At 43.5% G+C, this 144179-nt stretch overlaps 1 protein-coding gene across 1 annotated transcript; it reads left to right on the forward strand.

Annotated features, from left to right (window-relative positions):
- Nucleotides 1-8241: 8241 nt before the first annotated feature.
- SLC6A15 (solute carrier family 6 member 15) lies at nt 8242-90935 on the forward strand. The gene is made up of 12 exons (XM_077265460.1): nt 8242-8361; nt 19322-19785; nt 21109-21266; nt 46497-46623; nt 48138-48319; nt 49462-49572; nt 70287-70528; nt 70617-70809; nt 83319-83511; nt 84327-84486; nt 85740-85902; nt 86434-90935. Exons 2-12 carry the CDS (start codon nt 19497-19499, stop codon nt 86809-86811), a joined length of 2196 nt encoding a protein of 731 aa, XP_077121575.1. The 5' UTR covers nt 8242-8361; nt 19322-19496; the 3' UTR covers nt 86812-90935.
- Nucleotides 90936-144179: the final 53244 nt, after the last annotated feature.

Below are 144179 nucleotides of genomic sequence, written 5' to 3' on the forward strand. Positions count from 1 at the left end.
CAAAATGAACTTAGGCTGTAAAGTACCAATGGTGACAGATTTATCAACCTTTTTTTTGCGCTTAGAGCATGCTGAGATAACATGAGCTGAGTCACCACAGTAAAAGCACAACCCATTTTGCCGTCTATAATTTTGCCGTTCACTTCTGGTCAGAATTCTATCACATTGCATAGACTCAGGTGTCTGTTCAGAAGACACCGCCAAATAGTGCGCAGGTTTGCGCTCCTGCAAACGCCGATCAATCTGAATGGCCAGAGTCATTGACTCATTCAGACCTGCAGGCGTAGGGAACCCCACCATGACATTCTTAATGGCCTCAGAAAGACCTTTTCTGAAATTTCCAGCCAGGGCACACTCATTCCACTGAGTAAGCACCGACCATTTCCGAAATTTCTGGCAGTACACCTCTGCTTCATCTTGCCCCTGAGAGAGGGCCAACAACGCTTTTTCAGCCTGGTTCTCAAGATTAGGTTCCTCATAGAGCAATCCAAGGGCCAGAAAAAATGCATCAACACTGAGCAATGCCGGATCCCCTGGCGCCAATGCAAAGGCCCAATCTTGAGGGTCACCACGCAAGAAATAAATTATAATTTTAACTTGCTGAACGGAATCACCAGAGGAACGAGGTTTCAAAGAAAGAAATAATTTACAATTGTTCTTAAAATTCAGGAACCTAGATCTATCTCCAGAAAACAACTCCGGAATAGGTATTCTAGGCTCTGACATAGGACTGTGAACAACAAAATCCTGAATACTTTGTACCCTTGCAGCAAGATGATCTACACTGGAGGCCAAACTCTGAATATCCATATCAGCAGCTGAGTTCAGAGCCACACCAAGATTAAGAGGAGGAGAGAAGCTAGACACACAGCAGCTAGATACACGGCAAAAAAAAAATTCTCAAGGCTTCTTTTCTCCTGCTTCTGCCATGCAATTAACACTTTACCGGCCGGCTGTACTGTTATGATCCTAGTGGCAAGGATCACAAGTAGGACTAGCTAAGTAACTAAACCGACTACAAACTCTGGGGAAGTGGTAACTGAATTGACCGCAACCTGATCCTATCCGCAAACAACTATAGGCAGCCGTGGAACGTTACCTGAAAATCCTAGACGTCTCTTCACGTCCTGAGAAACTGACTATTCCTAGAGGGAACGAAAGTCCTTACTTGCCTCAGTGAAATGACCCCAAAGATATAGAATAGCCCCCCACAAATATTAACGGTGAGTTAAGGGGAAAGCACAAACGCAGAGATGAAATTAGATTTAGCAAATGAGGCCCGCTAACACTAGAAAGCAGAAAATAGAAAGGGAACTGTGCGGTCAATTAAAAACCCTATTCAAAATTTCCACGCAGAGATCGCTCGAGCCCCCGCACCAACTAACGGTGCGGGGGAAGCAACTCTGTACCCCAGAGCAAACCAGCAGAAGAAATCACATATTAGCAAGCTGGACTAAACTCATCATACACAGAAATCATATTGCAGACTGATGAGCAAAAAATAATTAAACAGAACTTAGCTTCTCCTTAAGAGACTGAAACCGAAGATAATTAGGAGTAATCAGAATAGCACTGAGTACATTGACAGCTGGCAACAAGTGGAAGTGAAACAGAGCTAAAATAGGAAACTCCCAAGTGAATGACGAGGCAGCTGATCAGCCACAGACCCGCAGGATAACAAACAAAGCCACCAGGGGGATCCCAAAACAAAAGTCACACAATACCACCTGTGACCACAAGAGGGAGCCTGAAAACAGAGTTCACAACAGTATGCCCCCTGACGATGGTGCCATCCGAAACGCGCGTTGGGGCGGTCAGGCGGATCCCCTGGGCCACCACTGAAACATTCCTTATAGGTAATAGTGCGTATTTCAATATTATAGCATATATCCTAGCACTTTCAGCACTTTACCTTTCTCGGCTGGAGATAGGATTATTTGGTCTCTATTTGTTTGATCTCCATGTTGTTAGACTGCCTACTACAGGTTGGATTTATTTACTTCCCTGGAGGCTCTTTGTATACATAGGTGCCTGCATGTAGGCATATGATTTGTGGGGTTTGTTTCGGTTTCCAGATATAAATATTTACTTCCTAATTTGATTTACCAGGAATACTGGCCCATTTGTGATTCTGCCTGCCCTTGAGCGTTTTTTATACTTCCTCTATATGTTATTCACAGATGTTATAACATTCCCATCACTATGTATTCATTAATAAAATTTATAATTTTTCTACAAAATTCTGGACTTTTTGATCGTGAGGTTCTGTTCCTTGTTTTGCTCGGCTGTTCTCAGTAGTACAAGTCCTGTTTACATAGTATGATATGCGCAGTGCACGGCAGCCTGGTTACATTTAAAGATTATGGGAAAACGAGCATTCTAATGGCTAGGGATACATGAGCGTGTATTTTCTTATCCAAGAGAATCTAATACTAATCACATTCTGATCGAACTCTGAGCAGAGTGTGATCAGAGTGTAATCCAATTCTCTCGAATGAGGAAAAGATTGAGAAAAACATTTCTCCATTCTGTCAGTCTGAGGAAATCAGGCTACACTCAGTAGTCATCTAAGTGCAGTCCAATGTTTTCCATGGACTCACTGACTTCCAAATATCAGATTAAATACGGGCATTCCGTGATTTTTGTCACCGGACCGTCTCTGTCTGAAAAAAATTGCACATGTGTACTGTCCCATAGAATAACATTGGTGTAAGTGCGATCTGCACTTATGGACCGATACTACAATCGTCTAGGCATGAACCCTTAGAGCAATATTCTTTCAGTATAGTTACAGCTTTGCAGATGCTCTCTTTGTTTAATTTTACAAAGATAAAATGTAGCTGTCAATTTATAAAACGTCTGACATGTCACAATCAATTTATGATTGGTGTTCAAATCAAAGGATAGGAACACCAAATTTTTATGTGAGAGGCCAAGCTCACCTTGTTCTCTAAAATAAAGATACTCTTTGTATAATGAGAGTTGAAAGTGTAAAGACAAGAAGTGTCATACAAAAATTGTTGTGATTTGTGGAGGTCACAACACCAGACCTTCACTTAGCACAGCTCTTTTCAAAGATTACAGTTACTCTTTATCCTGCTGTGTATTCTCCAGTCCATCTTCTGTGATCATGTGTATTACTGTTTGTTTTTTTTAATATAAGAACAGAAAAGAACAAATGACAAAAGAAATAGACAGATGAGTTTTTACAGGGCAATAGAACAATTTATTTACTATTGTTCAAGAAAATGAAGATGCTATTAATAAGGAATAGCTAAACTTTTGCAAAAAATTTGCAATATTTTTTGTCCCTTTAAGCGGATTGTAGATTAGTGGGGTCTGGACCCTGAGTCCCCCACTAATTACTCAATAGACCACAACAAGAGCACAGACTTTCTATTAAATCTGTACTTTTTCAATGAGTGTGTGCTCTTGTAGGAACTGTGAGCTCCTGCTTCCTAACTGCACAGCTTCTCATGGGTCTTTTGTGTGATCGGTGGGGGTCTCAGCGTCTGGATTACCAATGATCCATGGGCAATTGAAAGAACAGAAAAATATATCTCAATATATTGCAATCATCATATTATATAGCACTGGGCTCTCACAATTGCTCATTTTGCCTTTCTACCCAGCTAATACTTCTCTTTTCCTATAGGTCCATGACATCACGTGATTAAAAACTGACTAGCTGAATCCTTCTAAGCTCTATGTAGAAACATGAAATTTGCCCTGCGTGAGTCATGAGTCACTGCAAAAGTGCTTGGCAGGGGAGGAGGGAGCAGCTGGGTCAGGAGTTGGAGAGGGGAAAGATAAATGCCAGGACAAGAGACTTCCTGTTACTACATAGAACAGAAAAAAGAAGAATTAGCTTCATAGAAAGGCAAAATGAGCAATTGTAATTGCACAGTGCCATTTAAAATTATGATTGCAATATGTTGAAAGGATAAATACTTAATGAGAGTGCTTCTTTAACCCCTTTCTGACATTAGATGTACTATCCCGTCGAGGTGGTATGGGCCCGTATGACCACTGACGGGATATTATGTCTAACATGAGTGCGGCCGAGTGTCAGCTATCGCAGCTGACATCTGCCACTATGTGCCAGGAGCGGTCACGGACCGCTCCTGGCACATTAACCCCCGGAACACTGTGACCAAAGATGATCGCAGCGTTCTGGCGGCATAGAGAAGCATCGCGCAGGAAGAGGGCTCCCTGCGTGTTTCCCTGAGACCCTCGGTACAACGCGATGTGATAGTGTTGTACCGAGCATCTCCTCTCTGCAGACCTCAGATCCAAAATGGCTGCAGAGCTCCTTCCGGGTCCTGCAGGGAGGTGGCTGTTAGGGTTCAAGTTCCCCCCTCTGCACAGGGGGAATCTCGGGCCATCTCTGCTGCGGTCTCCCATTCTTCTCCTGCCACAGTGGAGCCTGCTCAGCGGAGACGTCGGTCCCAGCATCTTACTCAGTCCCACTCTGTATAAAGAGTTACCGCTGCTTTTCCTGCTTCTGCCATTGAAGTCAGTGCTGGGCAGCGGCGAGCAGACGCTTCTGGGACTAAGTCCTGCTCTTCTCGTTCTGAGCATGCCCTGAGTAAGATCTCTCAGTGGGGATCGAGGGTCACATGGTCAGATACTGCAGCTAAGTCCATTGGTCCTTTCAGGAAGGTCCTGTAGGTGCTAGGACTAAATCCTGCTTGGCACACACTGAGCATGCCCAGGGCAAGATCTCTCAGTGGAGATTTAGGGTCACATGCTCAGGTATGGCAGCCTCTCATTGGTCCTTCTGGGAAGGTCTTTTACTTGCTGCAGCTATATAAGGCTCGCATGGCCGCACGGCCTTGCACTAGTATTGCTTTCATTTATGTACTTTGCACCAGTGTGGTCTTGTATGTGTGTGTTCAGGGACCCGGCTGAAATAAGCCACTAGAATGCTGGCACCTCCAGCGAGGAGTTCGTATGCTTGTGTGTTCAGGGACCTGGCCGTAATAAGGCCCTAGAATGCATTCCAAACGGAGCTCCTTCTCTTCCGAGCTCTGCCATGTGCCCAAACGGTGGTTCCCCCCACATATGGGGTATCAACGTTCTCGGGACAAATTGGACAACAACTTTTGGGGTCCAATTTCTCCTGTTACCCTTGGGAACATACAAAACTGGGGGCAAAAAAAAATTTTTGTGAAAGAAATGATTTTTTATTTTCACGGCTCTGCATTATAAATTGTAGTTAAACACTTGGGGGTTCAAAGTTCTCACAACACATCTAGGTAAGTTCTTTGTGGGGTCTAGTTTCCAATATGGGGTCACTTGTGGGGGGTTTATACTGTTTAGGTACATCAGTGGCTCTGCAAACGCAATGTGACACCAGCAGACCATTCCATCTAAGTCTGCATTCCAAACGGAGCTCCTTCCCTTCCAAGTTCTGCCATGCACCCAAACGGTGGTTCCCCCCACATATGGGGTATCAGCATACTCAGGACAAATTGCACAACAACTTTTGGGGTCCAATTTCTCCTGTTACCCTTGGGAAAATGCAAAACTGAGGGCTAAAAAATAATTTTTGTGGAAAAAAAAGGATTTTTTTATTTTCACGGCTCTGCGTTATAAACTGTAGTGAAACACTTGGGACTGCACAGTTCTCACAACACATCTAGATAAGTTCCTTTGGGGGTCTCATTTCTAATATGGGGTCACTTGTGGGGGGGTTTCTACTGTTTAGGTACATCAGGGGCTCTGCAAATGCAACGTGACGCCTGCATACCAATCCATCTAAGTCTGCATTCCAAACGGAGCTCCTTCCCTTCCGAGCTCTGCCATGTGCCCAAACGGTGGTTCCCCCCCACATATGGGGTATCAACATTCTCGGGACAAATTGGACAACAACTTTTGGGGTCTAATTTCTCCTGTTACCCTTGGGAACATACAAAACTGGGGGCAAAAAAAAAGTTTTGTGAAAAAAATGATTTTTTATTTTCACGGCTCAGCATTATAAATTGTAGTTAAACACTTGGGGGTTGAAAGTTCTCACAACACATCTAGATAAGTTCTTTGTGGGGTCTAGTTTCCAATATGGGGTCACTTGTGGGGGGTTTCTACTGTTTAGGTACATCAGTGGCTCTGCAAATGCAATGTGACGCCAGCAGACCATTCCATCTAAGTCTGCATTCCAAACGAAGCTCCTTCCCTTCCAAGTTCTGCCATGTGCCCAAACGGTGGTTCCCCCCACATATGGGGTATCAGCATACTCAGGACAAATTGAACAACAACTTTTGGGGTCCAATTTCTCCTGTTACCCTTGGGAAAATGCAAAACTGAGGGCTAAAAAATAATTTTTGTGGAAAAAAAAGGATTTTTTTATTTTCATGGCTCTGCGTTATAAACTGTAGTGAAACACTTGGGACTGCACAGTTCTCACAACACATCTAGATAAGTTCCTTGGGGGTCTAATTTCTAATATGGGGTCACTTGTGGGGTGTTTCTATGGTTTAGGTACATCAGAGGCTCTGCAAATGCAACGTGACGCCTGCATACCAATCCATCTAAGTCTGCATTCCAAACGGAGCTCCTTCCCTTCCGAGCTCTGCCATGCACCCAAACGGTGGTTTCCCCCCACATATGGAGTATCAGCGTACTCAGGACAAATTTTACAACAACGTTTGAGGTCCAATTTCTCCTGTTACCCTTGGTAAAATAAAACAAATTGGAGCTGAAGTAAATTTTTTGTGAAAAAAAGTTAAATGTTCATTTTTTTTAAACATTCCAAAAATTCATGTGAAACACCTGAAGGGTTAATAAACTTGTTGAATGTGGTTTTGAGCACCTTGAGATGTGCAGTTTTTAGAATGGTGTCACACTTGGGTATTTTCTATCATATAGACCCCTCAAAGTGACTTCAAATGTGATGTGGTCCCTAAAAAAAATGGTGTTGTAAAAATGAGAAACCAAAAAAAATTTGGTTCCAAAATTGTGCTGATGTAAAGTAGACATGTGGGAAATGTTACTTATTAAGTATTTTGTGTGACATATCTCTGTGATTTAAGGGCATAAAAATTCAAAGTGGGAAAATTGCAAAATTTTCTAAATTTCTGCCAAATTTCCGTTTTTTTCACAAATAAACGCAGGTAATATCAAAGAAATTTTACCACTATCATGAAGTACAATATGTCATGAGAAAACAATGTCAGAATAATCAGGATCAGTTGAAGTGTTCCAGAGTTATAACCTCAAAAAGAGACATTGGTCAGAATTGTAAAAATTGGCCGGGTCATTAACGTGCAAACCACCCTTGGGTTTAAAGGGGTTAAGTGAAATCAAAGTTTCGGAAGGTTTTAGGTACGCAATAGTATGTTCTAGCCTTCCCCCTTAGACTGCATTGCGGTCAATAGTATTAATGGCCACACAATATTACCTGCTATGGTACTTCACTTGGGGCTCCTCAAAGGTGTTTTTTGGCTTTCGTACTGACTTTGCTGCTGCAACAAATAACACTGAAGTTGCATCTGTAGACAATTAGAAACCCTATTCTAGAGACCTTTGAGCGCACCTGACCAAAGCAACATGTACATCAATGCCGGTATTTTATCTCTTCAAATACTATGGTCCATGGTGTATGAGATAGCAAAATTAGAAAAGAAGCTATATCTAGGATATAAAAAAACAAAAAAAACCCTTTCTTTGTCTTCCTCTTCATCTTTATACAGTTTTATAAGTCATTACTTTATTAACATTACACCGTTGTTCCAAAGATGTCTATTGTCGAACTTGCACTTGTAAAGACATTTCTTAGATGAAAGTTTAACTGGTCATAGATGTGCACTTAAATGTATTATTTCAACACAATTTTGACTTTATTTCTGAAGATCTGAACTTTATTTTCCTTTTACTATGCCTTCTGCTTCGGCAACTGTAGATGTCATTGTGTATCCTGAAAAGAGAGAAAGTCATAACAAACAGCACATAGATATGGAAAATACACAACAGGCAACAGCAAAAGTCTTAAATATAATTTGTTTCACAGTGATATTAGATCTATGCTATAATAACATATTAGGCATTACTTAGGATTTGGATAAATACTTTATTTCGCAAACAATTATTAGCCCAGACCTAAGAGATAATTTAGGGCGAGCTCAGAAGACTCTCATGCTCTGTGTATGGACCACTCCCTGGGACCAGCGTGATGCAGGCAGCTTGCTACAGCTTGTATGAGGTGGATTTGTATCAGACACCATAGTCTCCTCCCATTCATTCCTCCTCTTAACCCAGCTCTGATGGAACATGTGCAGATCCGTCATCATCACCCAGTGTATACACAGCAGGCGTGCTCTCTGATCACATCACCCATCAGCCTCATCTTCTTTCCTTAGGGAGGTAAGGTGTATCATTTTCTAGCCAATATTTTATTGATGTGGAGGGGAGGTGAAGGGATTTTGTTTGCAGTGGTGATGCTGCGTGCTGATCCTTACAAAGCACTGGAGGCCTTTCTGATGCTGATGGGATTTTATTCCTAAACAGACTTGACCATGGGATGGAGAGTGTGCGTCCCCCACATGTCTGCAGCTGGTGCTCCCGCCAGTGTGCTTGTGGTTGGAAATCAGGTGGCATTCTTCTTCTTACTGCCATGTAGGTGACCATACATCATAGGAAGATGATCAACCGCCTAGCAGGACGCGGCTTTATTACATTATGTAGCTAAGGAGAGCCGGCACCTATTTTATAGGACTAGAGATATGGATGTTATATTATGGAATTGTAAAAAATAAAAGAATAGACTACCTAGTTAGAGATGTTGTCTAGGTCAAACAATTGCTACTTCTTATTTCATTTCAGAGTAGATATACGGTATTGACTGGATGAAGAAACCCTTTACGTCTGCGCAATGTGAATGATTCATTTTCTACTGATATCAGCCTCAGGCGCCTGTGAAGGTCGAAAGGTAGAATTGTGGTTAAATCTTGATGTCATTACCCTTTTTGATGGCTCTAGTAAATCTCATTAGGACGATGCAGGTTCCTAATCATATAAGCTGACAGGGAGGATAAAGGGATGAAGGTTGGTGCTACCGCTGCTATAGCGTCTCAGCCGCAGGAACAAAAGACCTAGAATAAATAGTCGCAGGAAATATTATCGATCAATGTGTCCGACAAGTTAGAATATTTGGAAAACCCGGTACGGCCCATGCTCTGTGGTAGTGTATTGCCTTTCAAGGGCAGCCTCCATTGCCCCCCTTCCTCCATGTAAACTACGGTAGAGTAAACCCTGCCCTGCTGCTGCTGCATGAAGCTGTGTGGATTGCCTTGCTTGCAGAGAAGTGTCCTCCTCCTCCCATTCCTCTTATGTCTATTCTCCTCAATGACAAGGATAGGCCCTCTTTCATCTGAGTGGAACGCCCCTGTTCATTGTATTCTTGTGATCTTTTAAACATGAACTCTCCAGGAGCGCTCCAGCATGGGAACAGTTGCTTTCAAAAGAGAACATAAAGCAATATGTCCGAGAACGTTCAACCTTTTATATGTTAAAAAGCATGCACTTTTTGGCTGTTCCAGACATCACAAATACATCTATAGACGAACCTTACATGTGAAACTGAGCAAATCTACATTAAAACTATAAGAACTGGTCAGACATTTGCTTTTGTTGTATAACTTTCACCTCACAGATGATTGATTTATCTGGTTTTGGTGATTTGGGGGTTTTACCAAAGTAAATAAGTATGTTTTACTGAACTAAATAGGTTTCACACACGGTATTTAGGCTAATCTACAATATATATATATATATATATATATATATATATATATATATATATATATATATATATATATATCATACATGTTAGCCAAGTGGTTAAAGAAGAGATGCAGTAGTTAATTTAAAGTGGGCGAACTACTACCATCTGGACTGTGCTGTCAACATCTTAGCTTTTACTTTAGCATTGGTACAAAACCTCCAACCTGGGGGGTCACATAGGACCATTAAGGTCCTTCTTTGCAGCCCCAACCATATACATATATTTTTCATGTCAGAGAGAAGAAGAGGAACAGCATGTAGTGTAGGAGCAAGGATGGGTTAATAGTAATTTCTATTACCCCATACATTGGTAGTTTGGGGGTCTTCTGACCTAGGTGGCACTCTAGAAGAGGCGTGATGGGTTGGTAAGACAACTCTTGTGATTAGTAGGCCCAGTGCAACATTTTTCGGTGATGATGTGCTAGACCATCTAACTAATAATTAAGAGGTGGTTTACCACTAGTCCAGTGGGCACAGATTATTGACCTATTGAAGTAATTTTAGCAAGTCATATAAGCTAGGAACCTTATAAGATATGATTTTATGTATATGTTTCATAAATGTCTAAGGTTTTAATTCCGGTCCCTGGGATTGGTTCAATCTGAAGATGTAGGCATTAAAAGAGAAAATATTGTACACCCCTGTTCTATAGTATATATCAATTGAACAATTGATTGATTTAGTTTCCTTAACAATGATTGAACCTAGTAATAATAATAATAATAATATTATTTCTATAACGCCAATATGTTGTGCAGCACTTTACATTTTGGAGGGGACTTGTATAGACAATAAAAGACATTACAGCATAGCAATAATCACATAAATCCACAGATACCAAGAGGAATGAGGGTTCTGCTCACAAGCTTACAAACTATGAGAAAAAGGGGAGACACCAAAACCTGGTGTATGTTTGTGTATGTTTCTACTGCTATTAAAGCTCATTGATTTCTTTAGTGAGTGCATTATCAGTGAAAAAAAAATCTATTTGTTTGATGATGCAATAGAGCCATTCTGTTGCAAACCTTCAGAGTGCTAATGGCTCTTATTGAAGAGACACTTTCGTGAATGCAGACTTATTTATAGACAATGTGAATTGCGAAAAGGTGTAAATTTACTGGCTTCCAGAAAAAAGACTGTCGTATATCAGCCACACCAGATGTCCATCCAAAAGGAAGAGAGACCATTCTACAGGGCACAGGTTGGCTGGATGAGATGTCTTAGACAAAGTTGATTGAGAGTACTGCCACTTAATAACAATACATATAACAAGGGTATATTAAAGAGGGACCTATTTCTAGGATAGGTCATTAATGTCTGACTGGCAAGGGTCCGCCAGCCGGAACTACTCATTTGCAATTCAGCTCCATCTTCTGATAGTGGCCGTGGCAGGGTACAGCACATCCACCTCCTATTGATTTGAATAGGGTGCAAATGTGTAGTATCCTGCCGCAGACACTAAGAACAGCTGATTGGCAAGGTTGCCGGGTGTCCAACTCGGACCGAGCAGACATTGATGACCTATACTATGGATAGGTCATCAATTAAAAAGTAGTACACAACCTCTTTGAAGAGTAACCACCATTATTTTCTTATTTACTTTCAATAAATAAATAGTGTACACGAAGATAAGCAACTTTGTAAAATATCTTATTAGAAAAATGTGCTTTTTTTTCCTCCTGAACTGACCATTAATTCTCAAAAATCTCAATTCATGGATAAAATCTGTCTTTCATGAACACAGTTTTCTCCCATAAATGGGATACAGTAGGAGATAAAATTGCTTGTTTTCTCTTCCCCCTTTCCATAACTTTTTTAAAAGCATCACCTCCTATGTCGATTATGGGAGAATCTTTCTTCATTACATACAGATTTTACCCAAAAATTGAGAATGAAAGCTCAATCTAGGAGGACAAAGAAGCGGATTTTCCAATAATATATACTACAAAGTTGCTTATTTTCATGTATACTATTGATTTAGGAAATAAAAAATAACAGTAACTTTTTATTGCCTCTGTACTTTTCTTTTGACATGAACTTAAATCAGCATAAATAATTGTTTACTATAGAGTTGAGCAAAATGATTTGACCTTGTCCATGGGTACTGGACAAATGCTATGTGAATCTCCTCCTACCTGCCAGTATTGCCGCTGCCTCCTCTTATTAGTAGTAGTCCCAGTGCAATGTCATGTGTGTCTCACACTGAAACAATGACATCTTGCTGGACCTACTACTTAGAAGTAGAGCCGAGGAAGTCAGCAGATAGGTTATTCGCCTTTGGTATGATGGCCATGGACTCCTGATGTGGCCGCTGTAACAGTATCCTGTGAATCTTTTTGCCCAACTCTAGTTTAGTCCAATCATTTTGCATTGTGTTCCTGAGCTAGGATCTTGGGTACCATGCGTCTACGTATGTACTGGGCATATTTACATACATCCACACAGAGCTGTCTACAAATGACGTCAGTACACATCCATAAATATAAAATCACAACCTCCGTAGGTCCACCTTGCAAAGAGCAGTACGGTGATTTTCAAGACACTCATCAATCTCTGACCATTGCGGCTCACAATGTAAATTTTAAACTTACCTATCAGTATAGATTTATTTTATAGTGATTGGTAATTGGAGCATCCAGAGAAAAGCCATCCATTCATTGTCAGAATATACACTACGCAGAAGTTGCTCTTGGTCAGATTCAAATCCAAGACACTAGTCCTGCATCCCGATTAGTACTGACCACTGAACCACTGTGCTGTCCAGGAACATGTCAAAATGCTAAAACACAGTGTGAAGCCAGCTTTAGAGTGATTGAAACCCAAAGACCCCAATTAATCAAAGCGATTATGTCACAATTTTGGCGTAAATCACTTTAGAAAGTTGGAACATTTTGCGCTATTTTCATCCAATGGGTGAAGATGATGGGTGGAGGGACAGGGGCATGATGCCACAGTTTGTCATGAATTAGTCCCTTATACTAGAAATCTTATTCCAGGCTTTGACTAGAGTAAAATATGGGGTGAGGTGCAACCAACTTTGTGGACATGCCTGATTCATAAAGAGGCACGTGCCGGTTAATAAATCCAGCACCACTGACTCCAGCATACACCCTCATCAAGACTGGTGTGAGCAGCACCAGGATTGATAAATTAAGGCCAAAATGTCTTAAGATCCAAAAGTAACGGTGATTAATATCACATTATCAGACTGGCCTTAAAAGGTGTCATGTCTTGTAAATAATGGTGTTTATTTGTGTAATAAAGTTCAGTAACTTTGTAATGTAATTTATATTTCAATAGCTCCTCATTTTCATGATCTCTAGTACAGGTTTGCTGCAATTGTATTCAGTCTAGTCGATTCTCTGTAATCTAATATCTGCACTTCGGGCTTATACATCTTACTTAGACTATGTTCACACTTTCAGAATTTATGTCAGTATTTCGAAACAAGATTTGTAAGCCAAAATAAAGTAGGGGGAAAAATACAGAAGTGATGATGTGTTTCAATTAGACTTTTCCTCTAAATGTTCCTCTCATGGTTTTCGCTTACACATACTGAGGTAAAATACTGACCAAATACTGAATATGTGAACGCGGCCTTACACTGATACATAGAACGAAATGACAGAACAAGAGAGAGACTTGTAAACCTAAACCAGGAGTGGGTGATAAATATAGACGTGATGATGTGTTTCTATTATACTTTCCTCTGATTGTTCCTCCTGGTTTTGGCTTACACATACTGAGGTAAAATCCTGACCGAATACTGAATATGTGAACGCGGCCTTACACTGATACATAGAACGAAATGACAGAACAAGAGACAGACTTGTATGCCAAAACCAGGAGAGGGTGATAAATACAGAAGTGATGACGTGTTTCAATTAGACTTTTCCTCTAAATGTTCCTCTCATGGTTTTGGCTTACACATACTGAGGTAAAATATTGACCAAATATAGAAAATATGAACATGGCCTTACACTGATACATAGAAAGAAATGATCAGAACAAGAGAGAGACTTGTAAGCCTAAACCAGGTGTGGGTGATAAATTCAGAAGTGGTGACATGTTTCTATTTGCTTTCCCTCTGATTGTTCCACCCGGTTTTGGCTTATAAATACTGAGGTAAAATCCTGACCAAATATTGAACATGTGAAACTGGCTTAACACTGATCCATAGAAAGAAATGATCAGAACAAGAGACAGACTTGTACGCCAAAACCAGTAGACGGTGATAAATACAGAAGTGGTGACATGTTTCTATTATACTTTCCCTCTGATTGTTCTTCCTGGTTTTGGCTTACACATACTGAGGTAAAATACTGACCGAATACTGAACATGTGAACGCGGCCTTACACTGATACATAGAAAGAAATGATCAGAACAAGAGACAGACTTGTACGCCAAAACCAGGAGCGGGTGATAAATACAGAAATGGTGCATGTGTTTCTATTATACTTTCCTCTGATTGTACCTCCTGGTTTTGGCTCACACATACTGAGGTAAAATACTGACCGAATACTGAACGTGTGAACGTGGCCATACACTGAAACATATAAGGGAATGATCAGGACAAGAGAGAGACCTGTTCTGCTGATGCACTTACCAGATCTACGATACATACAATTGTAGCAAAAACCCCAACAAACCTTTAGATGATGTAGGAAAGTTTTCAGCAACCGTCAATGTTCATTTCACTGGCACGAGAATGAAAACATGAGAATGGGGCAGAATGTCAATGAGTAAGCTTTATTCCCATAAAACTGGAAAACCCTCCATTATATTTATAGCCTGTTATTTCATTTAGACAGATAAATTATGGCTCTGCTGTATGGAGCCATATGGGACTTTGTTTGCCAATGTACAGTCTCTATGTTTAGAAATAGGAGGAATCATCGCATGTCATCCTGTCTATGTAGGTTCTCGGAATAAGACAGAATTACCATCTAATAGATGGCTTATGATAACATGTTTTTGAACAGGAGGAACAAATTTAGCAAATTTTCCTTGATTATTTTATTATAATAACACAAATTATAATATACAAAGGTTGTCTCAGACTTCACAGAATGACCCTCCTGTGTCAACAACCCTATAAATATACATAAAAAAAGTATGAAATAATAAAATAATGTCTAATAAAGTCCAACTTAAATCCTACTTTCTGTGGAACTATATCTTAAAAACCCAAGGTTCATGATGTTAAGATTTTGACACATAGAGGTGGGAGAGCTGGAAATAAATGTTCACAAATTCACATTCTTGGTACATATCCTCCAAATGCCTAAGTGCACTTGTCAGATAAATACGCAATATGCGGCATTGGATAAAACAGTTGCATTTCTATGGCTACTGAAACTATGGAAATGAACTTTTTTTTCTCTTTAATCCTCCGAGGACTGTTGTCACATGATGGAAACTCTACTGCCATTTCATTTTTGGCAAACTTTTCAAACAGCTATATTGATAGCTTTGAAGTTTCTTTGAGTATGTCATGTGAATAAGATATTTATGATTATTCAGAATAATTTGTCTTTCCAAGTTACATTCTCATTTAATTTTTGAAGCAGAAGATGTGAGATTTGTTCTCGTGTCAAGAAAAAAGTTTTGTTAAAAAATATATTAAGTTAATTTTTCATTGGGAACTGAGGTGATATGAGTAAAGAAGATAAATGGAAATATATGTGACAATGGTATATTAGATAATTAGCATAGGAAATAGGTCCCCTACAGCCATGCATCCAGTCCTGTTACTGTTAAATCCTGGTCCTTTTTGGAACCTGTAGGATCAAATATTATTGCCATTATCTGGATACTTGTTTGGACAAAAAAATTTCATTTTTCATAAGTATAATGGGGCATGTTCTTCCAGTGATTCCTGTCATTCACTATGGTGAGCTGTAGACCATCATCCATTGTGCAGGGTTTGCGAAACATAAGTCAAAAGAAAAAAGTAGTTTTAGTACTGTGTAAGCTGATTGAATCTCAGTAAGACGTTAATCACATGTCCGTTTCTCTCTTACGAGTGCTCTCTGTATTTTCCATGGATAAATCTCAAATTTACAATAATGAATAGAGCCATTTACACGTCTCGTGTTTTTTCATGGAACAATTGAGCAAAATCACAGAGGCATGTCCAATTTTGATCCAGTTGTCAGATGAAAATCGGCAATGTAAATCGAAGGGTCAGTGAAAAAAATGGGACAGCAATTGAATACCATATGAGTGCAGTATGATTTTCATTGGCTGTTAGATTGGAGAATGTGGAGAACCTTTTTGTTACACAAATGAGAAAAACTGATGAAAATCGGACCAAACTCTTATGAACCTTAGACAAAAATCGAAGATGTAACAAGGTCTTATGTGATAAAAACTGATGTGTGAATGAGGCCTAAGAGAAACAAAATAATCTTGTAAATCTTGCTATTATTTTTTTGTTTCTCTTACTGACAACTAGAGTTCAGTGAATATGTTCGGAATCGGTCACCGAATCTGATTTTGCCATATTCGTGCAATATTGGTAACCTATTTGTGCCAAATTTATGTTTGATGATCAGTTCCAAATATATTCCTTCATTTCTACTCCCATTGACTCCAATGACGTTCGGCTGTGTTTGGCGAATATTGAAAAAACAATATTCGCCGCTGATCATAACCGAACCGATATTTGAAAAATTTGCTCAACTCTACTGACAACAATACTCCTCTCCCAGAGACTAGCCGGTCACTCTTTGTGTTTGCTTGTGCCCATCTTCAGAGGCGCTGATAAACTTTATATAGATGATATTGCAAGAACATGAATGCAGAACTGTGTAAAGATTTGCCAAATACATATTATAATTTGTAATTTGTATTGTATAGACTTCTTTTACCTTGATATTTTTTGTACATGGACACTTTAGGTGGGATAAGGAGGGAACTTGCTAATTCACTGTGGCACAAATAAAGATGCATGAAAAACTATTTCTACCCATGCCTCCATTATTTAACCCCTTTCTGACATCGGACGGGATAGTACGTCCAACATCAGAAGCCCCGCTTTGAGGTGGGCTCTGGCAGTGAGCCCATCTCAAAGCCGTGACATGTCAGCTGTTTTAAACAGCTGACATGTGCCCGCAATAGGCGAGGGCGGTATCTAGTTAAATGCCACTATCAAACTCTGACAGCTGCATTTAACACGCGCTTCTGGCCATCAGGCTGGAAATACGAGCACCGCTGACCCCCCCAGAGACCCCCCCCATGAAGACCTCTATGGTTGTTGATGCCTGATTGCTATGAGCGCCACCCTGTGGTCGGCGCTCATAGCAATGCAGTAATTCTGCTACATAGGGGCGATCTGAGCATCACCTTTATGTAGCAGAGGAAATCGAGTTGTGGCAGTTTCTAGCCTCCCATGGAGGCTATTGAAGCATGGAAAAATTAAAAAAAATGTTTTTAAAAATATGAAAAAAAAAAAGTTGAAATCACCCCCATTTCGCCCAATTCAAAATAAAACAATAAAAATAAAATCAAGCAGACATATTTGGTATCACCGCACTCAGAATCACCAGATCATCAATAAAAAAAGGATTAACATGATCGCTTAACGGCGTAGTGAGAAAAAAATCAAAACACTAGAATTACGTTTTTTTGGTCGCCGCGACATTGCATTAAAATACAATAACGGGCGATCAAAAGAACGTATCTGCACAAAAGTGGTATCATTAAAAATGTCAGCTTGGCACACAAAAAATAAGCCCTCACCCAACCTAAGATCATGAAAAATGACGCCACGGGTCTTGGAAAATGGTGCTTTTTTTTTTTTTTAAGCAAACTTTGAATTTTTTTTTCACCACTTAGATAAAAAAGAACCTAGACATGTTTGGTGCCTATGAACTCATAATGACCTGGAGAATCATAATGGCAGGTCAGTTTTAACATTTAGTGAACCTAGCAAAAAGCCAGACAAAAACCAAGTGTGGGATTGCACTTTTTTGCAATTTCACCGTACTTGGAATTTATTTCTCATTTGCAAGTACAAGCTATGCTAAAACCAATGTTGTGATTCAAAAGTACAGCTCGTCCCGCAAAAAATAAGCCCTCGCATAGCCATATTGATGAGAAATTTAAAAAGTTATGGTTTTGGGAAGGAGGGGAGAGAAAAACAAAAACGCAAAAACAAAAAAAATCCGATCATGAAAGGGTTAAAAATGTTAATGCATCTAAAATAAAGATTGAACCAACTTTCCAACAGGCCTTGGTTAAAAAAAAGTCCTATTATTTTGTTTCTACAGCCACTCTTTTGTCCCCTGCATGTTCCGTTTTTGGTATCAGAGAACAAATATATCTCACACCGATCACGAGAACTGGGTTCTAAATGTCAAGACTGAACAGAGTTGTGGCCATGCATTCCAACATCTTCTTCATTCATTCTCTATGGGACTGCCAGAGTTGACCAAAAACAGCGCTCCACTTTTTGTTGGCAGCCTGAGTATAAATAGAGTGTTGGTGAGCCTACCTGGCCTCTGCACCATTTAGTCCTGTTCTCATAAATCGGTGGAGATTCATTGGTCAGACTTCCTGCAACCACCAAGTTATCACCTAGCCTATGGATAGGTGATAACTTCTAAACATGGGAGTAACGTTTAAATTAAGACTTTTGAAAAAACTTTTGAAAGTTTTACCTAGTCTCTACAAAAGATACAGTTCCTCACCTGGGATCTTTGAATATTTTCAAAATCTAAACCACTTAATCACTAAATTGGCTTCATTTATATTTTACACAAAGCCTATAACATTTGTTGAGATCTATTTTCAAAATGATGAAGACAGCACCCTGTCTCTCGATCTAGCTCTGTATCCATTTCTATGTATACAGTACATATAGTGCATATACACATAATAGTATTTTTGAATTTATACTATCATTGTGGCACATTTTGTAATAGTGTCATAATAAGAACTACATTTTACAAAAGATGGCTGAGGAACTTAACGCAGATCTGTCAACAGATTTCGGTATATTATCAGATAGGTCACCTAAACCAGGCGTGCTTGTTCAAGTATACGAGTTTAGTAAAATTCTGTTTTTCATTTCAGTCAGGAATATTTTAGAAAACAATTATACAGGTATTCACCAATTCTGGCCAATAATTTTAACCCTTCAGTAGTCAACCACAAGAACCTTGACTCTCGATCTTAAGGTCTACTGTAATCTGGGAAAGTTTTGTGTGGTAACTTTCCTCATGCTGTGGGAACAATTCTGTATATTCCAGTACTAGCAATGTACTTCAGAGAAGGGGGCTACATTGAATAAAGCCATTATGCCTCACATAATGAGTTGTGAATGTGAAATAATCCTTCCAAACTAATATTACAGTCATTTTAATCTCATGCTTGGCTTTTCCCCAGCAGTTAATAAATATTCTGTACAGTCCATTTAAAAATTCCTTTTGAAAGTGAAGCAATGAAGCGGGTGTTAAAATAACCAAGAAGATTACTTTCATATACTAAAACCTTATATTCTAATATGTGAATATATGCCTTCTATTTCTTTCATAGATACCAACCACTATGGATGTTTAGAGAAAGTCGCCAGTGATGACGCAAATATAAACTTTACTAATACTAAAAAGTAAACCTATTTTATAAGATCAACTTTGCTGTCAAGATCCAGTACTTGAGAACATTTGTCTTTCTATCTTGAGCCAATACAGAAACTGTATTATACCTTCAGATGCCTAAGAACAGTAAGGTAGCTAAAAGAGAGCTGGACGATGATGTTGTGGATTCGGTTAAGGATCTGTTGTCCAATGAAGACTCATGCGACGAAAGCTTTAAGAAGAGTGAGCTAATGGTCCAGGATGAGTTGGACAAGGATAGAGATATTGAGGATGGATCTGATATTGATGATGAACGACCAGCCTGGAACAGCAAACTACAGTATATTCTCGCACAAGTTGGCTTTTCAGTTGGCTTGGGAAATGTTTGGAGATTCCCATACTTGTGCCAGAAGAATGGAGGCGGTAAGAAATAAATATGCTCATTTATGATAAATTAACAAATAATGGTTGTATATTATTAACAGCATAAAAATCAAATTAGTACAACTTATCATTATTTTTGGAAGAAGAAAAGAACAGAATACAAAATTTAGAGAATGATATGACAGTGACAAGTGTTACCCAATAATACAAATCTGATGTTTGGTAGAGTACCTCTGTAAATCTTCTACTTTATTCAGTAGTATACCATGCTTCTACCTCAGACTCAGAAGGGGTCTCCATAAAATAGTCTGAACTAACTTTTTGTTTTGTTTTTTTTTTAATGTCAAAATTTGAGTCAGCGCTATGCAAAGGATCTGGGAATGTTTAGCTTGCAAAAAAGAATGCTAAGAGGAGCCATAATAGCTGTCTATAAATTTCTGAAGGGATGTCATAGTGTAGAGAGGTCATCATTATTCTCTTTTGCACATGGATTCATGAGAAGCAATGAAATGAAAATGAAAGGGAGAAGATATAGGTTAGATATTAAAGAAAACTTTTTAACAGATAGGGTGATCAATGAGAGGAACAGGCTGCCACGAGAGATGGCGACTCGAGTTCTTCTTCAATGGAAGTCTTCAAACAGAGGCTGGACAGACATCTGTCTGAGATGGTTTAGTGAATCATGCAATGAGCAGGGGGTTGGAAGCAATGACCGTGGAGGTCCCTTCCAACTCTAGCATTCTATTATTCTATGAAATGGGCTAAAATAACAGGTATAAAAAATGCTGTTTTATTTTAACTTCTGGAATCTCTTTCTGGTTTTGGTGGAGAACTGATCTCTGCAGATTATCCTCACAAGACTATAAGATATTTCTCTTGTAGTCTTTACGAACCTGTTACTTCTCAGACTTAGCATACCAACAAAAGCTTTTCACAATTACCTGTTTTAGTAGCCTCTTTCCATGAAGATTTAGGGGGTTGTCTGTGAAATTATTTTTCTAGTCCAAGAGGCAGGTCCATGGTGGCTTCTCTCTGCCCTGAACCATTAAACTGACAGGACTCTCACTGTACACACATATTAATGTGTGTTTTCCCTGAAATGCCACATCGTTTGAAATTATAACATACATGGCTGTAATAACTGAGCCAGTCTCTGATTAATGTTGTCCATATTTCGGGCAGCATGAATCAGCTGAGAGGTTCCCTTTCAGGCTCCAGACCTATTTGTTTTACAGTCTGTTTTCTTATGGACTATATTTGTATGTACATATGCTAAAATGACAAAGATCTATGTTCAGGTTCATTATCTCTACCATGTAGTAGGATTAAATATCCTTAATTTTACTTTTATATTCCTTCCAGGGGCTTATCTGGTGCCATATTTAATACTTCTATTAGTTATTGGAATTCCGCTTTTCTTCCTGGAGCTTTCTGTGGGCCAGAGAATACGTAGAGGAAGTATTGGGGTCTGGAATTATATCAGCCCTAAAATGGGCGGAATTGGATTTTCCAGCTGTATTGTAAGTATTCATGTTAGTGTTAACTTTGACAAATTCCCGCTCACTTAGGTGGTCATTTTCACTCAGTGAGCAGAAACATGAATTAATGGTGTCAAAGAAAAGTGGCAACACGAATGTAGAATCCAGTCATCAGGAGGGTAAATTAGATGAGCTTATTCTTCAGATGCTGGACGGAGGGGAAGATGACAAGCCACTCTGCCTTGGTCATGATAATTACTGTAAGTGCAGTGGGGAAAATTAGTATTTGATACCCTGCCGATTTTGCAAGTTTTCCCACCTACAAAGAATGGAGAGGTCTGTGATTTTTGTCGTACGCACACTTCAACTGTGAGAGACAGAATCTAAAAATAAAATAACAGAAAATCACATTGCATGATTTTTAAATAATTAAAATGCATTTTATTGCATGACATACAGTAAGTATTTGATCATCTACCAACCAGCAAGAATTCTAGTTCTCACAGACCTGTTAGTTTTTCTTTAAGAAGCCCTGCTACTCTGCACTCATTACCTGTATTAATTTCACCTGTTTGAACGTATTACCTGTATAAAAGACACCTGTTCACACACTCATTCAATCACAGTCCAACCTCCCACCATGGCCAAGACCAAAGAGCTGTCTAAGGACACCAGGGACATAATTGTAGACCCACACAAGGCTGGAATGGGCTACAGGACAATAGGCAAGCAGCTTGGTGAGAAGGCAACAATTTTTGTCACAATTATTAGAAGATGGAAGTAACACAAGATGACTGTCAATCTTCCTTGGTCTGGAGCTCCATGCAAGATCTCACCTGGTGGGGTAATGAGGATTCTGAGAAAGGTCAAGAATCAGCCCACAACTATATGGGAGGACCTAATAAAGAATGTGAAGAGAGTTGGGACCATAGTCTCAAACATTACCATTAGTAACACACTATGCCGTCACGGATTAAAATCTTGCAGGGCCTGCAAGGTCCCCCTGCTCACACCAGCACATGTCCAGGCCCATTTGAAGTTTGCCAATGACCATCTGGATGATCCAGAGGAGACATGTGGGAAGGTCATGTGGTCAGATGAGACCAAAATAGAACTTTTGGTATCAACTTCACTCATTGTATTTGGAGGCAGAAGAAGGATGAGTACAACCCTAAGAACACCTTCCCAATCGTGAAGCATTGTAGGGGAAAATATTATACTTTGGGGGTACTTTTCTGCAAAGGGGACAGAACGACTGCACCATAGTGAAGGGAGTATGTATGGGGTCATGTATCGTGAGATTTTGGCCAACAATCTCCTTCCCTCAGTAAGAGCACTAAAGATGGGTCTTGCCTGGGTCTTCCAGCATGACTGTGACCCAAAACACACAGCCAGGGCAATCCATTAGAAACATTTCAAGATCCTGGAGTGACCTAGCCAGTCTCCAGATCTGAACCCAAAAGAAAATCTTTGGAGGGAGCTGAAACTCAATGTTATCCAGCAACAGCCCCGAAACCTGAAAGATCTGGAGAAGATCTGTATGGAGGAATGGGCCAAAATCCCTGCTGCACTGTGTGCAAACTTGGCCAAGAATGACAGGAAATGTCTGATCACTGTAATTGCAAACAAAGATTTCTGTGCAAATTTCAAGTTATGTTTTCTATTGTGGGCAGCACGGTGGCTCAGTGGATAGCACTGCAGCCTTGCAGTGCTGGAGTCCTGGGTTCAAATCCCACCAAGGACAACATCTGCAAGGAGTTTGTATGTTCTCCCCGTGTTTGAGTGGGTTTCCTCCGGGTTCACCGGTTTTCTCCCATGTTACAAAGACATACTGATAGGGAATTTAGATTGTGAGCCCCAATGGGGACAGCGATGATAATGTGTGCAAACTGTAAAGCGCTGCGGAATATGTTAGCGCTATATAAAAAATAAAAATTATTAAAGAAATAAAGATTATTATTATTGTATAAAACATTTATTTATTTTTAATTTTACATTCAATAAAATGCAAATTAATTAGATTACAATTGCACAATGTGATTTTCTCGATTTTTTTCTTTAAGCATTCTGTCTCTCACAGCTGAAGTGTACCTAGGATAAAAATTACAGACCTCTCCATTCTTTGTAGGTGGGAAAACTTGCAAAATTGGCAGTGTAACAAATACTTTTTTTCCCCACTGTTTAGGTTTGGGCAAGCCTAGCTATAACTCTGCAGCATATAATAAATTCTAACTGAAAACCTAAAAAGCAAAAGAGGATTCTTTGCTTCTACAATATTCTGGTATGTGAATAAGGGTACTGTCACACTCTGCAACTTTCCAATGATCACGACCAGCGATACGACCTGGCCGTGATCGTTGGAAAGTCGTTGTGTGGTCGCTGGGGAGCTGTCACACAGACAGCTCTCCAGCGACCAACGATGCCGAAGGCCCCGGGTAACCAGGGTAAACATCGGGTTACTAAGCGCAGGGCCGCGCTTAGTAACCCGATGTTTACCCTGGTTACCATCGTAAAAGTAAAAAAAACCAAACACTACAGTACACACTCACATTCCGGTGTCCGTCAGGTCCCTTGCAGTCTGCTTCCCGCTCTGACTGAGTGCCGCCGTAAAGTGAAAGCAGATCACAGCGGTGACGTCACCGCTGTGCTCTGCTCTTACATTCAGGCCGGCAGTCAGTCAGAGCGGGAAGCAGACTGCAAGGGACCTGACGGACACCGGAATGTGAGTATGTAGTGTTTTCTTTTTTTTACATTTACGATGGTAACCAGGGTAAACATCGGGTTACTAAGCGCAGCCCTGCGCTTAGTAACCCGATGTTTACCCTGGTTACAAGCGAACGCATCGCTGGATCGGTGTCACACACACCGATCCAGCGATGACAGCGGGAGATCCAGCGACGAAATAAAGTTCCAAACGATCTGCTACGACGTACGATTCTCAGCGGGGTCCCTGATCGCTGCTGCGTGTCAGACACAGCGATATCGTATGGATATCGCTGGAACGTCACGGATCGTACCGTCGTAGCGACAAAAGTGCCACTGTGAGACAGTGCCCTAAAGGTCATGCATCTAAAAAGGTCCTGCATCCTCTGACTTCAATAGAGTGATTGTGAAGCATTCCTGACTTATAACCTCTAAGAACCAGAGAGCTCCAGCAGGTGTCCAGCAGCAAGGACACCATTGTTCAGAGCATTCATGAAAGTGTACTTTAAGTCCATTACTATTATTATTAGTATTATTATTATTTATTATTATAGCGCCATTTATTCCATGGCACTTTACATGTGAGGAGGGGTATACATAATTAAAAGCAAGTACAATAATCTTAAACGATACAAGTCACAATGGTACAGAAGGAGAGAGGACCCTGCCCCCGAGTGCTCACAAACTACAAGTCCATTATTTGATGCTCTTCTCTTTTATGTCAGGCAACAGTATTTGTGTATTAATATACCAAGGTTTGTTCACCTGAACAGTACAGCAGGTTTCCCTCATAAACGTCATAGTATGGATCTACTTTTTATTTACAGATTTTATGTACTTATATTGCACCAGTAATTTCCACAGAGCTATATATCACCACGTTTTACTTAAAATCATACCAATGTGGGTTCCCACTAGAAGAACTGGATTTCTGGTATAGTTTAAAAATGGCATAATAATTAGGACATACAATACATTAAAGTTTTATTGTTATCAATGTGCTATCTACCAACAAAAATTGTCCTGCTACACATATAATAGGGATTTAAGCTGAAAAATATAAATGTAGTAATTAGTGATGAGTGAATATACTCGTTACTCGAGATTTCCCAGCCCGCTCGGGTGTCCTCAGAGTATTTTTTAGTGCTCGGAGATTTAGTTTTCATTGCCTCAGCTGAATGATTTACATCTCTTAGCCTGCTTGATTACATGTGGGGATTCCCTAGCAACCAGGCAACCCCCACATGTACTTATGCTGGCTAACAGATGTAAATCATTCAGCTGCAGCAATGAAAACTAAATCTCCGAGCAATAAAAAATACTCGGAGGACCCCCGAGCATGCTCGAGAAATCTCGAGTAACAAGTATATTCGCTCATTACTAGTAGTAATGAATAAATAGATGTGTATGCATCATTCTCATAGAAAGTTTGAATTTCAGGCTTTGTTTTTTCTTAAAGAGATTGTCCACAACTAGGACAACTAGTTCTTAAACTAAATGTCGGCCCGATAAAATTATGAAGCCTTTACTCACCTCCCATGCCGGCACTTGAGCTCTCCGGGGCTGTGACGGGGTGTTGTAACACGTGACGCTGGCGCCCAATTAGCGTTGGCATCACATGTGAACTGAACATGAAGAGGAAGCTGGGGCTGCAGCACATGCTGGACTCCCTCTTCATGTTCAGTTTCTCCAAAGGCGGAGACAGTGACACCAGTGCTAATTGGGAGACGGGCATCGTGTGTCATTCCACCGCATCACAGCCCCAGGATCGCAAGTGCTGACAGTGCTGGAACGGTGCCGGCATGGGAGGAGAGTACAGGCTTTATTATTTTATCTGGGCCTAACAGTTAGCTTAAGAAGGGATTATCCTAGTAGGGGACAACCCCTTTAAGTGAAATAAGGGGTTTATCCACTTTCAAATATTTTTAGCTCAAAGATTCAGTTATGTATAAAATAACAAACAGATCTATACTTACCCTTCCTCGGTCCAGTGAGATGGCTCCGCCATTGGCCCAGTATCTGTTTGGCTGCAGCGGTGACATCACTTCAATAATAATGCAACAAATCACTGATATCAGCAGCTCCTACTGTCTAAATCACGCAGATTGGCTCCAGCTCTATTGGCAGGATGTTACCACTGTAGCCAATCTACAGGGACCGGATGAAAGGCGGAGACACCTCGCTGGACTTGGCAAAGGGAAAGTATAACTGTTATTTTCTACATACCTGAGCTGATAGCTAAATATAACTGATTGGAGACAATCCCTTTAATGACATAAGTTAGGATGTCTAATTGTCCACTTCAATGTCATGCACTTAACTGAATCAAATATTGCATTGCGACTACTGACGCATGCAGTCATGCTGATGGCCATTTGTTGTTACACAGTCATGTGAGTTTGCACCTTTACTAAAGGGGTCCTCTGGTTTAGAAAACCCATCATTGTATGTAGGGTTGAGCGACTTTCATTTTTTTAAGATCGAGTAGGGTTTTGGGAAACCCGATTTTGTCCAGAGTCGAGTCGAGTGCAGTCGGCCGATTATCGCTAAAAGTCGGGGATCGACCGAAACACGAAACCCAATGCAAGTCAATGGGGAAGCATAGTCGGCAGTGAGTGGAGGCCAGGAAAACACCTACAGTGCCCATTTTAATGCCAAAAACATCCATTCTTGTTTCTGAAGCTTGTCAATCTTAATTAACTTTATAATAATAGTTGGGCATAGGGAATTGGGGGTCATTTGGCAAAAGTTGTGGGGGGAGTAGGGCCGGCTCAAGTTTTTCGTGGGCCCAGGAAATGCGGACTACGTCACGGCGGTGTTGCAGGGAAAGGTAAGTATTTAAAAGTTGCAAGTGCTGTGATCCTGAGCAAGCAGGGGGGGGGCCCACTCGTTCGCATTGCCACTGGCACAGGGCCCCTCAAAGTACGGCGGTGTGTTTGCATGGCGGGGGCGCCTCCCACCAGCAGCGACACTTTTGCGTACTCTGAGGGGCCCTGTGCCAGTGACGTCGCCAACGAGTATGCCCCCCCACCTGATGAAGGAACCTGCACTTTCATCTGCACCTTCCTCTTTGTCCCTGTGTAAGGTGGTATAACATGCGGGAAGGGGAACCTTACTTTCAGCAGGGACAGATTCTGGCTGTGTAGAGTACAAGGGGAATGTAGTGGTCTAGGTCAATGTACCAGCAGACTCATTTAGCAGTGGCTGGGCAATGGGCAGGATGAGGAGGAAACAGATATAGGGCCAAAGAATAAAGTAGGCTACATGCAGTTCAAAATTGGTAACAGGACTAAACAGGCGGCATTGCTTTGTTCAGTGGAGTAGCAAACCCAAGAGCAGCAGACACTGTTTCAAGGGCCTAACCACACTAGTAGGCCAAATGCAGTTTAATATCTGATAGTATAGGGCGAAAGCCAGAATGTGGAAGCTCAGCTTTGTTCAGTTGAGGACAACACCAGGGAGTGGCAGACACCTTTAGTAGGCCGGAAAAGCCTATTGCATTTTTTAAAATGGTAATTTGGAGCAGAAGGTTGAAGCTCAGCTTTATTTAGTTGAGGGCAACACCAGGGAGGGGCAGAAGCCGTTAGTAGGCCCTAACCACCATTTTTTTTTTTAAAACCACATAATGAGAGCCGGAAGGTTGAAGCTCAGCTTTATTTAGTTGAGGACAACACCAGGGAGGGGCAGAAGCCGTTAGTAGGCCCTAACCACCATTTTTGTTTTAAAACCACTTAATGAGAGCCGGAAGGTTGAAGCTCAGCTTTATTTAGTTGAGGACAACACCAGGGAGGGGCAGAAGCCGTTAGTAGGCCCTAACCACCATTTTTTTTTTTAAAACCACATAATGAGAGCCGGAAGGTTGAAGCTCAGCTTTATTTAGTTGAGGACAACACCAGGGAGGGGCAGAAGCCGTTAGTAGGCCCTAACCACCATTTTTGTTTTAAAACCACTTAATGATAGCCGGAAGGTTGAAGCTCAGCTTTATTTAGTTGAGGACAACACCAGGGAGGGGCAGAAGCCGTTAGTAGGCCCTAACCACCATTTTTGTTTTAAAACCACTTAATGAGAGCCGGAAGGTTGAAGCTCAGCTTTATTTAGTTGAGGACAACACCAGGGAGGGGCAGAAGCCGTTAGTAGGCCCTAACCACCATTTTTGTTTTAAAACCACTTAATGAGAGCCGGAAGGTTGAAGCTCAGCTTTATTTAGTTGAGGACAACACCAGGGAGGGGCAGAAGCCGTTAGTAGGCCCTAACCACCATTTTTTTTTTTAAAACCACATAATGAGAGCCGGAAGGTTGAAGCTCAGCTTTATTTAGTTGAGGACAACACCAGGGAGGGGCAGAAGCCGTTAGTAGGCCCTAACCACCATTTTTGTTTTAAAACCACTTAATGAGAGCCGGAAGGTTGAAGCTCAGCTTTATTTAGTTGAGGACAACACCAGGGAGGGGCAGAAGCCGTTAGTAGGCCCTAACCACCATTTTTTTTTTTAAAACCACATAATGAGAGCCGGAAGGTTGAAGCTCAGCTTTATTTAGTTGAGGACAACACCAGGGAGGGGCAGAAGCCGTTAGTAGGCCCTAACCACCATTTTTGTTTTAAAACCACTTAATGAGAGCCGGAAGGTTGAAGCTCAGCTTTATTTAGTTGAGGACAACACCAGGGAGGGGCAGAAGCCGTTAGTAGGCCCTAACCACCATTTTTTTTTTTAAAACCACATAATGAGAGCCGGAAGGTTGAAGCTCAGCTTTATTTAGTTGAGGACAACACCAGGGAGGGGCAGAAGCCGTTAGTAGGCCCTAACCACCATTTTTGTTTTAAAACCACTTAATGAGAGCCGGAAGGTTGAAGCTCAGCTTTATTTAGTTGAGGACAACACCAGGGAGGGGCAGAAGCCGTTAGTAGGCCCTAACCACCATTTTTTTTTTTAAAACCACATAATGAGAGCCGGAAGGTTGAAGCTCAGCTTTATTTAGTTGAGGACAACACCAGGGAGGGGCAGAAGCCGTTAGTAGGCCCTAACCACCATTTTTGTTTTAAAACCACTTAATGAGAGCCGGAAGGTTGAAGCTCAGCTTTATTTAGTTGAGGACAACACCAGGGAGGGGCAGAAGCCGTTAGTAGGCCCTAACCACCATTTTTTTTTTTAAAACCACATAATGAGAGCCGGAAGGTTGAAGCTCAGCTTTATTTAGTTGAGGACAACACCAGGGAGGGGCAGAAGCCGTTAGTAGGCCCTAACCACCATTTTTGTTTTAAAACCACTTAATGAGAGCCGGAAGGTTGAAGCTCAGCTTTATTTAGTTGAGGACAACACCAGGGAGGGGCAGAAGCCGTTAGTAGGCCCTAACCACCATTTTTTTTTTTAAAACCACATAATGAGAGCCGGAAGGTTGAAGCTCAGCTTTATTTAGTTGAGGACAACACCAGGGAGGGGCAGAAGCCGTTAGTAGGCCCTAACCACCATTTTTGTTTTAAAACCACTTAATGAGAGCCGGAAGGTTGAAGCTCAGCTTTATTTAGTTGAGGACAACACCAGGGAGGGGCAGAAGCCGTTAGTAGGCCCTAACCACCATTTTTGTTTTAAAACCACTTAATGAGAGCCGGAAGGTTGAAGCTCAGCTTTATTTAGTTGAGGACAACACCAGGGAGGGGCAGAAGCCGTTAGTAGGCCCTAACCACCATTTTTGTTTTAAAACCACTTAATGAGAGCCGGAAGGTTGAAGCTCAGCTTTATTTAGTTGAGGACAACACCAGGGAGGGGCAGAAGCCGTTAGTAGGCCCTAACCACCATTTTTTTTTTTAAAACCACATAATGAGAGCCGGAAGGTTGAAGCTCAGCTTTATTTAGTTGAGGACAACACCAGGGAGGGGCAGAAGCCGTTAGTAGGCCCTAACCACCATTTTTGTTTTAAAACCACTTAATGAGAGCCGGAAGGTTGAAGCTCAGCTTTATTTAGTTGAGGACAACACCAGGGAGGGGCAGAAGCTGTTAGTAGGCCCTAACCACCATTTTTGTTTTAAAACCACTTAATGAGAGCCGGAAGGTTGAAGCTCAGCTTTATTTAGTTGAGGACAACACCAGGGAGGGGCAGAAGCCGTTAGTAGGCCCTAACCACCATTTTTTTTTTAAAACCACTTAATGAGAGCCGGAAGGTTGAAGCTCAGCTTTATTTAGTTGAGGACAACACCAGGGAGGGGCAGAAGCCGTTAGTAGGCCCTAACCACCATTTTTTTTTTTAAAACCACATAATGAGAGCCGGAAGGTTGAAGCTCAGCTTTATTTAGTTGAGGACAACACCAGGGAGGGGCAGAAGCCGTTAGTAGGCCCTAACCACCATTTTTGTTTTAAAACCACTTAATGAGAGCCGGAAGGTTGAAGCTCAGCTTTATTTAGTTGAGGACAACACCAGGGAGGGGCAGAAGCCGTTAGTAGGCCCTAACCACCATTTTTGTTTTAAAACCACATAATGAGAGCCGGAAGGTTGAAGCTCAGCTTTATTTAGTTGAGGACAACACCAGGGAGGGGCAGAAGCCGTTAGTAGGCCCTAACCACCATTTTTGTTTTAAAACCACTTAATGAGAGCCGGAAGGTTGAAGCTCAGCTTTATTTAGTTGAGGACAACACCAGGGAGGGGCAGAAGCCGTTAGTAGGCCCTAACCACCATTTTTTTTTTTAAAACCACATAATGAGAGCCGGAAGGTTGAAGCTCAGCTTTATTTAGTTGAGGACAACACCAGGGAGGGGCAGAAGCCGTTAGTAGGCCCTAACCACCATTTTTGTTTTAAAACCACTTAATGAGAGCCGGAAGGTTGAAGCTCAGCTTTATTTAGTTGAGGACAACACCAGGGAGGGGCAGAAGCCGTTAGTAGGCCCTAACCACCATTTTTGTTTTAAAACCACATAATGAGAGCCGGAAGGTTGAAGCTCAGCTTTATTTAGTTGAGGACAACACCAGGGAGGGGCAGAAGCCGTTAGTAGGCCCTAACCACCATTTTTGTTTTAAAACCACTTAATGAGAGCCGGAAGGTTGAAGCTCAGCTTTATTTAGTTGAGGACAACACCAGGGAGGGGCAGAAGCCGTTAGTAGGCCCTAACCACCATTTTTTTTTTTAAAACCACATAATGAGAGCCGGAAGGTTGAAGCTCAGCTTTATTTAGTTGAGGACAACACCAGGGAGGGGCAGAAGCCGTTAGTAGGCCCTAACCACCATTTTTGTTTTAAAACCACTTAATGAGAGCCGGAAGGTTGAAGCTCAGCTTTATTTAGTTGAGGACAACACCAGGGAGGGGCAGAAGCCGTTAGTAGGCCCTAACCACCATTTTTTTTTTTAAAACCACATAATGAGAGCCGGAAGGTTGAAGCTCAGCTTTATTTAGTTGAGGACAACACCAGGGAGGGGCAGAAGCCGTTAGTAGGCCCTAACCAAAGTTGAAGGCCAAATGCAGTTTAATTTCTGATACTATAGGCCGAAAGCCAGAAGGTGGAAGTTCCGATTTAGACAGTGGAGGACAATTTGAATTAGGGACTGCAGACAGACTTAGTAGGCTGTCCCCTGTGGACCATGCATCCACCACATTAACCCATTGCGCCGTAATGGACACGTAATCTTCCGTGGCCATGCCTACAGGTCCATGCGTCTGTTGTCAGGTGCACCTTTGTACTCACAGATTGCCAGAGTGCATGGACAATGCGGTCTTCTACATGCTGGTGGAGGGTTGGGATGGCTTTTCTCGCAAAAGAAGTGTCGACTGGTTAGCTTGTAGCGTGGTACAGCGTAGTCCATCATGGCCTTATTAATAGTAAATAAAATATATAACTAGGCTCTATGAACTTTTAAATAGGTTCCAGGGGTACACGGGCAGCATTGGTGTGGTCAGTGGAGGAGTATTGCAAGTAGGGGCTGCAGACAGGCTATCAAAGGCCTAAAATAACAAACAGTAGGCAGTCATGGCAGTTTTACATCGGTTACATGGATACACAGGCAGGCACTCCAGGCAGCATTGTGGTCAGTGGAGGAGTATTGCAAGTAGGGGCCGCAGACAGGCTATCAAAGGCCTAAAATAACAAACAATAGGCTCATGGCAGTTTCACAGCGGTTACATGGATACACGGGCAGGCAGCTTGGTGGTGGTGAGTGGAGGAGTATTTAAAGTAGGGACCGCAGACAGGCTTCAAAGGCCTAACATAAGAAAATGGGCTGGCTGTAGGCACTTTATAATTGGTTCCAGGGGTACACGGGCAGCAGTGGTCTGGTCAGTGGAGGAGTATTTAAAGTAGGGACCGCAGACAGGCTATCAAAGGCCTAACATAACAAACAATAGGCTCATGGCAGTTTCACAGCGGTTACATGGATACACGGGCAGGCAGCTTGGTGGTGAGTGGAGGAGTATTTAAAGTAGGGACCGCAGACAGGCTATCAAAGGCCTAAAATAACAAACAATAGGCTCATGGCAGTTTTACAGCGGTTACATGGATACACAGGCAGCTTGGTGGTGAGTGGAGGAGTATTTAAAGTAGGGACCGCAGACAGGCTATCAAAGGCCTAAAATAACAAACAATAGGCTCATGGCAGTTTCACAGCGGTTACATGGATACACGGGCAGGCAGCTTGGTGGTGGTGAGTGGAGGAGTATTTAAAGTAGGGACCGCAGACAGGCTTCAAAGGCCTAACATAAGAAAATGGGCTGGCTGTAGGCACTTTATAATTGGTTCCAGGGGTACACGGGCAGCAGTGGTCTGGTCAGTGGAGGAGTATTTAAAGTAGGGACCGCAGACAGGCTTCAAAGGCCTAACATAAGAAAATGGGCTGGCTGTAGGCACTTTATAATTGGTTCCAGGGGTACACGGGCAGCAGTGGTCTGGTCAGTGGAGGAGTATTTAAAGTAGGGACCGCAGACAGGCTTCAAAGGCCTAACATAAGAAAATGGGCTGGCTGTAGGCACTTTATAATTGGTTCCAGGGGTACACGGGCAGCAGTGGTCTGGTCAGTGGAGGAGTATTTAAAGTAGGGACCGCAGACAGGCTATCAAAGGCCTAACATAACAAACAATAGGCTCATGGCAGTTTCACAGCGGTTACATGGATACACGGGCAGGCAGCTTGGTGGTCAGTGGAGGAGTATTTAAAGTAGGGACCGCAGACAGGCTATCAAAGGCCTAAAATAACAAACAATAGGCTCATGGCAGTTTTACAGCGGTTACATGGATACACAGGCAGCTTGGTGGTGAGTGGAGGAGTATTTAAAGTAGGGACCGCAGACAGGCTATCAAAGGCCTAAAATAACAAACAATAGGCTCATGGCAGTTTCACAGCGGTTACATGGATACACGGGCAGGCAGCTTGGTGGTGGTGAGTGGAGGAGTATTTAAAGTAGGGACCGCAGACAGGCTTCAAAGGCCTAACATAAGAAAATGGGCTGGCTGTAGGCACTTTATAATTGGTTCCAGGGGTACACGGGCAGCAGTGGTCTGGTCAGTGGAGGAGTATTTAAAGTAGGGACCGCAGACAGGCTTCAAAGGCCTAACATAAGAAAATGGGCTGGCTGTAGGCACTTTATAATTGGTTCCAGGGGTACACGGGCAGCAGTGGTCTGGTCAGTGGAGGAGTATTTAAAGTAGGGACCGCAGACAGGCTATCAAAGGCCTAAAATAACAAACAATAGGCTCATGGCAGTTTCACAGCGGTTACATGGATACACGGGCAGGCAGCTTGGTGGTGGTGAGTGGAGGAGTATTTAAAGTAGGGACCGCAGACAGGCTTCAAAGGCCTAACATAAGAAAATGGGCTGGCTGTAGGCACTTTATAATTGGTTCCAGGGGTACACGGGCAGCAGTGGTCTGGTCAGTGGAGGAGTATTTAAAGTAGGGACCGCAGACAGGCTTCAAAGGCCTAACATAAGAAAATGGGCTGGCTGTAGGCACTTTATAATTGGTTCCAGGGGTACACGGGCAGCAGTGGTCTGGTCAGTGGAGGAGTATTTAAAGTAGGGACCGCAGACAGGCTTCAAAGGCCTAACATAAGAAAATGGGCTGGCTGTAGGCACTTTATAATTGGTTCCAGGGGTACACGGGCAGCAGTGGTCTGGTCAGTGGAGGAGTATTTAAAGTAGGGACCGCAGACAGGCTATCAAAGGCCTAACATAACAAACAATAGGCTCATGGCAGTTTCACAGCGGTTACATGGATACACGGGCAGGCAGCTTGGTGGTCAGTGGAGGAGTATTTAAAGTAGGGACCGCAGACAGGCTATCAAAGGCCTAAAATAACAAACAATAGGCTCATGGCAGTTTTACAGCGGTTACATGGATACACAGGCAGCTTGGTGGTGAGTGGAGGAGTATTTAAAGTAGGGACCGCAGACAGGCTATCAAAGGCCTAAAATAACAAACAATAGGCTCATGGCAGTTTCACAGCGGTTACATGGATACACGGGCAGGCAGCTTGGTGGTGGTGAGTGGAGGAGTATTTAAAGTAGGGACCGCAGACAGGCTTCAAAGGCCTAACATAAGAAAATGGGCTGGCTGTAGGCACTTTATAATTGGTTCCAGGGGTACACGGGCAGCAGTGGTCTGGTCAGTGGAGGAGTATTTAAAGTAGGGACCGCAGACAGGCTTCAAAGGCCTAACATAAGAAAATGGGCTGGCTGTAGGCACTTTATAATTGGTTCCAGGGGTACACGGGCAGCAGTGGTCTGGTCAGTGGAGGAGTATTTAAAGTAGGGACCGCAGACAGGCTAACAAAGGCCTAAAATAACAAACAATAGGCTCATGGCAGTTTCACAGCGGTTACATGGATACACGGGCAGGCAGCTTGGTGGTGGTGAGTGGAGGAGTATTTAAAGTAGGGACCGCAGACAGGCTTCAAAGGCCTAACATAAGAAAATGGGCTGGCTGTAGGCACTTTATAATTGGTTCCAGGGGTACACGGGCAGCAGTGGTCTGGTCAGTGGAGGAGTATTTAAAGTAGGGACCGCAGACAGGCTTCAAAGGCCTAACATAAGAAAATGGGCTGGCTGTAGGCACTTTATAATTGGTTCCAGGGGTACACGGGCAGCAGTGGTCTGGTCAGTGGAGGAGTATTTAAAGTAGGGACCGCAGACAGGCTATCAAAGGCCTAAAATAACAAACAATAGGCTCATGGCAGTTTTACAGCGGTTACATGGATACACAGGCAGCTTGGTGGTGAGTGGAGGAGTATTTAAAGTAGGGACCGCAGACAGGCTATCAAAGGCCTAAAATAACAAACAATAGGCTCATGGCAGTTTCACAGCGGTTACATGGATACACGGGCAGGCAGCTTGGTGGTGGTGAGTGGAGGAGTATTTAAAGTAGGGACCGCAGACAGGCTTCAAAGGCCTAACATAAGAAAATGGGCTGGCTGTAGGCACTTTATAATTGGTTCCAGGGGTACACGGGCAGCAGTGGTCTGGTCAGTGGAGGAGTATTTAAAGTAGGGACCGCAGACAGGCTTCAAAGGCCTAACATAAGAAAATGGGCTGGCTGTAGGCACTTTATAATTGGTTCCAGGGGTACACGGGCAGCAGTGGTCTGGTCAGTGGAGGAGTATTTAAAGTAGGGACCGCAGACAGGCTATCAAAGGCCTAAAATAACAAACAATAGGCTCATGGCAGTTTTACAGCGGTTACATGGATACACAGGCAGCTTGGTGGTGAGTGGAGGAGTATTTAAAGTAGGGACCGCAGACAGGCTATCAAAGGCCTAAAATAACAAACAATAGGCTCATGGCAGTTTCACAGCGGTTACATGGATACACGGGCAGGCAGCTTGGTGGTGGTGAGTGGAGGAGTATTTAAAGTAGGGACCGCAGACAGGCTTCAAAGGCCTAACATAAGAAAATGGGCTGGCTGTAGGCACTTTATAATTGGTTCCAGGGGTACACGGGCAGCAGTGGTCTGGTCAGTGGAGGAGTATTTAAAGTAGGGACCGCAGACAGGCTTCAAAGGCCTAACATAAGAAAATGGGCTGGCTGTAGGCACTTTATAATTGGTTCCAGGGGTACACGGGCAGCAGTGGTCTGGTCAGTGGAGGAGTATTTAAAGTAGGGACCGCAGACAGGCTATCAAAGGCCTAACATAACAAACAATAGGCTCATGGCAGTTTCACAGCGGTTACATGGATACACGGGCAGGCAGCTTGGTGGTCAGTGGAGGAGTATTTAAAGTAGGGACCGCAGACAGGCTATCAAAGGCCTAAAATAACAAACAATAGGCTCATGGCAGTTTTACAGCGGTTACATGGATACACAGGCAGCTTGGTGGTGAGTGGAGGAGTAGTGCAAGGAGTGTCTGTCCCAGTACTCCCAAAATATAAATAGATGTTAATGTCTCGCAAAACAACCAAAACAAAAAAAAAAGGTGGCATACTTAGGTACAGGGGTGGGCTCATCTACTGAGTTTCTGACATAGTAATTTGGCAGTAACTATTTAATGGTGCCAATATAGGACACAGACACAGACTACTTTAAGTTGCATCATAGATGTCTACAAATTTGTATTGTCAGTGCCAGACATTGAATGATGTCAGCGAATAGACTAAAGATTGGTGGAGCTGTGCGACATAATTTTGCACGTGGTAGAGCACATTTTGAGCTGGGGTAGGGGGGAACTCTCTTGAGGCCGGCGGGACCGCCCCAGGGCCCCTCATGTTACAACGGTGTGTCTGACGTTGGGTGCGCACCACCACCGCCAGAGACACTACATTGTACTATGAGGGACCCAGTAGCAATGCCGTCAACCAAAAGCGAGCACACCCACCTCTTCAGACAAACAGCAGTCTCACGGGTGCTTGCGCCAAGTCGCGATACCACGGCCCCGTGTGGGGAGTTTTGCCATTTAGGGAGGTGTAAACATGTCGTATGCTGTACAATCAGCTGCAGCAAATTAGACATTAGAAAAGTAATTCACAGGCAAGAGCTTTTCATAGGAAAGCTAGGTGTCGGCCGGGCAAGGTGGGGCAAAAGATTTCGAAATCCAGTTGTGGTTCATTTTAATGAATGTTAGATCGTCAACATTTTGGGTAGCCAGACGAGTCCTTTTTTCGGTTAATATTGAACCTGCAGCACTGAATACTCTTTCTGATAGGACACTTGCTGCCGGGCAAGCAAGCTCCTGCAATGCATATTCTGCCAATTCTGGCCAGGTGTCTAATTTGGAGGCCCAGTAATCAAATGGGAATGACGGTTGAGGGAGAACATCGATAAGGGATGGAAAATAGTTAGTAACCATACTGGACAAATGTTGTCTCCTGTCACTTTCAATTGATGCAGCAGTACCTGTCCTGTCTGCGGTCATAGCAAAATCACTCCACAACCTGGTCAGAAAACCCCTCTGTCCAACGCCACTTCTGATGTGTGCACCCCTAACACTCCTAGTCTGCTGCCCCCTGGAGCTTGTGTGAGAACGATCACGTGCGCTGTGTGCTGGGAATGCCTGAAGCAAACGGTCAACAAGAGTTGATTGTTTGGTTGCTAATATTAGTTCCAAGTTCTCATGTGGCATAATATTTTGCAATTTGCCTTTATAGCGTGGATCAAGGAGGCAGGCCAACCAGTAATCGTCATCGTTCATCATTTTCGTAATGCGTGTGTCCCTTTTTAGGATACGTAAGGCATAATCCGCCATGTGGGCCAAAGTTCCAGTTGTCAAATCTCCGGTTGTGATTGGTTGAGGGGCAGTTGCAGGCAAATCTACGTCACTTGTGTCCCTCAAAAAACCAGAACCCGGCCGTGACACGCAACCAATTTCCTGTGCCCCCGTGAAAGTTTCCGCATTAAAAATATACTCATCCCCATCATCCTCCTCGTCCTCCACCTCCTCTTCGCCCGCTACCTCGTCCTGTACACTGCCCTGACCAGACAATGGCTGACTGTCATCAAGGCTTCCCTCTTCCTCTGGTGCAGACGCCTGCTCCTTTATGTGCGTCAAACTTTGCATCAGCAGACGCATTAGGGGGATGCTCATGCTTATTACGGCGTTGTCTGCACTAACCAGCCGTGTGCATTCCTCAAAACACTGAAGGACTTGACACATGTCTTGTATCTTCGACCACTGCACACCTGACAACTCCATGTCTGCCATCCTACTGCCTGCCCGTGTATCCTCCCACAAATAAATAACAGCACGCCTCTGTTCGCACAGTCTCTGAAGCATGTGCAGTGTTGAGTTCCACCTTGTTGCAACGTCTATGATTAGGCGATGCTGGGGAAGGTTCAAAGACCGCTGATAGGTCTGCATACGGCTGGCGTGTACAGGCGAACGTCGGATATGTGAGCAAAGTGCACGCACTTTGAGGAGCAGGTCGGAGAACCCAGGATAAGTTTTCAATAAGCACTGCACCACCAGGTTTAAGGTGTGAGCCAGGCAAGGAATGTGTTTCAGTTGGGAAAGGGAGATGGCAGCCATGAAATTCCTTCCATTATCACTCACTACCTTGCCTGCCTCAAGATCTACTGTGCCCAGCCACGACTGCGTTTCTTGTTGCAAGAACTCGGACAGAACTTCCGCGGTGTGTCTGTTGTCGCCCAAACACTTCATAGCCAATACAGCCTGCTGACGCTTGGCAGTAGCTGGCCCATAATGGGACAACTGGTGTGCAACAGTGTCATCTGCCGATGGAGTGGTTGGCCGACTGCGTTCTGTGGAAGAGCTGTAGCTTCTGCAGGAGGACGAGGAGGAGGAGGAGGGGGTGCGAACGCCTACAGCCAACTGTTTCCTAGACCGTGGGCTAGGCACAACTGTCCCTAAATTGATGTCGCCTGTGGACCCTGCATCCACCACATTCACCCAGTGTGCCGTGATGGACACATAACGTCCCTGGCCATGCCTACTGGTCCATGCATCTGTAGTCAGGTGCACCTTTGTACTCACAGATTGCCTAAGTGCATGGACGATGCGCTGTTTAACATGCTGGTGCAGGGCTGGGATGGCTTTTCTGGAAAAAAAGTGTCGACTAGGTAGCTCGTATCGTGGTTCAGCGTACTCCATCAGGGCTTTAAAAGCTTCGCTTTCAACTAAACGGTAGGGCATCATCTCTAACGAGATTAGTCTAGCTATGTGGGCGTTAAAACCCTGTGTACGCGGATGCGAGGATAAGTACTTCCTTTTTCTAACCAGAGTCTCATGTAGGGTGAGCTGGACTGGAGAGCAGGAGATCGTGGAACTTTCGGGTGTGCCGGTGTACATGGCAGACTGAGAGACGGTTGGAGACGGTATTGTTTCCGCCGGTGCCCTAGATGCAATATTTCCTCCTACTAAACTGGTGATTCCCTGACCCTGACTGCTTTTGGCTGGCAAAGAAACCTGCACAGATACTGCCGGTGGTGCGGAAAATGGTGGCCTTACAGTGACGGAAGGGATGTTGCGTTGCTGACTAGCTTCATTGGCCGAGGGTGCTACAACCTTAAGGGACGTTTGGTAGTTAGTCCAGGCTTGAAAATGCATGGTGGTTAAGTGTCTATGCATGCAACTAGTATTTAGACTTTTCAGATTCTGACCTCTGCTTAAGCTAGTTGAACATTTTTGACAGATGACTTTGCGCTGATCAGTTGGATGTTGTTTAAAAAAATGCCAGACTGCACTCTTCCTAGACTCGGATCCCTTTTCAGGGATTGCAGACTGAGCTTTAACCGGATGGCCACGCTGTCCTCCAACAGGTTTTGGCTTTGACACGCGTTTTGGGCCAGATACGGGCCCGGCAGATGGAACCTGTTGCGATGTTGATGCCTGCTGCGGCCCCTCCTCCACCTCCGCTTCTGAACTACTGCCGCCTGCACCCTGTTCCCCCAATGGCTGCCAATCGGGGTCAATAACTGGGTCATCTATTACCTCCTCTTCGAGCTCGTGTGCAACTTCGTCTGTGTCACTGTGTCGGTCGGTGGTATAGCGTTCGTGGCGGGGCAACATAGTCTCATCAGGGTCTGATTGTGGATCTGTACCCTGAGAGGGCAATGTGGTGGTCTGAGTCAAAGGAGCAGCATAGTACTCTGGCTGTGGCTGTGCATCAGTGCACTCCATGTCAGAATCTACTTGTAATGGGCATGGCCTGTTAAATGTTTCACTTTCTAAGCCAGGGACGGTATGTGTAAAGAGCTCCATGGAGTGACCCGTTGTGTCGCCTGCTGCATCCTTCTCTCTTGTTGTAGTTTTTGCTGAGGAGGACAAGGAAGCAACTTGTCCCTGACCGTGAACATCCACAAGCGACGCGCTGCTTTTACATTTACCAGTTTCGGAAGAGGAGGCAAAAGAGCTAGAGGCTGAGTCTGCAATGTAAGCCAAAACTTGCTGTTGCTGCTCAGCCTTTAAAAGCGGTTTTCCTACTCCCAGAAAAGAGAGCGTTCGAGGCCTTGTGTAGCCTGACGACGAAACTGGCTCCACAGCTCCAGACTTAGGTGGAATATTTTTATCCCCACGACCACCTGATGCTCCACTACCACTACCATCATTACCAGCTGACAATGAACGCCCACGACGACCTCTTGCACCAGACTTCCTCATTGTTTAAAAATCGTAACCAAACTAACTTTATTTGTTGCTGTCAAACAACTTACACGGTGAGCTATAACTTCAGTATGATTTCAATATCCCTTAACAGGTTGGTGAGACCACAAGGAAAATCAGGCACAATGTTACACACTCTGTTTTCTGTGACACCAAATCACAGAGATGACACACACGCAGGACTGTCACTCAAGCACTAATGTCAATATTAATCTCCCACCTAATTTTTTTTTTTTTTTTTCTCTGTGAGACTTTAGAAACCAAATAATATTTAAAAAAAAACAAAAAAACAAGGCTTTCTATGGCCCACTGAATGAGAGATGGCACGCACAGGAGTGGCACACAAGCCCTGACTGAGGCCAATATTTTTCTCCCACTGATTGATGTAGTGTTTTTGTGTTGAGGTTGATTTTAAAACACAAATGAAGGAAAAAAATAAAAAGGCTTTCTATGGCCCACAATTAGAGAGAGAGGTGGCACACCCAGGAGTCAAGACTGGCACACAAGCTGAAATGGCAATATTACTCTCCCACTGTTTTTTTATGTATTTTTTTTTTATTTTCAGGGAGACTTTAGAAACCAAATAATATTAAAAAAAAAACAAAAAAACAAGGCTTTCTATGGCCCACTGAATGAGAGGGACAGAGGTGGCACACCCAGGAGTCAAGACTGGCACACAAGCTGAAATGGCAATATTACTCTCCCACTGTTTTTTTATGTATTTTTTTTTTATTTTCAGGGAGACTTTAGAAACCAAATAATATTAAAAAAAAAAAAAAAAAACAAGGCTTTCTATGGCCCACTGAATGAGAGGGACAGAGGTGGCACACCCAGGAGTCAAGACTGGCACACAAGCTGAAAGGGCAATATTACTCTCCCACTGTTTTTTTATGTTTTTTTTTTTTTTATTTTCAGGGAGACTTTAGAAACCAAATAATATTAAAAAAAAAACAAAAAAACAAGGCTTTCTATGGCCCACTGAATGAGAGGGACAGAGGTGGCACACCCAGGAGTCAAGACTGGCACACAAGCTGAAATGGCAATATTACTCTCCCACTGTTTTTTTATGTATTTTTTTTTATTTTCAGGGAGACTTTAGAAACCAAATAATATTAAAAAAAAAACAAAAAACAAGGCTTTCTATGGCCCACTGAATGAGAGGGACAGAGGTGGCACACCCAGGAGTCAAGACTGGCACACAAGCTGAAAGGGCAATATTACTCTCCCACTGTTTTTTTATGTTTTTTTTTTTTTTATTTTCAGGGAGACTTTAGAAACCAAATAATATTAAAAAAAAAACAAAAAAACAAGGCTTTCTATGGCCCACTGAATGAGAGGGACAGAGGTGGCACACCCAGGAGTCAAGACTGGCACACAAGCTGAAATGGCAATATTACTCTCCCACTGTTTTTTTATGTATTTTTTTTTTATTTTCAGGGAGACTTTAGAAACCAAATAATATAAAAAAAAAAAAAAAAAACAAGGCTTTCTATGGCCCACTGAATGAGAGGGACAGAGGTGGCACACCCAGGAGTCAAGACTGGCACACAAGCTGAAAGGGCAATATTACTCTCCCACTGTTTTTTTAGGTTTTTTTTTTTTTTATTTTCAGGGAGACTTTAGAAACCAAATAATATTAAAAAAAAAACAAAAAAACAAGGCTTTCTATGGCCCACTGAATGAGAGGGACAGAGGTGGCACACCCAGGAGTCAAGACTGGCACACAAGCTGAAATGGCAATATTACTCTCCCACTGTTTTTTTATGTATTTTTTTTTTATTTTCAGGGAGACTTTAGAAACCAAATAATATTAAAAAAAAAAAAAAAACAAGGCTTTCTATGGCCCACTGAATGAGAGGGACAGAGGTGGCACACCCAGGAGTCAAGACTGGCACACAAGCTGAAAGGGCAATATTACTCTCCCACTGTTTTTTTATGTTTTTTTTTTTTTTATTTTCAGGGAGACTTTAGAAACCAAATAATATTAAAAAAAAAACAAAAAAACAAGGCTTTCTATGGCCCACTGAATGAGAGGGACAGAGGTGGCACACCCAGGAGTCAAGACTGGCACACAAGCTGAAATGGCAATATTACTCTCCCACTGTTTTTTTATGTATTTTTTTTTTATTTTCAGGGAGACTTTAGAAACCAAATAATATTAAAAAAAAAAAAAAAAACAAGGCTTTCTATGGCCCACTGAATGAGAGGGACAGAGGTGGCACACCCAGGAGTCAAGACTGGCACACAAGCTGAAATGGCAATATTACTCTCCCACTGTTTTTTTATGTATTTTTTTTTTATTTTCAGGGAGACTTTAGAAACCAAATAATATTAAAAAAAAAAAAAAAAACAAGGCTTTCTATGGCCCACTGAATGAGAGGGACAGAGGTGGCACACCCAGGAGTCAAGACTGGCACACAAGCTGAAAGGGCAATATTACTCTCCCACTGTTTTTTTAGGTTTTTTTTTTTTTTTTCAGGGAGAATTAGAAACCCAATAATATTAAAAAAAAAAAATAAATAGGCTTTCTATGGCCCACTGAATGAAAGGGAGAGAGGTGGCACACCCAGGAGTCAAGACTGGCACACAAGCTGAAAGGGCAATATTACTCTCCCACTGTTTTTTTATGTATTTTTTGTTTTTTCAGGGAGACTTTAGAAACCCAATAATATTTAAAAAAAAAAATAAATAGGCTTTCTATGGCCCACTGAATGAGAGGGAGAGAGGTGGCACACCCAGGAGTCAAGACTGGCACACAAGCTGAAAGGGCAATATTACTCTCCCACTGTTTTTTTAGGTTTTTTTTTTTTTTCAGGGAGACTTTAGAAACCAAATAATATTAAAAAAAAAAAAAAAATAGGCTTGCTATAGCCCACTGAATGAGAGATAGCACACACAGCAGTGGCACACAAGCCCTGACTGAGGCCAATATTTTTCTCCCACTGATTGATGTAGTGTTTTTGTGTTGAGGTAGATTTTAGAACACAAATCACGGAAAAAATAAATAGGCTTTCTATGGCCCACTGAATGAAAGGGAGAGAGGTGGCACACCCAGGAGTCAAGACTGGCACACAAGCTGAAAGGGCAATATTACTCTCCCACTGTTTTTTTATGTATTTTTTGTTTTTTCAGGGAGACTTTAGAAACCCAATAATATTTAAAAAAATAAATAAATAGGCTTTCTATGGCCCACTGAATGAGAGGGAGAGAGGTGGCACACCCAGGAGTCAAGACTGGCACACAAGCTGAAAGGGCAATATTATTCTCCCACTGTTTTTTTAGGTTTTTTTTTTTTTTTTCAGGGAGAATTAGAAACCAAATAATATTAAAAAAAAAAAATAAATAGGCTTTCTATGGCCCACTGAATGAAAGGGAGAGAGGTGGCACACCCAGGAGTCAAGACTGGCACACAAGCTGAAAGGGCAATATTACTCTCCCACTGTTTTTTTATGTATTTTTTGTTTTTTCAGGGAGACTTTAGAAACCCAATAATATTTAAAAAAAAAAATAAATAGGCTTTCTATGGCCCACTGAATGAGAGGGAGAGAGGTGGCACACCCAGGAGTCAAGACTGGCACACAAGCTGAAAGGGCAATATTATTCTCCCACTGTTTTTTTAGGTTTTTTTTTTTTTTTTCAGGGAGAATTAGAAACCAAATAATATTAAAAAAAATAAATAAATAGGCTTTCTATGGCCCACTGAATGAAAGGGAGAGAGGTGGCACACCCAGGAGTCAAGACTGGCACACAAGCTGAAAGGGCAATATTACTCTCCCACTGTTTTTTTATGTATTTTTTGTTTTTTCAGGGAGACTTTAGAAACCCAATAATATTTAAAAAAAAAAATAAATAGGCTTTCTATGGCCCACTGAATGAGAGGGAGAGAGGTGGCACACCCAGGAGTCAAGACTGGCACACAAGCTGAAAGGGCAATATTACTCTCCCACTGTTTTTTTAGGTTTTTTTTTTTTTTCAGGGAGACTTTAGAAACCAAATAATATTAAAAAAAAAAAAAAAAAAAAAAAAAATAGGCTTGCTATAGCCCACTGAATGAGAGATAGCACACACAGCAGTGGCACACAAGCCCTGACTGAGGCCAATATTTTTCTCCCACTGATTGATGTAGTGTTTTTGTGTTGAGGTAGATTTTAGAACACAAATCACGGAAAAAATAAATAGGCTTTCTATGGCCCACTCAGTGAGAGATGGCACACACAGGGATGGCACTGTAGCAGAAATGCCAATCTTAATCTCCCACAAAAAAAAAACAAAAAAAAAAAAAAAACTGTCCTACAATTACTATCTCCCTGCAGTAATGTAAGCCAGGTATGGCAGGCAGCAATAGGAGTGGACTGATGCACAAATTAAATAAAAAGTGTGGACAAACAGAAAAGATAGCTGTGCAGAAAGGAAGGAACAAGAGGATATGTGCTTTGAAAAAAGCAGTTGGTTTCCACAGTGGCGTACACACAGCAATACAGCTATCACGGAGCCTTCTAGGGCAGCCCAATGAGCTACAGCGCTGAGGGGAAAAAAAAAAAAAAATAGCTTCCACAGTCCCTGCACACCGAAGGTGGTGTTGGACAGTGGAAATCGCTGCAGCACAAGCGGTTTGGTGGTTAGTGGACCCTGCCTAACGCTCTCCCTGCTTCTGATGAAGCGGCAGCAACCTGTCCCTAAGCTCAGATCAGCAGCAGTAAGATGGCGGTCGGCGGGAACGCCCCTTTATAGCCCCTGTGACGCCGCAGACAGCAAGCCAATCACTGCAATGCCCTTCTCTAAGATGGTGGGGACCAGGATCTATGTCATCACGCTGCCCACACTCTGCGTTCACCTTCATTGGCTGAGAAATGGCGCTTTTCGCGTCATTGAAACGCGACTTTGGCGCGAAAGTCGCGTACCGCATGGCCGACAAGCACAGGGGTCGGATCGGGTTTCATGAGACGCCGACTTAGCCAAAAGTCGGCGACTTTTGAAAATGATCGACCCGTTTCGCTCAACCCTAATTGTATGCCCTAATAATGAATTATGGGTTAATGGAGGGTTCATTGTTCAGAATCCTGATCTTTTGTCCGGAGGGCAGAGTGGATGTAAAGCGCATCGCTAGTCCGGGAGGATACTTGGGATCAGCTTGTTATCAATGGCTAATAGTCAGTAGATAAGTATTCGGAAGAGAAAACATTTTCTCCACTATTTATATTCTATCCCCCTATAGACTTAGGCTAGGGTGACAGGACCGTATTTTCCCTCATCCGTGAGAATCGGGCCGATGCTAATCACACCATGATTTCGAGTGTGAGCAGAGTGTGATCTGATTCTCTCGGACGAGGAGAAGATAGAATAGAGAAGATGGAGAAAGTTTATTTCCCGTCACTGTGTGAACATTGGACTGCACTCAGATGTCATCCACATGCAGGAGATATTTTCCACAGACTTATTGACTTGCATGACCGAGTTCGATCCAATATGGAATGCAAATTTTTCATCGGGTGGACTTGTATCGAGGAAAAAATCAGACATGTGTATGGTCCCATAGACTAAGATTGGTCAGAGTGCGATGTTTTGTCGGAGCGCACTCGGACCAAAAATACAATCATCTGCACGAGCCCTTAGTTAACTGATGATGAGAAAATTTATATCTTTATCAATTTAATTTGAGAAGATTAACACAAAGAAATGCGCAGGGAAAGTTATTTCAGTTGATTACATAAGCTGGTCACATAGTAGTAAAATAGGTTTAGATTAAATGGAAAGTTCCTGTAGTGAAAGTGGAACAATGATTAAAACTGCTTTATTTTCCGGTGTAGAAGGATTTATGAAACAATTCATCATCAGCACATTATCTGGAGGACGATATGGCATGTGACCCCTCACGCTCTGTGGTAGCATACCACCTACACTGTAGTACGATATGTATTGCATTGATCGTTTTTCAGTCCATGGGTCACATTGGAACATGGACGGCAATAAACTTATGATATGTTGTGGGCTGCAAACGTATTATTTCGACTACTAACCATAAATTTGGACTCATACACTTACTCTGTTTTACAGGTCTGCTTGTTCGTGGCTCTCTACTACAATGTCATTATTGGATGGAGTCTCTTTTATTTCTCACAGTCCTTCCAACATCCTCTGCCTTGGGACCAATGCCCTTTGGTGAAAAATGCTTCTTATACCTGTGAGATATTAACATATTATTATTTACTTGGATTAAAATTAGTGATGAGCGAATATACTCGTTACTCGAGATTTCCCAAGCACGCATGGGTGTCCTCCGAGTATTTGTTAGTGCTCGGAGATTTAGTTTTCATCGCCTCAGCTGAATGATTTACAGCTATTAGCCAGGCTGAGTACATGTGGGGGTTGCCTTGTTGCTAGGGAATCCTCACATGTAATGAAGCAGGCTAGTAACTGTAAATCATCCAGCTGCGGCGAAAAAAACTAAATCTCCGAGCACTAAAAATACTCGGAAGACACCCGAGCGAGCTCGGGAAATATCGAGTAACGAGTATATTCTCTCAGCACCAATCAAAATGCATCCCATGGTGTAGATATTAAGGGTATGTTCACATGGGTAGGCTGAGCAGTGGATATACTGGTCGGAAAACGATCTGAATGTTTCACTACCAACATAGCGGAAGAGCCTTCATGAAATATCCTTCATACGCTAAAGAAACAATCAACAGCAGTTTATGATGCAAATATTCATGCAAAGGGTGAAATCTGTGGTAAATCTCCAGCATTTATGTAGCAAAAGCCACGATTTGGAACAGAGTCTGTCGCTGTCCACCAAACCAATACTTTTTTATAGTTACTTTCTGGCAACCCTCCGGAAGGCAACCTACATATATGGGATTAAATTGTAGGTTAATGGCGTTATGAACCTGCCCGGTGCCCGCACTTTGAGCCCCGATGCCAGGAAGAAATGAACTTTATTCTTCTGTCAGGGATTGGATTTCAGTCACGGGGCATGTTCAGTCTGTCTGTGTATAGATAGCGGCAGCAGCCACACCCCACAAACTGACAGCAGCTCAGCATTAGTGCTGGCTGACAGTAATTGTGGGGGGCACGTTTACTGCTGTTGCTTTCTATACACAGACTGTACCCTTGCTGCCACCCCCGTGACTAAGCACTGAACGCTGTTGGGGGGGATAAAGTTCATATCTTCTCACAGCGGGGCTCTAAGTGCATGCGCCGGGCAGGTTCAGAACACCATTAACCTGCAGATTAACCCTGCTTCTGTAGGTTATTAGCAATTTTTCACATGACAGGTTCCTATTAAGGCACAGCATTCTAGTTGCCTATAGACACCAGACTTAGATATATTGATATCTTATGCAGTTTTTTTAAATCCTAAAGCAGATACCATAATATAATGTAGGGGATATATAATTGGTGCAACCTGGGCAGCTGTACAGGGGACCAAGAAGTAAAGGGGTCAACTACCAACTCCAAAGTAGCTGAAATTATGCATTATGGTGAGCTACTGGACTACAAAGGGTCCAGTTACTGTTCTTGCACAAGGGCCTTCTTCTCTCAGTATACGCCATTTTTATCACCTCTCTGAGTCCATTAATAAGGGGCTAATTATGCGCTAAGTGGGGTTTAAATAACTGCAAACACCTGCAAGCTTATGTGTTACACACCTAGAAGAATTCATACCATTCATACTACAGTTTTAATGTTTTACAGATATTGAACCTGAATGTGAAAAAAGTTCTGCAACTACTTACTATTGGTACAGAGAGGCTTTAAATATTTCCAACTCAATCACAGAAGGTGGAGGCCTCAACTGGAAGATGACTCTGTGCTTACTAGCGGCATGGATAATGGTGTGTCTCGCTATGATCAAAGGCATTCAGTCTTCAGGCAAAGTGAGTATATATGAGCAGGCCGGTGACATCCTCCATGTACTGACACCGGTTTATAGGTTCCTAAAAAGGGGCAGGGGGAAACCATGTTAGTTCCATATTATTGTAATTATATTGAGATTACCATATATTGTTACCAGAAAATGTGCAGCATGTAGCAAATCATGCAATATACAATTCTTATTTGCATAAAATATGCAAAGTATACAGAAAAATTATGGCCTGGTTCATTAGCACTTGCCAATCTTCATAAAAGGCGTGCAGGAATAATATGCACCAAAATCCTTCAGAGGAATATGCCACATGAATTTGGCACTACTTATGTTGTGTGCCTTTATGTGCCTCGCCTGAAATGCTGCTCTAGTTATGAACTAAAGTCGCATTTCTGGCTAAATACACTGCTCAAAAAAATAAAGGGAACACTTAAACAACAGAATATAACTCCAAGTAAATCAAACTTCTTGGTAACGCCAGTCAGTCATGGCTCCTACAGTGGCTGACAGCAGTCATTCTGATGAATGGTCATCCATGTAGTACATGGAAGGCTTGTGTCCACCAAAGCGGGAGCGCTTACACAGCAGATTTCCTAGTAGACTCCAAGAGGGCAGTTTAGAGCTGGGGTTCCCCTTTATGGACCCATGTAAAGTTAAACATGTCTTGAGAGCTGCAACCAGTGTGTACATTCAGCTCATTTCCATAGGATCTTTCACCATTCATCTTTAGCTTCCATAGACCATCATTTACCAGAGCAATAGCTCAATGAAATCCCTGGAATGACTGATACCACAGTATATCACTTGTCATAACTTTTCACTATACAAATAAGGAAGGAAAAACGCAGTACGACAAGAACCTGTATTATAAATGTTTTGAGCAGCGTTGAAGGACATCAGACCTGCAGGTATCATGGGGAACTGAGGTTAAAATGTTTTGCACAGGTGTGGGTCCTCAAAGTCAATTCCTCTGGTCCGCCTAATGTACCCATGAACATGACAACCATTCCCTGCCTACTCATGCCCAGGCAGGACAGCTGGCCTAGCTGCATGAACAACATCAAAACACACAACAATCTCAGTAAGAGAGACCATGAAAACTAGAATAGGACTGTGACATGGTCTAACATGTTCTGTATTTGTGTTCCCCAGGTCATGTATTTCAGTTCTCTTTTTCCATATGTGGTTCTAACGTGTTTCCTCGTGCGAGCTTTGCTCTTAAATGGCTCAGTTGATGGCATCCGACACATGTTTACTCCAAAGGTAAGAGTTTAAAGTCAGAATCACAAGTTCTTGACTTTTTTTTCCCCCTTTTTTATTTTCTGTTTGGTGTGCCAAAAGCAACCACATAAATGGATTTTTCACTGGGTATTGTTAAAGGGAACCTGTCACCAGGTTTTTCCCATATAAAGTAGGGCCAGCACATGTAAGCCCTCAGTTACGGCATACCAAAATACTGTCTATATGTCACCAATGCGCTTTGTATAACACAAAAATAGCTTTTATTGTACTCACTTATGGGGCAGTCTGGTCCAATGGGCATCACTGGTGTTGATCCAGTGCCTCCTCTCTTCTTGCGATCGCTATCTTGCTTCTGGCTTTGTGTGGATGATGCATCCTATGTCATCCACACAGTGTCCTCCATTGTGCTCCTTCCCAGTCATACTTCTGTCTGCCCTGCCGAAGGCAGAGCAAAGTACTACAGTGCGCATGCGCTGGTGCTCTTTATCCTTTCCCTGCGCATGCGCATTACAATACATTGCTCTGCCCTCGGCAGGGCAGACAGAAGTGTGACTGCACAGGAGTGTCATAGAGGACACTGTGTGGATGACGTAGGATGCTTCATGCACACGAATCAAGAAGAAGGACATAGATTGCAGGAAGACATGGAAGAGCCAGATCAAAACCAGTGATACCTATCGCACCGGACCACCCGTAGGTGAATAAAATAATTTGTCTTTTTTGTGTAATACAGAGCACATAGGGGACATACATACAGCATTCTAGAATGCTGTAACAGAAGGCTTACAGGTGCTCGCCTTACTTTATTTGGCGAAAACCTGGTGATAGGTTCTCTTTAAACTAATGATGTTGGCATCAATAAATCTAAGAAAGCAAGTACTGCTGATAAAACTGTTCTAACTATATAAGACTCTATTATCACCATGTTTGGGTTGTATATTCTGTATACACATTGTAAAAATCTACACATGCAACTGGAGCGCCCCCGCTGCCGCAGGGCCGAGGGGCACCCGGTACCGGGCCTCTGTGTCTCAGGTCTGGGGTTGTCACGGTGGCTAGGCCCGGTCCATGGCCCTGCTGAGGGGCGTCCAGTGAAAGTTGAGAATGTGAGGATGTTGTGATGTGGTGTCGGTCGCGGTGAATAACGAGGACACCAGGTTGCAGTCTCTTTACCTCTTTACTGAAGGCTTCAGGATCCTCAGTCCGGAATACGGTTAACCGGGCTACCTGAGTCCGGCCGGTCCGATGGCACCTCCAGAGTTCCCTTTGCAGGTGGAAATCTGTGCCTACCTTCTAGCGCTTGTGTGTTGTAGTCCTTCCATGCTGTGCTTACGGGATAGTCCTCACAACTGTTGTGTCTGTTTCTGAAGTTCCCTCACAACTCGATTATGATGTTCTTCTTCGTCCCCCCAGATGATATGGCTAGGACGCACCCATATGACGGGTAGGCTCGGAGGTCTTCCGGGACCCTAGAGTCGCCCCTCTCCAAATGTTGCCCCCTGTGTCTGCTTAGGTGATTTTGGGTGAGACAGCCCGCCTAGAACTGACTGTCCTGCCGTAGGTTTGAAGTAAGGCCTGGAGCTCAATACTTCCTCGGCATTTGCGGCCACCGGCTACGCGCCTCAGTAGGATGTTGCCTCGTCTTACAGCACGACTCCTACTGGTGTTTCTCCTTGTTGCGTTGATCTCGTTTCTCACTCAGCACAATAAACCTCGCTTCTTGTCCTTTCTTGGGGTACCACCGCGATGAAGTGCAGGCGCGGTCCCGTAATGTTCTTTCTGTTCGCTAGGCCTCTGTCAGGATCCCACCCCTGACAGGGACCCCCCTGAATCTTCCCCTTCAACACCCTCTGCCACAGGATATTGCCTGGTTCCAACCCAGTCAGCTTCTGACTAACTTCCTATCTAACCCCCAGTTTTACCAGATTGTGAGGAGTAGCCTAATACATAGCACCCTTAGCTCCCCCTGGAGGCCAGACTGTGAAGTGTATTGGTGTCTGTGATACCTGGTCAGGTGAACTCCTTCAGTGCCATCAGACGTACCATAGCCCCCTTAGTGGCGGAGCATAATTACTGCAACGACCAGGACTCTGGGGCGCTGCACTCCCCCTGGTTAAATCCAGTACTCCTGGACTGGGAAGAAAACAACAATACATGTCAGCAAAAAGGCATACAATTTTTGAAATGCAATAACAAGTAAATTTGAACAGAGCTTCCCTTTATGGGAGGTGAGGACACTTGAACGTTACAAACATGGTTAAATATTTTAAATAACATACTATAAATAACTTCTCTTACCCAACCGGGTATTCTACTTAGTGCAATTTCTGAACAATAATTTAACATTGCCTTTAAGGACGTATACGCTGAATCCACTAAAGACCTTCTTATAAAACACTATAAGGCTAATCAACTTTTCTTCATTTTCCACCTTTACATCTGCAGGACCGCCTGTCTATCTGCCCCAGGCCTACTGCCTCTCGCTCTGTTGCAGGACCGCCCCATTCCTCATCCGGGCCTACTGCCTTTCTGCTACTATACACAGTATAGAACTTATCAACCTTCTCTCAGATTAGGATCGCTGAGCCATCTCTGTACTGCTCCTAGGAGGACTCACCGACTAACCCCGTACGGGTTCACTTCCTGTCCTCATTCTCTAACACATTATTAAACATTTCTTACAATTAACTAGCTAACTACATATAACTTCTACATGTAAGCATTATTCGACTTTAAGTGCTATTGGTGAACGCCCCCTTTAAGAGGGGACCAAGTCTCTTGGAGGTAGTGCAACTTCTCAAGCTGCAAGTTCGTATGCAGCAAGGACTCCGGTGCTGTTTCCAAGAACAGTTTCTTCGCAAAGAGTCCTTTTCTTTGTAAAACCAGTAGAGGGCACCTTTAAGAAGGTGCAAACTATTTACAATAAGTTTGTAATCATGCAGTGTTCATGATCCAGCAGTTCTTTTCAACAATGATGAACGAGAAACAAAAGCAAAAAGGCAAAAATAGGGATCCCGGGTAAACTAAAGGATCCCTTTAAGAGTTAACCCTAGTTGGGTTGTAGCAGCAGAACAAAAAAATAAACAATCAACTATATACATTTCCGTGGTATCGAGGTTTATCCCTCTAAGTCTGGGGGTGGCTTCCGTGGGTACTGCCCACCACCGGCTACCACATAGAGTGCATCCGCACCCTTAATGGGGGTCTGTGTACTCACGGTTCTCCTCGGGGTGATGGTCCGCAGGCATTTGGCACACAAGGAGATTGGAGCAATGACCGCCGGTCCCGGGGAATCACAGGAAGGTGGCACAGTCACTTCTGGCTTGTACTTGCGCACGTGCAAAGCATACCACCCTTTGTCCCCCCAGTGGCTTGTGTACCAAACGCGGTCCCCCGGGTAAAGATCCCAGCCCAGGTGTCCCTCGATGAGGTGCACCTCCACGTCCCGCCTGTTCCCGAATACCTCCAAAGCAAGACGGGGCTCTTTGATGAAGCCCCAACCTCCCTGCAGCCGGAAGGTGCTGATGACTCCATGGCGCTGCGGGCCCCAGTCCTCCTCAGCCGCCCGCCTAACCTGGATTTTGGCCTGGAGGTCCTTTTCCCGCTCGGCCCATCGGCGGAGTTCCTTCTTACGGGCCCACTCTTCCTCCTGTCGGCGTAGCTGCTGGCGATATTCCCGTTGGTGGATAACCTCGATGCTCTCCCCCTCGGGCTGAGCCTCTCCAGGGAACCCGATCAAGTTGGTTGTTGCGCGGGTCCACTTGAAGGTCATCCACTCACCCTGGAGGTTCACGGGCTGTGCAGCGGGCCGTAAGGGGGCATCGGCGGTCTTTAGCATCTCCCACGGCCGCTCGCATTCAAGGCGGCTACACACCCGTCCGGGTGGTCTGGGTGGAGGGGAGTCTATGTCCACAAGCAGGGGCTCTTCGGCCGCCCGGGCCGGGTTAATGGCGCCAGCTGCCTCCGCGGTATCCCCGGCGTCAGCCCTCTTCTCCTCAGATTGCGGTACCAGCGCTTGGGGGTGGCGCGGCTCCTCACTGGTGGCGGTTTTTCGCCGACACAGGCGCCGAAGCTGACGGCATAGCTCCTCCACTTCCGCCCCGAGAATTTCCCAGTCCTCGCAGCCTGGTGAGAGTTTGCTCAGCTCCCATTGGCTGGGACTGGTGCGGGCCTTCTCCCCCTCTTCTGGGCGACCTTCGCTCGTCATCTTGCCAATCTGGCTCTGCCCCGCGTCGTCCATGGCTTCCGGCCTTCCCCCATCCGGAGGGCAGTTCCCCTTCCCGCCGCCATCCCAGACTAGTAGGCAGACCTCCCTCGTTGAAGGGCATATCTCCCAAGCATAGTAGTACTTGTGGGGGGCTGGCTCAACTTTTGCGCCATTCTTCCAAGCTACTCTCACGACGACACGCCCCGCTCTTCCAGCACGCCACATGGTGCCGCAATGGCGGCGGTTTTGTCGGGAACTTTTGGCGGCAAGTGGCAATGCACAGTCTTTGCAATAAGTCACAGTCCAAGTACAATAAATCACAGTTCCAAGGCACAAATGACCTGATTCTTCAGGCTTAAGTAGATCCTGTTCGTGACGCCAAGTTGGAGCGCCCCCGCTGCCACAGGGCCGAGGGGCACCCGGTACCGGGCCTCTGTGTCTCAGGTCTGGGGTTGTCACGGTGGCTAGGCCCGGTCCGTGGCCCTGCTGAGGGGCGTCCAGTGAAAGTTGAGAATGTGAGGATGTTGTGATGTGGTGTAGGTCGCGGTGAATAACGAGGACACCAGGTTGCAGTCTCTTTACCTCTTTACTGAAGGCTTCAGGATCCTCAGTCCGGAATACGGTTAACCGGGCTACCTGAGTCCAGCTGGTCCGATGGCACCTCCAGAGTTCCCTTTGCAGGTGGAAATCTGTGCCTACCTTCTAGCGCTTGTGTGTTGTAGTCCTTCCATGCTGTGCTTACGGTATAGTCCTCACAACTGTTGTGTCTGTTTCTGAAGTTCCCTCACAACTCGATTATGATGTTCTTCTTCGTCCCCCCAGATGATATGGCTAGGACGTACCCGTATGACGGGTAGGATCGGAGGTCTTCCGGGACCCTAGAGTCGCCCCTCTCCAAATGTTGCCCCCTGTGTCTGCTTAGGTGATTTTGGGTGAGACAGCCCGCCTAGAACTGACTGTCCTGCCGTAGGTTTGAAGTAAGGCCTGGAGCTCAATACTTCCTCGGCGTTTCCGGCCACCGGCTACGCGCCTCAGTAGGATGTTGCCTCGTTTTACAGCACGACTCCTACTGGTGTTTCTCCTTGTTGCGTTGATCTCGTTTCTCACTCAGCACAATAAACCTTGCTTCTTGTCCTTTCTTGGGGTACCGCCGCGATGAAGTGCAGGCGCGGTCCCGTAACGTTCTTTCTGTTCGCTAGGCCTCTGTCACGATCCCACCCCTGACAGGGACCCCCCTGAATCTTCCCCTGCAACACCCTCTGCCACAGGATGTTGCCTGGTTCCAACCCAGTCAGCTTCTGACTAACTTCCTATCTAACCCCCAGTTTTACCAGAATGTGAGGAGTGGCCTAATACATAGCACCCTTAGCTCCCCCTGGAGGCCAGACTGTGAAGTGTATTGGTGTCTGTGATACCTGGTCAGGTGAACTCCTTCAGTGCCATCAGACGTACCATAGCCCCCTTAGCGGCGGAGCATCAGTACTGCAACGACCAGGACTCTGGGGCGCTGCACAACTATACCGCATATAGTTGCATATGTGTGCCAAAGACTTCCATTGTAAAAAATAAAACATATATATATATAATTCAAAATGGGTTCTAGGAAGCATTTCCTACACAGCACCATACAGATAGATATCTTTTAGCAGAAACAGCAACTTGACACCTAACCCGAAATGAACAACGGTTTGTTCAGCAGTTTTCTTTGAAATGGTATACTTAACCCCTTTTGAATCTCTAAGTTTCTCCCAGTAAAAAATAAAAAATACTCACCTCTGATGCCAGCACTGTTACAACAGTGTCGGCACATGCTGTCTTGGGGATCGCGTGACATTATGTCATGCGATCACTGTGGCCAATCAGCGCTGACTCTGCTCTGCTCTCCCCTTCTTCAAAATCAAGACATCCAGAGGAAGTGAAAGAGCAGCCGCAGTGCTCACTTCCTCGGAATGTGTCTGTGTCTTTAGGAGAAGAGAGTGAAGCCAGCAATAATTGGTCACAGTGATAGCATGACATAACAGTGTCATGCAATCCCCTGGAGAGCAAGTGCCGACACTGTTGGAATGGTTATCATTGTACTGGGGGAAAAACAGTGATTCAGAAGTAATTGCCTGAGTAATGGACAACCCCCCTTAATGTTGTGCATATTAGGTTAAGAAATGCTGTATTTTTATTTTTTTTTCATTAGGGGATGCAATCGTATTATAAAGGGTAGTTGGCAATAATATACAATGCAGTGAAAAAAAAGTTGTGTGTATGTGTAAGAGTACCTGTGTATGTCACTCTTTTGCCATACATCCAGTACATAAAGGTGAATGATTACATCTTGGTTATACTGCTGAGATTGTGCTAGAATCCATGCTAAACATCCACAAAAGATATGATATGAACAGATCTTTAGACCTAATTTGACTTTTTTTTTCATGTTTTGATAGAACAGATTTGGCTAAATGCATATATGCCCTAATACTATATGGGACAAATGGTGATCTACATATTAATTTGTCAGGGAGTGTACGAAATATATCACACAGCGGAGGGTATAAGAGGGAAGCATGCACGGGTTGTATCCCTGCCTCTGTGCTAGCGGCTATAAGCATCGGGCACAGCTTTAGAGATTTTTGGTGAAATGGATGCACTTTGTGATGTGGATAAACTGCAAATCTTGAATTGTTTAATATTTTTTTTGCTATATGCATCTTTTGATTAACCTTTATCTAAAGAACATACCCACAAGTGTTTTAACCAAAATAGTGGCTGAGAAAGTATAATGACGCTACTTGTTTATTAGGATGTTTTCAGTTTATTTATTTCCTTGTCTGGAGACATAAAGTGTTATCGGAAGAATTGCTCTGAATGAATCATACAGTGGCGTATCCAGGGGGGGGAAGCCGGGGCATGTGCCCCGGGCGTAGCCGACAGGGGGGGCGCCAGCGGGCTGCCTGATGATGCGGCGGTCCAAAGAGGCTCCTCGTCCTGTACTGAGCAGTCACATGGTACCGCTCATTAGAGTAATGAATATGCGGCTCCACCCCTATGGGGGTGGAGCCGCATATGCATTACTGTATTGAGCGGTAATGGTGACCACTCAGTACAGGAAGAAACTGCCAGCGCCGGGGAAGCAGGGACTGCACAGCCGTAAACACGAGACAAGTGGCTGTGCGTAAAGGATTGATGACCTTCATTAATAAAACAAAACAGAGATTGTGATTACTACACACATAATACAAGATTCATAACACAATTCCAGCTCTTTTAGTATAAGGTTGTGCTGGGGTAAGGTTCTCAACACGTCACGTGTGGATTCTACACTTCATAATTTAACATTTAAACAACATCCCTTTAAGCATACATTGGCTTTGTGTACCATGATATAGTTTTTCAACTGAGTTCAAAAACATGCTAATCTGCTGTCTTCTCCTGGAAAGCACAAAAAAGTATACTGCTTGTCAATGGCAGACATATGCAGTACAGTTCCATATGTTTAATGGGGTTGTCACTAGTGAGGAGCACAAGTACTTGTTACTAGAGTTTGACTAGGGTGCTCAGGTATGCAGCTAGTATTGCGGGTGCTCGAGTGAGATGTTCAAGTTCATTCCTAGACAGCCACAAAAAATGTATGTTTTGTGTCTAACAGCCATGAAACATGCAGCCATGGAGACTCGAACATGTCACTCGGGCACCCTAGGCAAACTAGAGTAGCGAGCACTTGCGCTCATCACTAGTTGTCACATGATTGTTCTTCAGGAGCACACCGCTCCCCTGCCTTCCCTTACTACCTGGGGGTCAGTATGCTCCAGAAAATTGACAATTCAGCTGCATCGTTCCAATTATCAAATCTCAGAACTGTGCACGCTCCTCTGCTGCTTACCGCTGGTAAGAGCAGGCCGTATCCAACAGTGCCTGCATTCTCTAAAGCAAGCGTGCATGCCTAGCCTAGGAAACTGGCCTTCTCTGATAGACTGCAGAGGTGGCCAGTATCTTAGGCAGCAAGCAGTTATGTAAGAATTTAAATCCATTTGTTCTTGAGAATGGAGAGGATTTTTATTGCGTGGTAAATTGCAATGTTAAACATTTAACAAAATGAGAATGACCCTTACCTTCAGATGAACATTGGCGTGCTTACACCAGTCGCCAGCCCAAATTGACATTAATGTCTACATACTCTCAACAGTCCAAACTATAGCTGGCACTCGCATCTTCTTAAAAGAATTGCTTTATGGATCCGGTAGAAAAGGCACAAAAAATGGTTGAACACAACAGCACAAAATAAATATCTGCTGCACTCCCAGGCAGGGCGGTATTAGCGGCAGGCAGACTAGGCAGCTGCCTTGGGCCCCTGCTCCCCCTGGGGCACCCTCCAGTGGCATGCCGCTAATAGCGGCACACCAAGCGGCCGCTATGGGGCCCGTGAGTCAGAGCGGGGAATGAGGAGGAGAGGTGATTATTGTGTGTTTTTTTAAATATATCAGTGAGTGAGTACTGGACTTTGGGGCTGTATTATATTTTATGAGGATGACTATATTATATTCTATGGGGGCTGTACTTTATTCTATGAGGGGGCTACATCATACTCTGAGGGGTCTACATGACATTCTATGGGGACTGCATTATAGTCTATGGGGAGCTGTATTCTATTCTATGAGGGGGCTGCATCATACTCTATGAGGGGTCTACATTATATTCCATGGGGAGATCTGCATTATATTCTATGAAGGGGCTGCATCATACTCTGAGGGGTCTACATTATACTATATGAGGGGGATACAATATATTCTATGGGGGGCTGCAATATACCCTATAAGGGGGGCTGCATTATATTCTATGGAGGGGGCTGCATTCCACTACATGAAGGGGGCTGCATCATACTCTGAGGGGGCTGTATTATACTCTATGATGAGACTACATTATATTCTTTAGGGGCTGCATTATACTAAATTAAAGGGGCTGCATTATATTCTATTGGGAGCTGCATTATACCCTATGAGGGGGCTACATTATATTCTACGAGTGGGGCTGCATTACATTCTATGGGGGCTGCATTATATTCTATGATGGGCTGCATTACACCCTATGAGGGGGCTACATTATATTATTTGGGGGGCTGCATCATACATGGTGAGGGGGCTACATTATATTCTATGGGGCGCTACATTATACTCTATGGGGTGGCTGCATTAAGCTCTATGGGGTGGCTGCATTAAGCTCTATGGAGTGGCTGCATTATACTCTAGCCGACTGTGGGCAATGCATTATACTATACGTACTACATGGGACCAGCGTTATACTGTATCGGGGACTATGGGGAATACATTATACTATATGAAGAACTATGGGGTGCATTATACTATGGGTAGTGAATTGTACTACATGGAGGACTATGAGGAGTGTATTATACTATATGGAGGATTGAGGAGTGTTTTATACTATATGGAGGATTGAAGAGTGTATTTTAATTTATGGAGGACTTTGAGAAGTGTATTATACTATATGGAGGACTATGGGGAGTGTATTCTATATGGGGACTATGGGGAGTGTATTATACTATATGGAGGACTATGGGGAGGGTATTATGCTATATGGAGGACTATAAGGAGTGCGTTATACTATATGAAGGACTAAGGGGAGTGTATTATACTATATGGAAGACTATGGGGCACATTATATTATATGTAGGATTATGGGGTGTGCATTATACAATATGGAGGACTATGGTGCACATTATACTATGTGGAGGACTATGGGGTGTGAAACACCCACCAGGGCTGTGGAGTACTCGGTACCGGGTCTGGTACTTAAAAGGATGTGTCACGGTGGCGGCCACCCGGTCCGTGGCCCTGGGCGCCCATGTTAAAGGGACCGTCTTTAAAGGGGTTAGTTGAATATTAAAAATTTGTGACGCCACCTGTGGTATTCGGTCAGTGGGGACCAACACTGCTTTAAGGGGTCCTCTGGGGTGATGTTATAGCAGCTAAGATGGTATAACTTCCCACAGGTGAAGCAGGTCCCCAGGACTCCTGGTGCATAGGTGAAGATGGTGGATGGTGTAATAAAGAACAGAGGACACAGATTTGCAGTCTCTTTACCTGGTTTACTGTAGGTTTCAGGCAACCACAGTCCAGGGCACCAGAACACAGGTACATGCACGGTCCGGCTGGCTTGGAAGCGAATCTGGAATCCCCTTTTCCAGGTGGAGATGAAAGCCTTCCTACTAGCGCTTTGGTGTAGTCCCTTACTGCCTGTGGCTACAGTCAGGGTTCTCACTGTTCTTTCTGCCCTCCTTAAATGTAGGACACTAACCCGTATGACAGGTGGCTCAAGCCTTTTTACAGGGTCTCTATCACGATCCAAGCTCTATGCGCCACTGTGTCTCCTGGGTGTTATGGCGGACAGGTGATGTGAAGTCCAGCTGTGCTGCCGGTTTGTGCTGTAAGTCTTGAAGTCCCTCTAAACCTCGGTCTTCCGGCTACCGGAATCTGCGATCTGCAGGGAGGTAGCCCAATTGTAGCTGTCATCCCCAGCTGTCACTCGCCTGTGCTTCTTCCTCCTTTCAGTCTCTTTACAAGTTGCTCTGCTCTCTTTTTCCTTCCCAGGAGCTGCAGAATCACTCGTCTGCATGGCCCCAGCTTTCCTCACTCTCCTCTCACCAACTGACTAACTCTCCCCAACTGCCTAGCAACTGCCTGGCAACTGACTCCTCCTCCCGACCAGAGAGAGCAGCTCCCCTGAAGTCGGGTGTAGAGCACCCCCTTCTGGCCTGGAGTCAGAACGGTGTTGTACTGTATGTGCTGAATACCTGTTAAAGGGATCCTTCCTCGCTTCCAAGCATGACGTCACTCTCCTTGTGAGGAAAGCAATGCCACTGTAACAACCAGGACCCTGGGGTGCTACAGGTGTATTATACTAAACAAGCAAAATGCTGCCTATTCATCGAGTGACTGGCTTGTTTATGCCGGAACAAAATCATTATTCTCAGCAGCACATCACCCGGTGAAAACTACAGATGTGCTGCTGATAACATGATACTGTATGGGGACAGATTGATCTATTAGTCATCCTTCTGTCCCCATCATTCTTCCTCAGGCAGTGGAAAGAGGCTGGGAAACAAATGTAACACCCCAGGTTCCTGGTTGTTACATCACTCTTTCCTCATGGGGAGAGTGATGTCATGCTTGGAAACGAGGAAGGATCCCTTTAGCAGGTATTCACAAACATGCAACATGTTCTTACTCCAGGCCAGAAGGGGGAGCTCTGATCCAGCTTGTGGGTGGCTCCCCTATATGTATTCTGACTGGAGGGGGAAGAGAGACTAGTCTGTCACAGAGGAATGAGGAGAGAGGAAGAGACGGAGAGTCAGGAAGACAGAGGGGCTGCGCAGCCACGTGTGGTGCTGCAGCTCCTGGAAAGGAAAGAAAGCATGGAACAGTTTGTAGAGAGTGTGAAGGAGGAAGGAGCAAAGGAGAGTTGAGAGATCGAGAGAGAAGCTGTGACTGGGCTTCCTCCACGCTGAAGCGCAGATACCAGTAGCTGGAAGACCGAGGTTGTGGGGGTAACTCTATGCCCCACGGCAGAAACCAGCGGACGGCTGGACTTCAAGTCACCTGTCCACTGTTAACACCCAATGACACAGTAGCAGATAGAGCCCGGGTCATGATAGAGATTCTGTAAAAAGGCTTGAGTTACCTGTCGTACGGATAGTGTCCTACCAACAAGGGGGCAGAGAGAACGTGAGAACCTTGTGTGAGGCCTAAGGCAGCAAGTGACTACAACATTGCGCTAAAAGGAAGGCTTCCAACCCCACCTGGTTAGGGGGATTCTCAATTCACTTCCAAGCCGGCCGGACCACACCAGTACCTGTGATCTGGTACCCTGGACTGTGGCTGCCTGAATTCTACAGTAAAGAGGTAAAGAGACTGCAACTTGTGTCCTCCGTTTCTTTCTATACCATCTACCATCTGTCCCTACTACACCTGGAGCCCTGGGGACCCAGCTTCACCTGTGGGAAGCCATACCATCCCTGCTGCCATAACATCACCCCAGTGGACCCCTTTAAGCAGTGTCGGTTATCCCTGACTGAATACCACAGGTGGCGTCCCGAACTTTTATTATTTCACCAACCCCTTTAAAGACCGTCCCTTTTACTTGGGCTCCCAGGGCCACGGACTGGGTCGCCACCACCGTGACACATCCCTTTAAGTACCGGACATGGTACCGAGTACCCCACGGCCCTGGCGGGTGTTCCACAAGCGTCAAACGACTTCAATATTGTTGATCACACTAGTTTAATGGCCTGACTCAGAGCATTTAAATACAACCAAAATGCTTCTATGTGATGTGTAATATGTTGGCATTTGGGGCCCTATTTTAAACGTTTGCCCAGGGCCCCACTTTGCCTAAAACCAGCCCTACTCCCAGGCAACATGTTTCAAACCTATATGGTCCATAGTTTTGTGCTGTTGTGTTCAACCATTTTTGGTGCCTTTTCTACTACTGGATCAGTAAAGCAATTTTTTGATTAGATGTCAGTGCTATCATTTGGACTGTTGCTATTACTGGAATGTTTTGCTGTGCCGAACATGTGAACTGATGGCTCCTTTCTTACAATGTCCACAAATTGCCTGACATTAACACAAACACTGTCAAGATTAGCATTTGTTGCAATTTTATCCAAACATATATTAGGTCCATGTGGAAAATCACTCCTGTGCATTTGCACACTGACTAACATGGACAGCATACTGCCCAAAATATGTTCATCTGAATATAGCCAAAGTCATAAGCTCAGCAGCATCATCCAAAAGTGGTTGGAAAAGTTTGTTTAGAAAGTGAATAATTATTTGTAGTCACTCATTGCCCCCACTGCCTAAATTAAATAATCCCCTTGTGTTTCTCAGATGATCTAATAGTGTATTTCAAAATAAGTAAAACCACAGATCGACCCTTCTCTTATATATCACGGTTTCTCCTGGTTCCTTTAGTATTAAGCCCTTAAAATTTCCTGCGTACTTTACAATATATTCTCTTTTATATTATTTTCTAGGATTTTTCATTGAAACAATTGATGTGCGCTAAAATCTATAAACATAAAATATCGTAATGAATAAATCTTAAATAATACATATAAATTGTAAATAATAAATAATATAGTTAAGAATTCTAATTTTTATGTTTGTAGAAAATGTCTGATGCATTGCAGATTGTAGCTATACGTTGGACCTACCAGGAACTCTTTTACATTTTGCTGGTGGTGTTAGTGATAGTGACCTGTTATGGCTGGACCTGGTGGTTAGGAGCACCGGGAATAACCTGATAGTCAAAACTGCAAAATAGAGCGAGCTCTGGGAAGTGGGAGCTCTGCTGACCGCAGCCCTAATCTATTATCACACACACTAGAATTAGCCGTGGATCGTACCTGACTCTGCCTAGACGACTCTTCACAGCCTGAGAGGTAACTTCCCCTAAAGAGAAATATAGCCTCACCTTGCCTCAGAGAAATTTTCCAAAGGAAAAGAGCAGCCCCCCACATATATTGACTGTGAGTTAAGAGGAAGGCACAAACATAGGAATGAGACAGGTTTCAGCAAAGGAGGCCCGACTTACTAAATAGACAGAAGATAGATAAAGGGATCTTTGCGGTCAGCACAAAAAACTACAAAAAGCCACGCAGAGTGAGCAAGAAACCCCCGCGCCGACTCACGGCGCGGTAGGTGCCACTCTGCAACCCAGAGCTTCCAGCTAGCGAGACAATATCATGATAGCCAGCTGGACAAAACTTAGCAGGTACTCAGAAATATATTCAGCACACAAATGAACCACAAATGAACTTAACAGGGACTTAGCTTCTGCTGAAGTAGACAGGTCATCAGGAGATCCAAGTGAGATCTGAACCAGTACAGATACATTGACAACTGGCATCAGGTAACGATCTGAGCAGAGTTAAATAGAGGAACCAGCCCAGTCTTAAACGATGCAGCTGAGGAAGCCACCTCCAGACCAGCAGCTCCACTTTCAGCCACCAGAGGGAACCCACGGACAGAACTCACAGAAATACCATTCCTGACCACAGGAGGGAGTTCCAGAACAGAGTTCACAACAGTACCCCCCTCTTGAGGAGGGGTCACCGAACCCTCACCAGAACCCCCCGGCCGATTAGGACGAGCCAAATGAAAGGCACGAACCAAATCGGCAGCATGGACATTGGAGGCAAGAACCCAGGAATTATCTTCCTGACCATAACCCTTCCATTTGACCAGATACTGAAGTTTCCGTCTCGAGACAGAGAATCTAAAATCTTCTCCACCACATACTCCAATTCTCCCTCGACCAACACCGGAGCAGGAGGGTCAACGGAAGGAACCATAGGCGCCACATATCTCTGCAACAACGACCTATGGAACACATTATGGATGGCAAAAGAATCTGGAAGGTCCAAACGAAATAACACAGGATTGAGGATTTCAGAAATCTTATAAGGCCCAATAAAACGAGGCTTAAACTTAGGAGAAGAAACCTTCATAGGAACATAACGAGATGACAGCCAAACCAGATCCCAACACGAAGTCGAGGACCAACATGGGGACGGCGGTTAGCGAAACGTTGAGCCTTCTCCTGTGACAATGTCAAATTGTCCACTACATGAGTCCAAATTTGCTGCAACCTGTCCACCACAGAATCCACACCAGGACAGTCCGAAGGCTCAACCTGCCCTGAAGAAAAACAAGGATGAAAACCAGAATTACAATAAAAAGGTGAAACCAAAGTAGCCGAACTGGCCCGATTATTAAGGGCGAACTCAGGCAATGGCAAGAAGGTCACCCAATCATCCTGATCAGCAGAAACAAAGCATCTCAGATAGGTCTCCAAAGTCTGATTGGTTCGCTCAGTTTGGCCATTTGTCTGAGGATGGAAAGCAGAAGAAAAAGACAAATCAATGCCCATCGTAGCACAAAAGGACCGCCAAAACCTGGAAACAAACTGGGAACCTCTGTCCGACACGATGTTCTCCGGAATGCCATGCAAACGAACCACATGCTGGAAAAACAACGGAACCAAATCAGAGGATGAAGGCAACTTAGGCAAGGGTACCAAATGGACCATCTTAGAGAAGCGATCACAAACCACCCAGATGACTGACATCCTTTGAGAGACAGGGAGATCTGAAATAAAATCCATGGAAACATGTGTCCAGGGCCTCTTCAGGACCGGCAAGGGCAAAAGTAACCCACTGGCACAAGAACAGCAGGGCTTCGCCCGAGCACAAGTCCCACAGGACTGCACAAAAGCACGCACATCCCGGGACAAGGAAGGCCACCAAAAGGACCTAGCCACCAAATCTCTGGTACCAAAAATTCCAGGATGACCAGCCAACACCGAACAATGAACCTCCGAGATAACCCTACTAGTCCATCTATCAGGGACAAACAGTCTCTCTGCAGGACAGCGGTCAGGTCTATCCGCCTGAAACTCCTGCAGAACCCACCGCAAATCAGGGGAGATGGCAGACAAAATCACCCCCTCTTTGAGAATACCAGCCGGCTCAGAAACTCCCAGAGAATCAGGCACAAAACTCCTTGAAAGGGCATCAGCCTTCACATTCTTAGAACCCGGAAGGTATGAAACCACGAAATCGAAACGGGAGAAAAACAGTTACCATCGAGCCTGTCTAGGGTTCAACCGCTTGGCAGACTCGAGAGAAGTCAAATTCTTGTGATCCGTCAAGACCACCACGCGATGCTTGGCACCCTCAAGCCAATGTCGCCACTCCTCGAATGCCCACTTCATGGCCAACAACTCCCGATTGCCAACATCATAATTACGCTCAGCAGGCGAAAACTTTCTAGAAAAGAAAGCACATGGCTTCATCACAGAGCCATCAGAACTTCTCTGAGACAAAACAGCCCCTGCTCCATTCTCAGAAGCATCAACCTCGACTTGAAAAGGGAGCGAAACATCTGGCTGACACAACACAGGAGCCGAAGAAAAACGACGTTTTAGCTCCTGAAATGCCTCAATGGCCGCAGAGGACCAATTCACCACATCCGCACCTTTCTTGGTCAAATCAGTCAGTGGTTTGACAACACTAGAAAAATTAGCGATAAAGCGACGGTAAAAATTCGCAAAGCCCAGGAATTTCTGAAGGCTCTTTACAGATGTAGGCTGAGTCCAATCATAAATGGCCTGGACTTTAACTGGATCCATCTCGATAGTAGAAGGGGAAAAAATGAAGCCCAAAAAGGAAACCTTCTGAACTCCGAAGAGACACTTAGACCCCTTCACAAACAAGGAATTAGCATGAAGGACTTGGAACACCATTCTGACCTGCTTCACATGAGACTCCCAATCATCCGAAAAGACCAAAATATCATCCAAATATACTATCATGAATCTATCCAGATACTTTCGGAAGATGACATGCATAAAGGACTGGAATACAGATGGCGCATTAGAAAGCCCGAATGGCATCACCAGATACTCAAAATGGCCCTCGGGCATATTAAATGCGGTTTTCCATTCATCGCCCCGCTTAATACGCACAAGATTATACGCTCCTCGAAGATCTATCTTGGTAAACCAACTAGCCCCCTTAATCCGAGCAAACAAATCAGACAATAGAGGCAGAGGGTACTGAAATTTGACCGTGATTTTATTAAGAAGGCGGTAATCTATACAAGGTCTCAGAGAACCATCCTTCTTGGCCACAAAAAAGAACCCTGCTCCCAACGGTGATGACGACGGGCGAATATGCCCTTTCTCCAAGGACTCCTTTATATAGCTCCGCATAGCAGCGTGTTCTGGCACAGATAAATTGAAAAGTCGGCCTTTAGGAAACTTACTACCAGGAATCAAATTAATAGCACAATCACAATCCCTATGAGGACTCAGGGCGCTGGGCTTGGGCTCATCAAACACATCCCGGTAATCGGACAAAAACTCAGGTACTTCAGAAGGAGTGGAAGAAGAGATTGACAATGCTGGAACATCACCATGGGCCCCTTGACAACCCCAACTGGACACAGACATAGATTTCCAGTCCAATACTGGATTATGGACCTGTAGCCATGGCAAACCCAACACGACCACATCATGCAAATTATGCAACACCAAAAAGCGAATATCTTCGCGATGTGCAGGAGCCATGCACATGGTCAACTGGGTCCAGTACTGAGGCTTATTCTTGGCCAAAGGCGTAGCATCAATTCCCCTTAATGGAATAGGATGCTGCAAAGGCTCCAAGAAAAAACCACAGCGCCTGGCATACTCTAAGTCCATCAAATTCAGGGCTGCGCCTGAATCCACAAATGCCATAACAGAGTAGGATGACAAAGAGCAAATCAAAGTAACGGACAAAAGAAATTTAGGCTGTATTGTACCAATGGTGACAGACCTAGCGGACCGCTTAGTGCGCTTAGGACAATCAGAGATAGCATGAGTGGAGTCATCACAGTAAAAACACAGCCCATTCTGACGTCTGTGCTCTTGCCGTTCAGTTCTGGTCAAAGTCCTATCACATTGCATAGGTTCAGGCCTCTGCTCAGAGGACACCGCCATATGGTGCACAACTTTCCGCTCCCGCAAACGCCGATCGATCTGAATAGCCAAGGACATTGATTCATTCAGACCAGCAGGCGTGGGGAACCCCACCATAACATCCTTAAGGCCCTCAGAAAGACCCTTTCTGAAAATCGCTGCCAGAGCACACTCATTCCATTGAGTAAGCACAGACCACTTTCTAAACTTCTGACAATACATTTCAGCATCATCCTGACCCTGACATAGAGCCAGCACGATTTTCTCTGCCTGATCCACAGAATTTGGTTCGTCAGAGCAATCCAAGCGCCAGAAAAAACGCATCTACATTAAGCAATGCAGGATCTCCTGGCGCAAGGGAGAATGCCCAGTCTTGAGGGTCACCACGTAACAAGGAAATAATGATTTTTACTTGCTGACTAGGGTCACCAGAGGAGCGAGGTTTCAGGGCAAGAAACAGTTTACAATTATTCTTGAAATTCAGAAACTTTGATCTATCCCCAGAAAACAAATCAGGAATTGGGATTCTAGGCTCTAACATAGGATTCTGAACTATATAATCCTGAATGCCTTGTACCCTTGCAGTGAGATTATCCACACAAGAGGACAGACCTTGAATGTCCATATCTACACCTGAGTCCTGAACCACCCAGAGGTTTAGGGGAAGAAAAAAAAAAAAGACTAAACACACTGCAGAGAAAAAAAAAAATGGTCTCAGAACTTCTCTTATCCCTCTATTGAGATGCATTAACACTTTCTGGCCAGTTGTACTGTTATGGCTGGACCTGGTGGTTATGCAGCGTCCCCACTTCCGCAGGGCCGAGGGGTACCCGGTACTGGGCCTCTGAGTCTCTACTCTGGGGTTGTCACGGTGGCTAGGCCCCGGTCCGTGACCCTGCCGAAGGGCGCACAGTATCTGATAGATGTGGATGGTGGTGGTGGTGCGGTGCAGTAAATAACGAGGACACCAGGTTGCAGTCTCTTTACCTCTTTACTGAAGATCTCTGGGTCCTCAGTCCGGAATACGGTTCACCAGGCTGTGCAAGTCCGGCCGGTCCAATGGCACCTCCAGAGTTCTCTTTGCAGGTGGAAATCTGTGCCTTCCTGCTAGCGCTATGTGTTGTGGTCCTCCCCTGCTGTGCTTAAGGGATAGTACCCCACAACTGTTGTGTCTGTTTCTGATGTTCCCTCACAACTCGTTCGGATGATGTTCTTCTCCTCCGTCCCTCCCTGATGTTCTGGTTAGGACGGCACCCGTATGACGAGTAGGCTCGGAGCTCTTCCGGGACCCTAGAGTCGCCCCTCTCCTAGTGCGCCCCCCATGTCCGCCTGAGACTGACTGTCCTGCCGTTGGTTTGAAGTATTGCTTGGAGCTAGAGATATAAATACTTCCTCGGCGTTCCGGCCGCCGGTTGTGCGCCTCAGTAGGATGTTGCCTCGGTCTTACAGCACGACTCCTACTGGTATTTCTCCTCTTGCTTTGATCTCGTTTCTCACTCAGCACAATATATCTCGCTTCTAATCCTTTCTTAGGGCACCGCCGCTATGCTGAGCAGGCACGGTCCCGTGACGTTCTTTCTTGTAGCCAGGCCTCTGTCAGGGTCCCAAACCTGACAGGGACCCTACCGAATCTTCCCCCACAACACCCTCTGCCACCAGGTGTTGTCTGGTCCAACCCAGTCAGCTTTCTCTCCTAACTTCCTGCCTGACCCCCAGTTTACCCACAGTGGTGAGGAGTGGCCTAATAAATAGCACCCTTAGCTCCCCCTGGAGGCCCGACTGTGAGATGTATTGGTGTATGTGATACCTGGTCAGATGAACTCCTTCACTGCCATCAGACGTACCATAGCCCCCCTTAGCAGCGGAGCCACAGTACTGCAACGACCAGGACTCTGGGGCGCTGCAGTTAGGAGTACCGGGAATGACCTGATAGTCAAAACTGTAAAATAGAGCGAGCTCTGGGAAGTGGGAGCTCTGCTGACCGCAGCCCTAATCTATTATCACACACATTAGAATTAGCCGTGGATCGTACCTGACTCTGCCTAGACGACTCTTCACAGCCTGAGAGGTAACTTCCCCTAAAGAGAAATATAGCCTCACCTTGCCTCAGAGAAATTTCCCAAAGGAAAAGAGCAGCCCCCCACATATATTGACTGTGAGTTAAGAGGAAGGCACAAACATAGGAATGAGACAGGTTTCAGCAAAGGAGGCCCGACTTACTAAATAGACAGAAGATAGATAAAGGGATCTTTGCGGTCAGCACAAAAAACTACAAAAAGCCACGCAGAGTGAGCAAGAAACCCCCCGCGCCGACTCACGGCGTGGTAGGTGCCACTCTGCAACCCAGAGCTTCCAGCTAGCGAGACAATATCATGATAGCCAGCTGGACAAAACTTAGCAGGTACTCAGAAATATATTCAGCACACAAATGAACCACAAATGAACTTAACAGGGACTTAGCTTCTGCTGAAGTAGACAGGTCATCAGGAGATCCAAGTGAGATCTGAACCAGTACAGATACATTGACAACTGGCATCAGGTAACGATCTGAGCAGAGTTAAATAGAGGAACCAGCCCAGTCTTAAACGATGCAGCTGAGGAAGCCACCTCCACACCAGCAGCTCCACTTTCAGCCACCAGAGGGAACCCACGGACAGAACTCACAGAAATACCATTCCTGACCACAGGAGGGAGTTCCAGAACAGAGTTCACGGCAGTGACCATTATTGAAACCTGCACATAGTGCCATCTAGTGTCTTGTGGCATAATTACTTCCCCCATAAAATGAAATATAAATGATGAATATGTAACATGATTTAATGTACTTTAGTTACTTTAAATATATTGTCCTATCACTTTTCTTATCATAGCCCATTTGTCAAAGCTAAATAAAAAGTCAAAAAATAAATGTTAAAAAAAAAAGAAGGAAAATGTAACGGATAAATAACTCAAGGGCACAGTTACTGCAATCATTTCTTAGTAATGTGTCTTCTCATTTCAGCTTGAGATAATGCTGGAGCCCAAGGTCTGGAGAGAAGCAGCGACACAAGTGTTCTTTGCTCTGGGATTGGGATTTGGAGGAGTTATTGCTTTTTCAAGCTACAACAAGCGGGACAACAATTGCCACTTTGACGCCGTCTTGGTCTCATTAATCAACTTCTTCACATCAGTTTTGGCCACTTTGGTTGTGTTCGCGGTGTTAGGATTCAAAGCCAACATTATGAATGAAGGCTGCATCTCTGAGTAAGGTTTTGGCATTTTTTCATATATTAGTCAAAAAATGTAACATCAGCATGTGAACTATTCTGCTTTGGTACCTTTATTGTTGTAGGAACGCAGGGAAGATTGTTAGACTTTTACAGGCCGGCAATCTGAGTCACAGTGTTATTCCGCACCATGTGAATTTCTCCAGCATTACAGCACAGGATTATCAGTTGGTGTACGATATTATTAAAAAGGTGAAAGAAGAAGAATTTGAGGGGCTTGGGTTGGCAGCTTGCCAGATCGAAGATGAACTTGACAAGGTAAACATTTACCCCATCATGTTTTAATATTAATGTTGCTGGACCTGTTTTTTTGTTTCCTAGGCTTAAAAAAGTGCCTTAAAAAGATTCCCATGTACAATATTTTGAGGAGCATTTCTTTGCAGACCTCACCATTGTATTCTGACACTCTCTCCTTTTCCCTATTAAACTGAAAGGAGCTGCAGCACAATGATGATCAACTTCTCTACAAGCGTGATAGCACACATACATTTATCATTCCCCCTCCCTCCCATGGTACTTGCACTCTTACATACTGCTTCATTCAATGCTGATGCTGCTAAGATCACAGGACAAGCCAGCAAATCCTTCAACAGACTTTCAAATAAGTTGTAACATATTGTTTGGGTAAGATTTAGAGTTGAGCGAATATGTTCGGAAACTGTCGCCGAATCTGAATTTGCTATATTTGTGCCATATTGGTACCCTATTCATGCCAATTTTATGATTGATTATCGATGCTGAACATATTTGTTCATTTCTACTCCCATTGACTCCAATGACATTCGGCTGTGTTCCACGAAAATTGCAAAAACAATATTCGCCGCCGATCAGAATTTTGAAAAATTTGCTCAACTCTAGTAAGATTTTCAGTTTTTTCACACACAATGCAATGTTTTTACATACTTCAATTATACAACATAAGTTTAAATAATCACTATTCTTTTTATGGCAGGCCAATTTTTGGCATTTTGTGCCTTAATTGGTACAACATAAAAAAAGAGAAAATAAAGGCAATTTGGAAATAATTTAACACAAAATCTCAAAATGGTCCATACAAAATTATGGCACTGTTCCATTATTGTGGATAAACAACTTTGTTTCTAGCATATGATGCTTGTTCAAACTCACCTGTGGCAAGTAACAGGTGTGGACGATATAAAAATCACACTTGAAACAAGGTAAAAAGGGGAGAAGTTGACTGAAACTTTGCATTGTGTGTCTGTGTGTGCCACACTAAGCATGGAGAACAGAAAGCAGAGAAAAGAACTGTCTGAGGACTTGAGAACCAAAATTGTTGAAAAATATCAACAATCTCAAGGTTACAAGTCCATCTCCAGAGATCTTCATGTTCCTTTGTCCATATTGTGTAGCATAATCAAGAAGTTTACAACCCATGGAATTGTAGCTAATATCCCTAAATGTGAGCGGAAGAGAAAAATTGATGAAAGGTTGCAAAGCAACATGTCTATGAGCTGTTAAGCTCTATGGGCCAGACACAGATCTCTCCAAAAATCTGCCTCCAGAGCTTATTTTAAATGAAAGGAGGCAGATATGTAGTTTAGGAAAGTATACTGTCAGATTCTCATGGAAATCATTGAGCAGCCCATATCTTAGCAGCTCATTTACATATAAGAAAAATGTGCATTTCACTGGAATAAGACAACTTTCTATGACCTGCATGACCATATAGATGGCTTAGGGGGGTTTATCCAACTGACCACTTCTTTTTACCATGAAAAATGTGAAATTAAACCATGTGGTAAAAAATACATTTTATATGTATGTCACAACCCAGTTGTCTGGTGACCCAGTCCCTACCACTAGGGGGCGCCCTAGCTCGCCCTTTACTTCTAAAGGTGAAGATGCTGGGGCTGCCACCCTTGCCTTATCTCCTGCATCAGTTCTCCATCTGTTCTCTTCACCCACCCAGGGAAGAGGGGCTCTATTGTGCACCGCAGTACACCAACCCAACAAACAAGGCATCACAAACAAAGTTAAATGGAAAATACCAAGCATACAAATAATCACTCACATATAACAGAGGATTATTATTATTTTTTATTATTATTAATTTATATGGCACCATTAATTCCATGGTGCTGTACATGGGAAAGGGATACGTACAGAGATATAGATATCATTTACAGTAAACAAATTTACAATGACAGACTGGTGCAGAGGGGAAAGGACCCTGTCCTTGCAGACTTAGGCTGACGTCACACTATCAGTATTTGGTCAGTTTTTTACATCAGTATTTGTAAGTCAAAACCAGGAGTGGAACAAATAGAGGAAAAGTATAATAGAAACATATGCACCACTTCTGTATTTATCACCCACTCCTGGTTTTGGCTTACAAATACTGATGTAAAATACTGACCAAATACTGCTAGTGTGACGGCAGCCTTACATTCTATGGAATAATGGGGAAGAGACAGAAGGTCGGGGGTGCGGCAATATACTGGAGAGTGGATGACGGTGGAATAACCAAAGAGGAGGGAAGGGAATTATCACACTTACAAACCACGCAACAGTCACAGATAACTCCTCCAAAACTCGCTCTCAAATACACACCTCTCCTCCAAGCCATGCAGCAAAAGCTAGCTCTGACATGGGATTGAATCAGGACCCAGATTATAAAGGGGATGGGGGTGGCTAACTGTGCTTAGCTGAGAGCTCATACATCCAGAGTTTCCAACATGGCTGATTAACCCTTGTTCTGCCAAAAGAAATAAACATAATTTAAAAAGAAGGAGAAGTGCTTCTTTTCAGGGCAGGAGTAGGAGCAATCAGACTACATGGTCTTTTGGCTCCTATCTGTTCCAGTAACCCTGTGACAATATATTATATACACACACACACACACACACACACACACACACACACAAGTTTTTAATTGCTTTTTATTCCAATTTTTTGGTAAGTGAGGTGACTGCAAACTGTTTAGTGAGAGGGTGTTGCAGGAGGATGATGTGTGATTATAGACCAATACCTCTGAAGCATCTAATCTCTTAAGTATAATTGTCGGTATCTAACAAACTAAACTATTTGGTAGACTTTGTTCACACATTGCGTTTTTACTGCCTTTTTTTCTGCAGTTAAAACATGTTTTTTTGGCAGTAAAGAAGCTGCTTACGAAAATCAGGTTTTGCTGCGTTTTTATTTTCTCTTGTGTATGCTGATAACTTTTACAGCCCCCGAAAAACACATGATGCAACTTCCTTAGGTTTTTGCACCAAAAACTCAGCAAAACCTTATACCCGTGTTTTTACTCTGTTTTTTCACTTACTCATTGCTTTCTATGGGTGAAAAAATGCTGAAAGTAGTGTCATGCTGCAGTTTTCAAAAATACAGCAGTTTCCAAATTCAGTCAGAAAAAGAACCAACGTCTGTGCATGAGATTTCAGAAATCTCAGAGCTTTTGCTGGTATTGTAAAACGCAGCTTAAAATTTGCATTAAAAAGAACAGCAAAAACACAACGTGTGAACATAGCCCAAGAAGAGACTCGGACTTACAGATCCTCTTTGAGTGTTCAAGATTTGATCCAAAATGTCAAATTTTAACATGAACATCTTGCAGGAGTCACTACATGAGTTGATGCCTGCCGATTTTGGCTACAAGACACTGGTTTTTCAGAGCCAGATGGTGGTGAATTATGCTAATAAGTACCATCTGGCATTGGGGACAATATATGTAATGTTTTTGAACGTAAAATATTATATTGTAATACAAGCAAGGAGTTTACCAGAACTGGGGGATATTTACTACACATGATGCGCTTTCAGATGGATGCTTGGCATGCCACAACTAAGTCCATTGTGCAGAACATTTGCACGGAAGCTGCATAGTAATTATAGTAGGTGCGCCATAATGCCTGAAAATTTAGGTAACGCTACTGCACTACTGTAGTGTCAATAGGCCAACAACTGTAGTGTCAATAGGCCAACATACATCACCCTTTCTTTGCCAAGGTCGATATGTAATGTGTTATGAATTTAAATACTTGACTACAATATCATATTAAATATCTGAATCGTAGCTCAATATTTTAACCCCTTCCCGACATTTGACGTACTATCCCGTCGAGGTGGGGTGGGCCCCCATGACCGCCGACGGGATAGTACGTCATACGCGATCGGCCGCGCTCACGGGGGGAGCGCGGCCGATCGCGGCCGGGTGTCGGCTGCATATCGCAGCTGACATCCGGCACTATGTGCCAGGAGCGGTCACGGACCGCCCCCGGCACATTAACCCCCGGCACACCGCGATCAAACATGATCGCGGTGTACCGGCGGTACAGGGAAGCATCGCGCATGGAGGGGGCTCCCTGCGGGCTTCCCTGAGACGATCGGTACAAGGTGATGTACTCACCTCGTACCGAACGTCTTCTCCCTGCAGGCCCCGGATCCAAAATGGCCGAGGGGCTGTATCCGGGTCCTGCAGGGAGCACTTCCGGGTCGGAGCAGGCTGCAGATGAAAGCTGCAGCCTGCTCCGATGAAAGGATGATCGCGGATCTCATAGAGTGCTGTGCACACTATCAGATCTGCGATCTGTGATGTCCCCCCCTGGGACAAAGTAAAAAAGTAAAAAAAAAAATTTCCACATGTGTAAAAAAAATAAAAAAAAATTCCTAAATAAATAATAATAAAAAAAAAAATATTATTCCCATAAATACATTTCTTTATCTAAAAAAACCAAACAAAAACAATAAAAGTACACATATTTAGTATCGCCGCGTCCGTAATGACCCAACCTATAAAACTGGCCCACTAGTTAACCCCGTCAGTAAACACCGTAAGAAAAAAAAAAAAAAAACGAGGCAAAAAACAACGCTTTATTACCATACCGCCGAACAAAAAGTGGAATAACACGCGATCAAAAAGACGGATATAAATAACCATGTTACCGCTGAAAACGTCATCTTGTCCCGCAAAAAACGAGCCGCCATACAGCATCATCAGCAAAAAAATAAAAAAGTTATAGTCCTCAGAATAAAGCGATGCCAAAATAATTATTTTTTCTATAAAATAGTTTTTATCGTATAAAAGCGTCAAAACATAAAAAAATGATATAAATGAGATATCGCTGTAATCGTACTGACCCGACGAATAAAACTGCTTTATCAATTTTACCAAACGCAGAACAGTATAAACGCCTCTCCCAAAAGAAATTAATGAATAGCTGGTTTTTGGTTATTCTGCCTCACAAAAATCGGAATAAAAAGTGATAAAAAATGGTCACGTGTCCGAAAATGTTACAAATAAAAACGTCAACTCGTCCCGCAAAAAAAAAAAAACCTCACATGACTCTGTGGACCAAAATGTGGAAAAATTATAGGTCTCAAAATGTGGAGACGCAAAAACTTTTTTGCTATAAAAAGCGTCTTTTAGTCTGGTTTCACACTTGCGTTTTTATCTGCATGCGTTTTTTAAAAAAACCACATGTGTGGAAAAAATGCATGTAAACGCGGTAAAACGCATGCGTTTTTATAGAAAAACACAAGAAAACAAGAAAAAAACAAAAAACCCTAACCCTACCCCTAACCCTACCCCTAACCTGAAATACGTGGCACTGAAATACGTGGCACTGAAATATACGTTTATATACGTATATACGTATTTCAGTGCCACGTATTTCAGTGCCACGTATTTCAGTGCCACGTATTTAAGTGCCACGTATTTCAGTGCCACGTATTTCAGTGCCACGTATTTACGTGCCACGTATTTACGTGCCACGTATTTACGTGCCACGTATTTTTCAGTGCCTGAAATACGTGGCACTGAAATACGTGGCACTGAAATACGTGGCACTGAAATATCGTGGCACTGAAATATCGTGGCACTGAAGTATTTACGTGCCACGTATTTTTCAGTGCCTGAAATACGTGGCACTGAAATACGTGGCACTGAAATACGTGGCACTGAAATATCGTGGCACTGAAATATCGTGGCACTGAAGTATTTACGTGCCACGTATTTTTCAGTGCCTGAAATACGTGGCACTGAAATACGTGGCACTGAAATATCGTGGCACTGAAATACGTGGCACTTAAATACGTGGCACTTAAATACGTGGCACTTAAATACGTGGCTCTTAAATACGTGGCTCTTAAATACGTGGCTCTTAAATACGTGGCACTTATATACGTGGCACTTATATACGTGGCACTTATGACTGTCAGAAAATGTTCAGTAAACGGTTAGGGGTAGGGTTTCAGGTAGAATTGGGGAGATTCCACTGTTCAGGCACATCAGGGGCTCTCCAAACGCAACATGGCGTCCAATCTCAATTCCAGCCAATTCTGCGTTGAAAAAGTAAAACAGTGCTCCTTCCCTTCCGAGCTCTCCTGTGCGTCCAAAAAGGGGTTTACCCCAACATATGGGGTATCAGCGTACTAGGGACAAATTGAACAACAACTTCTGGGGTCCAAGTTCTCTTGTTATCCTTGGGAAAATAAAAATTTGGGGGGCTAAAAATCATTTTTGTGGGAAAAAAAATATGTTTTATTTTCACGGCTCTGCGTTGTAAACTGTAGTGAAACACTTGGGGGTTCAAAGTTCTCACAACACATCTAGATAAGTTCCTTGGGAGGTCTAGTTTCCAATATGGGGTCACTTGTGGGGGGTTTGTACTATTTGGGTACATCAGGGGCTCTGCAAATGCAACGTGACGCCTGCAGACCAATCCATTTAAGTCTGCATTCCAAATGGCGCTCCTTCCCTTCCGAGCTCTGTCATGCGCCCAAACAGTGGTTCCCCCCCACATAGGGGGTATCAGCGTACTCAGGACAAATTGGACAACAATGTTTAGGGTCCAATTTATCCTGATACCCTTGTGAAAATACAAAACTGGGGGCTAAAAAATCATTTTTGTGAAAAAAAAAATAATTTTTATTTTCACGGCTCTGCGTTATAAACTGTAGTGAAACACTTGGGGGTTCAAAGTTCTCACAACACATCTAGATAAGTTCCTTGGGGGGTCTAGTTTCCAATATGGGGTCACTTGTGGGGGGTTTGTACTGTTTGGGTACATCAGGGGCTCTGCAAATGCAACGTGACGCCTGCAGACCAATCCATTTAAGTCTGCATTCCAAATGGCGCTCCTTCCCTTCCGAGCTCTGTCATGCGCCCAAACAGTGGTTCCCCCCCACATAGGGGGTATCAGCGTACTCAGGACAAATTGGACAACAACGTTTAGGGTCCAATTTATCCTGATACCCTTGTGAAAATACAAAACTGGGGGCTAAAAAATCATTTTTGTGAAAAAAAAATAATTTTTATTTTCACGGCTCTGCGTTATAAACTGTAGTGAAACACTTGGGGGTTCAAAGTTCTCACAACACATCTAGATAAGTTCCTTGGGGGGTCTAGTTTCCAATATGGGGTCACTTGTGGGGGGTTTGTACTGTTTGGGTACATCAGGGGCTCTGCAAATGCAACGTGACGCCTGCAGACCAATCCATTTAAGTCTGCATTCCAAATGGCGCTCCTTCCCTTCCGAGCTCTGTCATGCGCCCAAACAGTGGTTCCCCCCCACATAGGGGGTATCAGCGTACTCAGGACAAATTGGACAACAACTTTTAGGGTCCAATTTATCCTGATACCCTTGTGAAAATACAAAACTGGGGGCTAAATTTCATTTTTGTGAAAAAAAAAATAATTTTTATTTTCACGGCTCTGCGTTATAAACTGTAGTGAAACACTTGGGGGTTCAAAGCTCTCAAAACACATCTAGATAAGTTCCTTAGGGGGTCTACTTTCCAAAATGGTGTCACTTGTGGTGGGGTTTAATGTTTAGGCACATCAGGGGCTCTCCAAACGCAACATGGCATCCCATCTTAATTCCAGTCAATTTTGCATTGAAAAGTAAAATAGCGCTTCTTCCCTTCTGAGCTCTGCTATGCGCCCAAACAGTGGTTTACCCCCACATATGGGGTATCGTCGTACTCAGGACAAATTGCACAACAACTTTTGTGGTCTAATTTCTTCTCTTACCCTTGGGGAAATAAAAAAATGGGGGTTAAAAGATCATTTTTGTGAAAAAATATGATTTTTTATTTTTACGGCTCTGCATTATAAACTTCTGTGAAGCACTTGTTGGGTCAAAGTGCTCAACACACATCTAGATAAGTTCCTTAAGGGGTCTACTTTCCAAAATGGTGTCACTCGTGGGGGGTTTCAATGTTTAGGCACATTAGGGGCTCTCCAAACGCAACATGGCGTCCCATCTCAATTCCAGTCAATTTTGCATTGAAAAGTCAAATGGCGCTCCTTCCCTTCTGAGCTCTGCCCTGCGCCCAAACAATGGTTTACACCCACATATAGGGTATCAGTGTACTCAGGACAAATTGCACAACAATTTTTGGGGTCCAATTTCTTCTCTTACCCTTGGGAAAATAAAAAATTGGGGGTGAAAAGATCATTTTTGTGAAAAAATATGATTTTTTATTTTTACGGCTCTGCATTATAAACTTCTGTGAAGCACTTGGTGGGTCAAAGTGCTCACCACACATCTAGATAAGTTCCTTAGGGGGTCTACTTTCCAAAATGGTGTCACTTGTTAGGGGTTTCAATGTTTAGGCACATCAAGGGCTCTCTAAATGCAACATGGCGTCCCATCTCAATTCCAGTCAATTTTGCATTGAAAAGTCAAATGGCGCTCCTTCCCTTCCGAGCTCTGCCCTGCGCCCAAACAATGGTTTACACCCACATATGGGGTATCAGCGTACTCAGGACAAATTGCACAACAATTTTTGGGGTCCAATTTCTTCTCTCACCCTTGGGAAAATTAAAAAATTGGGGGTGAAAAGATCATTTTTGTGAAAAAATATGATTTTTTATTTTTACGGCTCTGCATTATAAACTTCTGTAAAGCACTTGTTGGGTCAAAGTGCTCACCACACATCTAGATAAGTTCCTTAGGGGGTCTACTTTCCAAAATGGTGTCACTTGTTAGGGGTTTCAATGTTTAGGCACATCAGGGGCTCTCCAAATGCAACATGGCGTCCCATCTCAATTCCAGTCAATTTTGCATTGAAAAGTCAAATGGCGCTCCTTTGCTTCCAAGCTCTGCCATGCGCCCAAACTGTGGTTTACCCCCACATATGGGGTATCAGCGTACTCAGGACAAATTGTACAACAACTTTTGGGGTCTATTTTCTCCTGTTACCCTTGGTAAAATAAAACAAATTGGAGCTGAAATAAATTTTGTGTGAAAAAAAGTTAAATGTTCATTTTTATTTAAACATTCCAAAAATTCCTGTGAAACACCTGAAGGGTTAATAAACTTTTTGAAAGTGGTTTTGAGTACCTTGAGGGGTGCAGTTTTTAGAATGGTGTCACACTTGGGTATTTTCTATCATATAGACCCGTCAAAATGACTTCAAATGAGATGTGGTCCCTACAAAAAAATGGTGTTGTAAAAATGAGAAATTGCTGGTCAACTTTTAACCCTTATAACTCCGTCACAAAAAAAAATTTTGGTTCCAAAATTGTGCTGATGTAAAGTAGACATGTGGGAAATGTTATTTATTAAGTATTTTGTGTGACATATGTCTGTGATTTAAGGGCATAAAAATTCAAAGTTGGAAAATTGCGAAATTTTCAAAATTTTCGCCAAATATTCGTTTTTTTCACAAATAAACGCAAGTTATATCGAAGAAATTTTACCACTAACATGAAGTACAATATGTCACGAGAAAACAATGTCAGAATCGCCAAGATCCGTTGAAGCGTTCCAGAGTTATAACCTCATAAAGGGACAGTGGTCAGAATTGTAAAAATTGGCCCGGTCATTAACGTGCAAACCACCCTTGGGGGTGAAGGGGTTAATAAAAACATTCAGTGTACTTTTTAAAGTGACTTCCTGGGTCTGTGTGTCAGATTCAGTACTGTGCAAAAGTTTTTGGCAGGTTCGGAAAAAAATCTGCAACGTAAGAATGTTGTAAACAATACAAGTGTTATTAGTTTATTTTTTGTCAGTTAACAAAATGCAAAGTGAATAAATAAAAGAGAAATCTAAATCGTATCAACACGTGGTGTGATGATGAGTCTGACCCTTTGCCTTCAAAACAGCATCATTTCTCCTAGGTACACTTATACACAGTTTTGAAGAAACTCGGCAGGGAGGTTGTTTCAAACATCTGACATTATGGTTCTGTAAATTTAAATTTTGCTCAAATGTTTCTGTTTCTTCATGGGATCCCACACAGATTTGATGATAAAACACAAAAATTGAGCTTGGTTTAAGTTGGTATACATGCAGAACATAAACGAATGTTCACTTTGGCCATAAAGCATACAAAACCTATAAAAAATAAACATAAACCTTGCTGTAACTAAATAAGTAAAAAGAAAAAGTGTATTTAATAACACAGGGTTCTTAGTAATACTGTTTTTGATCCAAAATAGCATAAAAGGTATCCCACCGTCGACAAGGTGACTGTAAAAATTATAGGGGATAACTCAGGAGACTCTTTGCGTGGAACAAGACATCTACAGGGCACAGTTTTATAAGTGGTAAAGTCTATATTATCACATGGTGATTCAAACAGGTGCAGAGAGAAACTCAAGTCCACAACACTTGGTGTAAATATTAAACGCAGCTTAGCAGTCTATAGGAAACTTCAGAGGAAAATGCAATCAAGCAGAAAGTCTATGAAGCACAGTTATTCTTGAGGATACTTGACATGAATAAATCCTTGTCTTAGTCCAAACACAGATAGATAAGCTTATAAGGCAGTTCAAATCATATCTGAGCTCAACCAGGGAGGCCTGGTTAATAGTCTCAGGTTTTTGCAGAGCAGAAACAGCTTACATGTCCAGCAAATGAGATGGAAGTAAACACGAGCAGCAGATGAAGGAGGATTACTGGAACTGGTGTATGCAGCAGGAACTCAGAGCAGAGTAGCAGGATCACCACACAGGTTCACAGGAGCAGGTATATAGCCAGGGAGTCACGAGAGGTCAGGAGCTGGATGCAAGGCAGAATACTCTAGCACAGACTGAAGGCTGGGGTGGAGTTTTATAGCAGGAAGACACAGTGCACATGAGACCAAAGACGCCATCTTGGAAAAGGGCAGTAATGCACAAAAGGTAAAAAATGTTCAGAGTCCTGACAGTGACCCTGATTGGGATGGTCCTACACTGTCTAATATTAAAAAACTCTGACATATGGTAAGGTATGTAATAGTAGATAGTGTAGGACCGTCCTGATTAGGGTCACCTTTTCGACGGTGGGATAGCTTTCATGCTATTTTTGATCAAAAACAGAATTACTAAGAACCCTGTGTTATTAAATGCACTTTTTCTTTTTACTTATTTAGTTACAGCAGGGTTTAATTTTATGTTGCTTGCTGTAGGTTTTGTACGCTTTATGACCAAAGTGAACATGTGTTTATGTGCTGCATGTGTACCTACTTAAACCAAGCTCAAGTTTTGTGTTTTTTCTTTGTATTTTTGCATTCTGTGCCAGCAGGGGTGCAGCCTCCCTCCCTTGAGCTGGAAATTACATTTAAAAGCTTCCCTAGGATGGTGTCCACAGGTCGGGACCTGGTCCTTTGTCTGCCCTTGTTCACACACTGAGGTCAACTCTGACACATGGTAAGGTTTTTAATATTATTCAGAGTAGGACCATCCCGATAAGGGTCACCTTGTCGACGGTGGGATGACTTTTATGCTATTTTTGATCAAAAGCAGTATTACTAAGAATCCTGTGTTATTTAAATGCATTTTTGCTTTTTACTTATTTAGTTACAGCAGGGTTTCTGTTTATTTTGCTTCTGGTAGGTTTTGTATAGATTATATGATGTTGAGCTCAGTCCTCTGTGGGGCTATATCGTCACTTCCAGGACTTTTCTTTTTTTCTTAACTTAAGACCGAACACAGTAGATAAAAGACACAAGGTAGTTATACTGCATCAGCAAGGTCTTTCCCAGGCAAACACTTCAAAGCATACTGGGATTTCAAGATGCACTGTTAAAGAGTTTTTAAAAATGCACCAAGAAATAGGCAAAGTTGAGGACAATACATGCAGTGGTCGGCCAAGGAAACTTAGTACAGCAGATCAAAGACAGATCATGTTTACTTCTCTTCATAATTGGAAGATGCCCAGCAGTGCCATAAGATCAGAACTGGCAGCTATCAGTGTAACCCAGCTACACCCATCTACTGCTCATAGAAGACTGATCAGGTGTGGTACTCATGGAAAATATACAGCCAAAAAAGGTATACTTTTGACATGAAAACACGGCCAGGCGACTAAACTATTCCACAAAAACATTGGAACTGAGATACAGAAAAATGGGAGCAAGTGCTCTGGACTTATGAGTCAAAATTTGTAGCATTTGGCCCTAGATAAACATAAAATCTGTGATCAGTTCTCCAAAATGTTTGGAACAAGCTTCCTGCCAAGTTTCTTCAAAAACTGCGTGCAGGTGTACCCAGAAAAATTGATGTTATCTGAAGACAAAAGGTGGTCACATCAAATATTGATTTAGCTTTCTCTTTTGTTTATTCACTTTGCATTTTGCGAATTGAAAAAAAACAAAAACTGTTAACACTTATATTTTTGGAAGCTTTCTTGCTTTGCAGCATTTTTCCCACATCTGCCTAAAGCTTTTGAACAGTACAAATGTTTTTTCAGATGCACATTTCTATTGGCACATTTTAGGCTCCTATTTATTGTGCGCCCACGTAACAAAACATGTACTAATCTTCTTTTGGCACTACTACTACTACTAATAATAATAATGTTTCCTTTATTTTGCAGTCTGTCCAGGGCACTGGTTTGGCTTTTATTGCTTTTACCGAAGCCATGACACATTTTCCTGCATCACCTTTTTGGTCAGTGATGTTTTTCCTCATGTTGGTAAACTTGGGCCTTGGTAGCATGTTTGGGACTATTGAAGGGATCACCACTCCATTAGTTGACACATTTAAAATAAGGAAGGAACCACTCACTGGTAAGTCCAAGCATTTATAATCACATTTAAGTGTGGGTTCAGATGGACGTATGAAAAACTGTCCATTTTTCATTCATAAAAAAGCAATTTGTCATCTATATTGCCACCTGTAAGCCATATGTCCATTTTTGACATCCCTACGACATTGGTTTGGCATTCCTTTTTATATGTCAATTAAAAAATTATACATTAAACATTTCCCCATTTAATAATTGCAAAACATCTGTCAAAAATGATTTTCTTGTGGATGGTATCCATTTTCTTTTACCTACCTGTTTACTTCAATGGGCCAGTTTCATCCGAAAAATGCATGAGACTATTGAATGCTGTTATGTTTTACATGTGGAACATCGGTGTGCAAGGACACATATTCCTATGTACTTCCCGATCACATTGGTCTGCGTGCTGCGTATAGTCCATTTGACACACGGACTTCTTATTGCTGGTTGGTGTTTACTTACACAGGTCGATCCTGCTTTAAATCTGTTATATATTGCTCAGTGTACATACGCAGCTATTATTTTATTCAGCATAAGTTCTATTTACACTGGACGATGTGCTGCCGAACCAATAATCTTTTGTACAGCGCAAAAGATGATTTCACTCAGCGAATGAGTGTTTTGCCTGCTTGTATGGTGATCAGAAACCTGTTTATACTGCAAGATTATGATGAAACAAATGTTCCTTGTTCTTGAAAATCTTTCAGAGTCAATAGACCTTAGTATCTCACTTGTATATAAGACAGCACCTCACAACTTGTATTGCTGTTGTGTATAGTATTTCATTCTGAGCATATTTTATCTTTTAACCTTCAGTTGGATGTTGTCTACTGGCATTCTGCATTGGCTTACTCTTTGTGCAAAGATCTGGAAATTATTTTGTTACTATGTTTGATGACTACTCTGCAACACTACCTCTTCTTGTTGTGGTCATCCTGGAGAATGTCACTATCTCTTGGATCTACGGGATCGACAAGTAAGTTGTCATTTTTTGTAGCAAGGCTTTTAGTGTCTTCTGTAATCTTCACATGGATGTCACCCGAAAACCTTTGCATCTTTTCATGTTACATTGGTGACATACATAGGTAAAGTATTCTCTAAACCTTTTAGAGACCAAGTGCCAAAATTGCAACCTATAACTCACTTATTTATCATAAAGTGCCATCACGTCAATTTAACCTGAATACTGAGGTTTTAGTTTAGAAAAACAACTTTGTACGTACAGAGAGCAAGCAGGGCAGCAGTGAGCAGGCGGGGGCAACAGAGACCAGGCGGGGCAGCAGGGAAGCCACAAACAGGAGCAGAGCTACCAGACTGCAGATATAAAGCAATATGCCCCCCATCCTGGTATATGCTCTCCCATCCTTGTATATGCTCTTCCATCCTTGTATATGCTCCCACATCCTGGTATATGCCCCCCATCCTTGTGTATGCTCTCCCATCCATGTGTATGTCCCCCATCCTTGCATATGCTCTCCCAAACTTGCATATGCCCCCGATCCTCGTATATGCTTTCTTTTCCTTGTTTATGCTCTCCCTTCCTTGCATATGCTCTCCCATCCTAGTATATGCCCCCATCCTAGTATATGCCCTCCCATCCTTGTATATAACCCCCAATCCTTGTATATGTTCCCCTATCCATGTATATGCCCTTCATTCTGCTATATACGCCCCATTCCTGCCTGCAACACTGTTATTCAATGTATAGAAAAACAAAAACACAATTAACACTCCTTCCTTTCTCTCCCCAGTCACGTCTTCTGAAGCCGGCAGCTGACTTCAGCGTCCAAGCGACGGGGGTGCATAACTTCACTGCCATGTGCCCAACTGCTGGTCTCTGATTTGCCGGCAGTGTGTATTGTGGCGCATGGACCCAGCAAGTTCGTGTGCTGCAATACACTTCAGCTGGATGTGCGTGTGAGGATGCACATCCAGCTGAAGTAGGGGATAGCGTTGCCGGGCTCCTCACCCTTACGGGCCCGGTCCACTGATTTGGAACTGCGTTAGTGCTGAGGCAATAGCGTGGGTGCCTCCAGGGAGGGCTCTGCGTGACCCCTCTGGCACACGTCATAGGTTTGCCAGCACTGCTCTATAGGCTTCTATTGAACTTAGATTTGTGTTCTTATAAATATGTTGCTTTTTAACTTCCAGATGTATATATTTACTTGTCAAAATACATTTCTATTTCTTATTATATTAATATCCAGTTAAATTGTGTTCTTTTTTCAGGTTTATGGATGACTTAAAGGATATGCTCGGATTCACCCCCTACAAATACTACTATTATATGTGGAAATACGTCTCTCCTATACTGTTGTCTATTTTATTTATAGCAAGTGTTGTCCAGATGGGCATTACTCCACCTGGTTATTATGCATGGATTGCTGAAACGGTAAGCGATGGGAGTATTGCTTCTCTTACACAGTGAAGTTTATTTCTTGAAGTATATCTCCAGTGATCCACTTAAAAGCCTTTTGAGACCTGCACCAGTGTCTAAATTAAAATGGGTGTTCTTCATTTTTTGTTAGCTTCTTTCCAATACATGCTGCAGACTTGTCTCATTTCAGAGAGTGAAAGCTAAAGTAAAATGGTAGACGGAAATTGTAAGCAGTTTGCGTGTTTGTAGGTGAAACTTGCTAGTTTATAAAGTTCTGTGATTACAGCAGCCTCAGCAACAATTCAACTTTGAAAATCCATGTCAGGATTTCCTTAGTATTGCATAGGTGATGGAATTAATGCTTGAGCAGGTGATGGAATTATCACCTGTGCAATACTAAGTATATCCTAAAAACTTGACCTGTTGGTGGGTCTTGAGGACTGGAGTTGAGAAACACTGGCCTAGAGGATCCATTATATACATTTTAAGACATTGAACTATGTGTATATTCCATTGTGGACTTATATAATCCTTTTCTCCTTCCAGGCAACTGAAGAGCGTCTAAATTATCCAACCTGGGGACTATTTGTATGTGTCTTGCTCATAGTACTCGCTTTACTGCCCATTCCACTAGTCTTTATCGTTCGATTCTTTAATCTTATTGATGATAGCACTGGCAGCTTGGCTTCAGTCTCTTATAAAAGAGGGCGTATTATAAAAGAAATATCTAATCCGGAAGAAGATGATGCTAGTCTAATCCATGAGAAGATTCAGAGTGAAATGCCGTCACCCAATATTGGAAATAGCATCTACAGGAAGCAGAGTGGCTCTCCGACTCTGAAAGTAGATACTGCCCCCAATGGACGTTATGGCATTGGGTACCTAATGGCAGATATGCCAGACATGCCTGAATCAGACTTGTGAATGAAATGGCAAGATGTAACTTTTTCCTTCTTGGCACTGTACACTAGGTCTTCTTCTGAAGAGAAGAGGTTGGCTTTAATGCTTGTGGAGCACTGATAACTGTGGACACCTAGTTTGAGAGAGAAGGGTATTGTGGATTGTTACCAAAAGGCATGGCACTATTTTGTTCTGGATATGGCTTTAGCCCTTAGCACTTTCTAGGACCTCAAGTACTGTATGTGTCTTACCTCTCTGTGCCTAATATGTCCCAACACCAAGTGGAAAATTACCGACATCTGTCTTCTTTACATGGGTAGAAACGTCATCAACCTTAACATTGTATCGATACCATCACCAGTAAGGGCAATGAAATAAAAAGTGCCAGAAATGAAATTGTTTTACCTGGGAATAATTGTCGCGGGTCCCTACTCTCCCTTGAAGCCATATAAGTGATTGGGTTCTGAGCTGCAGTACTATCACATATTATGGATATTTCTCAGTATTTTATTAGTGCGGATCATTTCCGTTATATAGGTCAGTTGAAGCTCAGGGCCATCAAGCAACTGATCCATTTTCATGTTGGTCCATTTTGTGTGATTTTATTTTAGTTTATTTCCATGTTCTTTCTTCAGTATTATTTTTTATGTCAGGGTCACAATCTAACAGAATGTTTTTCTTCTCAATTTTGAATGTTTTTTTTAATGACCAAAATTGGCATTTGCCATAGATGTATATGGCACAGAAATGCTAAATGTATATGTCTACAGTTCCTGATGAATGTATTCTATATAGAGAAGCATTATTAGGCCTATACTCAAGACAATGCTATGTGTGCCAAAATGACGTACTTATTTTGTAAAGTAGAAATGAGCACTTATATTACCAACATGTTCCAAAGTAAATCTATACAGTTAGGGATCATTATTAGTGATGAGTGAATATACTCGTTACTCGAGATTTCCTGAGCATGCTCAGGGGTCCTCCGAGTATTTTTTAGTGCTCGGAGATTTTGCTTTTCTTGCCGCAGCTGAATGATTTACATCTGTTAGCCAGCATAAGTACATGTGGGGGTTGCCTGGTTGCTAGGGAATCCCCACATGTAATCAAACTGTCTAACAGATGTAAATCATTCAGCTGCGGCAAGAAAAATTAAATCTCCGAGCACTAAAAAATACTCGGAGGACCCCCGAGCGTGCTCGAGAAATCTCGAGTAACAAGTATATTCGCTCATCACTAATCATTATTAATAAGCTACTGTATGCCTGCTCACAAATTTTAATATACAAGAAGTACCACCTCATTGTCAGTAATAGACATCAAATTCAGAACAGACTTATCTATTTTTTACATGCAGGACAAAGTATGATATATTTTTATGCAAACTTCATTTCCTTGCAATATGGTGCCATGCAATATTTAATAGAATTTGCACAATGACGACGATTGTACAACTATTAGGTGCATAGAGTTCTGCAGAACGTTTCATTGACCAAATAAAATACTACTCCTTGTAACATTGGTCAGTGTGCACGGTATGGGAAACAGGAACACATTTACATCGGACACTTGCTGTCCGGTGTTTGGCACTACTTCGAGATCAGATGGGTCTGTTCCATTTCTGGGGATGCAGTCACTCTTGAGTTCATAATTAGTCACAGAAGTGCATTCACAATGATCATTTCTCCTTATAAACTGGCTGCAGTTTACTCAACGGGCAGAGATTTGTTATAGACGAACTGACAAGCCCCATTGTGCTCCAATAATAGGCTAAGAGACTTGAGCTTGGCATTGAATTCAATACCTGAAATGATAGAAACCTTGCTCCAGTAGCTTTCACCCGCATACTAATACATAGCAACTCATATTAACTTCAGATACTATTAATGCCTGTACTTGCATTTATAGCTCATGAATGTAATAAAGGATACATTAACTAGTATACAGACCTAAAGGCAGGTGTAGTCTGCTTTATTGTCTTTCATGTTGCCAGCTTTGTAAAATGTGTCCACTAACATTAAAAAAAGCATACTAGTAAATGTCAAAGCTGAAGCACTTTGTGCATCAGTTCTGCCTTTCATCCTACATTAAAGATGAAAAATATTAGTCAATGTTACCTTCCATAATGAGAATAAAAAAGTGAGTAAAGGCTCTGTAGAGTGTCATGGTAAAATTAATTTGTCAAGCTGTGCTACTGTATTAAGAAAGAGGTTGCCAGCGGTTGTGCTATTTTTACCGTTTTTTTGTCTTGGAAAGTTTTTCCCATCTGCTATTGTAGAATTCCACCACTCTCCATCATCCCCTCTTCCGTTGATTGACAGTTTAAAATAGCGACATAATTGCACTGCAGGCCCATACTGGAACCTCTCCAATCCTCCTATATAAGGCAGCTTTGCCTCTGCAGCCTTGAAAAAGCACAGTAGCACGGAAGCTCACTGGGATCAGAGTCTATCAATGCACTCCAGCTTCAGTGCAGTGCTTACAAGCTCTATTGGAAAGAGCTTGTAAGCACTGCACTAATTTCCTAGGAAAGACTATAGTGATGGCCGTTAACCTAGATAACAAGCAGTAAACAATAAAATGACAAAAGGCCTCTGTTCTTGGAGAGAAATTTCAATGCCAAGTAAATTGCAAACAGCTTTGCAATTTTTTTTAACCAATAAAAGAACATAGGAACAACCCTTTAATGAAGGATGGAAGATATGTCTAATAAACTAAATGAAAGGGAAATTCTGTAGTAGAGAATCCGCTGGGAGCATGCTAAAGCTAAGATGATTGCTAGACAGTATTGTAGAAAAATATTCAGTATAACTTGGAATTTTCTGTTCTGTTTCTGTTCTTTTAGGCTTATGAGTCTAGTGTATGTTCTTACTGAATGATTCACATCCTTAGGCTGGAGTCACACAATCCTATATTCTCTCAATTGGGCAAATTATGCTAATGGCACTCAAATCAAACTCTAATCAGAGTGTGATCCGATTCGCTCAGATTAGGGAATCAAAGCCACTGTGAGGAGAAGGTGGAGAACAAAATGTCTCCATTTTGCGAGTCCACAATATTTGGACTGCATTCCGAGTGCAGTCCAATGTTTTCCACCACCCATAAACTTGAATGAATGGCTGTCAATCACAGTGCAGGCCTACCCACTGGACTCTAAGCCTTGAAACAAAGAGAATGAATAAAGTAGAAATTGTACTGAGTCTTTTCCCACAAAGCTATCAATCTGCTCAGTTCCTCCAGCCCTGCAACATTGTGCAGACTGGACCACATGGTCAATGCGACAGGTTAATGTCAATCAGTAATGGCATTCCCTACCTCTAAAACACTCAGTGACAATGTGAACAGGCCACGCTTCATAAAGACAAATTAAAGCCAACTATCTCTGTACGGTTTCCTCCTTAAAGCTTTGTATAGCTGCCTTACCCCTAAAGAAGATTGACACTTATACATACACCTGCACTTGATTGTACTGTAATATATAAAGATCCTCTTATGTTATTAGCACTGTTAGGTCAGATTTACATAAAGTAGTATGCTTCTTATTTTCTTATGTATTTGCTTTATGGATAATTAGTAGTTAAATAATGAAAGCTATAGCACTTAGTAACTTTGGGGTGTAATCTGTCCCCTTTGCTATGGATGTATGATATAAAATTGTATATTTGGAGTAAAGAACTTTGATGTTAACTGCAAGATGATCGATTATCGGGTTATGGTAAGCTATGGTGAGAATTAAAGATTTTTTACACATCTCGTTCCTCATGGAGCCCTTGATTGCTATTTATTGTGGTTACATTATGTCTAATATGTTGTATATTTGTATGATCTACTTGTATTGTAAATATGTATATTACTAAAAATGGACTCGTGTTATAGGCTGGCCGCAGAAGCTAATCTTCTCTTTTATTGATAGAGGACTTATTTTGGAGTTCTTGTAAGAACATGCATAAAGTGAGATACAGAAAAACAATATTTTTTGTACTTTTTTTCCTTCTAACTTAAAAAGATAAAACAAGTGACTCTGGTATTCATCTTCAGCCATACATTCAATACCTTTTCTGTTATTAGCATGAACATGTATGTCAGGATCTGTTACATCATTCCTCATTTGTATTATAGTGTATGTGTTATTAAAACATTAACAAGAAGTGTGATGCGTGTGGTCACCATTATTATAATAATTTGTGCTCACTTTCCTAATACAAGATCAATCTGTAATTATAAATATCAGTGTTGGTTTCCCACAACTAATTCTAATGACTTCATTAAAGTGTTATGCTCTATGTAGACACAACAAATTGCCATTACCCGTCATCCTGATCAATGTCACTTACCTACGATATATATGGATGAGTACAATGGCTGGAAAACACAGCATTAGTCCTACATTAAATGGCAGAGATCGTGGAAACCTCATTTCCATTGTTACTCTTTTTTTGTCACAATTAGGATCTAAGGAGTAAGTTTTCTCTTTATGTATGCTTCTATGAGAAATTAAATTTGCAAATTATTTATTCAGAGAGGAAGAGGATTTCAACTCTAGTGCCACCAATTGGAAGTAGCAATCCAACAAATCAATATTGACCCTTTAATGAGCCTTGCAATATGAAACAGGATTTCCCAGGGAAGCATGCAGGGCATATAAGTCTCCTCACTCTGACGTGCCAGGCCTGGCTTGTCACTCTAAGGTGAAAACTTACCCCTTATATCCCACTGTTAGCCTCTCACCTAGCCAAATCAGATCTCACACTTTGTACTGACGAGGGACAGTACACCAAAACACATGTCTGCAAATTGAGATTCTGATTTGGTTTTTATCCTAAGTCATAATGCAAGACTCATTAAAGGGTCAATATTGACTTGTAGGATCGCTGCTTACAACAAATTGCACTAGAGTTCAAGTCCTCTTCCGCTCTGAAGAGACAATTTGTGATGAGCGGAAAAGCCAAAATGTGAAATTAGCTGTCAACGTGGATTTTTCCAGGAAATTTGAATAGCAGAAAAATTATTCTCCACCAACTGAATGTCTCTCCAGACCCCAGAGCACAATAAACTTTAGAGGAAAAAATTAAAAAGAATCACCTTTCTGCTAACTTCTCCGTCCCCTCTGCCCCTTACTGTCACCTCACTGCTAACTTCTCCGTCCCCTCCACCCCTTACTGTCACACCTCAGGTCCTCATTGCATCATTTAATTGCCACCGGAAGTGCTGAATCCCTGGGCCACTTTAGGCTAGGCTGGGGCTTCTGCCTCTGTTGAGACTGGAATGGTTCTTAGCATTCATATGGAGAGTCACAACGTGTGCTGTGAGTGACCTTACACAGGCATGCATAGACGAACTCGGCATGCATAGAACACCCTGATTGACCCTGGGCTCCAACACCGCCAGTTGCTGCTCAGAAGTGCCGTCACTAGCTCCTGTGTTAGTGGGGTTCAGTAACGTCAGCTTCTCCCCTGCTGTGTGTCCAGCAATGTCTCCTGCTCCCTCCACATTCACATTACATCAGATATTGAACTTACTCCAATTAGGCCTCAGCCACGAGTGCTCATAGAAGATGGAACGAGGATCAAACAGGTGAGGGTGTGGAGCAGAATTGTAGAAAGGGGAGAGGTAGGGTGAGTGTAAGTATTTTTTTAACCATTTGATCGCTCTTTACTGTTCAGAAAAAATGGCGTCCTGCTGATAACAAAAACAGCATTTTGGCAAATGCGGATTTTTGCAAAATTCAAGTCGAATTCAATTCTACTTAAATATATTTCCTTATCTCTAGCCACAGTCAGAGCTGATTAGCTCATAGAAGTGCATAGGCATAACTGCAAGCCCTCTTGACTGTATCACAGAGAATTGCCATTTGTGTAGCTGCGGGGACTCAAACATAATATATGAGCACTCCCAAGATACTCGGAGAACACCCGAGCATACTCAGAAAACTTGAGTAATGAGCACACTCGCTCATCACTAGCCCCTGCCAAATATACAAACATCCTTTCAATTTTAAAATAAGTATATGTGTTAGACTTATATGTAATAACCGACCAATTCTAGGGAGGTAAACATATTTATTGTGCAAACAAAGGTTATACTTACATGCCATGATTTTGAAGCTGTTAACTGTGCAGCCCCTAAGGAGGTGTAAATTATTGCTGAAATGAACTCCAGCTGAAAGATGTGCCACCTCTTACTCCAGTAGACCGTGGATCAAGCTGTCTTGATGAATTCCCACTCAGTCTTTGACAGTTATAGTCACTATATTACAGGTATCCAGTTCACCCTTTCATAGCCTAAAAATGATGTGACATATTCACTCATCAAGTGGTCATACATGATTTAGAGAAATCCAGTAAAATAGTGACCAAAAGAATTACTTCCCTGTTAGAGATGAGCGAATATGTTCAGAAAACGATCGCCAAACATAAATTCGGCACAAATATGGTACATTCAGATTACGTGATTGGTAACACTAGCATTTTTCTTAAAATCGGAAAAAACGGTAACATTCGGTAAATGAATAAAAGCCGTCAATTCATGTGCTGCATTCAATAAAATCACAGCGTGACAGGTTAGAATAGAATAGATATGTACACATAGGATAGGAAGATATATAGATGTCAGTGACACACACACACATATATATATACAGTATATATACAGTACAGACCAAAAGTTTGGACACACCTTCTCATTTAAAGATTTTTCTGTATTTTCAAGACTATGAAAATTGTAAATCCACACTGAAGGCATCAAAACTATGAATTAACACGTGGAATTATACACTTAACAAAAACGTGTGAAAAAACTGAAATGATGTCTTATATTCTAGGTTTTTCAAAGTAGCCATCTTTTGCTTTGACTGCTTTTGCACACTCTTGGCTATCTCTTGATGAGCTTCAAGAGGTAGTCACCGGAAATGGTTTTCACTTCACAGGTGTGCCCTGTCGGGTTTAATAAGTGGGATTTCTTACCTTAAAAATGGTGTTGGGACCATCAGTTGTGTTGAGCAGAAGTCTGGTGGATACACAGCTGATAGTCCTACTGAATAGACTGTTAGAATTTGTATCATGGCAAAAAAAAAGCAGCTAAGTAAAAAAGAACGAGTGGCCATCATTACTTTAAGAAATGAAGGTCAGTCAGTCCGAAAAATTGGGAAAACTTAGAAAGTGTCCCCAAGTGCAGTTGCAAAAACCATCAAGTGCTACAAAGAAACTGGCTCACATGAGGACCGCCCCAGGAAAGGAAGACCAAGAGTCACCTCTGCTTCTGAGGATAAGTTTATCCAAGTCATCAGCCTCAGAAATCGCAGGTTAACAGCAGCTCAGATTAGAGACCAGGTCAATGCCACACAGAGTTCTAGCAGCAGACACATCTCTACAACAACTGTTAAGAGGAGACTTTGTGCAGGAGGCCTTCATGGTAAAATAGCTGCTAGGAAACCACTGCTAAGGACAGGCAACAAGCAGAAGAGACTTGTTTGGGCTATAGAACACAAGGAATGAATATTAGACCAGTGGAAATCTGTGCTTTGGTCTGATGAGTCCAAATTTGAGATCTTTGGTTCCAACCAGGTGTCTTTGTGCGATGCAGAAAAGGTGAATGGATGGACTCTACATGCCTGGTTCCCACCGTGAAGCATGGAGGAGGGGTGATGGTGTGGAGGTGCTTTGCTGGTGACACTGTTGGGGATTTATTCAAAATTGAAGGCATACTGAACCAGCATGGCTACCACAGCATCTTGCAGCGGCATGCTATTCCATCCGGTTTGCGTTTAGTTTGACCATTATTTATTTTTCAACAGGACAATGACCCCAAACACACCTCCAGGCTGTGTAAGAGCTATTTGACCAAGAAGGAGAGTGATGGGGTGCTACGCCAAATGACCTGGCCTCCACAGTCACCAGACCTGAACCCAATCGAGATGGTTTGGGGTGAGCTGGACCACAGAGTGAAGGCAAAACGGCCAACAAGTGCTAAGCATCTCTGGGAACTCCTTCAAGATTGTTGAAAGACCATTTCCGGTGACTACCTCTTGAAGCTCATCAAGAGAATGCCAAGAGTGTGCAAAGCAGTCATCAAACCAAAAAGTGGCTACTTTGTAGAACCTAGAATATAAGGCATATTTTCAGTTGTTTCACACTTTTTTGTTAAGTATATAATTCCACATGTGTTAATTCATAGTTTTAATGCCTTCAGTGTGAATTTACAATTTTCATAGTCATGAAAACACAGAAAAATCTTTAAATGAGAATGTGTGTCCAAACTTTTGGTCTGTACTGTATATATATATATATATATATATATATATATATATATATATATATATGTATATATATATATATATATATATATATATATATATATATACAGTATATATATATATTGTGATGCAGTGGCCCCTGCATGGTCTCCCCAGTATACGCACGGAGGTGTATTGAGGCTGTGAGAGTGCATGGCAGTTGCATTGATGGATGTGATTATGTGACAAAGTGCGGCATTGTGGTAAATGGCCGATATGTGTGTCGCAGAGGAGGAGACACGGCGCTGCCAGCCTGAAGCGATGTGGTGTTCTGGGACCTATAGTCCCACAAGTGTTTGGTATGTCTATAATGGGAGGTTGGCAGGGCTAGATATGTGAGATGGGCGGGACAAACTAGCCACACACCCACACTCCCACCCGGGGGAGTGGTTAAAAGGTATATAATGTGACCAGGGTGTGGGTCACATGGTTGTTGTGAGTTTCCTGTTTGAAGCCTGTGTTGGAAGACCTGGGAGGAGGCTTCCTGAAGAGCACATGGTGGGGCTTCAGACCTGGTGACCTGGGCATTGGACGGTCCCAGCTAGGGATGGACGTCCTGAATAGTACCCGGACTGGCCACCTGTGTGATCCTGTGTAACCTGGGTGTTGGGAGGTCCTGGGAGTAGGCCGGATCTCTGAACAGCACGAGTAGAGGACCGGGATCTGCAGAGCCAGTTACAGCTACTGTGTGGGGAAGCTACAGTCCTTCGGTGGGTCTGGACTGACTAATGTGTGCCGCCCAGGCAAGTTGGTGATCCCTGTGAGGCAGCTTACCTGAAGAGAGGACTGACAAGGAGTCAGCAGGTGGAGCAGGAGCTCCCGTCAGGTACCTATACAGACTGTTGGTGCTTGTGATGTTCTATGAACTGTGTGGTAACCCACGGCAACTGGTCAGGATAGGACCAGCGTGTTTAGTTGCTGCAAATTGATAACGTGTGGTTAATGAGTTAAAGCCATATCATGTAAAGTTAAATGGACTATGTGTAAGCCGGTGATGTGTAACCTGGCTTACGGAGCGGTTTATGACGCTTAAATAAACCATATGGACTGTTTTTGTGTTTAAAAACTGTGCCCATGTGCTTGAATCCCGTGCCAAGCGAGTAATCCCCTACCCATTAGTGAGTGCAATCTTACAAAATATATATATATATATATATATATATATATATATATATATATATATATATATCTACTATATCATTGTCCAAGGGGTACTTCTGTCTTTCTGTCTGTCTGTCTGTCATGGATATTCATTGGTCATGGCCTCTGTCTGTCATGGAATCCAAGTCGCTGATTGGTCATGGCAAAACGCCCACGACCATTGCCACAACCAATCAGCGACGCGCACAGTCCTGAAGAAAATGGCCGCTCCTTACTCCCCGCACTCAGTGCCCAGCGCCCGCATACTCCCCTCCGGTCACCGCTCACACAGGGTTAATGCCGGTGGTAACGGACCGCGTTATGCCGCAGGTAACGCACTCCGTAACTGCTGCTATTAACCCTGTGTGTCCCCAATTTTTTACTATTGATGCTGCCTATGCGACATCAATAGTAAAAAATGTAATGTTAAAAATAATAAAAAAACAAAAAACCTGCTATACTCACCCACGGTAGTCCGCCGCGCCGGCCGCCATCTTCTGTTCCCGGCGATGCATTGCAAAATTACCCAGAAGACTTAGCGGTTTCGCAACACCGCTAAGTCATCTGGGTAATTTCGCATTGCATCCTGGGAACGGAAGATGGCAGCCGGCACGAGCGGCTCGGTGGAGCTTCGGTGAATCCCAAGCGTCGCTAACCGCTTCCTAGATCCAGGCGCCAACGGAAGGTGAGTATGTAACTATTTTTTATTTTAATTCTTTTTTTTAACAGGGATATCATGCCCACATTGCTATATACGTGGTCTGCGCAATATACTACGTGGACTGCGCAATATACTACGTGGGCTGCGCAATGTACAGCGTGGGCTGCGCAATGTACAGCGTGGGCTGCTCAATGTACAGCTTGGGCTGCGCAATGTACAGCGTGGGCTGCGCAATGTACAGCGTGGGCTGCGCAATGTACAGCGTGGGCCGCGCTATACACTACGCATACATATTCTAGAATACCCGATGCGTTAGAATCGGGCCACCATCTAGTGTATATATATATATATATATATATATATATATATATATATATATATATATGGTATATATATACATATATATATATATATGGTGTGTATATATATATATATATATATATATATATATATATATATATATACACATATATGTATACACACTGCTCAAAAAAGTAAAGGGAACATTTAAACAACAGAATATAACTCCAAGTAAATCAAACTTCTGTGAAATCAAACTGTCCACTTAGGAAGCAACACTGTTTGAAGATCAACTTCACATGCTTCTGTGCAAATGAAATAGACAACAGATGGAAATTATTGGCAATTATCAAGACACACTCAATAAAGGAGTGATTCTGCAGGTGGGGACCACAGACCACATCTCAGTACCAATGCTTTCTAGCTGATGTTTTGGTCACTTTTGAATGTTGGTTGTGCTTTCACACTCGTGGTAGCATGAGACGGACTCTACAACCCACACAAGTGGCTCAAGTAGTGCAGCTCATCCAGGATGACACATCAATGCGAACTGTGGCAAGAAGGTTTGCTGTGTCAGTCAGCGTAGTATCCAGAGGCTGGAGTTGCTACCAGGAGACAGGCCAGTACACCAGGAGATGTAGAGGGGGCCGTAGGAGGGCAACAAACCTGCATCAGGACCGCTACCTCAGCCTTTGTGCAAGGAGGAACAGGAGGAGCACTGCCAGAGTCCTGCAAAATGACCCCCAGAAGGCCACAAATGTGCATGTGTCTGCACAAATGGTTAGAAACCGACTCCACGAGGATGGTGTGAGTGCCCGACGTCCACAGATGGGAGTTGTGCTCACAGCCCAACACCATGCAGGACACTTGGCATTTGCCACAGAACACCAAAATTGGCAAATTCGCCACTGGTGCCCTGTGCTCTTCACAGATGAAAGCAGGTTCACACTGAGCACATGTGACAGAGTCTGGAGATGCGGTGAAGGGCGATCTGCTGACTGCAAAATCCTTCAGCATGACCGATTTGGCAGTGGGTCAGTAATGATGTGGGGTGGCATTTCTTTGGAGGGCCGCACAGCTCTCCATGTGCTCACCAGAGGTAGCCTGACTCCCATTAGGTACCGAGATGAAATCCTCATACAAATTACATACACATATTACATACATACATTACATACAGTAAATACAAATAGAATAGATAGATATACAGATGTCTGTGCTAAATACAATTGGTGCAGTGTGTGTGTGCAAATTACTGTACATGTATTTAATTATTAAAAGATTATTTTTTGGGGAAAAAAATGGCGTGGGCTCCCACATAATTTTCGTAACCAGCAGAGGGAAAGCCGATGGCTGGGTGCAGATGTTTATGTCCGTCCTGGGAAGCAGGTAATACCCATGGAGCTTCCCAGACTATTAATATCAGCTCACAACTGTATACTTAGCCTTTACTGGCTATTAAAATGGTGGACCCTAAAAAAATAAAGACACAGGGTCCCCCTATAATTAATAACCAGCAAAGTCTATGCAGACAGCTGCAGTCTGATATTAATAGCCTAGAAAGGTGCCATGGATACTGGCTCCCTCAGGCTAAAAACATCAGCTCTCAGCCATCCCAGAAAAGGCGCATCTCTAAGAAGTGCCAATTCTGACACTTAGCATCACTCTTCCCTCTTGCCCTGTAGTAGTGGCAAGTGGGGTTAGTAATGGACTGGTATCAATAAGATGCCCCCATTACTAACCCCATAGTCACATTGTAAGAAAACACAGATACCCAGAATAGAGTCCTTTAATTGAAAGAATGACAGACACCTTTAATAATCTTAAACCATACTTACGACCTCACCCATTCCCCCAATGCCCTCGTCATCTGCAGAAGATTTAAAAAAAAAACAAACAACAATATTCATCACCTTTCTGCAGAGATGCTGCTAATCCATTTGTCACACGACGGGTCTAGCTCTGCTACATCTAGATGGCAGGCTGCATGGTTGCATGACATGACCATGCAGCAGAAACACTGAGCAGCATCTGCTACCTCTGCTCAGTATCTCGCGATGAACTCGTAGGACCTGTCTGACATCACCGCGAGCGTCAAAAGTTCTCACGCTCCTGATGCCTTCAGAAATGTCCTGTGAGTTCACAACGAATTAACTGACTTCACCTTTCTGACGTTAGAGTGAGCGCCGTTAGAAATTTCCCCACGGCTCTAGCGACAAAACGATACCAGAGATGTCAGTGTCCATGTGTATAATACTTACGGCACATGTGTGGCAACCGTGTGCCACATCAGTAACACAAGATGGGCGCCAGGGATGCAGCGCTACAGTAAGCATTGTTCTCCGGCACTGGGTGCTAAAGACAACTTATCATTCTCCTCTGCTCTGGCGGCGAACAGCAAGAGCAGGAGAGAATGATAACAGTTGTATTCAAGTGATAACAATGACAGCAGACGACGGCTGATGGGACTATTACTCCCATCAGCCTACACCTGTTGTCACTAATAACAGTGAGAGGAGGAGCGGCTGATGGGGGTATTCAGCGGACACTGCCTGCGCTATAAATAAATAAATGAAAAAGCAGTGCGGGTTTCCCTGTAATTTCTATAACCAGCCAGGCAAAACTCAAAGCTGGGGGCTGAAACCCTCAGCTTTTAGCTTCAGCAAGGTTGGTTATCAAGAATAGTGGGGTCCCCAGGTTGTTTTTTTAAATTATTTAAATAAATAATTTTAAAAAATGGCATTGGGTCCCCCCATTTTTTACAACCAGCCTTGCTAAAGCTCACAGCTGGGGGCTGGTATTCTCAGGCTGTTAAGGGGCCATGGATATTGACCCCCCCAGGTGACATCATGCCCATGGATTAGTATTGGAGAGGCATCTAAAAGACACCCGTCCATTACTAATCCTACAGTTATATGGTAAATAAAGACACAGCCAGAATAAAGTCCTTTATTAGAAATAAGACTAAACACAGTTTTCCATTTTATTTAAATATAACAAACACAGTTATACTCACCTAACACCTATTTCCACCAAAGCCCCTTTTCTCCTTTAATAAAACTAGAATAAAAAAAACAACATTGTCCCTCACCTGTCGGTTGTTCTGTCCCACACCGTAATCCATGTCTGGGGGATTAATAGTTTTCAAGATGGACGGTGCCAAGATGTGACCATCCAGGCTGAGAACCACTGGTGACTGAACTGCTCCCAGCGCAGTGCCAGTGACTGACAGTGATGTCATCGAGATTACCTACAATTACTGAGGCTACGTTCCGAGCAGGGCTGATCTGCCATGACCTCAGCACCGTGGGAAAAAGCCATTCATGAGGTCACTGCAGTTCAAGCTCAGTGACCACCGCAGATCACCGTGAGAAAGACACATCGATCATCTATTCTGGGATCAGAGCTGGTCTGCACAAAATCACAAACATGTGCAAAGCCCCATAGGCTTTCATAGATACCAATGCTCTCCATGAAAAACATGAATAGCCAAAAGAACGCAGCGTCTGATTTCTCCTACTCCTGCACTGATTGGAACACTTCCCCTTGATATTAAATGGTATAAATTTCTCTTAGCAGTGCAGGGGTTAATCTGCTCAGTTGAAAGCTCCTTTAAGCTTTCCAGTATTAAGGCACTTAGTTGTGCACTTTTAGGCACTCCCATCTCCTATATAAACTGGGTCCTAGCTAGCACTCATTGTCAGAGTAGCTTTTGCTGCATGGCTGGAGGTTGTTGGTGGTTATTATTGGAAAAGGCACACAAGCCGTAGGCAGAAACTATAACTGACATGGTCTGCAGGACACAGCGGAGATAAATAGCAAATCTGAGACCAGACTGATACTGAGAAAGTTAACCATTGGCATGACCAGACTGGAAAAAGGGGAAAACAGGAATCAAAGCCTGGTCTGGATCATGACACGTGGCCCTGGCTTCTTCACCATCAGAAGTAATCCGGGGAACAGGGTAAGCTAGGGCGCCCAAAGCATTAGTGACAGGGAAGGAGCCCTTGGCTTGGTGACACCCGACAGAGTAATGACATTAGCACTGACTGGAACAGTTTTTTGATCCATTATGAATCCTTTCACTGATCTGACAGGGCAAATGCAGCAGCTCAGCCTGGAGTTAGCAGATCTATGCACTATCGTTTAACAGCACCTTAACACATCAAGTTTTGACCGTGAACCCCAGGCAACCCCAAGTGGAGCCCAAGATCACTTTGCCTGACTGGTTCTCTCAGGGGGCTTACATGCTTGTTGTTTTCAGGGTGGTCTGTAAGCTATACTTCAGGTTGCGCCCTAGTTCTTCAGGAACTGATGTGCAATGGGTGAGGATAATAATCTCTTTCAGGGTGGGCCCCCAAGCATACACGGACCCTGACTGCATCTCCCTGGCTAAGTCCACAGTATGTCAGCTGGACTAGCCAGTGGAGTAGTATATCTCCAAATTTCGGAGGTGGTCCACTGACACTAAGTGGAACGACCCCGCGCTCTGTAGACAGTTCTGTGAAGGATGCCATAGCCCTGTATGAGACTCCAGTTTCCTTTGAGGTGTACATGTCTCTGGCTATCTGGGTGGATTGTCATCTTCCCTAGAGACAAAGAGACACCCCAATGTGTGGGAGGTGCGGGGCCAAGGGAAACCTGGTCCAAGTGATCTGAGGAACCTATGCAGTTGGGTGAGGCAACTTGTTCTAGAAAGCAGTCTGGTGCAAAGGGGGAATATTTATCAAACCAGAGAAAAGTATATTCTTGGTTGAGGAGATCCCTTTTCCAAGATATGTCTTATCAGGGGCTGCACGGTGGCTCAGTGGATAGCACTACAGCCTTGCAGCGCTGGGGTCCTGGGTTCCAATCCTACCTTTGACAACATCTGCAAGGAATTTGTATGTTCTCCCTGTGTCTGCGTGGGTTTCCTCTGGGTACTTCAGTTTCCTCCCACATACCAAAGACATACTGATAGGGAATTTAGATTGTGAGCCCCATCGGGGACAGTGATGATAATGTGTGCAAACTGTAAAGCGCTGCGGAATATGTTAGCGCTATATAAAAAAATAAAGATTATTATTTTTATTATCCACCAGTTTTCACACGGATCCCACGAAAGTCCGAGCGGTACTGGACTGGGATCGTCCTGAGGATTTGAAGGTGTTGCACAGGTTTTTGGGTTTCGCCAACTACTATTGTAAATTCATCAAACACTTTTCGGTAGTGGCCAAACCTCTGACGGATATGACCAGGAAAGGGATAGACTTTTCCAAGTGATCTTGTCCGGCCAGGGAGGCATTTGATACATTGAAGGAGTATTTTATATCTGCGCCAATTCTCATACAGCCTGATGTCTCTCAGGCGTTTATTGTAGAAGTTGATGTGTCTGAGGTGGGAGTGGGGGCTGTATTATTGCAGGGTGCGTCTCCTGGTAAATGGCATCCATGTGCATACTTTTCTAAAAAAAACCCCTCATCTGCGGAGAGAAATTATTACATAGGTAACAGGGAACTCTTGACAATCAAGTGGGTCTTTGAAGAGTGGCATCACTTTTTGGAGGTGGCAGTTCATCTGGTTATGGTGATCACAGATCATAAGAATCTTGTATATCTAGACTCTGCAAAACGACTAACGCGTCGACAGGCACAAGATGGGCATTGTTCTTCACCAGTTTTAACTTTTTTGTTACATATAGGCTGGGGAACAGAAGCTTTAATGTTTTAAAAAAGCATCAAAGAAAAAGTATAATAAAAATGGAATACAATTTTTCACAATAAATATAATCTATTAAACATGTCCAAAGCAATCACATATCATTTGGTATCCCTTGCATAATAAATACAGAAATAAACTGGTGGATTCACATTTTTTTTGTATATATGTCTTCAGAAAAAATGTCCTGAAGAAGTAGAAAAATACTTTAATTTTCAACAAATGAATTCTGCACAAACCTCACATTTAATGCACTGATTTCTCACAAGATGTCGCTGTAATCCATCTTTCCCTTCTTTTTTTTTATCAGCAAGCTCCATCTTGTGACGAAAGACAGGTATGACTATAAATTGTATGTAATGTCACATATTTTATGAACAACCAGTTTCTGAAATAAAGTATTACATATAGCATGATAGAGGAATTACAATACAATTTGCAAGTGTGATTTCTATATCAATTCCTTGTGTGTGGGGTTTTAGCTTGTATTCATAATAAAGCATGTTTCAGTATTTTCTTCCATGCTGGGTATACCAGACGGACAGATCTTTATGCCCTAGAAGACAGCGCAAAGATGTGCCAAATTTATTAAAAGGCACTTGATTCTTATTGAATTTGGCATGTCTTACACCAGCGGACTTTTTATCACAATTTGACTCTCCAATTTTATCAGTATTTTTTTGTAAAGTAGCCAATAGCCACAGGTGATTTTAAGTAGTTAGCTGGTCCTCTCCTGACCCATAAATTGTAGTCTTTTTTGTCCAGGAGAGGTGACAAAACAGGACAGGGACCCAATTACGAAAGACGCCTTGACATGGCAACTGGGCTCACATACATTGGTCAATTCATGCGCAAAGTACCTCCTTTTATAGCAATTTTTGCAGATAATTATTTCGTGTGTACATTATATAGCGCTTTTTTCCTATTTTCTATGGCAGTAATGCGTTTTCAATGTTCTAGAGTAATCATTCTTGGTAAATAATGGTGCAACCTTTTGGTGATATGCAAGTTACAACAGTTTAGAGGAAAGGTTCGGCACAACCAATTCTTAAAAGAGAAAAACCCTTCTTTCAAAATCAATAAACAAGTGAATCCATGGTGAGATAATTAAAACTAACGCGTTTCAGGTGTATCAAACACCCTCAGAAATGGTTGTTTTAAACTTCTATTAACCAGTCACATAAAGGTACAATTATTTACCTAACACACACATGCTAGAAATATCTGCTCCACTGTCATTGCCTTCCTCCGAAAGAGTGCTGTCATCGGTAACAGACTAACTAGAAGGCATTACAATAAAACGACATTCAATAAAGTTAGTTCCAAAACCAGAAATATGGCTATTTATAACAGTGAAGATTTCAATATATCAAATGCTACAGTTTCCCCCACGGGCATACATAGAAATCATGGGGCCCCATAGCAGAAGAACTAATTTAGCCCCTCCCCTACACCTACCCCCCCCCAAAAAAAAATCATGTTCAGTGGGGCCACAGATTTGCAGCCCTTACAAAGTAATTTTCCTCCTATTGAAGCCCCTAGATTATTTTTTTGTTGTCCCCATATAATACCAACAAAAGTGCAACCCCAAAGCACATTATGATACCCCCACAGTACCCTTCACATGCACAGTAAAATGAACCTACTGTACCCCAATCAACCACCACAGCAAGTATGGTGACCCCAACCCAGCGCTCCTACAGTATAATAGGTCTCCATACAGGTTAATGGCCCCCACCGCCCTCCACACAGTATGATGGCCACAACAGAACTCTCTACTTTGTATAATGTCCCCCACTTGCCCTCCAAACATCCAAACAGCATAGCTCCACAAACAGAAGGATTCCCCCACATAGCCCTGCAAACAGTATAGTGGCCAAGACACAGTCCCAGTATTATTGACCCCAGACAAACCTTCTCACAGTATAATTGCTCACATACAGTATAATGACCCCCATATAGCTCTGCAAACAGTATAATGACCCCCACATAGGCCTGCAAACCGTATGATAGCTTCCCACACAGACCTGCGAACAGTATGATGGCCCCCACATAGACTTGCAAATAGTATAATGGTATCCACATAGTCCTCTAAACAGTATGACCCGGACACAGTCCTCAAAACAGTATGATGGATCCCAGGCAAACCTTCAGAATGTATAATTGCTCACATACTGTTTGGAAGGCTATGTTGGGGACATTATATTGTTCGCAAGCATATGTGGGAGTCATTATACTGTTTGTAGAGCTATGTTAAGGCCAATATGCTATTTGGAGGGCTATGTGAGGGCTATTATACTGTACTAGATTGTGGCCCGATTCTAACGCATCGGGTATTCTAGAATATGCATGTCCCCGTAGTATATGGACAATGATGATTCCAGAATTCGCGGCAGACTGTGCCCGTCGCTGATTGGTCGAGGCAACCTTTATGACATCATCGTCGACATGGCAACCATTATGACATCTACGTCGATACTGTGCCCGTCGCTGATTGGTCGAGGCCCAGGCGGCCTCGACCAATCAGAGACGCGGGATTTCCAGGACAGACAGAAAAACCCTTAGACAATTATATATATAGATAATGGCCACAAAATAGCTCTGCAAACAGTATAATGACCCCCCACATAGGTCTGTGAACAATATAATAGCCCCCACATAGCCCTCCAAACAGGATAATGGTTCCAACATAGCTCTACAAACAGTATAATGACCCCTCACAAAGTCCGGCAAACAGTATAATGGCTCCCACATAGCCCTCCAAGCAGTATAATGACCCCCACATAACTCCAACCAGTATAATAGCCCCACATAGCTCTACAAACACTATAATGATCCCACATAGCCCTGCGAACAGTATAATGGCCGCCATATAGTCCTCTAAACTGTATAATGACCAAGACACAGTCCTCAAAACAGCATGATGGACCCAGACGAACCTTCACAATGTAGAATTGCTCACATACAGTAAAATAGCCCTCACATAGCCCTCCAAACAGTATGATGGATTCACACACAGACCTGTGAACAGTAGAATGGCCCCAACACAGCTCTACAAACAGTTTAATGACCCTCACATACTGTAGGCATGCAAACAGTATAATGGCCCCACATAGGCCTGCAAACAGTATAATGGCCCCCATATAGCCTTCCAAACAGTGTAATGGCCAAAAAATATCCTTCCAGCCAGTATATTGACCCCCACATAGCTCTACAAACAGTATAATGACCCCTACATAGCCCTGCAAACCATATAATGGCCACCACATAGCCCTACAAACAGTATAAAGGTTCTCACATAGCCCTCCAAACAATATAATAGCCCTTACATATTTCTCCAAACTGTATAATGATACAGCCCTCAACACAGTATGATGGACCCCAGGCAAACCTTCACAATGTACAATTGCTCATATACAGTATAATGGCCCCCACATACCCTACTGTGATGGTGGGATATGGCATATGGATATCATTTTATTTGTATTAATATTTTACTGATTATCATGGTGTTCTCTTGTAGGATGAGTTATTTGCTAATTGATGAATGGCTGTGGTTGCCATCTGATATCAGCCCCCACAGTACTGTATTGTTGTGTTTTCACAGGGTCAGTGAATAATCCTGTTTGCTAATATGTAATGACATATTGAACTAGCTTGTTGAAACAATGAGCCCCTGCGACCTTCCCCCTCCTGACCTGTAAATGAGTAAGGGGACTTTTAAAATATCAGTGAGGTGAGACACAATCTCAGATCCTGTGTGGAACTATGATGTGTTCACAGCACCTCAGAGAGAAAGAAGAGTATATGGACTATGTTATCCTCTGTCTGCTGGATTATTGGACTCATCTCCCAGGGCTTTTATCCTCTTACTGAACTGCATTCAGGTTCTGGACTATCTTATCCTTTGTGTGGTGGAGTGTATATGGACCTTTCGTATTTTTGCCTAAATAAAGGTCTTGGGATTGTTCACTCTTCTCTTGCTCTGTTGATTGTGTGATACCGGAGAAGGACCCCGTGACACCTACCAAACAGTATAATGGCCCAAACATAGCTCTTTAGGCAGTATAATGACCCCCCCACATAACCCTGTGAACAGTATAGTGGCCCTCACATAGACTTGCAAATAGTATAATGTTCCCCACATAGTCCTCTAAACAGTATGACCCAGACACAGCCCTCAAAACAGTATGATGGACCCCAGAAAAACCTTCCCACTGTATAACTGTTCACATAAAGTATTATGGCCCCAATATTGTCCTCCAAACAGTATAATGGCAGCAACATAGCTCTACAAAACAGTATAATTGCCCCCACATAGCCCTCCAAACAGTATGATGGCTTCCCACACAGACCTGCAAACAGTATAATGGCCCCAACATAGGCTTGCAAATAGTATAATTGTCTCCATGCAGCGCCCCAGAGACCTGGTCGTTGCAGTAACGTTGCTCTGCCGCTAAGGGGAGTGATGGTACATCTGACTGCACTAAAAGAGTTCACCTGACCAGGTATCACAGTCACACATTACACTTCACACTCTGGCCACCAGGGGGAGCAAAAGGTTCTATGTATTAGGCCACTCCTCACACTCTGGTAAAACTGGGGGTTGGATAGGAAGTGAGAGAGAAGCTGACTGGGTTTTGCCCAGGTAACATCTAGTGAGAGGAGAGCATTACTTGGGAAGACTCAGGGGGGTCCCTGTCAGGGGTGGGATCCTGACAGTGGCCTAGCACAGGACAGATCGTTACGGAGCCGTGCCTGCACCTCATTGCGGCGGCATCTTAAGAAAGGACAGGAAGCGAAGTATATTGTGGAGAAGTGAGAAACGAGATCACAGCACAAAGGCGACAGAACCAGAAGGAGTCGTGCCCCGAGATCGGCAACATCCTTCTGAGGCTCGTAGCCGGCGGCCGGAATGCCGAGGAAGTAATAGACTCTACGCATTACTTTAAACTATGGCAGGGCAGTTAACTCTAGGTTGGCTGTCTCACCTTTTCACCTAATGAAGACAACGGAGGCAATTGTGGGAGAGGGGCGTCTCTAGGGTCCCTATAAAATAACTCCAGGCCTACCCTATCATACGGGTGCGTCCTATCCATATCATCTGGGGGATGGAGAGAAAGAACAGAAACATACACGACATCCATCCACATAGCCCTCCAACCAGTCTAATGGACCCCACATAGCCCTCCATATAGTATAATGACCCCCACACAGGGCCGGCGTTAGGGGCAGGCAGACTAGGCAGCTGCCTAGGGCCCCCGCTGCCCTAGGGGCCCCCAGCCAGTGGCGGACATACTGATGATGGCACTGCTCTGGGGCCCAGAGGTGGAGGGGGGCCCCTGCAGGCAGGCCCGGTATCATGCAGGATCAGGCCCCTCTCACTCCGTCCTGTAATCATGGAACATCGGGTGTCGGGGAGAGAGCGGGGCGCGAAGTGCAGGAGATCAAAAAGGGGGCGTGTCATGCAGGGAGAGACGCTGGCCAATGAACACTTTCCTCACTAGACTGAGGAGAGCGCTCACTGGCTGCCATCTGTCTTGCTGCATGGCGAGTCCCAATGGTGAGTGCTCACCTACAGTCAGGGGCCCCAGGGCACAGCACATAGAGACAGCAGTGGAGGAACAGCAGGACTTACTGCTCCCTCCGCTGTTCTATTCAGAGGAGGCTGCAGCGTCTCCTCACTGTGAAGAGATGGGGGAGGAGCTCACTGCATGGGACAGCAGGGGAGCACCAGGGGGCTGATATTAGTGCTGTCTGCTCTGTGCCCCATCCCCCACAGTAGGGTCTCCAGCCTTCTCCAACTGAACTATGTGACCTCATCCAAGGGCTCATCTGATCACCTGTGAGCTGATATCACTGATTAGTATGTGTGTATGTATATGCTTGTACGTGTATGTATGTATGTGTGCATCTGTGTATGTGTGTGTATCTATGTGTATGTTTCTATCTGTGTGTATCTGTGTATGTATGTACGGTATATGTGTGTATGTATGGTATATTTGTATGGCTGTGTGTATGCATGTACAGTATGTGTATGTATGTACAGTATATGTATGTGTATCTGTATGTGCAATAAATTTGTATATATATATGGTATATATGTATGTTTATGTGCATGTACATACAGTATGTGTATGTATTTGTGTGTGCAGTATGTTTATACTATGTGTATATACTGTGTATGTACGGTACATGTATGTGTATCAGTATGTACGGTATATGTGTGTATGCACGGTATATCTATGTACGGTATGTGTATGTATGGTATACTGTATTTATGTGTATTTGTGTGTACGTATGGTATATGTATGTACGGTATGTGTATACAATATGTGTATATAACTGTATGTGTGTATGTACAGTGTGTGTGTGTATGTTCAGTACGTGTATGTGTATATGTATGTTCGGTATGTGTGTATGTATGTAAGGTATATGCATGTACATGTATGTACGGTATATGTATGTGTATCTGTGTGTGTACGGTATGTGTGTGAATGTACGGTATATGCATGTGTGTATGTACAGTATGTGTATGTATGACGGTATATGTATGTGTATCTGTGTGTATGTATGGTATATGTATGTGTTTGCATATACTGTATTTATATGTGTATCTGCATGTTTGTACAGTATATGTAGAGCAGATACCAGACATATCGTGGTTATGTAATCTACTAGATGGTGGCCTGATTCTAACGCATCGGGTATTCTAGAATATGTATGTATGTGTGTATATAGCAGCCACATAGTATATAGCAGACACGCAGTATATAACACAGTCCACGCAGTATATAACACAGCCCACGTAAAATATAGCACAGCCCACGCAGTATATAACACTGGCCATGTAGTATATAGCAGCCACGCAGTATATAACATAGCCCACGTAGTATATAGCAGTGTGGACACCATATCCATGTTAAAAAAAATAATTAAAATAAAAAATAGTTATATACTCACCTCCAGCGTCCAGCGAAGCTGTCCCGATGCACGCACTGCTCCCGCCAGCTTCCGTTCCCAGAGATGCATTGCGAAATTACCCAGATGACTTAGCGGTCTTGCGAGACCGCTAAGTCTTCTGGGTAATTTCGCAATGCATCTCTGGGAACGGAAGCTGGCGGCAGCCGCGCGCATTGGCGGATGACGGAAGGTGAGAATAGCAGGTTTTTGTTTTTTTTATTATTTTTAACATTAGATCTTTTTACTATTTCTGTGTGATGTGCAATATGTTAGTATTTGGGGCCCCATTTTAAACTTTTGCCTAGGGCCCCACTTTGCCTAAAACCGGCCCTGCCCCCACATAGTCCTCCATAGAATATTATGGGCTTTGTATAGCCTTCCCTAAAGTATAATGGGTCCCACATAGTCCTCCATATAGTATACTGGCCACACATTGCCTTCCATACAGTATAATGAGCCCAAATAGTCCACCATATAGTATAATGTACCCCACATTGCATTCCATACAGTATAATGGGCCCACATTGCCTTCCATACAGTATAATGAGCCCCACATAGTCCTCAATATAGTATAATGCATCTCCATAGCATTCCAAACAGTATAAAGGGTCCCCACAATGTTCTCATTTATTTTAAATAAATACTCACCTCTCCTTGTACCCCTGCTACTTCCATCTCTGTAGTGTGTTCTGAATCTCTGCTATGTTTGGCAAAGCTAACACAAGGCGTTGACATCAACGACAAAAAAAAATCCTAAATATTCATAAAAAACTTTTGTGGACAATATACTATAAGTAAATGCTATTCACTTCTCTCAAAACCTTTCTTCATTTATACGGGCTTATTATTGCCCTAGACATACCTAGTTAATAAATTAATATATCTTCTAGAAGGTGTGTAATAGGAGGAATAAGAGAATCCCTTCTATTGGACTTACTCTATTGCTTCAGCAAGATCTTTCTGCTTCTGTTTTATTACTAGAGCTAACCTCTTTTTCAATGTAATGGAACAAGAAAAAAAGGGGATCTAATGGGATATCTTGGTGATTACATTCTCATAGGCCATGAAATAGAGCCACCTCTTTTTATTCTCATTTAGAGAAAATCAGTCTGTTTATTAGGCTTGAACTCTACTTTGGATGCTTAGATCGATAATGCAGAGCATCATCTTGAATTGGATTTCACTCTATTTTTCAATAATCCATATTTTTTTTAACTGTCCCTAACCTTATTTAGTTCTCCAATAGCTGAATGTTTTTCTATTTTTTTTTATTCTTTTATCACTTTAACTTGATGATTTTGTATAGATTTTGCATACATTATGGAAGCCTTTTTTCTATTGTTTTTTTTTGTCTATATTTACCTATGTGTGCAATGTGTGTGTGTATGTTTTGCTAGCCTAGAAGTCTGGTCATTAGTAAATGTTGGCTTCAAACTTGTGAATATATATTCTGCCATCAGACATTCTTTATAGAATGTACAATATTCTATAAAAGAATGTCTACAATATTGGGTTTACCTAAGGTGAGATGTATGGAAAGATAGTCATAGTGTAAAACTATTGTCTGCTTGAATTTAGATCAGACATATTGCAATTATTCTATCCCCTCTGTCTCCATTTCCTTTACATATTTCCACAGGACAATTATTATTCTGAGTACAGGATGTTCAAAGGAACAATCTGTTGTTAACCTGTAAATCTAGCATTTTGACAGCATTTTACATAAAACATGATGCATAAATTGCTATCCTAGTATATCCTGTTGGCTATTTTCCATTGATACTTCAATATGATTTCTGGCTTATTTCAGTATTTAAAATATTTCTTCAATTATCTCTCATGGTTTTTAATTCATTTCCTGTATTATATTCCATGGTCTCTATAGGGAATGTGAATGTGTTTAAAGAATAGTTTTTTCAGTGAAAGTTTTTCCTCTGTGACCTGATGCTAGTCTGTTATTTCATTATTCTTCACCCAAATCAGGAAGGCTCAATTATGGCAAATAGTGACCAGAGAAAAGTCAACTGCAAGGAATATAAGACATACAGCAGCCACCCCAATATTTGGACCAACTACTATACAGGTGGCCCATAGTCCAGTGATGGCACTGTACTTGATAGGAGCACACTAAGTTCAAGTGGTACTACCGACCAAGTTTAGATACCAGATCCAGCCGTGGAGAAGATCAAAATCTCCACAGAAAGAGGAAACTGCCACGGAAACTTCCTCAGTCCCTGATGAATGAGTTGATGAGTGACTTGATTGCCGCTACAACCCCTGTTTTGGGTCAAAGTAGCCCTGATCTCCAAGCCGCGAAGGCTTTATTTCTTTTACTTACATTTTTATTTTTGTTGCGCCTATTGCATCCAGTTCTGTTGGAGTAAGCGCGTCTAATCAGTTGCAGGGTTGTTCACTGTCAGCTATGGACTGATCCATTTCCAGAAAATTACTGTATGCATCTATTTACAAGGACTATGTTTCTATTTTCAAGGACTGTTTTTGGGACTCTCACATAGGACTAGTTGACATTTATTCTCCTACAGCTCAAAAGAAAAGAAGGTATATGTTGCTGAAATATATACGACTCAATATTGAAATTAGAGCACCAACAAGGTTGATGTAAATACTTTTGTGCCCAAAAATGACAGAAGTATTCTCGGAGGGATACCTTCATTGGCTAACCAGACAAATATATTTGCAAACTTTCAGGTCACAGGGGTTTTTTCTTTAGACAGATTTACAAATGAATTAAAAAGATAAGAGCACAACATTTAAAAGACACTACAACATGATATTTGTGCATGAGGTGGGAGGGGTGATGCATCCGAAATATACGCCAAGGAAATCAAATTAGGGATTTTGTTACAAATGGTGAGGCAGTGAAAATACTGTATTCTTCTAAGTTATCTGGAGTCCTTCTGGTGGAGACTTCCCCTGATGAAGCTGCATCCTGCAGCGATACGCATGGGGCTTTCCCAACACTACTTGGGTCCTGGGACCATTCTCTTTTGACTGTATGATGGCTGACGCCACACTCTGGACTGCCTGATACGGTTATGTTCCCTCATATTTAGTCTTTTGGCTTATTTCTCTGACATTGGTCTGCCCTTTTTCTTTCCACTGTGATGGTTTGAGTTGGCGAGTTTATCTTATACGCTCCCTATATCACTTTAACAGGCTCGTCCCTCTAATACTGGTAGCGTTGCCTTTTATAGGGACTATTTTTGGTATTTAAACTCCCAAATCTTTTTTTTTTTTTAGGGGATTTACACTTATCTCCTCTTGCTGCAATTTAGTAGGCTTATTGAGGCCCCCTTGCTAGCATTAGCCTTTTCATTTATATAGGGGCACTCCTGCACTATATGGTACTCTGGGGACACCCAGAGTTTACCTGCTACCTTGCTCTGTGCACATAAGCCATTGTGCACATAAGTCACCGTTTGTGCATATGTGTTGTGCTATTTATGCTACATCTTTGTATCTTACATTTACGAAAGTACCAGCAGTGTGTTGGTGGCGTGACTCACCATATATTATTGTATCTTTAGCTGTCTCCATATATTTACTCTGTATAGGACCATTGGTGTGTTGGTTGTATTTTAATATGTTTTTATTGGTGTTTTCTGTCTTCCTCATTAATAAATAATTTTTTGTATTTTTCAACTTAATTGTATTCTGGGTGTGCGCCCTATATGCATAGTCTCTTTTCTTGTTTGTTTGGTATATGCTGCTGCTATGCATTGAGCTGCACCCCTTATTATACTTACCTTATAGGTCGCAATTGGCTCCTCGCCCATTGGTAGTGCTCCCTAGCTCTCCCTCTTCCTCTCCTTCTGGTGGAGGTATGAATTGTATCCATGTAATGAGTCATACTCATAACTCCAGTTGTTAAATTGAATCCTATTGTCGAAGAATTGAACATTCTTTTCAAATTGTATTCCAACATTCTTTTATCTCTGTCGTCATTTTAGTATTAATATGACCTTTAGTATAAATGACCTTTTAGTATTAAGACTTTTAAATCTGTCATACAATGTCCAGGTCCAGAGAAATGTTTTCCCATAGGTGTGTCCATCTGATTCTTAATTGTTTGCCTGTTTAGATTCATCCTAGTTTGTAGTTTTTGCATATTTTCCCCAATTTAGATACCTCCAGCTCACCCTGTAGACAAAAAAGGAAAAGCCATGGAATTCTGGAAATCACAGGATCTTTATTTTCAGTAACAAATATGACCATGCAGAGAATTACAGTACATGCACTTATATGTCTTAGCATGGTATCAGTGAGGTTATTTATGATGTCTTTGCAATTACTGAGGAATGATATGCCAGATGTGCTCAGCGGACGACTAGCGGGAATTTGCTGGGATCACCATAGGGGCAGCAAAATATTCGTTTTGCGCCCAGAAAATTCCTTTAAGAGCATTCAATACGTAAGTCTTAAACAGACCATTTAAAGAGTTAGAGTGGGGCTTTCCCATACCTATAACCCTGATCACAGGGTACTGATGGACTACTATTGCAGCAGATGCCCAACAATGTCTGCTATGTTTCTTGTTGCTATATTTCTTTTCCTTTGTACATAGCCCATGCGACACCTTTAATGTGTTTTGTGTTAGGTTAAAACGTGTTAGGGTTGGCGGAACGCACCAAATATAATATAACAATAAGGTGTGTTCGCAACCCGGGGTCCACTGTGCAGAGATGGAATACTGCTGCTCAGTAATGGCGGGTACAATATGGAGGTATAAAACCTGAGCACACGCGGTTAAACCTGAACCTCAGCGGAGTCTGTTGCTTCACAGAACCGCTGTAAAGTAAGATATGAGGACAGTACCCTGTTAACCGTCACAGGGTACAGCACTAACAAAGAATATTTAGCGCACTGAGTGCGCGCAGCATCGCACTGGCGAATGCCACTACCAAGGCTAACTAGTAAATTTAGCACACAGGGTACACGCAGCATTGCACTGGCAAACACCACTACTAAGGCTAACTAGTAAATTTAGCAAACAGAGTGCGCGCAGCATCGCACTGGCAAACGCCACTACCAAGGCTAACTAGTACATTTAGCACACAGGGTACACGCAGCATCGCACTGGCAAACACCACTACTAAGGCTAACTAGTAAATTTAGCACACAGGGTGCGTGCAGCATCACACTGGCAAACGCCACTACCAAGGCTAACTAGTACATTTAGCACACAGGCTGCACGCAGCATCACACTGGCAAACGCCACTACCAAGGCTAACTAGTAAATTTAGCACACAGGGTGCGTGCAGTATCGCACGGGCAAATGCCACTACCAAGGCTAACTAGTAAATTTAGCACACAGGGTACACGCAGCATCGCACTGGCAAACACCACTACCAAGGTTAACTAGTAAATTTAGCATGCAGAGTGCGCGCAGCATCGCACTGGCGAATGCCACTACCAAGGCTAACTAGTAAATTTAGCACACAGGGTGCACGCAGCATCGCACTGGCGAATGCCACTACCAAGGCTAACTAGTAAATTTAGCACACAGGGTGCGCGCAGCATTGCACTGGCAAACGCCACTACCAATGCTAACTAGTAAATTTAGCACACAGGGTGCATGCAGCATCGCACTGGCGAATGCCACTACCAAGGCTAACTAGTAAATTTAGCACACAGGGTGCACGCAGCATCGCACTGGCGAATGCCACTACCAAGGCTAACTAGTAAATTTAGCACACAGGGTGCGCGCAGCATCGCACTGGCGAACGCCACTACCAAGGCTAACTAGTAAATTTAGCACACAGGGTGCACGCAGCATCGCACTGGCAAACGCCATTTCCAAGGCTAACTAGTAAACTTAGCACACAGGGTGCACGCAGCATCGCACTGGCGAACGCCACTACCAAGGCTAACTAGTAAATTTAGCACACAGGGTGCACGCAGCATCGCACTGGCGAACGCCACTACCAAGGCTAACTAATAAATTTAGCACACAGGGTGCACGCAGCATCGCACTGGCGAACGCCACTACCAAGGCTAACTAGTAAATTTAGCACACAGGGTGCACGCAGCATCGCACTGGCGAACGCCACTACCAGACACTATCAATTGGGTTTTTGTGCAGCATGAGCGCATGGCGGCACGCTAGAGATGCCACAACTAGGCGATGTCTCTGACTCCAATCACCCAGACACAGTCACAACACGAGGGTAGGGGATCATTAGGATCTATCACCAGAGACATTCACACTTGAACACACACACCATGATATTTGGATATACTAGGGCACGGCAGTGCAGCCGTGCAAACCATTTATAGCCACAGCATACCGGGACCTTGCCACAGGACCAATCTGAGCTGCTTGAGGACCTGAGCATGTGACCTATGACCTCCAATGAGTGGTCGTCTCACGGGCATGCTCAGAAGGCAAAAAGCAGGACTTAGTCCCAGGAGTGTCTGCTTGCCGCTGACTAATGCTGGTTGCTATAGCTGAACCCTATTAATTTCTGTGTAAAGTCAGTGAATTGCCTAGGCATTGGGTTTATACATACGTGCTTAGATAATTCAGTATGACATTCACAGAGCAGCTGTACAGTTCTCTGAGTGCTCCACATGCCTTACCCCTTAGCTATAATATGTTTCTGCTAGTTTTATTATGTGGCTGTAATGTAATACTGGAATTTGGTACACTTTTACCAGTCACAATGGCTCACCAGTACTAATGCGGTCTAATGACTTATTCCACACATCAGATTTTTTGATACGTGCGATAGCCATTATTTTTGCAGATAAATCTTAGATCCCATTATAGCGAATGTGCTTTTTCAAGTGTTACTTTTTTTGGCTGACCAATTGTCTGAAAAAGTCAAACTCGCCATTCTATGGTAATGGCCTCATGAAAAAATATGGACATCATATTGCAGTCATCAATCTGCTGTCTGTATTTTCATATAAGAGGCCAAGAAACTTTTTTTCATAGCAGAAAAATAGAAGCAACAAGGGTTGTAAAAACCGACACATGGACCAAAAATGGATCCAGCTAATTGAAGGAAATATGGACAGTCTTTCACATCTGAGAAACCTGACGTATGAAACTGGCCTAATAACAAACTTAGCTCAGGCTGTCTGAAGAGATTTATCGCAGTGGCCCATGCTATGTAATAGATTTGGTAGAAGTTAGACATCGTTCTCCTAGTAACTCATTCTTTTGGCTTACTTTGTTGATATGGCAAATGCAGCAAAGATCCGGTCTTCACAGATGACTTAAATAGATGGAAAATGTATCTAGAATAAAAGTTATAATTAAAAGGGATAGGTATAGGTAAGGTAAGATATTAAAGCAGTAATTAAGTCAGAATTTTGGCTCACAGCTATGCAGGGCCGGTTTTAGGCAAAGTGGGGCCCTAGGCAAAAGTTTAAAATGGGGCCCCAAATACTAACATATTGCACATCACACAGAAATAGTAAAAAGATCTAATGTTAAAAATAATAAAAAAAACAAAAACCTGCTATTCTCACCTTCCGTCATCCGCCAATGCGCGCAGCTGCCGCCAGCTTCCGTTCCCAGAGATGCATTGCGAAATTACCCAGAAGACTTAGCGGTCTCGCAAGACCGCTAAGTCATCTGGGTAATTTCGCAATGCATCTCTGGGAACGGAAGCTGGCGGGAGCAGTGCGTGCATCGGGACAGCTTCGCTGGACGCTGGAGGTGAGTATATAACTATTTTTTATTTTAATTATTTTTTTTAACATGGATATGGTGTCCACACTGCTATATACTACGTGGGCTATGTTATATACTGCGTGGCTGCTATATACTACATGGCCAGTGTTATATACTGCGTGGGCTGTGCTATATTTTACGTGGGCTGTGTTATATACTGCGTGGACTGTGTTATATACTGCGTGTCTGCTATATACTATGTGGCTGCTATATACACACATACATACATATTCTAGAATACCCGATGCGTTAGAATCAGGCCACCATCTAGTAGATTACATAACCACGATATGTCTGGTATCTGCTCTACATATACTGTACAAACATGCAGATACACATATAAATACAGTATATGCAAACACATACATATACCATACATACACACAGATACACATACATATACCGTCATACATACACATACTGTACATACACACATGCATATACCGTACATTCACACACATACCGTACACACACAGATACACATACATATACCGTACATACATATACATGCATATACCTTACATACATACACACATACCGAACATACATATACACATACACGTACTGAACATACAGGCTGTGATTAATGCAATCCATGGTTTGGGCAGCATGATGAGATGACAGGTTCTCTTTGTCTATGTGCACACGTTGCAGTTTTCCATGCGTTGTACAGTACCATGTAAACCTATGGAAAACCAAATCCGCTGTGCAGATGCTGTGGAAAGTACCGCGCAGAAACGCTGCGTTGTATTTTCCGCAGCATGTCAATTCTTTGTGCGGATTCCGCAGCGTTGTACACCTGCTTCTAAATAGGAATCCGCAGGTGTAAAAGCGCAAGTGAAATCCGCACAAAAAACACAGGAAATCCACTGTAAATCTGCGGGTAATCCCCAGGTAAAACGCAGTGCATCTTACCTGCGGATTTTTCAAAAAGGTGCATAAAAATCCGCACATGAATCCACAGCGTGGGCACATAGCCTTTAAACTCATTACATTATTTTTTGATCCTCCTGGCTTTTTGTTTTTTTTTTAGCATTTTTTAGGTATGGGTATGTCATTTTCAGATGCCATAGTTGTTTTTACAAAGCAATATATATATATATATATATACATGTATATGTATATATATATATATATATATATATATATATATATATATATATATATATGTATATGTAAAAGAAAACGTTACGAAGAGGTTTGGTAAAAATCAACACATTGAGATTGAACATTGAGAACTTTCAGCTTTAGGGTTACGTGAGGGAAATTGTCAGGAGTATTTTACTCCTGGAACTAGTGGTATGGCTAATAAAGCAATACCATTGGGTCCAGATAGATGGCACTAATGTTACACAGAAATAATATCTGAGATTGCTGAATCCATTTGACTACATAGTGCAGGTATATAGAATAAGCACCAATATTAGATTACAAACATGTCCTTACAGACATTGCAACCAGTAGTAGTTTCAGCTAAAGGAAAAGGTACCTGTATACAAATCATCGGTTATAGCAAGTGTGAAAGAACTTACGACTCTGATTTGATTTAAGTGTGATTTGTCTTAAGTCTGAGTTGTGATTCAGTGACTTTGGATTCAGGGAGTTTAGAAGTAACTTGTATTAATTCACAGCTTGCTGCTCACTGAGCAAGTGCTAGCTGGGGTAGAGGATTATGGTATGGAGCTTTCGGACAGTGAGGCAGTGAGCTGGGTGACAGAAGGCAGTGTAGAGGGAAAAATGTCAGGGTGGCTAGTAGTGTTGAGCAATACCGTCCAATACTTGAAAGTATCGGTATCGGAAAGTATCGGCCGATACCGGCAAAGTATCGGATCTAATCCGATACCGATACCCGATACCAATACAAGTCAATGGGGCTCAAGTATCGGACGGTATCCCTGATGGTTCCCAGGGTCTGAAGGAGAGGAAACTCTCCTTCAGGCCCTGGAATCCATATTAATGTGTAAAATAAAGAATTAAAATAAAAAGGATTCAGGATTTGAAAATTACGTCACGGCTTGTGATTGGTGGCATCGCAGTCACATGGGCGGCACGCGACCAATCACAAGCCGTGACGTAATTTTCAAATCCTGAATGCCTAGAATTAGGCATCAGGACCTGAAAATTACGTCACGGCTTGTTGTGATTGGTCGCGTCGCGGTCACATGGGCGGCACGCGACCAATCACAAGCCGTGACGTCACGGAAGGCAGTAAACGCGCGCATTTTAAGCAAAGAAGGCTGCCGGTTCCCTCTGTAAGCTGCAGGCTGCGTCGGAGAGGTGAGTATATCCCTATTTTTTATTTTAATTCTTTCTTTTACACATTGATATTAATCCCGATACCGATTCCCGATATCACAAAAGTATCGGATCTCGGTATCGGAATTCCGATACCCGCAAGTATCGGCCGATACCCGATACTTGCGGTATCGGAATGCTCAACACTAGTGGCTAGTCTTGATCTGGCATATCCCAAGAAGTTTACCAAGTTGGCAGACCAGGGGGAGTTTGTATAGGAGTAGCACTGCCACAGCGAGACATGTCCTCTGATAATCAGGGGAGTGTTTGCACCGGTAAGGAGGGCAATAGGAGTGCATGGCAGGCCACACGCGCTGGTAGTTGGGAACTTTATTTTAAGGGAACAGATAGGGCAATCTGTCACAAAGACAGGGATGGACAAATGATGTGTTGTTTGCCTGGTGCTTGAATTCGGCACTTGGCTGATTGGGTTGCCAGATTACTGGGAGAGAATGATGAGGACTCAGCAATCCTGGGGCACTTTGGCACCAATGACAAAGTTAGAGGTAGGTGGAAGATCCTTAAAGATGATTTCAGAGAATTAAAGCAAGGACCTCAAAAAGGTAGTATTTTCTGAAATACTGCCTGTACCATGCCAAAGAACCTGCACGAGAATGGGGAGGTGAATAAGTGGCACGGTGTAGGAAGTAGGGTTTAAGATTTCTGGATAACTGGGCCTATTGTCTGTTGGCTACAGGCTCTATGGTAGGGACGGGCTGCACCTGAATGGGGTGGGTGGCGCTGTGCTGGGGAAAAAAATGGCTAGAAGGTTGGAGGAGTATTTAAACTAGGACCTGGGGGGTGGGCAATTACTGTACAGCTGGAGAAGATAGTGTAGATAATGACCTTGGCACAAATATCATGAAACTGGGGGTGGCATGGAGGAAGGCTAGTTTAACACTAGCGCTCAGCAGGGCTGCGGACAAAAGCCTTCTTCCTCCGTGAAGCCCCACCCACTGCCGCGCAGTCTGATGTAAGCAAAGAGACCCTGAATCCAACCAAGTGTCACTTAGATTACTGGGTACAGCCATTCTCACACAATTACAGCTTTTAGATTTAGCAATGCAGCAGGGCCAAGAAAGCTGCCCCTGCCCCAACAGGCTCTCCATGTGCAAAGTTTTAGACCATGAGGTGCTTAGAGATTAACATTTCTGAACTGGTCCAGCAACATAGTGGTAAATCCTTGACATTTAGTTAATAGCATGCACTGTCAAAATTGACACATCCCTGAATTCTGTGTTTCAGCCTCTATCTCCTGCTGTCTTCAGATTACATAGCAAAAACCTGCTGACAGAATCCTGTTAATTAGAATTAACCCCTGAACGACTAGAGGTATTTTTGTTTTTGCATTTTCGTTTTTTACTCCCCTTCTTCCCAGAGCCATAAAGTTGTACTTTTGATTGACACCATTGGTTTTAACATATCATGTACTGGAAAACGGAAAAAAATTCAAAGTGCAATGAATCTTTTTATTTTAATTTTTTTTACCATGTTCACCAAATGTTAAAACAGACCTGCCATTATGATTCTCCAGGTCATTACGAGTTCATAGACACCAAACATGTATAAGTTTTTTTTTTAAGTGGTGAAAAAAATTCCACAGTTTGTTAGAAAAAAAAATTGTGCCATTTTCCGATACCCATAGCATCTCCATTTTTCGTGATCTGGGGTTGTGTGAGGACTTATTTTTTTGCACGCCATTTTTAATGAGACAATTTTGATGGAGATAAGATCTTTTGATCGCCCATTATTGCATTTTATTGTAATGTTGCGGCCATGTTTTTAATTTTTTTCTCGCTACGCCGTTTAACTATCAGGTTAATTCTTTTTTTATATTGATAGATTGGTTGATTCTGAATGCGGTGAAACCAAATATGTGTATGTTTGATTTTTTTTATTGTTTTAATTTGAATGGGGCGAAAGGGGGGTAATTTTAACTTTTTTTATTTTAAAATATTTTTAAAAACATTTTTTTTACTTTTTGCATGCTTCAATAGTCTCCTTGGGAGACTAGAAGCTGCACTACTTTGATCGGCACTGCTACATACAGGAGATGATCAGTTCGCCTGTATGTAGCAGAAATGCTCACTTGCTATAGCAATCTGGCTATGACAACCATAGAGGTCTGCTGGAGACATCTGGTTGTCATGCCAACCCATTGGTGACCCACGATCATGTGATGGGGTCACTGATAGGTGGGATTACTGGCACACTTCCCTGAAGCACGAGTAAAATGCTGCTGTCAGAGATTGACAGCAGCATTTAACCAATTAACAGCCACGGGTGGATTGCAATTCCACATGTGGCTGTTATGGGCCCATGTCAGCAGTATATATCAGCTGACATGTGCCCGGAAAGGTGCGGGTTCAGCGCCGGAGCCCGCACCAAACAGGGGGAGTCCGTCACTGGCGTACTATTATGCCTGATGTCGTAAAGGGGTTAATATTGTTGAAAGAAACTGATAATATGGTAGGAATAATGGAGACATGGCTGGATGAAAGCTATGATTGGGCTGTTATAGTATTTTTCCGACTATAAGACGCACCGGACCATAAGACGCACCTAGGTTTTAGATGAGGAAATTAGGAAAAAAATTGAAGCAAAAAATGTGGTCAATTCTGTACTTAATATCCCCTATCCTGGTATGCATGCCCCCCTCATCCGGATTCTGATACACATAGCCCTATCATCCCTATCCTTGTATGCATGCCCCCCTCATCCCTATCCTGGTATGCATGGCTCCCTCATCCCTACCCTGGTATGCATGGCTCCTCATCCCTATCCTGGTGTGCATGGCTCTTCATCCCTATCCTGGTGGCCATGGCCTTCTTATCTCTATCCTGGTGTGCATGGGCCTTATCTCAATCTTAGTGTCTATGGCTCCCTAATCCCTAGCCTGGTATGCATGTCCCCCTTATCTCTAGCCTGGTAGGAATGGTCCTCTCTCATCTCCACCCTGGTATGCATGCCTCCTCACCCCCATCCATCCTGGTATGCATGGCCCAATCAGAAAACATTAAAAAAAAAAACATTACACTTACCTTCCCAGCGCTCCCTCACAGCCAGGGCTGCTTGGAGGCTGAAGTGCAGCAGCCAGAATACTCACTGCTCTGCATGCCGATACTGTGTGCGTGGAGAGCAGTGATTATTCATTGCTTTTCAGTAGCACGCAGAGCATCAGCTGCCGGCGGGCGGTCACGTGTGCCGCTACTTAAAAGAAATGAATATTCACCATATTCCACTCCCATGGGCGTGGAATGCAGTGAATATTCATTCCCTTTAGTAGTGACATACGTGACCGCCTGTGTGCCACTACTAAAAAGAGGAAAAAATGCATCTTACAGTCCGAAAAATACGTTAATTTACCGGGCAATAGTCTGTACAGCAATGACTGGAAGGAGTATGTCTCCCTGCTCTACCATATAGTTTAACTGTATCCTGGTCTGCAGGGGGCATGGCTAAGGTGAAAAAGAGAGAGCGCACGCTGAAGCGGTCAGACTTGGCGGGAACACACAGCGTGCAGCAAGGAGAAGAGAGTGCTCTATCCCTCCAGCACTGCAGCAGTGTAGGCCCGCCCCGCAGCGTTCCTGTTCGTACTCACAGAGACTGTGACCAGAGACATGCTGAGTGCCCGTTTGCTCCCACAAAGTAAGATGCCAAACGCACTGGGCCCGTGAGTACCGCGCGCATACCGCGTAAGAAAGACTGGGTGTGCTACCATGAACTGTACCCTGACTCCCCAGTGCATGTCTGTCGAGCCACGTTAGGCTCTGGCATCTCTGTGAACTGTGCTACGCTCCCTTTGCTTGATCCCGAACCAAAGAGACCGCAAAAGACACCGGAGACTAATCGTCGAAGCCAGGACTCTCCTTATCTACGTCACCAGGACTATGCTGTACACACTACATGCTAATCGTTGTTGGCACCATCCCCTATCCTGTGGAAATTGCATACTGGACGACATCAGGACTGGATAAGTCACAACCTGGGCACTGTTGTTATTGTAGTACCTTGCATTTTCTCCAAACTGCGTATCCTTTATCCCTTAATACCCTTGTTTCCCCACCTTCCTCCCTGCGTGGAGAATATCCCTGTTAGTAGTAAATATATTAACCCTTGCTCTGCCTCCTGTCTGTTACTGCATCCCGCAACCTGCTCAGATACACACCGAGTTACTCCCTCAAAGTGGTGGGTCGGAACTGACTTTCATTCTGTCCTCGAGGTAGATACGTTACTGGGTAGCACCATGCATTGAGCAATCTATAATGGTATGTTTACCATTAGTACCATGGTATTATTAGTATTTGTAAGCTAAAATCAGAAGTGGAGCAATCATAGGGAAAAGTCTAATAGAAACACATGCAGCACTTCTATTTTTCTCACCTACTCTTGACAAATGCTAATGTAAAATACTGCCCAAATACTGCTGGTGATTCCTCTCATTCTAAGGGTACCGTCACACAGTACCATTTTAATCGCTACGACGGCACGATCCGTGACGTCGCAGCGATCGTATGATTATCGCTCCAGCGTCGTAGACTGCGGTCACACTTTGCAATCACGGCGCTGGAGCGATGCCGAAGTCCCCGGGTAACCAGGGTAAACATCGGGTTACTAAGCGCAGGGCCGCGCTTAGTAACCCGATGTTTACCCTGGTTACCAGCGTAAACGTAAAAAAAACAAACAGTACATACTTACATTCCGGTGTCTGTCCTCCGGCGTCTCAGCTTCTCTCCACTGTGTAAGCACAGCGGCCGGAAAGCAGAGCGGTGACGTCAGACGTCACCGCTGTGCTCGCTTTCTGGCTGGCCGGCGCTCACACTGCAGAGAAGCTGAGACGCCGGAGGACAGACACCGGAATGTGAGTATGTACTGTTTGTTTTTTTTACGTTTACGCTGGTAACCAGGGTAAACATCGGGTTACTAAGCGCGGCCCTGCGCTTAGTTACCCGATGTTTACCCTGGTTACAAGCGAACACATCGCTGGATCGCTGTCACACACAACGATCCAGCGATGTCAGCGGGAGATCCAGCGACGAAAGAAAGTTCCAAACGATCTGCTACGACGTACGATTCTCAGCAGGATCCCTGATCGCTGCTGCGTGTCAGACACTGCGATATCGTAACGATATCGCTAGAACGTCACGAATCGTACCGTCGTAGCGATCAAAATAGTACTGTGTGACGGTACCCTAACAGGCTTTCCATTCCAGTCTTGGTACTCTCCAGCCACCATGGGGGGTGATCTAGCCCTGCAATCACCAGCATAGGTGAATGTTTTTTTTTCTAATTCATCACATACAGAGATTACTGTGAGTCTGCAAAAGTGTGGACTTCCCTATCTGTCCCCAAAATCAGCATCAAATCACAAGAATAGTGTGCGCTTATACTACATTTTATTTTAACATCTGAAATGTGAACTGTGTTGTGAGTTTTGTTAGTATTGTAATGTAACTAATGTATAAAGTTGTAAGGTACTGGTGCTGGTGTGTAAATACTGTAAAGATAATGCATATTGTGTGTAACATGCACTCAGCTCAGGTGTAGGGAAAGTATAGGATATAGTTTAGAATTTAGGAAATAAAGCAGATTAGACAATGATAGGCATTGTAAGTAATATGCTTAGTGCAAAATATTAGACGATAGTGACTGTAGTTAAGAAGGCAAAAGTTTAAGGTTGCCCATCAACAAACTGCTGAGAAAAGCAGAGTAAAGAGACAATCAATGATTGGTCCAGCCCACAGTGGGAGGGATTAGGGCCAGTAAAAGGGAGCCACTTGCTGGTTTAGTCAGTGAGAGTTAGTGAAAATGTTCATTGGAGGCAAAGTGAAGTTCAAGTGGCAGTGGGCTGAAAGCACATTAGTGGCAAATTGTTCTGGAGTCATGAGGTCCTACAAAACTCCAAAGAGACAGTCCTGCAATGTCTAAGGCTTCAGTTGGGGACTATAGAGTGCACCGACAATCCTTCCAAACAGTGGAAGATGGACGTGGACATGGGAAACGTAGCAGATCTCAGGAATACTGCACTGCCAGTTGGGGAAAAACTAGGGCTTACAGGACCTGTAAAAGAAGGGATAGTCTGAGCTCAACCTAAGGAAACACTTGAAAAGAACTGTGTTGATGGAACAAGAACCGGTAGATGCTGTTCCCAATAATACTTGTTAAAGACTGATGTACTTGAACTGCCCAGTAAAGTTGAACTTGTTTGTTGTGAACTCTGTTTTCAGGCTTCCTCTTGTGGTCACTGGTGGTATGGTGCGACTTTTGCTTTGGGCTCCCCCTGGTGGCTTTGTTTGTTATCCTGCTGGTCTCTGGCTATCAGCTGGTTCGTTATCCTCTGGGAGGTTCCTATGTAGCTCTGTTTTACTGCCACTTGTTGCCGGCTGTCGATGTAATCAGTGCTACTCAGATTCCTTCTGACTACCTTGCTCCCAGTCCATCCAGGACAAGCTAAGTTTTGTTTGCTCATTTTTTGTTCAGCAGTGTTTATCATGTTTTCTTGTCCAGCTTGCTAAAATGTGATTCCCTCGCTTGCTGGTTGCTCTAGTGGACTGAGTTTCTCCCCACACACAGTTAGTCGGTGCGTGGGTTCTTGAAATCTCAGGATGGATATTTTGTAAGGGTTTTTTATTGATCGCATAGACCCCTGCTCTATTTTCTGCTTTCTAGTACTAGTGGGCCTCTTTTGCTGAATCTGATTTCATCCCTATGTGTGCCTTCCTCTTACTTCACCGTTAATATTTGTTGGGGGCTTCTATATCTTTGGGGATTATTTCTCTGGAGGCAAGCGAGGTCTTTCTTTCTCTTTAGGGGTAGCTAGTTCCTCAGGCTGGCTCGAGACGTCTAGGAATTTTTTAGGCACGTTCACCGGCTACCTCTGGTTGTGTTGGATAGGTTCAGATTTGCGATCAGTCCAGTTACCATCTCCCTAGAGCTAGTCCTAAGTTTTATTCACTTGCTGGTCTATTTGTGATCCTCAGCCACTAAGGATCATAACAGTACAGCCGGCCCTGAATCTCCAGGAGAGTCAGGCACAAAACTCCTAGAAAGAGCATCAGCCTTCACATTCTTCGAACCAGGCAGGTACGAGACCACGAAATCAAAACGAGAGAAAAACAACCAACGAGCCTGTCTGGGATTCAGCCGTTTGGCCGACTCGAGATAAATCAAATTCTTGTGATCAGTCAAGACCACCACACGATGCTTAGCTCCCTCGAGCCAATGTCGCCACTCCTCAAATGCCCACTTCATAGCCAACAGCTCCCGATTACCGACATCATAATTCCGCTCGGCAGGCGAAAACTTTCTTGAAAAGAAAGCACATGGCTTCATCACAGAGCCATCGGAACTTCTCTGCGACAAAACAGCCCCCGCTCCAATCTCGGAAGCATCAACCTCCACCTGGAAGGGAAGTGAGACATCTGGCTGATATAAGACCGGAGCCGAAGAAAACCGACGCTTCAGCTCCTGAAAGGCCTCCACAGCCGCAGAGGACCAATTAGTCACATCAGAACCTTTCTTGGTCAAATCCGTCAAAGGCTTAACAACACCAGAAAAATTAGCTATGAAGCGACGGTAAAAATTAGCAAAACCCAAGAACTTCTGAAGACTCTTAACAGATGTAGGCTGCGTCCAGTCATGAATAGCCTGAACCTTGACTGGGTCCATCTCAATAGTAGAAGGAGAAAAAATGAAACCCAAAAAAGAAATCTTCTGGACTCCAAAAAGACATTTTGATAGCCAGGAGAGCATCTTCAAAGTCACCAGACATCTCAGACTTGATACTGGCCTCAAGGTCCCCGACTTCGCGTTGGGGACTTGGTGTGGTTGTCTTCTCGCTTCGTTCCTATGAAGGTCTCCTCTCCTAAGTTCAAGCCTCGGTTTATCGGTCCTTATAAGATTCTGGAAGTCCTTGGCCCTGTGTCATTTCGTCTGGACCTCCCGGCATCAGTTGCTATTCATAATGTGTTCCATCGCTCATTGTTGCAGAGGTATGTGGTGCCTGTGGTTCCTCCGGTTGAGCCTCCTGCCCCGGTGCTGGTTGAGGGAGAATTGGAATACGTGGTGGGGAAGATCTTGGATTCTCGTATTTCTAGACGGAGGCTCCAGTATTTGGTTAAGTGGAAGGGCTATGGTCAGGAGAATAATTCTTGGGTTGTCTGTCATGGTTCTCAATGGCAAGAGAACGTAGTAAAGCATACAAAAGGACTAGCTCTTGGAAGATGGGAACTCGAGCTGACTGTGAGCTAAACCTACCGCACAACTAACAGTGGCCGGGTAGCGTGCCTACGTTTTATCCCTAGACGCCCAGCGCCAGCCGGAGGACTGACTGACCCTAGCAGAGGAAAATACAGACCTGACTTACCTCTAGAGATATTTTCCCCAAAAGGCAGACAGTAGCCCCCACATATATTGTCGGTGATTTCAGAGGAAATTGACATACGAAGTATGAAAATAGGTTTAGCAAATTGAGGTCCGCTTACTAGATAGTAGGAAGACAGAAAAGGGAACTACACAGTCAGCTGAAAAACCCTTTCAAAACACCATCCTGAAATTACTTTAAGACTCTAATATCAACTCATGACACCAGAGTGGCAATTTCAGATCACAAGAGCTTCCAGCCTCAGAAATATTCAATCACAGAGAACTGGAACAAAAATGCAAAACAAACTTAGGACTAAAAGTCCAACTTAGCTGATAGTAGTCTAGAAGCAGGAACATGCAACAGAAAGGCTTCTGGTAACATTGTTGGCCGGCATAGAAATGACTGAGGAGCAAGGTTAAATAGAAAACTCCCACATCCTGATGGAAACAGGTGAACAGAGGAGATGAAGCACACAAGTTCAGTACCACCAGTGACCACCGGGGGAGCCCAGAAACCAAATTCACAACAGTACCCCCCCTTCAAGGAGGGGGCATCGAACCCTCACCAGAACCACCAGGGCGATCAGGATGAGCCCTATGAAAGGCACGGACCAAATCGGAGGCATGAACATCAGAGGCTGTCACCCAAGAATTATCCTCCTGACCGTAGCCCTTCCACTTGACCAGATACTGAAGTCTCCGTCTGGAAACACGGGAGTCCAAGATCTTCTCGACAACGTACTCCAACTCACCCTCAACCAACACCGGAGCAGGAGGCTCAACGGAAGGCACAACCGGTACCTCATACCTGCGCAACAATGACCGATGGAAGACATTATGAATAGAAAAAGATGCAGGGAGGTCCAAACGAAAGGACACAGGGTTAAGAATCTCCAATATCTTGTACGGGCCGATGAACCGAGGCTTAAACTTAGGAGAAGAAACCTTCATAGGGACAAAACGAGAAGACAACCAAACCAAGTCCCCAACACAAAGACGAGGACCAACACGACGACGGCGGTTGGCAAACTGCTGAGTCTTCTCCTGGGACAACTTCAAATTGTCCACCACATGCCCCCAAATCTGATGCAACCTCTCCACCACAGCATCCACTCCAGGACAATCCGAAGACTCCACCTGACCGGAAGAGAAACGAGGATGAAACCCCGAATTACAGAAGAAAGGAGAAACCAAGGTGGCAGAACTAGCCCGATTATTGAGGGCAAACTCCGCCAAGGGCAAAAAGGCAACCCAATCATCCTGATCCGCAGACACAAAACACCTCAAATAAGTCTCCAAGGTCTGATTAGTTCGCTCGGTCTGGCCATTAGTCTGAGGATGGAAAGCAGACGAAAAAGACAAATCAATGCCCATCCTAGCACAGAATGCTCGCCAAAATCTAGACACGAATTGAGTTCCCCTGTCAGAAACGATATTCTCCGGAATACCATGCAAGCGAACCACATTTTGAAAAAACAGAGGAACCAGCTCGGATGAGGAAGGCAATTTAGGCAAGGGGACCAAATGGACCATCTTAGAGAAACGGTCACACACCACCCAGATGACAGACATCTTCTGAGAAACAGGGAGATCAGAAATAAAATCCATGGAGATGTGAGTCCAAGGCCTCTTCGGAATAGGCAAAGATAACAACAATCCACTAGCCCGAGAACAACAAGGCTTGGCCCGAGCACAAACATCACAAGACTGCACAAAACCTCGCACATCTAGCGACAGGGAAGGCCACCAGAAGGACCTAGCCACCAAATCCCTGGTACCAAAGATTCCAGGATGACCAGCCAACGCAGAAGAATGGACCTCCGAGATGACTCTACTGGTCCAATCATCCGGAACAAACAGTCTACCAGGCGGGCAACGATCAGGTCTATCCGCCTGAAACTCCTGCAAGACCCGTCGCAAGTCTGGGGAAACAGCAGATAATATCACTCCATCCTTAAGGATACCTGTAGGTTCAGAATTACCAGGGGAATCAGGCTCAAAACTCCTAGAAAGGGCATCCGCCTTCACATTTTTAGAACCCGGTAGGTAAGAAACCACAAAATTAAACCGAGAGAAAAATAACGACCAGCGCGCCTGTCTAGGATTCAGGCGCCTGGCAGACTCAAGATAAATCAAATTCTTGTGGTCGGTCAATACCACCACCTGATGTCTAGCCCCCTCAAGCCAATGACGCCACTCCTCAAAAGCCCACTTCATAGCCAAGAGCTCCCGATTACCAATATCATAATTTCGCTCAGCGGGTGAAAACTTACGAGAAAAGAACGCGCAAGGTCTCATCACGGAGCAGTCGGAACTTTTCTGCGACAAAACCGCCCCAGCTCCGATTTCTGAAGCGTCGACCTCAACCTGAAAAGGAAGAGTAACATCAGGCTGACGCAATACAGGGGCGGAAGAAAAGCGGCGCTTAAGCTCCCGAAAGGCCTCCACAGCAGCAGGGGACCAATCAGCAACATCCGCACCCTTCTTAGTCAAATCAGTCAACGGCTTAGCAACATCAGAAAAACCAGTTATAAATCGGCGATAAAAATTAGCAAAGCCCAAAAACTTCTGAAGGCTCTTAAGAGAAGAGGGTTGCGTCCAATCACAAATAGCCTGAACCTTGACAGGGTCCATCTCAATGGAAGAGGGGGAAAAAATGTACCCCAAAAACGAAATCTTTTGAACCCCAAAAACACACTTAGAACCCTTTACACACAAGGAATTAGAGCGCAAAACCTGAAAAACCCTCCTGACCTGTTGGACATGAGAGTCCCAGTCATCCGAAAAAATCAAAATATCATCCAGATACACAATCATAAATTTATCCAAATATTCACGGAAAATGTCATGCATAAAAGACTGAAAGACTGAAGGGGCATTTGAAAGACCAAAAGGCATTACTAAATACTCAAAATGGCCCTCAGGCGTATTAAATGCGGTTTTCCACTCATCCCCCTGCTTAATTCGCACTAAATTATACGCCCCACGAAGATCAATCTTAGAGAACCACTTGGCCCCCTTTATTCGAGCAAACAAATCAGTAAGCAGTGGCAAAGGATACTGATATTTAACCGTGATTTTATTCAAAAGCCGATAATCAATACACGGCCTCAAAGAGCCATCTTTTTTAGATACAAAGAAAAAACCGGCTCCTAAGGGAGATGACGAAGGACGAATATGTCCCTTTTCCAAGGACTCAATATATTCCCGCATATCAGCATGTTCAGGCACAGATAGATTAAATAAACGACCCTTTGGAAACTTACTGCCCAGAATCAGATCTATAGTACAATCGCAATCTCTGTGCGGAGGTAGTGAACCAAGTTTAGGCTCCTCAAAAACGTCACGATAATCAGATAAAAATTCCGGAATCTCAGAGGGAATAGATGACGAAATGGAAACCAAAGGTACGTCCCCATGAGTCCCCTGACATCCCCAGCTTAACACAGACATTGCTTTCCAGTCGAGGACTGGGTTATGAGATTGCAGCCATGGCAATCCAAGCACCAACACATCATGTAGATTATACAACACAAGGAAGCGAATAATCTCCTGGTGATCCGGATTAATACGCATAGTTACTTGTGTCCAGTATTGTGGTTTATTACTAGCCAATGGCGTGGAGTCAATACCCTTCAGAGGTATAGGAACTTCCAGAGGCTCTAAACTAAACCCACAGCGTTTGGCAAAGGACCAATCCATAAGACTCAAAGCGGCGCCAGAGTCGACATAGGCGTCCGCGGTAATAGACGATAAAGAGAAAATCAGGGTCACAGATAGAATAAACTTAGACTGTAAAGTGCCAATTGAAACAGACTTATCAACCTTCTTAGTACGTTTAGAGCATGCTGATATAACATGAGTTGAATCACCACAATAGAAGCACAACCCATTTTTTCGCCTAAAATTCTGTCGTTCGCTTCTGGACAGAATTCTATCACATTGCATAATCTCTGGCGCCTTCTCAGTAGACACCGCCAAATGGTGCACAGGTTTGCGCTCCCGCAAACGCCGATCAATCTGAATGGCCATTGTCATGGACTCATCTAGACCTGTAGGCACAGGGAACCCCACCATAACATCTTTAACGGCATCAGAGAGACCCTCTCTGAAATTCGCCGCCAGGGCGCACTCATTCCACTGAGTAAGCACAGACCAGTTACGAAATTTTTGGCAGTATATTTCAGCCTCATCTTGCCCCTGAGACAGGGCCATCAAGGCTTTTTCAGCCTGAATCTCTAAATGAGGTTCCTCATAAAGCAACCCCAATGCCAGGAAAAACGCATCCACATTGAGCAACGCAGGATCCCCTGGTGCCAAAGCAAATGCCCAATCCTGAGGGTCGCCCCGGAGCAAGGAAATCACAATCCTGACCTGCTGTGCAGGATCTCCAGCGGAGCGAGATCTCAGAGACAAAAATAATTTACAATTATGTTTGAAATTCTGGAAGCGAGATCTATCCCCGGAGAAAAATTCAGGTAAAGGAATTCTAGGTTCAGATATAGGAGCATGAATTACAAAATCCTGTAAACTTTGAACCTTCATAGCGAGATTATTCAAACCTGTAGCTAAACTCTGCTGATCCATTTTTATCAGGTGAAATCAGAACCATTCAAGGATTAGAAGGAGAGAGAGACGAAGGCTGCAGTAAGCAGAGATGCAAGTGAATCAACTAATTCAGAAAAAAAAAAAAAAAATTCTCTGCAGACTTCTTTTCTCTCCTTTCTTCTGCCAATTATTTTAACCCTGGGCCGGCCAAACTGTCATGGTTCTCAATGGCAAGAGAACGTAGTAAAGCATACAAAAGGACTAGCTCTTGGAAGATGGGAACTCGAGCTGACTGTGAGCTAAACCTACCGCACAACTAACAGTGGCCGGGTAGCGTGCCTACGTTTTATCCCTAGACGCCCAGCGCCAGCCGGAGGACTGACTGACCCTAGCAGAGGAAAATACAGACCTGACTTACCTCTAGAGATATTTTCCCCAAAAGGCAGACAGTAGCCCCCACATATATTGTCGGTGATTTCAGAGGAAATTGACATACGAAGTATGAAAATAGGTTTAGCAAATTGAGGTCCGCTTACTAGATAGTAGGAAGACAGAAAAGGGAACTACACAGTCAGCTGAAAAACCCTTTCAAAACACCATCCTGAAATTACTTTAAGACTCTAATATCAACTCATGACACCAGAGTGGCAATTTCAGATCACAAGAGCTTCCAGCCTCAGAAATATTCAATCACAGAGAACTGGAACAAAAATGCAAAACAAACTTAGGACTAAAAGTCCAACTTAGCTGATAGTAGTATAGAAGCAGGAACATGCAACAGAAAGGCTTCTGGTAACATTGTTGGCCGGCATAGAAATGACTGAGGAGCAAGGTTAAATAGAAAACTCCCACATCCTGATGGAAACAGGTGAACAGAGGAGATGAAGCACACAAGTTCAGTACCACCAGTGACCACCGGGGGAGCCCAGAAACCAAATTCACAACAGTTGTCGCCTCTGATGTTCATGCGGCCGATTTGGTTCGTGCCTTCCATGTGGCTCATCCTGATCGCCCTGGGGGTTTTTCATGAGGGTTCGGTGACCCCTCCTCAAGGGGGGGGTACTGTTGTGAACTCTGTTTTCAGGCTCCCTCTTGTGGTCACTGGTGGTATGGTGCGACTTTTGCTTTGGGCTCCCCCTGGTGGCTTTGTTTGTTATCCTGCTGGTCTCTGGCTATCAGCTGGTTCGTTATCCTCTGGGAGGTTCCTATGTAGCTCTGTTTTACTGCCACTTGTTGCCGGCTGTCGATGTAATCAGTGCTACTCAGATTCCTTCTGACTACCTTGCTCCCAGTCCATCCAGGACAAGCTAAGTTTTGTTTGCTCATTTTTTGTTCAGAAGTGTTTATCATGTTTTCTTGTCCAGCTTGCTAAAATGTGATTCCCTCGCTTGCTGGTTGCTCTAGTCTACTGAGTTTCTCCCCACACACCGTTAGTCGGTGCGTGGGTTCTTGAAATCTCAGGATGGATATTTTGTAAGGGTTTTTTATTGATCGCATAGACCCCTGCTCTATTTTCTGCTTTCTAGTACTAGTGGGCCTCTTTTGCTGAATCTGATTTCATCCCTATGTATGTGCCTTCCTCTTACTTCACCGTTAATATTTGTTGGGGGCTTCTGTTATGACCCCAATGGCGAGGGTCTCAGAGGAACGTGGAAGTCTGCAGAATACAAAAATCCAGCTCATAGGGCAGTGGTAACTGGGTTGACCATATATCTACTCCTAACGCCAACACTAGAAGTAGCCGGGGATCATTCCTACGTTGATTCTAGATGACACGCGCCAGCCGGAGAATCTAGCTACCCCTAGTAGAGGAAAACAAAGACCTTTCTTGCCTCCAGAGAAGGGGACACCAAAGCTGGATAGAAGCCCCCCACAAATAATGACGGTGAGGTAAGAGGAAATGACAAACACAGAAATGAACCAGGTTTAGCACAGAGAGGCCCGCTTACTGATAGCAGAATAAAGAAAGGTAACTTATATGGTCAACAAAAACCCTATCAAAATCCACACTGGAAATTCAAGAACCCCCGAACCGTCTAACGGTCCGGGGGGAGAACACCAGCCCCCCTAGAGCTTCCAGCAAAGGTCAGGATATAGATTTGGAACAAGCTGGACAAAAATACAAAACCAAAACAAATAGCAAAAAGCAAAAGGCAGACTTAGCTGATATAACTGGAACCAGGATCAGTAGACAAGAGCACAGCAGACTAGCTCTGATAACTACGTTGCCAGGCATTGAACTGAAGGTCCAGGGAGCTTATATAGCAACACCCCTAATTAACGACCCAGGTGCGGATAAAAGGAATGACAGAAAAACCAGAGTCAAAAAACTAGTAACCACTAGAGGGATCAAAAAGCAAATTCACAACAGTACCCCCCCCTTAGTGAGGGGTCACCGAACCCTCACCACGACCACCAGGGCGATCAGGATGAGCGGCATGAAAGGCACGAACTAAATTGGCCGCATGAACATCAGAGGCGACCACCCAGGAATTATCCTCCTGACCATAGCCCTTCCACTTGACCAGGTACTGAAGCCTCCGCCTGGAGAGGCGAGAATCCAAGATCTTCTCCACCACGTACTCCAACTCACCCTCAACCAACACCGGAGCAGGAGGCTCAGCAGAAGGAACTACAGGCACAATGTACTGCCGCAACAAGGACCTATGAAATACATTGTGAATAGCAAACGACACAGGAAGATCCAGACGAAAAGATACAGGATTAAGGATTTCCAATATCTTGTAAGGCCCAATAAAACGAGGTTTAAATTTGGGAGAGGAGACCTTCATAGGAACAAAGCGGGAAGAAAGCCATACCAAATCCCCAACGCGTAGTCGGGGACCCACACCGCGACGGCGGTTGGCAAAGCGCTGAGCCTTCTCCTGTGACAACTTCAAGTTGTCCACCACATGATTCCAGATCTGCTGCAACCTATCCACCACAGAATCCACCCCAGGACAGTCAGAAGGCTCCACATGACCCGAAGAAAAGCGAGGATGGAAACCAGAGTTGCAGAAAAAAGGCGAAACCAAGGTGGCGGAACTAGCCCGATTATTAAGGGCAAACTCAGCCAACGGCAAGAATGTCACCCAATCGTCCTGATCAGCAGAGACAAAACACCTCAAATAAGCCTCCAAAGTCTGATTGGTTCGCTCCGTCTGTCCATTAGTCTGAGGATGGAAAGCAGACGAAAACGACAAATCAATGCCCATCCTACTACAAAAGGATCGCCAGAACCTGGAAACGAACTGGGATCCTCTGTCTGACACAATATTCTCAGGGATGCCGTGCAAACGAACCACGTTCTGGAAAAACACAGGAACCAGATCGGAAGAGGAAGGCAGCTTAGGCAAAGGAACCAAATGGACCATCTTGGAGAAGCGATCACATATCACCCAGATAACGGACATGCCCTGAGATAGCGGAAGATCAGAAATGAAATCCATGGAGATATGTGTCCAAGGTCTCTTCGGGACAGGCAAGGGCAAGAGCAAACCGCTGGCACGAGAACAGCAAGGCTTAGCTCGAGCACAAGTCCCACAGGACTGCACAAATGACCGCACATCCCTTGACAAGGAAGGCCACCAAAAGGACCTGGCCACCAGATCTCTGGTGCCAAAAATTCCCGGGTGACCTGCCAACACCGAGGAATGAACCTCGGAAATGACTCTGCTGGTCCACTTATCCGGGACAAACAGTCTGTCAGGTGGACAAGACTCAGGCCTATCAGCCTGAAATCTCTGCAACACACGTCGCAGATCCGGAGAAATAGCTGACAAGATAACTCCATCTTTAAGAATACCAACAGGATCAGCGACTCCAGGAGCATCAGGCACAAAGCTCCTAGAAAGAGCATCGGCCTTCACATTCTTTGAACCTGGTAAATACGAGACAACAAAATCAAAGCGGGAGAAAAACAATGACCAGCGGGCCTGTCTCGGATTAAGGCGTTTAGCAGACTCGAGATACATCAGATTTTTGTGATCAGTCAAGACCACCACACGATGCTTAGCACCCTCGAGCCAATGACGCCACTCCTCAAATGCCCATTTCATGGCCAACAACTCCCGATTGCCCACATCATAATTTCGCTCGGCAGGCGAAAACTTCCTAGAGAAAAAGGCACAAGGTTTCATAACAGAGCAACCAGGGCCTCTCTGCGACAAAACGGCCCCTGCCCCAATCTCCGAAGCATCCACCTCAACCTGAAAGGGAAGTGAGACGTCAGGCTGGCACAAAACAGGCGCCGAAGTAAACCGGCGTTTCAACTCCTGGAAAGCCTCCACGGCAGCAGGAGCCCAGTTAGCTACATCGGAGCCCTTCTTGGTCATATCCGTCAAAGGTTTCACAATGCTAGAAAAATTAGCGATAAAACGACGGTAGAAGTTAGCGAAGCCCAAGAACTTCTGAAGACTCTTAACTGACGAGGGCTGAGTCCAATCAAGAATAGCTCGGACCTTGACTGGGTCCATCTCCACAGCAGAAGGGGAAAAAATGAACCCCAAAAAGGGAACCTTCTGTACACCAAAGAGACACTTTGAGCCCTTGACAAACAAAGAATTTTCACGCAAAATTTTAAAGACCAACCTGACCTGCTCCACATGCGAATCCCAATTATCAGAAAAAACCAAAATATCATCCAGATAAACAATCAAAAATCTATCCAGATACTTCCGGAAAATGTCATGCATAAAGGACTGAAAAACTGAAGGCGCATTGGAGAGCCCAAAAGGCATCACTAAGTACTCAAAATGACCTTCGGGCGTATTGAATGCGGTTTTCCATTCATCACCTTGCTTAATGCGCACAAGGTTGTACGCACCACGAAGGTCTATCTTGGTGAACCACTTGGCACCCTTAATCCGGGCAAACAAGTCAGACAACAGCGGTAAAGGATACTGAAATTTGACAGTGATCTTATTCAAAAGCCGATAATCAATACAAGGTCTCAAAGATCCGTCCTTTTTTGCCACAAAAAAGAATCCCGCACCAAGAGGGGAAGAAGACGGACGAATATGTCCTTTTTCCAGAGACTCCTTGATATATGAACGCATAGCGGTATGTTCAGGTACCGACAGATTAAACAGTCTTCCCTTAGGAAATTTACTGCCTGGGATCAAATCTATAGCACAGTCACAGTCCCTATGAGGAGGCAGTGCACTGGACTCAGACTCACTGAAGACATCCTGATAATCAGACAAATACTCCGGAACTTCCGAAGGCGTAGAAGAAGCAATAGACACAGGCAGGGAATCCTCATGAATACCACGACAGCCCCAACTTGAGACTGACATAGCCTTCCAGTCCAGGACTGGATTATGGGTCTGTAACCATGGCAGCCCTAAAACAACCAAATCATGCATTTTATGTAAAACCAGGAAACGTATCACCTCGCGGTGTTCAGGAGTCATGCACATGGTAACCTGTGTCCAATACTGCGGTTTATTTGCTGCCAATGGTGTAGCATCAATACCCCTAAGAGGAATAGGATTTTCTAATGGTTCAAGAGTAAAACCACAGCGCTTAGCAAATGAGAGATCCATGAGACTCAGGGCAGCACCTGAATCTACAAACGCCATGACAGGATAAGATGACAGTGAGCAAATCAAAGTTACAGACAGAATAAATTTAGGTTGCAAATTACCAACGGTGACAGGACTAACAACCTTAGCTATACGTTTAGAGCATGCTGAGATAACATGTGTAGAATCACCACAGTAGTAGCACAAGCCATTCTGGCGTCTATGAATTTTCCGCTCATTTCTAGTCAGGATTCTATCACATTGCATTAAATCAGGTGTCTGTTCAGACAACACCATGAGGGAATTTGCGGTTTTTCTATCACATTGCACCGAATTAGGTGTCTGTTCAGACAACACCATGAGGGAATTTGCGGTTTTGCGCTCCCGCAACCGCCGGTCAATTTGAATAGCCAGTGCCATAGTATCATTCAGACCTGTGGGAATGGGAAAACCCACCATAACATTCTTAATGGCTTCAGAAAGGCCATTTCTAAAATTAGCGGCCAGTGCACACTCGTTCCAATGTGTCAGCACGGACCATTTCCGAAATTTTTGGCAATACACTTCAGCCTCGTCCTGCCCCTGAGACATAGCCAGCAAGGCCTTTTCTGCCTGAATCTCAAGATTGGGTTCCTCATAAAGTAAACCGAGCGCCAGAAAAAACGCATCAAGATCAGCCAATGCCGGATCTCCTGGCGCCAGCGAAAAAGCCCAATCCTGAGGGTCGCCCCGTAAGAACGAAATAACAATTTTTACTTGCTGAGCAGAATCTCCAGATGAACAGGGTCTCAGGGACAAAAACAATTTACAATTATTCACGAAATTCCTAAACTTAAACCTGTCTCCGGAAAACAGTTCAGGAATCGGTATTTTAGGTTCTGACCTAGGATTTCTGATAACATAGTCTTGTATGCCCTGCACACGAGTAGCCAGCTGGTCCACACTTGTAATCAAGGTCTGGACATTCATGTCTGCAGCAAGCATAGCCACTCTGAGGTAAAGGGGAAGAAGAAAAAAAAAAAAAAAAAAAAAACTCAGAATCTTCTTTCTTATAATCCCTCTTCTGCAATGCATTAAACATTTAATACTGGCCTGGCAAACTGTTATGACCCCAATGGCGAGGGTCTCAGAGGAACGTGGAAGTCTGCAGAATACAAAAATCCAGCTCATAGGGCAGTGGTAACTGGGTTGACCATATATCTACTCCTAACGCCAACACTAGAAGTAGCCGGGGATCATTCCTACGTTGATTCTAGATGACACGCGCCAGCCGGAGAATCTAGCTACCCCTAGTAGAGGAAAACAAAGACCTTTCTTGCCTCCAGAGAAGGGGACCCCAAAGCTGGATAGAAGCCCCCCACAAATAATGACGGTGAGGTAAGAGGAAATGACAAACACAGAAATGAACCAGGTTTAGCACAGAGAGGCCCGCTTACTGATAGCAGAATAAAGAAAGGTAACTTATATGGTCAACAAAAACCCTATCAAAATCCACACTGGAAATTCAAGAACCCCCGAACCGTCTAACGGTCCGGGGGGAGAACACCAGCCCCCCTAGAGCTTCCAGCAAAGGTCAGGATATAGATTTGGAACAAGCTGGACAAAAATACAAAACCAAAACAAATAGCAAAAAGCAAAAGGCAGACTTAGCTGATATAACTGGAACCAGGATCAGTAGACAAGAGCACAGCAGACTAGCTCTGATAACTACGTTGCCAGGCATTGAACTGAAGGTCCAGGGAGCTTATATAGCAACACCCCTAATTAACGACCCAGGTGCGGATAAAAGGAATGACAGAAAAACCAGAGTCAAAAAACTAGTAACCACTAGAGGGAGCAAAAAGCAAATTCACAACAGGCTTCTATATCTTTGGGGATTATTTCTCTGGAGGCAAGCGAGGTCTTTCTTTCTCTTTAGGGGTAGCTAGTTCCTCAGGCTGGCTCGAGACGTCTAGGAATTTTTTAGGCACGTTCACCGGCTACCTCTGGTTGTGTTGGATAGGTTCAGATTTGCGATCAGTCCAGTTACCATCTCCCTAGAGCTAGTCCTAAGTTTTATTCACTTGCTGTTCTATTTGTGATCCTCAGCCACTAAGGATCATAACACTTGTTAAAATGAACCAGGTGTCACTTGATATATGGTCCTGCAACTGAGAACATCTAGACAGTGAAAGTCTAAGGCCTGCAAGCAAGTATAATACAATGTACACAGCATAACACTTATAGACAGGGACATGATTTGTTTGTAAAGTGCCAGGGCATTATGGAGCAGCAGCTCGCCCACGGATAGAGTCATGAGCACCCTACAGCTCTGTGTAGTAAGATATGGGGAATATTTCCGATAAAACTACGATGGCGACTTTTGAGGGATCCAAGATGGTGGACGATGGCATGAAAAATAGAGTACGTCCCCACCATCGTCAGTGGCTGGGGAGCAAAAAGGTATAAAAGCCCATCCAGCCCAAGAGGTGATCTGTTGGAGAAGATGTCTTATTGTGAGGGGTGCCAGCCCCAGGTTGGTACAGTAGAAGAAAAAGGGTGAAATGGGAAGAGAGTCCCTAGAAACATGCAGGTGAGCCGAAAGAAGCCACGCCCTGGAAGACATGGAGCAACAAAAGAGTATGTCTCATGCAGAATGGGCCGCTGCCATTGCTGGTGAGAATGATGGAGAAGATGCAACAAGTGATTGAACGGTCCACAGTGACTCAGGAGAGGCAGCCAGCAGTATGGCGTGGTGCAGCATGGGTGTTGTGAATACTGTTTGAGTTCTCCGTTTACTGTTGTGAACACTGTGTGAGTTCTCCGTTTTTTGTCTCCCTCTAGTGGCCTTTTTGTTATACTGCTGCTTGTGGCTGGAATCAGCTGTCTTGTCACTTGCTTGTCAGGTTTGCTATTTAAGCTCACCTGAACCATTATTCCTTGCCTGCTGTCGGTGTATTCAGTGCTTTTCTGAACTCTCCTGGCTTCACTAGTTCCTGCCTCATCTAGAGAAGCTAAGTTTTCCTGCTAGTTTTTGCTCATCTTAGATTGCATATCTTCCTCTGTATATGATGAGTTTTTGTCCAGCTTGCTAATATGTGATTCTCTGTTTGCTGGTAGCTCTGGGATTGCAGTGTTGCTCCCCCCGCATCGTTAGTTGGTGCGGGGGTTCTTGCAATCTCTGCGTGGATATTTTTAGGGTTTTCTACTGACCGCACAGACTCTTGCTATCCTCTGTGTATCTAGTGATTAGCGGGCCTCCTTTGCTGAATCTAATTTCATCTCTGCGTTTTGTATTTTCTCCTGAACTCACCGTTATTATTTGTGGGGGGCTTCTATATCTTTGGGGTTTACTTCTCTGAGGCAAGTGAGGCTTTTGCTCTCTCTTTAGGGGTAGTCAGTTTCTCAGGCCGTGAAGAGACGTCTAGGATTTCAGGTAACGTTCCACGGCTACTTATAGTGTGCGCGGTTAGGATCAGGTTTGCGGTCAGTCCAGTTCCCACATCCCAGAGCTGGTCCTGTATTTTACTTAGCTGGCCAGTTCAGCGATCCTATGCCACTGAGGATCATAACAGTACCCCCCCCCCTTGAGGAGGGGTCACCGAACCCTCATCAGAGCCCCCGGGGCGATCAGGATGAGCCAAATGGAAGGCACGAACCAAATCGGCCGCATGAACATCAGAGGCGACAACACAGGAATTATCCTCCTGACCATAGCCCTTCCACTTAACCAGGTACTGAAGCCTCCGTCTCGAAATACGAGAATCCAAGATTTTCTCCACCACGTACTCCAATTCTCCTTCAACCAGCACCGGAGCAGGAGGATCAACAGAAGGAGCCACAGGCACCACATACCTCCGCAACAAAGACCTATGGAACACATTATGAATGGCAAACGATGCTGGGAGGTCCAAACGAAATGACACAGGGTTGAGGATTTCCAAAATCTTATAAGGACCAATAAAACGAGGCTTGAACTTCGGAGAGGAAACCTTCATAGGGACATAACGAGAAGATAGCCACACCAAATCTCCCACACAAAGTCGAGAACTCACACAGTGTTCACAACAGTAAACGGAGAACTCACACAGTATTCACAACAGTACCCCCCCTTGAGGAGGGGTCACCGAAACCTCATCAGAGCCCCCGGGGCGATCAGGATGAGCCAAATGGAAGTCCCTGAATTTTTGTCAGACTACCAGGATGTATTTGATGAGCCCAAGTCCAGTGCCCTAAGTGCCCTACCCCCTCATAGGGAATGTGATTGTGCTATAAATTTAATTCCGGGTAGCAAATTCCCTAAGGGACGACTTTTTAATTTGTCTGTACCAGAACATGCCGCTATGCGGAGCTATATAAAGGAGTCTTTGGAGAAAGGGCATATTCGCCCGTCCTCGTCCCCTTTGGGTGCGGGATTCTTTTTTGTGGCTAAGAAGGATGGTTCTCTGAGACCTTGTATAGATTATCGCCTTCTGAATAAGATCACGGTCAAATTTCAGTGTCCTTTGCCATTGTTGTCTGATCTGTTTGCTCGGATTAGGGGGGCTAGTTGGTTCACCAAGATAGATCTTCGTGGTGCGTATAACCTTGTGCGTATTAAGCAGGGCGATGAATGGAAAACAGCATTTAATATGCCCGAGGGCCATTTTGAGTACTTGGTGATGCCTTTCGGACTCTCTAATGCCCCTTCTGTGTTTCAGTCCTTCATGCATGACATCTTCCGAGAATATCTGGATAGATTTATGATTGTGTATCTTGATGACATTTTGGTCTTTTCTGATGATTGGGAGTCCCATGTGAAGCAGGTCAGGATGGTGTTTCAGGTCCTGAGTGCCAATGCTTTGTTTGTAAAGGTCTCTAAGTGTCTATTCGGAGTCCAGAAGGTTTCCTTTTTGGGTTATATTTTTTCTCCTTCTACTATTGAGATGGATCCAGTCAAGGTCCAGGCTATTCAGGACTGGACTCAACCTGCTTCAGTGAAGAGTCTTCAGAAGTTCTTGGGTTTTGCTAATTTTTACCGTCGCTTTATCTCTAATTTTTCTAGTGTGGTTAAGCCTTTGACGGATTTGACCAAGAAAGGTTCTGATGTGACTAATTGGTCTCCTGCGGCCGTGGAGGCCTTTCAGGAGCTGAAGCGTCGGTTTTCTTCGGTTCCGGTCTTGTGTCAGCCAGATGTCTCTCTTCCCTTCCAGGTCGAGGTGGATGCTTCTGAGATTGGTGCAGGGGCTGTTTTATCGCAGAGAAGCTCTGATGGTGCTGTGATGAAGCCATGTGCTTTCTTTTCAAGAAAGTTTTCGCCTGCCAAGCGAAATTATGATGTTGGTAATCGGGAGTTGTTGGCAATGAGGTGGGCATTTGAGGAGTGTCGTCATTGGCTTGAGGGAGCTAAGCATCGTGTGGTGGTCTTGACTGATCACAAAAATCTGACTTACCTCGAGTCTGCCAAGCGGTTAAATCCTAGACAGGCTCGTTGGTCATTGTTTTTCTCCCGTTTTGATTTCGTGGTTTCGTACCTTCCTGGGTCGAAGAACGTGAAGGCTAATGCTCTTTCTAGGAGTTTTGTGCCTGACTCTCCTGGAGTTTCAGAGCCGGTTGGCGTCCTCCGAGAGGGGGTGATTTTGTCTGCCATCTCCCCGGATTTGTGACGGGTGTTACAGGAATTTCAGGCTAATAGACATGACCGTTGTCCACCAGAGAGACTGTTCGTCCCAGAGAGATGGACCAACAGAGTTATTTCCGAGGTTCATTCTTCGGTGTTGGCGGGTCATCCAGGAATTATTGGTACCAGGGATTTGGTGGCTAGGTCCTTTTGGTGGCCTTCCTTGTCGCGGGATGTGCGTTCCTTTGTGCAGTCCTGTGGGATTTGTGCTCGAGCTAAGCCCTGTTTTTCTCGTGCCAGTGGATTGCTTTTGCCTTTGCCTGTTCCAA

This window comes from Ranitomeya variabilis, chromosome 5 (genome assembly GCF_051348905.1).
Source record: "Ranitomeya variabilis isolate aRanVar5 chromosome 5, aRanVar5.hap1, whole genome shotgun sequence".
In the NCBI taxonomy this organism is placed as follows: domain Eukaryota; kingdom Metazoa; phylum Chordata; class Amphibia; order Anura; family Dendrobatidae; genus Ranitomeya; species Ranitomeya variabilis.

Excerpts from the sequence above, each read along its gene's own strand:
- SLC6A15 (XM_077265460.1), top strand. The coding sequence starts at position 19,497 with ATGCCTAAGAACAGTAAGGTAGCTAAAAGAGAGCTGGACGATGATGTT. Across the intron at positions 48,320-49,461 it reads GCATTCAGTCTTCAGGCAAA|GTCATGTATTTCAGTTCTCT; the intron begins GTGAGTATATAT and ends TGTGTTCCCCAG. Across the intron at positions 84,487-85,739 it reads TGGATCTACGGGATCGACAA|GTTTATGGATGACTTAAAGG; the intron begins GTAAGTTGTCAT and ends TTCTTTTTTCAG.